This window comes from Ochotona princeps, chromosome X (genome assembly GCF_030435755.1).
Source record: "Ochotona princeps isolate mOchPri1 chromosome X, mOchPri1.hap1, whole genome shotgun sequence".
Lineage (NCBI taxonomy): Eukaryota > Metazoa > Chordata > Mammalia > Lagomorpha > Ochotonidae > Ochotona > Ochotona princeps.
The window spans coordinates 71,315,603-71,437,498 of NC_080865.1; the positions used below are offsets into that span (position 1 = coordinate 71,315,603).

At 47.5% G+C, this 121,896-nt stretch overlaps 1 protein-coding gene across 4 annotated transcripts; it reads right to left on the reverse strand.

Moving 5' to 3' along the window:
• Positions 1-52,292: 52,292 nt before the first annotated feature.
• Positions 52,293-117,383, reverse strand: TSC22D3 (TSC22 domain family member 3). Of its 4 annotated transcripts, none has more exons than XM_012928405.3 (3): positions 116,742-117,383; positions 54,981-55,032; positions 52,293-53,823 (listed from the first exon to the last, which is right to left on the reverse strand). In XM_012928405.3, the coding sequence occupies exons 1-3, from the start codon at positions 117,038-117,040 to the stop codon at positions 53,593-53,595; spliced, it is 582 nt and encodes a 193-aa protein (XP_012783859.1). In that variant the 5' UTR covers positions 117,041-117,383; the 3' UTR covers positions 52,293-53,592. The 4 variants fall into 4 exon arrangements, with proteins under 4 accessions (XP_012783859.1, XP_058514281.1, XP_004590231.1 ...); XM_058658298.1 differs by lacking the exon at positions 116,742-117,383 and adding an exon at positions 60,353-60,497; XM_004590174.4 differs by lacking the exon at positions 116,742-117,383 and adding an exon at positions 55,777-56,162.
• Positions 117,384-121,896: the final 4,513 nt, after the last annotated feature.

Sequence of the window (121,896 nt, forward strand, 5' to 3'; positions counted from 1 at the left end):
GCTTGCTTTGTTCATTCTAGGACTGAAAGTTCAAGTGCTTAACTTCATACCAGGACCACTCGCTAGGCACCCAAGTTCCCAGCTTGTGACCTGACCAGCACCGAACACCATGAAGAGTGTCTACTCCTTGAAGGGAATCCTCTGGCCCGAACTGGGAGAAGCTTCAGGGCAGGCTGATGCTCTTTGGAAGGCAGCTACCCTTGTTTCCCACATGAAGGGCTTAGAGTGTGAGCAGGCAGAAAAGCTGAGGGGGTTCTGCAAAAATGCACAAAGGGACTTCTGGAAACCAAAATCAAACCCAAAACCCAGACCCAAACCACAGAATGCTTGCCTTCTGTCTGCCCTGAGATCTGCAGTTGGGTGACTGGGTAATGCCAGGCTAGTCCTGGCTGCTCCCTAGGCCCTGTTTTTTTCTACATTTGTTGCATTGTAATTTATAATTTTTTAAAGATTTGTTTATTTGGAAGGCAATGTTTGATAGACACACACACACAGAGATTTTCCATCTGCTGGTTTACTCCTCAAGTGTACACAACTGCTTGAGCAGGACCTCCGTCTGGGTCTCCTACCCGGGTGGCAGGGGCCCAGGGACAGCCAGGGACTGATGGCCACCTTAGTTCCTCCCCATACATGTTATTGAACTAGGCCTAGCCATTGCAGGCCTTAGGGGCATTACCCAGGAAACAGGAGCTTGCTCTTTCTGCCTGCCTGTCTGTCTGTCTGTCATATAAAAATAAATAAATAAATAAAAAGGACAAATTAATTTTGGTGCCTAAAATATTTGGAGTTCATGCATAGTTGTTTGTTTTTGTTTTTGTTTTTTTTTCTCATGATTTTCATTTTCCGTGACTTCTCCTAAAGAAGCTTGTCACTGCTTCTTTTATAGCCTCTCTCCAATTCCACCTGTGTAGCCCCAGGGTTCCCAGCCTCTGTCAGCCAGGCTGCAGCTCCAAGCACTAGGGTTGGCAGTGCTCCTATTGGAGGATGTGCGGATCTTCCCTTGGTTGCTGCAAGTCTGCTTCTACGGGGCTTGCTAAGAAGTCGCTTCTATTGCTTGGCCCTAGGAAACAGGTCCCTACGATGCTCAGTTGCTGATTTTGTAAACTTGCAAAGATGCCTATATGAGAGAGAGAAAGAGAAGCATCTTTATGAATATGAACACACACACACACACACACACACACACTCACTGGCAGTCCAAATTCAAGTTTAACATGGTGAGAAGTCCAAGGGGAACTCAGCTGAAAAGTCTGGTGGAACCACAGCTTAGCTAGCTGCATTTTTTTCCCCAGAGGCTTTGGTGGCATCAATTATTTCCCACTACAGTGGCAGTGGAGCAGTTAGTTGGAATGACTTGTCCTGAGTCTGTTTCACCATTGTCCTGATAGCGCAAAATGTTCTCAGAAGTGATAGTGGCCTTTTCCCATGGAGTAGCTGATTTTGTTTATAAATGCTCTTTTTTTTTTTTTCAAAACTGCGAAGCCTTTCCAATGTAGAAGAATTTCTGGAAGAAAACAATAGCTGATTTGAATAGTTCTTAGTGATTGGGTGCAGTAACATACCAGTTACTAAGATGAATTAGCTCATTCTTCACAACAACCCAGGGAATCTGGCACCATTACAACAAGCACCTGTATAGCCACCACCACCTGGATTTTTCTAATCTTTCTGATCTCTAAACATCAGAGCGCCCCAGGGCTTAGTCCTCAGATCCTTTCCCTTCTCTGCCTCCACTGAGTCCTCAGATGATCACATTTAGACTAATCATTGAAGAGTCCCCAGTCTAGCACCACTCCACACCTCTGCTTAAACTGCAAACTCACATAATCAACCTCTTGCCTGGCATTGCCACTTGGGTTTCTCGATGATGGCTTAAACCACTGTGGCCACAGCGAACTCAGATTTTGGCCCAAATCAGATTTCTCTGCCTCAGGAGACAACACACAGCTAATGTTCTGAGCAGAAGCCTCTAAGTCATCCTTGATCGCATCTCTCCCACCTTGCAAATCCTGCCCATGGCCAACTCTGAAACACAGATCTATTGTTACTCCTTCTCACCATGCCTATAGCTTTCTCTCTAGTCTGAACTGCAATATTCTCTTTAATTTTTTATTGATTTGAAAGGCAGAGCTACATTTCTTACACACAGAGAGAGAAATGAGGGAGAGAATTTTGATCTGCTGGTTCAGTCTCCAAATGCCTATAATAGCAAGGCTGAGACCAGGAACTCAGAACACTATCTAGGTCTCCCATGTGGGTGTTAGGGTACTTGAGCCATCACCTGCTACCTCCCAAGTTGTGCATTAGCAGGAAGCTGGAACTGGGAGCAGAGATGGGACACAAGCCTAGACATTTAGGCATGGGATGTTGACATACCAAGGAGGCCATCTTAAGCACTGTGCCAAATGCCTACCCATCCCCCAAATTTCTTAAACATGAATTACAAGGGGCCTCAGCTCAGGGGCCTAGCGGCTAATGTCTTCACCTTGGATGCCCCGGGATCCCATATGGGCGCCAGTTCTAATCCCAGCAGCTCCACGTCCCATCCAGCTCCCTGCTTGTGGCCTGGGAAAGCAGTCGAGGATGGCCCAAAGCCTTGGGAGCCTGCACCCATTTGGGAGACTTGAAGGAAGCTCCTGGCTCCTGGCTTTGGGTCGGTGAAGCAACACCATTGTGGTCACTTGGGGAGTGAATCATCGGGCGGAAGCTATTTCTCTCGTTTCTCCTCTTCTCTGTCTCTCCTCCTCTCTGTATATCTGACTTTGCAATAAAAATAAGTTTTGAAAATGAATTACAAGGAGCGAGAGCTGGGGGGGGGGGTTCCCATCCACAGGTTCACTCTCAAAATGTCTGCAATAGCCAGGAGCTTCTTCTGGGTCTCTTACACGGGTGCAGGGGGTTAAGTGCATGGGCCTTCCTTTACTGCTTTCCCAGATGCCTTAGCAGAGACCTAGACTGAAGTGGAGCAGCTGGATCTCAAACTGATACCCATCATGAGATGTCAGCACTGTAGGCCATGGCTTAATCTGTTGCGCCACAGCAGCAGCCCCTGGACCATTTCCTTAAAACCCTTCCCCTTGTCCTGGGTGCTGCCTTATTTGCCATCTGGAGCCTGGCCACACCCCTGCTTCTCTCCTGAAGGTGCAGTTGCAGCCAGCTACTAGCATCTCCCTCGGTGCCCTAGCTGTTTCAGCTCCCAGGGCATCAACCTTCTGTTTCCTGTGGGAATGCCTGGTCCTTTCTGCAAAATCTGTGTTCCACAAAGTGTTCTTTATAGAGTCAACAGTCAGGGCTGCCTCTGGGAAGTCTTCCCAGACTCCGCTAGGAAGATATGGAATGGAAATTTCTTCAGATTCTCCCAGAGCACACAAAGTGTGGGCTTCCTGGGGCCTGGATGCCTGGAAGGCACCGACTGTCCTTTGTTTATCTCTGTCTGCCACAGTGCCTGGTGTGTAACAGGTGCCCAATCAGTGCCGTGTTCATACACTGCAATAATATGGTGCTTCAACTAACAGAACTAACCAGATATGGCTATCTTCGCTGATAAGCATAAAATATACCCTGAGCCTCCTTTCTTCTTTCCCAGCCTGAATGATGTAAACAGTGTATTCCCTCTGAGCAGAAAGAAGTTTCTCATAGTCACCTGCTGTGGGCAGATTTCCTGTGATGTATTTGGCCTAAGCAGGAGCCTGCCAGGCCCACCAGGTTATCCGGTGTACAGCGGCTGCTTTGTGTTGGGTTGAGGCGTGAGGAGAGCAGGTGCTATGTCCTCAGTGTGGATTATCCTCTACTAAAGAGTCCAGTGAGCACAGTGGGGATGGAGGGGTGCTAACCTGAAAATATTGTCAGCATAGGGATGGGAGGGGGGATAGTGCAGAGGGAAGTCTGAGTTCAACAACAACCCCCCCCCACCGGAAAAGACGCTGAGGTGGCTCCCATTTTCTTGTGGTTCTGGTCAAAGGAGGACTCTTATTTATTTAGTATTGATGATGTAACAGGCACTGGACACATCATTCAACTCCTCCTAACTACCTGAGGTAGATATTATTTCTACCATCTGCATTTTACAGATGGAGAAACTGAGATGTGGTGATGTCAAGTCACTTAGCCAGGTTTAAACAAAGAATGAAGCAGTGCTCACATTCAGGCAGGCTGAATCCAGAGACCAAGCCCTTAGCCCTTTGCATCAGAGACCATTGCAATGTGGTTCCTGGTCCTTAGGAAGATGGAATAAAAAAAAAAAACAGGCCTCCGGAGACTGACGTGTTCTTCAAGAGGTCAGAGAGTGACCCCCAGTAGATGGGCAGAAGCAGAGGGAATGAAACCTAGAGAGGCCCACAGCTCAGGCAGTGCTGGCAATCACTGCGATGGGCCATGTGGGCAGGGAAGACTGAAGTGAAGCACTTTTCCTTGAGATGCTGTTGTGTGCCCTGAGATAATACAGTGTCAGGGTAGAAAGCTGTGAGGGCAAGGTTTCCTCCAAGAAGGGCCAGGCTAAAAGGACATTGCCTCTGGGAACAGGCCAACAGCTCCAACCCCCATTCCTGGGGTGACATCAAAAGAATTGAAAGCAGGAATTGGGAGATTTGTTGGTATACCCATGCACAGAGCAGCAATATTGAAAACAGACAATGCCCAAATGTCCATCAATAAGTGACTAGATAGACAAAATATAGTTTAGAATGCAGCAGAATATTTTTTTAAAGATTTATTCATTTTATTACAGCCAGATATATACAGAGGAGAGACAGAGAGGAAGATCTTCCGTCCGATGATTCACTCCCCAAGTGAGCCGCAACGGGCCGATGCGCGCCGATCCGAAGCCGGGAACCTGGAACCTCTTCCGGGTCTCCCATGCGGGTGCAGGGTCCCAATGCATTGGGCCATCCTCAACTGCTTTCCCAGGCCACAAGCAGGGAGCTGGATGGGAAGTGGAGCTGCCGGGATTAGAACCGGCGCCCATATGGGATCCCGGGGCTTTCAAGGCGAGGACTTTAGCCACTAGGCCACGCCGCCGGGCCCAGCAGAATATTTTTTTCAGTCCAAGAAAGGAATGGAGTGGTGCCCCTTGATGACATTATGCTGAATGAAAGAAGCCAATCATGCCAAGAACAAATAGCACATGATTTCCTAGAAGCATCTACACTGGGCAAGTTCAAACACTGAAAGTGGACTACTTAGGCCTGGCACAGTGGCTCAGCTGGCTGATCCTCTCCTTGTGGACTTCAGGATATCATGTGGGCACCAGTTTGTATCCCAGCTGCTCCATTTCCCATGCAGCTCCCTGCTTGTGGTCTGGGAAAGCAGTGGAGGATGGCCCACCTTGGGACCCTGCACCCATGTGGGAGATCTGGAGGGTGCAGTTAACTCCTGGCTTTGGATTCAGCTCAGCTCCAGCCATTCGGCCATTTGGGGAATAAATCAGTGGATGGAAGATCTTTCTCTCTGTCTCTGCTTCTATATAAGAAACTGTTGTTCCAATAAAAATAAGTAAACCTTAAGAAAAGGAGGAGAGAAAGAGAGAGAGAGAAAGGAAGAAAGAAGGAAGGAAGGAAGGAAGGAAAAGAAAGAAAGAAAAGAAAGTGAAAGAAAGAAAAGAGAAGAACCTCACTCCCAGAGGTTGGAGAGTTGGGGAACTGGTTGAGTTTTAATTCTGCAAGGAAAAAAGAATTTTAGAGATGTATGATGGTGGTGGCTGTAATGGTTGCAGTGGTTGCACTGCAATAAGAACGTTGTTAATGACACCACGTCATATGCTTGGAATGGTTAAAATGACAAAAAACAACAATAAAAGCAAAACAACACAGAAACAAGCGAACCAACTTGACCCAACAGCAGCTTGGTTCACTAAACTTACAGCCCCTGGGGAAACGGTGGTGGGCTTTGAGATCCAGGGACAGAAGAGAGCCTTTGAATGGCAGAAATTGGTCTCTTCTGCAGGAGCAGCAGTGAGTGGGAATTGCCTGAAGAGGGTGCAAGAGCGCTCTGAGATCGTGAGCTTTCTCAGCCTCACCTCACCACCACCACCCCCAGCCTTGCACATGCGCGAGCACACATCCCATCCCACTGGGGAGCAGACACTGGCTGGCCCAGCAAGAGCAGCTGGGTGTGGCCTGACTCCCAGGGAGTCCTGGGGAATCCCTGTAACTAATCAAAGGTCACTTCTGTCTCTTGTAGCTTTGCCAAAGCCCAAGTTGGTCTGTTCTCCAGTGAAACAAATGATAAAGGATGCTCCAGCCCTCACGATTGTCTGGGAATATTGACAGGGGTGGGGAGGGCTGTGAGGAAAGACGGAGGAGGAGAAAGTCTAGTCCAAAGGAAGGATCCTGGATTGGAGGGTGGCAGACTTAGTTGCAAATCCCAGTTCTCCCACTTGGTAGTGTATGACCTTGAGTTCACGATTTAACCTCTCTGTGCCTTAGTTTCCTGGTCTGTAAAATGTGAACAGTACAAGGACCCATCTCAAAAAGCCTCACATGGTAGGCTCACATGTTTCCACAGTGCCTTCCTGTGGTATGTAGTTAGTATCAGCTTGGGAGGCCCTTGTGAACAGGGCAGGATGGAAGCACACAGCACCAGATGATCCATCAGCCCATGGTAGCTGATGATGCTAAGCGTAGCCATGGAGGGGCAGAAGCCTAAAAAGGGGGTAGCCAGAGAAATGCCAAGGGAGCTGTGGGCATGCTGAGGTCTCCAGGGAGGCAGTGAGAGTACCTGGCAGCCGCTTGCTGGGCTATTGCCCCGTGGCTGAGCCAGCCTGTTCAGGCAGGCATGGGAAGGGAAGCGATAGATAGTAGTAGTAAGCCAGCAACACTGGCCCGACCTTTCAGGTGAGATGCCTGCAGCAGAGGGGAAGCCAGAGCAGCAAGGTGGGGAGGGGGGTGCTCCTTGGTTGGAGTCTCCAGGGACCAAGCCGTACAGTAACAGCCTCTGTTTCGATTCCTCCCCTCCTGGTGTGTAAGCTTGTTTTTGTGGCTGAAGAGGAAAGGCATGGGCGGAGCTCCGCTGCGCAGGACCAGGAACCACAAACCCAGCCCTAGAGTAAGGGTACAGAATGTACCCAGTCTGCAAACCACACCCTTGTGGCTTGGGGAGGCCCCTGAGGCAGGCCGGGGGAACTGTCACACTACATTGTTTGAGAGCTCTGTGCCTAGCAACCGCCTGGGATTCCACACAGCTCAGACAATGCCATGTCCCAAGGGGCCAGGACTTCATGCCAGAGGGTTTCCCTCCCCGCCTCCAAGCCCCAGGACCAAGGATCCCTCTGCTAGGAATAATTGCTCCCTGGGCACCTGACATTCTCCTCGGGCCAGATTAGGTCTAGAGCTTCCAACCTAGAATCACCATAGGGGACAACAAGAGACAAAAGCCGGAGCCTCCGCCATTCCCAGCCAACGTAAGCCATCCCCTTCACTTCACCTATTACTACCACCTCCAAGAGGCCTAAAGAGTGGTGCCGAAGCAGTGTGGGGAGGGAACCAGATGGGTCCTTTGGGGAGGGTGGAGCCAGTTTCCTGAAACCTGAAGTGACTTGAAAATCAGAAGGTTGGGAGGGGGCCAAACCCCCAGGAGATAGGAGAAGGACTTCCAGTTGGACAGGTTGGAGGAGGAAGGTCCTGCAAAACCAGGAGGAAATTCAGCAGGGACACATGCAAAGAGTTTGCTAGTGACAAAACTTCACAACCTAATTTGGCTCGACACAAATCAACAAGCAAAACACCAAGCGAAAGAGGGAGTTGGCCACAGTCTGAATATGAATCAGCCTCAAAATAGAGCGCGACTCACTTAGGAGGACCATATTTTCCAAACCAAAGAGCAGGACGCGTATTTGACAAGAATGAGTGTACTCAGGCGGAAACAGCGGTGGGTGTTGGAAAGCAAGTCTCTCCCCAGCCAATGACGGTCCTGGGCTAGCTGGAGGCATGATCCCTGTGCCAATCCCTCTGAGAGATATGGTCTAGAATCTGGGTAAAGACTGCGGAAGGAGAGGCCGTGTGGTATGTCTCAGTGACTGCGCAACACCAGGAAAGTCACTTTGCCTCTCTGAAACCCAGCTTCCTTGTCTTTAAAACTGCAGTAAAGAATATCTGCTGCAACACTTTTTTTTTTTTTTTTTGGTAAAGCCTCATGTGATTCAAACAATCTACTTAAAAAATTTTATGGAAAATAGAATGGAACAGTAAGTTTAAATTTTGAAATCTGCACCTAATCTTTTGTATAACATGCACATTTCATGAACTTTTGAAGGTGCTTCATATGTGTGCATCTCAATCTTTTTTATTTGAAAGAAGGGAGGGGGGAGAGAGAGAGATCTCCCATGTCTCATTCATTGCTTCATTCCTCAAAATACCCACAATAGCCAGGCTTGGGCTAAGCTAAAGCCAGGAGTCCAGAACCCCATCTTAGGGTCTCATGTGGGTGGCAGGGACCCAATGACTTGGGTCATCACCTTCTGCTGTCTCCCTAGACACAGTAGTAAGAGCTGGATCAGAACCAGGGCACTGGGACTCCAATTAGCACCCCGATATGGGATGTCACAGGAGCCGGCTTAACCCACTGCACCACAACACCACCACACCTGCCCCCAGATTTTTTTTTACACCCAAACAAATGTATCTTTTATTTCATTTTCCATGAACTTTTTGAAGTATCTTCATAACTAACATGACAGGTTCTCAATAAGCAAGGGGCTGTTTGGCGAAAGAAGGAATAAGATATGAGAGAGGCTTTGTTTATGGGTAGTCTACTGAAAGCAGCTGTTTCCTCCCTCATTCATAGAAACTGGCCCAAGGAGAAAAAGACCACAGCTGGAGGAGGAAGGACTGTGGCGGGCGTGGGTAAGAATCCAGTGACCATCAGAAGTTGCAGCCTGGCAGCTAATAGCTGAATTCAGCCCTCAGGCCAATCCTGTTTTGGCTTGCATGGTGTTTTCCCCAAAGTTGAATTGGCTGCCAAGCTTTTAAAAAGTGGAAGATCTCACATCAAACGCCACGTTTTGTTTGGCTTCTCTTGAGAAAAAGTTGAAAATCTAGCAACCCTAGAGCCTTGTGTGCCCACATGCCAATGGCTGTGGGAGCAAGGGCTGTGTACTTTCAAAGGTCTCTCCCGTGGTGCTTCCCCGGCTGCTGACCTCCAGCACCAGCGACCAGTACAGACACAGCACAGTCCTGGTCACCCGCGGCTGTGGGGAGTGACTGAACAAGTGCATGGGGTCTCTTTTTGGAGTGATGAAAATGGAAGGAGTCAGAGGTGGCAGTTGTACCAACTGGGAATATATTATGAACTGCAGAATCAGTATGCTTTAAAAGAACGAATGTTCCGTCCTGTGATATCTTAACAAAAGCTGTGATTTTAAAAATACAGTGGGCTGGTGGGGAGGGGGGCGACTCAAGCTCAAGTTTCTGCTTTTCTGACAAGCTCCCAGGTGTGGCCGGCACTGCTGGGCCCCTGGAGCAGCAAGTTCTCACAGGGCTGTGTTTCAACCCTGGCTGCACATTATAGCCACGTGGGGAGTTGACAGAACTCCTGCCTGACTCCCACCCTGTCCAGGGAATCTGAGCTCATTGCTCTGGAGCGAGGCCTGGCCGTCAGATCCATAAAAAACTCCCTGGGTGGTTCTCATTTGTGGCCAGGTTTGAGAACCACCGTCTTACCCTTTGGCAATGGTCTACTGTCCCTGGGGCGGGTGTATTGATGGGGTGGGGCTCAGAGGCATTTGACCCCCTTCTCCTCGCCAAACCCCTAAGTTTGGCTTCCAAGGCTGTTCCAGGATGCTTGACCCTGGCAGCCTGACCACCTGCTCGCTTGCCCACTGCCTCATCCCACTCTAGCTTTGAAATCTTTCTGCCAAATATTTCCTCTCTTAACCTGTCCCTAAGTTTTTGTTAGTAGAAATTGGGTACTTTGAGCGAGGGCAAATCTAAAGAACACTCATCCTCCCCAGTGCCTCTTGTCCCCACTCCAGTCACCTGGAACTCAACTGGCTAGAGCCCCAGGCAGAGCAAAGCGTCCTGCCCCGCCCTCGTCTGGCAGCCACATGGAGGCCCACAGGCCCTCCCCGCTTCCCCAGTCAGCCGGCAGCAGGCCGCGTGGAGGGACATGTGTTGCCTGTCATCAGGGCGGGGGAGCCGCAGGCAAGCAATGCTGAAGCCACAGAGGAGCCAATCACAGTGGCTTTTCGGGTGGGATGAGGAGGACGGAGGGGAGGGGAAGAAAATGGGCAGGGGCGGGGAAGGAGATCTTGCACCAAGGCTAACTGGGTAATTCATTATTGCGTGAGAGAGTCTTAGAGCGGCAGCCTGATCAAGGTCCAGACAGAGGCAAGTCCTTCCAAGTGAAAAGAGGTTGTAACCACAAAAAGACAGAACATTTCGTTCCGAGTGGGAGGGAGATGGCAGAGCAAGGCCAATGGAAAGGCCCCATAGTCAGCCTTGCTTTTCAAGGACTGAGAGCATTTCCCAGATGTTTGAGGCACAACAGCTGTATTTCACCCCTCCCCAGCCTCTACCTGTTTTCTCTGAAAAGCCAGTAATTCCTGTCCTCTTGTTTTCAACTGCTTGCTTGTCTCTTCCTAGAGATTGAAGAGGAGCTAATGAGATTCTCCCTAGAAGGTGCAGTCAAAGCTGGGAAAGGAAGCCAGTGCTAAATCTAGGGCTTGATTGCTCAGGCTTTTGTAATTGATTTAACACCAGGGACGGCTTTCCCTCTCCCAGCCACGGTGGGGTGTGGGCTCCTGAAAGCTCCTTTGGCCAGAAAGGGCCAAGTCAGGGCTGATGGTGACCTGATGTATGCTCTGGAGAGTCCCTCGCCTCCAGGACCACTCCCACCCACCCCGCCCCATTCTTTTCTCAAAGCTAGCCTTGCTCCTTGACTTTTGCATGTGTCGTGGCACACGGGTGCCTGTAAGAGAGCTATTGGGATCACAGCTCTGAGCTGGGATACAGTGGGGCTGCCAGGAAAATCATGCAGGAGTTGATCTTCTGCACCCTCTGAGTTCCTATCCCTTGCTTCGACCCAAGAACTCACACAGTATGCAGGGGAGGAGGCTGTAGCCCCTGGGCCAGGCCATCCACAGAGGACTGTAGCCTTGGGTGTTTCTTGCAAAGCGCAGTCCTAAGACAGTTGCCACCCCATGCGGAAACAGTGCTGGCAGATGAGAGCTAGCCTCTGCTCCTCCCCACCTGGCCTAGCCAGCTTGCTCTTTGCCCGTATCTACTCTCTGCCCTTGGCCTCTTGCTTCTTCTTCAGCAACACTGTGAAGCGAAAAAAGGCGAAAGGTTGAGGCAAAGAGGGAAGTGGCTCTGAATGAGGTTGCAAGGCTCCGGGAGGACTAGCATCTATACTGTGGAGACTGAATCTCTGAGATCCAGAGAAAGATCCTTGGGGAGGCCTCTATGGCCTGGCAATGGCGACATGAACGAGGGGTGTGGTGATTCTGAGCTGTTACCTTGAGCCAAGTCATCTGATGGAGGCTGGGGGACACCAAGAGGTATTGAGCATGAAATCGAAGCAGAATAATGGTAATAGCTATAATCTATAACATCATATTAGAATAACTAACATCTATTGAATACTTGCTAATTACCAGACATCAGGCTAAATACTGTACATGTGTAATCTCATTTCACCAGCTGTGTTGAAAGTGATCCCAGAAAAGGCCAGCACTACTTCTTGACACCTGTTGTTTTCTCCTATGTGCATCTTTCTGTACAGGTTTGCACAGGAGGTCCTTTGGGGTGCCCTCTGGTGTTGTTGATCTCTGCCCTAGCAGGCAGGCCCTTCTGGCCAGGGACAGTGATTTACCCAGCCCAGAAGGCTTGCCTCTGCTTGGGAGAACACTATGTGCTCTGGACTGGCACTGGCATCTAGAGGAAAGGCAAATGTGCAGGACTCACTAGCCAAGAGAAAGCTTGAGATGGCTTGTCACTGTGTATGACAGCTGTTCAGGCTCTTGCAGCCAAGCCTCACCTGCCTTCCTGGGGCAGCACAGGTAGGAAGGAAAATCACGGATGCTCAGCCCAGCTCCTCCTCGGAGCCTTCCCTCCCTGCAAAGGAACCGACCCCTCGCTCCTCAAGGCATACTTGTCATTAAAGTAAATTCATTCAACTTGAGCTAGAACCCTTCTCTCTTGGTCTACCCTATTGGCTCATACTCAGGCCCCCATCCTCTGAGGTACCCTTAATCACTGCCACAGCCTCGAGCCTTGTTCTCCCCCAGAAAGCCATTCTCCTCATCACTACCTGAGCCATCTTTCTAAAAAGCGTACCCAATGGCCTGAAGTCCCCCCATTCAGTGGCTTCCTGTTTCCCCTGGGGGCCCAGGGTGATCACTTCTACAGTTTGGCCCATCTTGGATCTCCACCAGTGCAGAAATGCCAGATATAAATCAGGGATGCCCCAGGACATCTAAATCTCAGAAGCATACCAAGCCATCTGTAGCTCGAAGTAGGTCCCTTGCATTGCATCTGTATTTGTAGTCTTTCTGTTTTAGTTGACCAGTTTTTCAGAGAATTATCTATTTTTATGGGAAAAGCAAATTTACAGAGAGAAGGAGAGGCAAAGTTCCTTCATCCACTGGTTTACTTTCAAAACGGCCGCAATGGCTGGAGCTGAGCTGATCTGAAGCCAGGAGCTTCGTCCGGGTCTCTCATGTGGGTGCAGGGTCTCAAAGACTTGGACTGTGCTGCTTGCTCAGGCCATAAGCAGAGAACTGGAGGGGAAGCAGTGCAACCGGTATTAAAAACAAGCGACCATATGGGATGCCTCTGCTTGGAGGTGGAGGATTAACCAATTGAACCATCACACCAGCCCCATTGTGTATAATCTTTCAACCCAGAAAGCTGAGTGCAGCCACATATCCATCCCTGCTGACAGAGCTTTAAGCCCTTGTTCTCTCCTGAATGAAGTCATTCAGTTTCTAAACTAATTTCTCAATCTCATGTTCTCTGTCTCCCAAATCATCCCCTGCTTTGCTCCAAGATGCCACTTAGGCTTTTCTTTCACCTACATCCAAAGATGTTTTGTGCATTTCCCACTCATGTTCCAGTCCTCTGGCCCCACTCCACCCTCAAGCTCCTCCTCCATGCTGCTTTCTCTAAGTGCCTTAATACTCCCTGCTTTTCTTGGCTCTTGGCACAACCTCCCACTCCCAACTATTTGCCTAATGTTTGAGTTATGTAATGTTTTGCCTTGCAATTGGTTGATCCATGGAGAATTATAGGAGACTTCACATTTGTGAGGAAGAATGCAATGAAAAGTTGGTTTTTTTTTCTTTTAGATCATGTTATATTCGCCGCTCCCCCAAATGTTAGATTCACTGACCACCAGGGAAACAATCATTCAGTCAAATATATGAAAAGAATTTAGATGGCCTTTATTTCAGGGAACCACGGTCACGGGCTTCCCTTCCCCATGCAGCAAAAAGGAGTGGGCTGCAGAGGCAAGAGGAGCATGGAAGAGACGGGGAAGGGACTTTTTAAACTCTCCTTGACACAGAAGCTGAAATGGGGGTCTCCTCAGCCCTTATTTGGTGGGGGGATGTGGGTCTGTGCCCCTCATTGGTGCAACGGTGGTTTCACAACCTGAGGAGCCCACCAGAATTCTGCCATCCGTTTTGGGTCTGGTTGGAGACAAACTCCACCCTTCTCTGTTTACCATGGTAGCCATCAGGTCACAAATTTTTATTTGAAGTCAGAACTAGTCCTGTTGTATAGCACATTAAGCTGCTGCCTGAAGCACCAGCATCCTATATGGGTACCAGTTTGAGACCAAGCTGCTTCACTTCTGATCCAGCTTCCTGCTAACAGCCTGGGAAAGCAGCACAGGCTGGCTCAAGTACTTGGGCTACTGTACCCACATGGGAGAGCAGAATTAAACTCCTGGTTCCTGGCTTCAGCCTGGCCCAAATGCTGGTCCAACCCTAGCCATTTGGGCAGAAAACCAGGAGATGGAATATCTCTCTCCCCCTCTCTGCCTATGATTTTCAAATAAATAAGTCTCTTAAAAGTTGAAAAAAAAGTTTTTATTTATCTATATTGGAAAGACAGATTCACAGAGAGGAGAGAGGAAAGACATCTTCCATCTGCTGGTTTGCTCCCCATATGGCTACAACAAGTAAAGTTGAGCTGATCTGAAGCCAGGAGTCAGGAACTTCTTCTGGGTCTCCCATGTGGATGCAGGAACCCAAGGTTTTGAGCCATCCTCTTCTGCTTTCCTAGGCCACAAGCAGGGAGCTGGATAGTAATTGCAGCAGCTGGGACACAAACTGCGAGTTTGTACCATGCCTCTGCCCTTTTGTTTTCTCCCTCCTCCCACCATCCCACAGTAGGGCCTCAGCAAATGTAATGAGTGATGAATGACTTGGTTTCTCCATCATAAGACTGTGAGCTTAAGGGCGGTTCCAGGATCTGTTGAAATCTCAGTATTCTAGAAGTGAAAGGCTAGCGTCTTTGCCCTTCAGGGAACTCATGGTCAAGCTGGAATGTGTCATAAGGCTTGCACTGAATACAGCATATTCAAATGCATAGTGCTTACAGAAGTGGAAGTGGCCAACAGATTCTGATAAATGGGTAGTTGAAGACATGGAAACATTGCTTAGGGAGTAGGGTAGACATTCTAGTCAGGGGAATTGCAGGTACAAATTCATGCAGACAAGAAATAGTACATGAGGGCCTGGCATGGCAGCCTAGTGGCCAAAGTCCCTGCCTTACATGCACCAGAATCCCATATGGCCATTGGTTCATGTCCCAGCTGTTCCACTTCCCTTCCACCTCTCTGCTTAGGGCCTGGGAAAGCAGTAACAACAGTTTAAAGCCTTGGGACCCTACTCCCACATGGAAGACCTGGAAGAAGCTCCTGGCTCCTGGCTCCTGGCTTCGGATTGGTTCAGCTCCAACCATTGAAGTCACCTGGGTTGTGAACCAGTGAATGGAAGATCTTTTTTTCTATATGTCCTTCTCTCTGTAAACCTGACTTTCCAATCCATCCATCCATCCATCCATCCATCCCTGAAAAAAAGAAATAGTACAGGATTTGTGTTAGGAAGTTCAAGAGCATGGTATAGTTGGATGGTGAATGATGGGCAGTTCTTCAAGGGTTTGCAACTGAGTGGACTTCTGCAATAAGAGAGGTAATCAAAGCCAAAGACAAAGGACCATCCACTGCATGATTCTGTTGATAGGAAATGCACAGGGGGTGGGGGGAAGCAGCTTTAGAGAGACAGAAAGTAGCTTAGTGGCTGCCTGTCACAAGGGTTGGGAAGAATGAGTGACTTGTAATAGGTACAAGAGTGATGGGAATGTTTTAAGATCACATTGTGTATGAGTACATTGTATCGCCTATATAACTATTCCGTTTTACAAAAAGTATTCTTAAAATGCCACTAGTATTTTCAGTTGAGTATCAGAATAGATAAACAGTAGCTGAAAACCAGTATGATGAATTTAAGAAGGAATAAAAATGAATTGCAGCAACAGTTAGACATTCTGGGAGTATACTGACAATTGCTGGATTGTACGTTTAAAATAGATGAATTGGGCCTGGTGTGGTTGCCTAGCAGCTAAAGTCCTCACCTTGAATGCGCCAGGATCCTGTATGGGTGCTGGTTCTAATCCCAGAAGCTCCACTTCCCATCCAGCTCCCTGCTTGTGGCCTGGGAAAGCAGTCGAGGACGGCCCAAAGCCTTGGGACCCTGCACCCACGTGAAAGACCTGGAAGAGATTCCTGGCTCCTGGCTTTGGATTGACGTAGCACCGGCCATTGTGGTCACTTGGGGGAGTGAATCATCGGATGGAAGATCTTCCCCTCTGTCTCTCCTCTCTGTATATCCACCTTTCCAATAAAAATAAATAAATCTTTAAAAACAATTTTAAAATGAAATAGATGAATTGGATGGTATACAGTTTATACTTAAATAAAATGTTTAAAAATAAGAGCCCATCAAATCAATCTGGTTGCAATATGCTTTGCTGAGTGTGGACACAGTAGTGAGTCATCAAGCTCTGGTGCTAAGGCAAGAGCCCTGGGACTGAAGAGAAGGGTGGGAGTTGAACTCTAGCAGGTTGAATGCATGAGGCTGGTTTGCAGAAAGGAACATGCAAGAATTATGGGAAACTCTTAGGATGACACCGTGAACCCTGAATTCCATAGATGAGCAAGCAGTGTAGCCATCAGATTTGACAAGGTTTAGTACAGCCCAAGAGGGTGGGGGAAGAATGCATGGTTGAAGCAAAGAATGAAGCACCCCTACCTCCTGTTTGAATATTCTAATCTACCCTTTCTTGTGCCCCCAGAGCTCAGCATACCATGCTGCAAGCACTGCCTATTTTGATGCATGGGGCAGCCTGGAAATTCTGCTTTCCTGGGATTCATACCCAGGGAGATCCTTGTCATGTTCATTTCCTTCCACTCCAGAAACTAATTGAGCACCCAGAAGATCCCTGACTGGTGAGGGAAGTGGGGTGTTTGGGAATGGATGGCCACCAAAGCTCTGGGGACTTTTGTCACGAACCCAGAACTACTCTCTTAGGTTGTTAGTCCTCATCATCCTCATTTGGGCTCAGCCATTCACTGACAAAGCTGCTCCCTCCTGCTGCCCAGCCAGCCCTGCCATGAAGCAATGATGTTATCAGAAATCTCAGGAGCCAATGCAAGCCTGGTCTTCTGCAACAACGATCTGCCCTGTAGCCTCTAAGCAGTCTCCAAACCATGTGGAGTGCAGGCTTATTCAACATGTGGCTAGACAAACCCCAGTCGGATGTCTCACAGCACAACTGTCAGGGTCTGGCAGGAGGAAGGTGTGAATTCTGGGTGTCTCATAAGCTCCCTGGATGGTGGGTACTGCTGTGGTGGAAGATGGTAATTGGGAGCAGGGACACCTGGGGCCATGCCAGCCAACATGCAGTCTTTAGTGGCCATCTGGTGGCCAGAGTCCACCTTGAAACGCCCCCTCCATGTGAGCACCCTTCCCTGATGCTCCTCTCCTCATCCAAAAGCACGGTCCTGCCCTGCCTCTAATCTGATTACCCCTTTGCACAATCTTCTGCCCCCTACCCCTATCCTTTCCCCATGAAATTTTCACAGGACAATCAGTACTCAATCACTCTTTCCTCTATCCTCCTGGGCACTCATCATAGTCTGATTCTTACAGGGATTGGTTGTTTACATGTGAATTTTTGAAGTGCCCAGACCAAGTCTGGGAAGACTGATGACTTTTATGACACAGTAGATGCCCACATGGAGAAAACAAATCACTCATGAACAGAGCAGGAGGCCTTGATAACACAAACCGAAGCCATCTGTGTTGGCTTTAGGAATGACTGCATTCCTGGTCTTTCTCAAGGGTAGGTTTGGGCTCCCAGTTTGCCTGAGAAGAGTGGTCAGTCACTGCTTGACATCTTCAGAGATGTAGGAACATAGTGACCTGCCAAGGTTGTGGCAGACTAAAGAACTCTAAAGTTGGCACTGCAGACCACCCAAACTGCCAGCGAGCTCTATTCACTCATTTCTTAAGTAAACCAAGAGGCTTTTTAAATTTCTTTTTTAAACATGTGTTTGTTTTTATTTTAAGGAAGACTTACAGAGCAAAGAGGAGAGACTGAGAGAGAGACAGAGACACAGAGAGTGTCCATCTGCTGGTCAACTCCCTAAATCGCTTCAATGGCCAGAGCATAGCTGATCTGAAGCCAGGGGTCCGGAGCTTCATCTGGGGTTTCTAAGTACTTGTAGGAGTCCAATGACCTGAACAATGTGCTGCTTTCTCAGGACATTAGCAGGGAGCTGGATCAGAAGTGGAGCAGCCAGGGCTTGAACCGGCACCTCAGGCAGAGACTTAACCTATTATGCCACACAGATGGCTCATAAATCTTTTCTATGATTTATTAAGTTTTTGAAAGTCAGTGTTAACAAAGAAGGACACACACAGAGAGACACAGAGATAGAGAGACAGAGAGATCCTCCATCCAGCTACTGGTTCACTTCCCAGATGGTTGCAATGGCCAGGACTGGGCCAGGTTGAAGCCAGAAGCTACTTCCAGGTCTCCCATATTGGTGCAGAGGCTCAAACACTTGTGCCACCTTCCACTGCTTTCCATAGATTATTAGCATTGAGCTGAATTGGAAGCAGAGGAGCTGGGACTTGAACCAGTGTCCATACAAGCTTCCAGCACTTCAGGTAGTGGCTTTACATGCTATGCCACAACATTGGCCCCCATTAAACTAATTTTTATTGAACTCCCTTATGTATTAGACACTGCACATGGTGCTAAAGAGAAACCTATGAATAACATGGACACGGTTACTGCCTCTCCCCCACCAGGAGTGCTCATAGTTTAGTGAGGGAGATGGGTATTAAATAATTACAAAAAGAGGGCCCGGCGTGGTTGCCTAGCTGCTAAAGTCCACGCCTTGCACGCAGCGGGATCCCATATGGGTGCTGGTTCTAATCCTGGCAGCTCCACTTCCCATCCAGCTCCCTGTTTGTGGCCTGGGAAAGCATTCGAGGACGGCCCAAAGCCTTGGGACCCTGCACCCGCGTGGGAGACCCAGACGAAGCTCCTGGCTCCTGGCTTCGGATCAGCTCAGCTTCGGCCGTTGTGGTCACTTGGGGAGTGAATCATTGGACAGAAGATCTTCCTCTTTGTCTCTCCTCCTCTGTGTATATCTGACTTTGCAATAAAAATAAATCTTTAAAAATAATTACAAAGAAAACCCCTGTAGTTCTGATAGGTAGCATGAAGGAAAAATAAGTCAATGTTCAGTGACTGTTACAGGAGAACTTGACTTAGCCTGGTGGAAGAGGAGGATTCTGCTCAACAAAGATTGACTCAAGTGACCTTGAGCAGAGATTATAACATGAGTATGAACTAAACAGGCTGCAAGTGGGAGTTACAGCTATATGGGAGTTCAAGGCAGTTCAGTAGGAATGTGTATGGAGCAGGAAAGAAAGCAAGTATGGCTGGAACATAGGAAGTAAGATGGTGATGAACTGAGGGGTGAGAGGCAGGAGGTGAGATGAGGTGACTAGCTAGGAACCAGATCACAGCAGGCCTTGTGGGTTGGGGTCAGTGTCAGGTACAGACACACTGCCTGCGAAGCCAGCATCTAATATGTGTGCCAGTTTGTGTCCCAGTTATTCCACCTCTGATCCGGCTCCCTACTTCTGGCCTGGGAAAATAGCAAGGGATGTCCTCAGTGCTTGGGTCCCTGCATTCTCATGAGAGACCTGGAAGGAACACCTGAGTCCTAGCTTCTGGCTTTGCGCTGGCCTAACCTCGGCTATTGTGGCCACCTGGGAAGTAAACCAGAGGATGAAAGATCTCTTCCCCCCACCCTTCCTCTCTGTAAGCTCTGACTTTCAAATAAATAAATAAAATTTCTTTAAAAAAAAAGAAAGAAAGGTTTTGTCGATCAAGGTATGGAACTTGCACTTAAAATGGGTGAATTTTAAGCAGGGAGGGGGTGCAATATGATTGATGTCTTTAAGAGTCCATGACTCCTGTGTTGGTAACGGGAAAGGCAAGATGGAAGTGGAGAGGCAAACCAGGTGTTTTTGATGGTGAGCTGGCTTAGGGTGGTGGTTGTAGAGCTCTCAGTGAAAAGTCAACCCACTCATATTGCAGATGAGGAAATTGAAGCCCACATAAGGGGAGTGACTTGCCCAATGTCATCCTTCTTGCTGATGCTATTGAGTCCTAAGAGTGAAGTCAGCACAGAACCAGAGATGGCTAGGTGGGTTCAAGTAGGCCAAATGCATTGGGCCATCATGGAAAATACAGGGTTTTGGAAGCTGATGCAGGTGCAGAGCGTGCGAAGGGAGAGACGTGACTCTGAGATGTAGTCTGCTTTGTGCTTGCACTGCCTGAACGGACAGTTGGAGTTAGCATCAGCATCAGCCTCAGTTCGCTATCCCAATCCTGTTCAGTCTGACTGGTGCTCATCTTTGTGCTAAGTCCTTTCAGGGCAGATCTTTCCTGTCTCCGTGGTCTAACAAAGTGCTGAGTTAGGCAGGCCTGCCAGTGTTCCCTGGATCTCAAAGCAAGCAAGCAAGCAAACAAACAAGCAAGCAAGCAAAAACCTCATGCTGGGCCATGTGTGGTCAGGAGGGAGGGGCACAAATGTCTGAGCTCACCTGGGATTGGCTGCTCTTTGACACACCACTTGTGTGGATAGCCAATCCCAGGAACCGCAGAGTTCTTGCTTCTCTTCCTCCACCCCTCCCTTTGCTTGCCCTTGTAAAAGCCACAGAACTTCCCTCCATGAAGTGAGCTACAGAGAGAAGTTCCTTCCCGCCTCCACCCCACACCAGGCCCAGGGGAGAGGTGCCTTGCTCACAGGCCAAGGCAAAGGGAAATGAATGCTGTGCTGTCCAAAACTGAGAGCATTCACTCCTTAAGAGAGCTAGTCTGAGGACCAATTAGGGAGAAATGAAACCAAGTTCCCATCAGGGCTTTCTGACAGAATGGGGTACAGATGAGCATAAAAATAACCCTGAAACAGGGAAATACCCCATTGCACAGGCCCCAGCTTCATGCAAGCATTTCTGCCTGCTTACACGGCACTGGCTAGTCTGGCCTTACCACCTCCTCAATGGGCCAGCCAGCCAGCCCTCACCCCATTCATCCCATCTGCTTTGGGATGGTTGTTCAGGCAAGAGAAGTATCATGGTGGATTGGAAAAAGACCAACAAACCTTTTCTAACCTTGGCTCTTCTGTTAGTGGGTTGGGCATCCTTCCTCCAGGCCCATTTCCCACTTAGAAGATGACAGAATCATTTAAATGCTCTCCAAGGTCACTTCTAGTTACTGTATGCTAAGTGTTTGATAGGCGCTATGCACACATACCCAGCTAAGCAGTTTACATTTCTTCTCTTGCTTAATACCTGCAACAGCTCCCCCGAAGTGATACTCTTAGGTCTGGCTCTGTAAACATAGCTTTTACAGATGACAAAACCACTGCTCAGAGAGATTAAACAGCTTACCTAAGAACTCACAGCCAGCCAGTGATAGACCCAGGATCTGGATTCGAGTTTCTCAAATCCCACATGCCACGCTCATAACTGCTTTCCTAAGTGCTGACTTACAAGCTCCTGTGCTGCCCAGATTGCCCTAGAAGTCCTCACCAGCTGGGACCACCCAAGAGAATGATCCTACCATCTCATTTACACTTGTGCTGGCTTGATGTGCTTGCAGAAGCGAGTGGACATTTGGAAGCTGCGAATTCCCTTGTTAGGAGAAGGCCACTTCCAATGATGTCCTGACCAGCGAGCTGCTGTCAAGCTATGGGTTCTGGGCATTTCAGTAGAAGCAAGTGGGCACTGCCAGATGGGAAATTTGGCATAAGGAATACCCATGATGCTCCTTTCTTCCCCTTTCCCTCCCTCCTGGATCAGAGATGTCTCAGAGCTCTTGGACAGGCTCTCGTTTCTGTATGTTAATGATATTAATGAGGGCAGTGGAGCCCTAGTGAAAATTTAATAGGCAAAGTATAAAAAATTTCACAGACTCTGTCTGCAGCAGTGCTTTTGAAGGTCCACACAAAGCCACAAGGGCTGCTTGGAACTCTCCTTCCAAGGAAATTATTAGCCTTCCTCATTTCTGGAGAGCGATGCAATCTGTTTATAAAAATGCCTAAATTAAAGGGAGAGGATCCAGTGCAGTTGGGGGTTTTCCACCATAATTCATCAGAGGCACTTGGTCAGGGAAATTTGAGCCTGGGGCCGACAAGGCTTCCTGACCACTTCCTGCCTCTAATAAGTTCAGGTTGTTTAGAGTTCAGCTCGACTTAACCCCTTGATGTCTGGGTGGATACTTCGTAGTTGAAGTCCATGAACTAGGTAAGGAACATCCAAAATTGGGCAACGAAGCAGTTGTTTCAGTGTGGATGCGTCTATTGCAAGGGCCAAATGAGATAATATATGTGTGTGAGAGCACTGTGTGAACCTTGAAGCCCAGTAAATAATTTTTATTATCATTTTTCCCAATAACATGGCTTATTTATTCACAAGATGAATTCCTGTTCTCATTAGGAACCTTTAAACAAACCAAATTTGTACTTGTTGGGCCTGGAAAAAGTACCAAACTTTTCTTGTACTTCCTCCTGTGTCCCTCAGGCTAATTGACACTTGTTTAAGGACCTTCTGATCCGGCTCCCCGCCTTCCCTCCCCCCCCCCCCCCCCCCCCGCAGGCTTGTGAACTTGAAGCTAGACTAATTGGTTTATTGTTTCCCTTCAACAAAGAACCTGACAAGCAGAAGATAGAGGAGCATTTCCAGCAGTGCAGGGTCTGGTTTTGTCTGTTGCTGTCCTGGAGATGTGACTGCTCAAAGGATAAGATTGTGAGCTCATGCTTGAGGAGCATCAGGTACAGTGTGGGGGGCCCGGGGGCATGCATCAGTCACTGGCAATCACGAGTCACCTAAGAAATGGAGCCGGTTAGTGTTCTGAGGAAAAAAAATATATATATCCCAAAAGCCAAGGGTGACTTTGTTACATTGCTGGTGGAAAAGAAAGTCAATACAGCCCTTTGGAGTGGAATGTGATAAGTCTCCCAAATTATGTGTGCATTTATCTTTTGAATCACCAGTTTCATTTCTAGGAATTTATTACCCACAACTTCCAAGTATGGAAATGTGCACACTCAAGTTACTGAAAGCAGTGTTATGATTTCAAATATTAGAAACTACCTAAATGTCCATACATACAACAGTGGTAGTCACAGAATGGAGTACTATGCAGCTGTGGAAGAAAAATGAGGACCTGCTGTATGAACTGAGAGGGAAAGCTTTCTGGGGTGTATAATTAATTACAATGAAGGCCAAATGCAAAAATATATGAACCATTTTGTGTTAAGAAAGAAGAAATTTTAAAATAAATCATCTGTTTCTTTGTACAAAACACACTCACACACAAAGAAAAAACCAGAAACTAATACAAGGGACTCTATAGAATTTGTGTGTGTGCAGCGGTGGGGACAGCACATAATAGGGGCTTAATAAGCTTTTCTTTCTATAAAAGATTTATTTTGTTTTTCTTTAACAACAGAGCTACTTTAGAAAAAGGGATGAAGGGAAGGAGAGAGAGAGAGGGAGATATCTTTTTTTACTCTCCAAATGGCTTCAACTGCTAGCGCTGGTCCAGGCTAAAGCTGGGAGCCAGGAACTCCATCCAGATCTCCCACATAGGTACAGAGGCCCAAAGACTTGAACCACCTTCTGTTAATTTCCCAGATGTATTAGCAGGGAACTGAATTGAAAGTGTGAGGATTTAGGGTCTCCGGTCTTTAAAATTATAAAAAACAGGGTTTTCCCCCTATTTCCGTACCCTTCCTGAAGCACATTCTCCCTCTGGGGATGGGGAAGCAAAGGGACAAAATCAATTTATCAGCACTCATCTCTTAGAGCTGTTGTCATATCAAAAGCAAGGAGACCTGCCGGCGGCGTGGCCTAGCGGCTAAAGTCCTCGCCTTGAAAGCCCCGGGATCCCATATGGGCGCCGGTTCTAATCCCGGCAGCTCCACTTCCCATCCAGCTCCCTGCTTGTGGCCTGGGAAAGCAGTTGAGGACGGCCCAATGCATTGGGACACTGCACCCACGTGGGTGGGGAGTGAATCATCAGACGGAAGATCTTCCTCTCTGTCTCTCCTCCTCTGTGTATATCTGGCTGTAATAAAATGAATAAATCTTTAAAAAAAAAAAAAGCAAGGAGACAAGGCCTACAACCAATCTCATGTCTGGGTCATTATCAGAGGAATGGCGCTTTATTTTAGTTTTCAGCTTATCAGGATGGGTGAAGGAAGCCCCACAGCTAACTCGTATTTCTGGGCCAGGTGGTAGACATCACTGCCTAGTGTAAATAAGTTTTTTTCTTCTTTCCTTTTCTTATCTCCTTTACCCTTTGAAGTAACTTCCTTCAGGATCCCAAATGGGTGTCACCAGTTCTAATCCTGGTAGCCCTGCTTCCCATCCAGCTCCCTGCTTGTGGCCTGGGAAAGCAGTCCAGGTTGGCCCAAAACCTTGGGACCCTGCACCCACATGGGAGACCTAGAAGAGTTCCTGGCTTTGGATCAGCTCACCCCTGGCCATTGCAGTCACTTGTGGAATGAATCATTGGACGGAAGATCTTCCTCTCTGTCTCTTCTCCTCTCTGTATGTCTGACTTTTCAATAAAAATTTTTTAAAAACCTAAAAAAAGAAGAAAATAAAGTAACTTTCTTTGAGATGGTATAAACAAAGCAAAACAAAACAAAAAAAACTATGTCCTCTCCCCTTCCACAGAAACAAGAAATAGCAAAATTGGAAACAATGAGTTCACCCAGTTTTCAATAAACTTCGATCCTTCCCACCCTGATCAACCATATAATCGTCATAAAAAAGAATCAATTTTAAAAATTTTAAAAAATACTAAGTCCACTGGTTCCTGGGTCTTCCCTCCCTTGGAGCCCCTTATTGTCACTAATACAGGAGCCCTCTTTCTTTCTTTCTTTCCTAAATAAATCATATTTTGCAAACTAGAGTTGTCCCCATGAAAATTCTTCTTTCCTGTGAGACAAGAAATAAGGTGGCTTCCCGAATTCCCTGCAACAGAAGTAGAGCAGCCAGGACTCGAGATCTGGCATTGCAGGTGATAGCTTTACCCACTGCATCACACTGCCAGCCCCTGAGCTCAGTCTTAAAGGAGTTAAATGTGACACACCCAGTGATTGCTTATATGGGTCCGGGATTCAGTGAAGAGATGTAGGCTTTGGCCATAGAAGCGACAACATAGGTGGAGGCTGAAAAGATGCGAGGGGATGAAGCCAATGTGGCAGCATGTATGATTTGAGTGAGAGGAGAAGAGATCAAAGAACAGCGTTCTGGAGACTACAAATGTGCAAGTGGATCAGGAAAGGATGACATTAGGGAAGCAGCTGCAAAGGAATGGTAATAGACACAGGGGGCAGATAAGAAATGGATAAGGCTGGGTCCAGTACAATGGCTCAACTGGCTAACCCTCCCTCTTTAAGTGCCAGCATCCCTTATAGGCGCAGGTTTGTGTCCTGGCTGCTTCATTTCCCATCCAACTTCCTGCTTGTGGCCTGGGAGAACGGTGGAGAATGGCCAAAGATTTTGGGACCCTGTACCCGTGTGGGAGATGCAGAAGAAGCTCCTGGCTCCTGGCTTCAGATCACTTCAGCTGCGGCTGTTGGGGCCATTTTGGAGAGTGATCCAGCGGGCAGAAGCTCTTTTTCTCTTGTCTTTCTTTCTCACATCTGCTTTTTCAATTAAAAAATAAATAAATATTTAAAAAGTGACATGGATAGCGTCAAGGAGGCTAAGAGGGAAGGTTGCTTCGGGGTGGGTATGTTTAATGCAGCCTAGCTAGGGAGTGCTATAGCATTAGAAACGAACAGTGTTCACTGGGTCTGGAATTGACTTTGGGCATTTGAGCAGATTCAGAGAAGTTTCGGGGACAGAAAGCAAAGTACAAGCACTGCATAGTGAGTGGGAAGCAAGCAAGTGGAGCCAGTGAAGGGAAGATCTTCTGCAAGAGTCTGGGTTCTAAAAGGAAAGAGAGAGGCAGAATGCAGTGGTAGGGGGAGGAGGAGAGGGTGAAGTGATAGATGGCAGCTATTATGATAATAACAAAAAACAAGTGGATCAGTTTTAGCCTCAAAATCAGTAGACAGCTGACGCTGAAAATCTAGAGGAAGAAGGAGTGGTGGTGGGAGTGGGAGGTTGGGCTTAGAGGACAGGCAGAGCTCGGGGAGGGGGGCTAGGGTTGAGTTGCAGAAGGAAGATTTGTGTTTGAAGGGTTACTTAGGAAAGCATTTTCAGTGTAAGACGGAAGCAATGAAGGCCAACTTATCAATGCCATGAATTAGGGCTTTCAGCAGACGTGGGTAATCTGGTGTCATCCTCTGTTAGTTCAAATAAGACCTTGAGCCTTGCTCAAAGACACATGGAAGGGACAGTGCTGACAGACACATGCTGGTTGCTTGCTGGGACATGCCAGCAAATGCACTCATATGGATTGGGATACATTTTAACATACATGGGAACCTATGGCATTAATCAAGGCAAAAAAGTCTCCCTTAAAACAAATGATGAGCTTTTACGTCAAATACATGGAACCTAAATGAATGGATCTGCTGACTGTTTTATCTTGCTCTGGACTTTGGCCAGGAGCAGGAGGTCTGAGAGCAGGACTAAAAGAAAGACTTAGGTTTTGTTCCTGGTGCTTGCTCTTAGGTTTCCCCTAGTCTTGAAGGTTCAACAGGACTTGAGCCAGAAGAGAGGTCTGTGTTTGGCAATAACACTGATCTTTCATGAAGCAGAGGCCTATTTATCACAGAGTTTGTACTGCAAGGCAGAATGCCCTGGGCTGAGATGTTCTGTCCCTTTACAGACAATAGAACCTGCAAGCTCCTTCAGAAAAGCTCCCGCAACTTACTGGCTAGGAAACAGTGGACTGACCCTTGCTCCACAGCAATGTGAGCTGTATTGGGCAGAGAGGCAAGGTAGCTGGTTTTGACCTAGGCTCTTCTGCAAGTTTGCTGTGTGGGCAAGTCCCTTCCTCTGCTCTACCTGCCAAATGAGAGCAGTGTACAGATCTCTTAGGGATTTGCAGCCCTAATGTTCTATATGTGGGGTGTGTGTGTGTGTGTGTGTGTGTGTTGTGTTGTGTTTTAATTAATAAACTTTGCTTTTTAGAGCAATTTTTTGTCTACAGTAAATTTGAGTAGGAACTATCAAGAGTCCCCAAACATACCTGGACCCCACTCATGCATAACCTCCCTGACTATCAATATCTCACATGCTAACACTGGAACAGCATGGTAACAACAAATAATACAAATAATGACCCACATTGTAACACCAAATCGATAGTTAACATTAGAATTCACTCTTGGTATTTATGAGGCTGTTTGAAATGGTACACAAGATTACATTAACAGATGTTTACATTGTTGGTAAAGAATTTCAAAACGCATGCATAGTGTTTTCATGAGGCAGACTTTCTCAGGAACTTGTTGAAAACACCTTATGTACACGAAGGCCAAAATATTGTACATCAACCTGTTATCTTTTTTATAAGAAGATTTACCTTTTTTTTATTTGAAAGGTGGAGTGATAGAGAGAGAAAGAGAGAGAGAGAGAGAGAATCTTCCATCTGCTGTTTCACTCCCAAAAGGGCCACAATTGCCGGAGCTGAGCTGATCCAGGAGCCAGGAGCTTCTTCTGAGTCATCCAACAGAGAAGACTTGGGCTATAACTAGGTTATCTTTTAATTCCATTTTCCCTCATGGACTTTTTGAAGGCCCTTCATTTATGCTGTGAATTATGATGATTTATAATGTATGTCTACATCCTTCACAGGATCATATGAAGTTGTGTTACTTTAAATACAAAGCAAAACAAAAAGAAACAACAGCAACAACAAAACAAACCTCTGTGCTCTACCTGTTCATCGATTCTACTCCTCTAATCTCTGACAACCATCGGCCTTTTTACTGTCCCCATAGTTTCGCCTTTTCCAAAATGTTATGTAGATAGTATACAGCCATTTTGGATAAGCTTCTTTCACTTAATGATACCAATTTCAGTTTTCTTCGTGTGTTATCAGGGCTTGATAGCTTATTCCTTTTTAGCACTCAACAATATTCCATCATTTGAATGGGCCACAGTTTATCCATTCATCTAGTGAAGGAAATCTTGGTTGCTTCCCAATTCGGACAATTTATGAACAAAGCTGCTCTGTGCATCCAGGTGCAGGTTTTTGTGTGGAGAGAAGTTTTCAAGTCACTTGGGTAAATACCAAGAAGCATTATCGCTAGATGATATGGTAATAAGATGTTTCAGTTTATGAAAATCATCAAACTGTCTTCCAAAGAGACTCTATCGTTTTGCATTTTTGCCAGTAATGAAAGAGAGTCCCCATTGCTCCACATCCTTGCCAATATTTGGTGTTGTCAGTGTTCTGGACTTTAGCCATTCCAATAGATGGCTCATTGTTATTTTAATCTCCGTGTTTTAATTTGCAATTCTCTAATGGGATATGATGTTGAGCATCTTTTCATATGCTTATTTTCCATCTGCATATTTTTGGGTGAGGTTTCTATTCAGATCTTTTGCTCATTTTTTTAGTCAGTTGTTCATTTTCTTTTTTATTTATATTTATTTATTACAAAGGCAGAGTTATAGAGGAAGGGAGAGACAGAGAAGGAGAGAGCTTTCATCTGCTGGTTCACTCCACAAATGGCCATGATTGTAGAGATTGAGCCAGACTGAAGTTGGTAGCCTGGAACTTCATCTTGGGACTCCCATGTGGGTGTAGGGGCCTAAAGACTTAGACCATCTTCCACTGCTTTCCCTGGTACAGGGAACTGGATTGGAATTGGAGCAACCAGGACTGGAACCAATACCCATATGGGATGATGGTATCACAGCTGGAAGCTTAGTTCGCTGTACCACGACACTAGCCCCTGTTCTTTAACATACTGTTGATTTTGTAAATGTTTGCTTATTGTCATTTTACATGGAAGGCAGAGAGCCAAAGATCAAGAGGAAGAAAGGGATCTTCCATCAGCTTGTCCACTCCCCAAGTGCCTGTAATATCTAGTTTCCTACATGGCCTGTAGGGATCCAACGACTTGAATCATCATTTCTTGCCTCCCAGGGTATGCATTAGCAGAAACCTGGAATCATGATTCGTATCTGAATCACTGATATATATATAGTATGTGGGTGTCCAAAGTCACTTCACTGAATACAAGCACTATATGGTTGAGTTGTAAGAGTGTTTTGTACATTTTGGCTAGCAATTCTTTATCAGATACCTTTCCCAAGTATTTTCTCACTGTGTGTGATTTGTTTTCTCTTTCTCTTGACAGTGTCTTTTGCAGAACAGAGGTTTTTTCATTTCTATGAAATCTCATATTAATGATTTCGTTCATGGATTATGCAATTTGATGTTGTATCTCAAATGTCACCTTACACACGATCATCCACATTTTTCCGTGTTAAGTTTTACAAGTTTTACAGATTTATATTCTATATTAGGTTTGTGATCCTTTTAAAATTAACTTATGAAGAATGTGAGAGTTACATTTGATTTGTTTCTAATGAGAAATTTTTTTCAAAGATTTATTTTTATTACAAAGTCAGATATACAGAGAGGAGGAGAGACAGAGAGGAAGATCTTCCATCCGGTGATTCACTCCCCAAGTGAGCGCAACGGCCGGTGCTGTGCTGATCCAAAGCCAGGAGCCAGGAACCTCTTCCAGGTCTCCCATGTGGTGCAGGGTCCCAAGGCTTTGGGCCGTCCTTGACTGCTTTCCCAGGCCACAAGCAGGGAGCTGGATGGGAAGTGGAGCTGCCAGGATTAGAACCGGCGCCCATATGGGATCCTGGAGCGTTCAAGGCGAGGACTTTAGCTGCTAGGCCATGCTGCCAGGCCCTCTAATGAGAAATTTAATGATAAAAGCTTTTTAGCAGTTTGAATTAATTGCTTACATGGATAGGTCTGAGTTTTGAAAGACCGTGTCTTTTGAGGAATTGATTCATTTCATGCGTTTTATCAGCTTTGTAGGCTTGAGAGTCGTCCATGGGGCAGGGGTAAGTGCTACGGTTCAATTGGCTAATCCTCTGTCTGTAATTGCCGGCATCCCATATGGGCACAGGTTTGTGCACTGGCTACTCTACATCCCAATCCAGCTCCCTGCTTATGGTCTGGGAAAGCGGCAGAAGATGATACAAGTCCTTGGAACTCTGCACCTGCATGGGAGCCCCAAAAGAGGCTTCTGGCTCCCAGCTTCAGGCTGGCTCAGCTCTGGCTGTTGTGGCCATTTCAGGAGTAAACCAGGGATGAGGGATCTTTCTCTTGGTCTTTCCTCCTCTCAGTAAATCAGTAAAATAAATAAATAAATAAAAGAGAGTTGTCCATAATTTTTCTTCATTATCCTTTTTTAATGCCCATGACATCTACAATAATATTGCCTTTCATATCTAACATTAGTAATGTGTGTTATCCTTCAAAAATGGTTTTCTTTATTTCAAAGGTAGAAAGAGAGAGAAACCTTCTACCTGTTGGTTCACTCCCCAGGTGGTTGCAACAGCCAGGGCTGAGCTGGCTTCCGGCAACTAGGGTTTGAACCAGCCTCCACATGGGATGCTGACATTGCAGACAATGGCATATTTAACCTATTACACCACATCACCAACCCTCTCTTCTTCTTCTTTTTTTTTCCTTAGGCTGGAAGCTTTTAAAAAAAAAATTTATTTGCTCTTTTCTAAAGAACTGATTTTTGGTTTTACGCATTCTCTTGATTTGCATATTGATTCTCTTCTTAATTTCCTGCTTCCAATTTCATTGCAATCTACTCTAATTTTTAAAAAATATTTATTTACTTTTATTTGAAAGGCAGATTTTGCAGAGAGAGAAGAGATAAGATCTTCCACTTGCTGGTTCACTTTCTAACTGACCACAACAGCCAAAGCTGAGCTGATCTGAAGCTGGTATGCAGGAGGCTCTTCTGGGTCTCCTATGTGGGTGCAGGGTCCTGAGGACTTGGACCATCCTCCATTACTTTTCAGGCCATAAACAGGGAGCTGGATCAGAAGTGGTGCAGCAGGGACATGAACTGGTCCCTATATCGGATGCCAGTACTTGAAGGTGGAGGATTAGCTTCCTGTGCCATCGCATTGGTCACTCTAATTTTTTTCTAAGCATTTTGGAGTTTTCTAGGTATCTTTCTGTTATTGATTTCTACCTTCTATTGTGGTCCACGAACAGATGTTGTACGGTTTTTATTCTTTTAAATTCGTTAGTGTTTCATGGCTCCAAATGCAATTTATCCAGGTAAATGTTCCACGTTTGCTGGAGAAAAATGTGCATTCTGCTGTTCTTGGATAAGGTAGCTTATAGATGTCAATTACAGCTAGTTGATTGATGATGCTGTTGAGTTCAACTATGTTCTTTCTACTCATTTTTCTGCCTGCTGGATCTGTCCCATCTCTCATGGAAGGGGCGGGGGTGTTGAGGTTTTCAACTGTAAGTGGGCTCATCTATTTCTCACTGTAGTTCTATTAGTTTTTGCCTCATGTGCTTTGATGCTCTTCTACTAGACATACACACATCCTCTAGTATTGATACCTTTATTATGGTGCTGTGCCACTCTTTAACCCTGCTTACTTTTGCTCTGAAGTCTGGTCTGTCTGAAATTAATATACCTATTCCTACTTTGTTTGATTAGTGTTAGCAGGGTATATCTTTCTCCATTTCTTTACTTTCCATCTAACTCCAACTGCATATCTGAAATAGGTATTTTTAAAAAAGATTTATTTATATTTATTGGAAAGTCAGATATACAGAGAGGAGGGGAGACAGAGAGGAAGATCGTCCATCTGATGATTCACTCCCCAAGTGGCTGCAGCAACTAGAGCTGCGCCAATGCAAAGCCAGGAGCCTGGAGCCTCCTCCAGGTCTCCCATGTGGGTGTAGTGTTCCTACGCTTTGGGTCATCCTCAACTGCTTTCCCAGGCCACAAGTAGGGAGATTGATGGGAAGCGGGGTTGCCAGGACATGAACTGGCACCCATGTGGGATCCTGGTATGTGTAAGGCGAGAACTTTAGCCACTAGGCTACCGTGCCGGGCCCTGAAACAGGTATTTTATTTTTTAATTTTTTTAATATATTTTATTGTATTGTTGTTGACAATCTTTATATACTTAATTACGGTTAAAAAAAGGTTCAGAGGGTATAGGGAAGTGGGTAATACTATTATGTCCATATTGTTTCCATTATGTATCTGAGGTAAAGGGGGATATTGAGGGAGAAGCCCCACCTGGTTTCCCGCCCACCCCAAGTCCCGGATGTGGGGCATGCTCTGAGACATTTGCTCAAGTGGTTTTAATAGTTCTCCAGTTAAGAATCGCTGCCAGTTTCGCTCGATGAGGTCGTCCACTGATTGATATGGTCCATCATAAAGTCTCCGTTTGCCCCATATTTCGCTGCCAACATATAGCTGAGATGAATGGTTGACCTATTCTGTCTTCTGTCCTTTTCTTGGTTAGAGTTCTGAGTCCAGCAGTTCAATTGGGGAGATCTCCAAAGAAACTTGGAGGTATTCCCAGACTAGATTTTTGTATGTTCTAGCAAGCACAGGGCCCGGCACAGTCCATCACCCCAATCAGCTGGTGGTTGCAATTGCTGGGTTGGTTCTGTTTTCAGTCCCGAGTTGCACTGGAACCAATGGGTGTTGCAGTCCAGTCTGGTTCGGCCCTTACATCAACCAGTGGGAGCTGCAGCCTAGTCGGGGCGACCCACAATAACCCCCATCAGGCCCACCCCTTACCCTGGTTTGCCAGTATGTGTAGCAGTAGACCAGTCTGTCCCCCATCCCATTTGGCTCTTGTACTTGTCAATGGGTATTAAAGCTTAGTTCCATCTAACCAACTCAACCATCCAGCCCTCACGGATGTTGTTGAGTGCCTCTCTGTCTAGCCACCCCAGCCCCCATCCTAGTTTTCATGCCCTCCCGCGCGGGACTAGTGACCCAAGAAGGGGGAACCCACTTTTTCCCTCCCAGGTCTCTCTCAGTCCCAGTTTATGCACTCTTTAGGTGGTTCTGTGATTTGACTTGACAGAATTAGCCCCCAGTGCCAGCTGATGCTGTGGCTAAGCCCAAACATCCCTCACCCACTCTGATTTATGCTTGCACCCACAGGAATAATCAGCCCAGCCTGGCTTTTCCCTGATCTAGTCCACATGCAGCACACAGGTGTTGCAGCCTTGCTTAGTCTGGTCTGTCCTCATCCCAGCCCACGCTCTCCAGTGGGAGTAGCTGTCTGGCGAGGGGACCAGCCCCTTAATCCCCCTGCCAGGTCTGCCCCTCCCTTCCTGGATCTCATGTGTGCTGGTTGGGTGCTGCAGTCAAATCCAGTACAGGCAACCTCACCCTGGCATTCCATAATGTGTACTGGTTTTGTCGCAACCAAACCCGGCTCAACCCACACTCTGTTCTGGTGTTCGGATTTGCCAGTGGATGACATGAACTGATTCAGCCTGGTCTGCCCCTGACCCATGCTGAATGTGTGCCAGTGGGAAACTTTCCATGGCCTATTCTGGGCTGTTTCCTATCATGCTTCTTGCACTTACCTGCAGGGACTGTGTCCTGCCAGAGGAGTTGCCCAGGATCCTTCATCAGAACCCCTCCCAATGCCAGATTTTGCGCATACCAGGGGGTCCTTGAGCCAACCCTATTCAGTTCACCTTCTGTCCTAGCAGGGACAGTGGCTTTTCCTGGCTGGCTTTCACCCCATTCTGGTTCTTGTTGTTGGATGTTTCAGCCCAGCCATGGCTCGTCCATACCCACATAGAGCTCACACATGGCTCAGTAAGGGGGTTGAGACCCAGCCTAGTCAGTCCCACATCTACCCTGGTTCTCCATAACACCAGATGGCGTTGGGGTCTGAACTGGCCTGGTGCATCCAATCCCAGCCCACACTAGTGCCTCGAGTGACTGCAACTGTTTCCTAGACAGAACGCAGCCCCAATTCCAGCACATACGCCCCTTGGTGGGAACCTCAACCTAGTTAGGGTGTCCCCTTACCTCCCCAATTGGGCCTGTTCCTAGCCGTAAATCACGCACCTGCCCGTGGTTACTCTGAGCCTAGCTCGGTATGACCTGTGCTCCATGCTGGTTTCTAGTTTTGCTTGTAGGCTAAGGTTTGCTCAGTCCTGCCCAGTACATTCCAATCCATTACCAATTTACACATTTTGGAGCTACTATGCCCTGCTTGTCCGACCCCCAGATCTGGACCACGTGTTCACCAGCGAGAGCTATGACTCGCCAGGGGAGTTTCCCAAGTTCGTCCACTTGATCCACTCCCAGACCCAGTTCACATACATGCCATTGGGTTTTAGGCCAGTGCCCGGCGTACTCTGACCTTCCATTTGGCCTTGTATGAGCTGGAGAACGTTGCAGCCCGGCCCACCCCACACCGTATTCAGGATGCACATTTGGGTGCTGCTGCCTTGCCCAGTCCAGACTGTTGCGGGTCCCTTTACCTGTTATTGATGGCAGGCTCCTTGGTCACACCTAGCTTAGTCAATAACCACCCAAACTTTAAGGTTTACCAGTGGGGCTAAACTTTCTACAGGGTGTGGCCCACACATCCTGCACAGAATCCACCCCAGGATAAGGTTCTAGAGTGCTAGTTTATATTATGGCCCTGTCTAATGTGACCAGTCTCCTGAACCATCATCATGTGAGACAAAACAATATCCTGCTAGACTAGCCCTAAGCCTTATCTTTTGCATGATAGGTGTTCACAGCTCAGCATTGTTAAGTGATTAGAAGTTCTTCAAAGGAAGAGTTACTGGCATTGGGAATCTTTAGTATTGACTCAGATCCCGGAAACAGTGGGATCAGCCTGGGGCTACCTAAGCAGTGATTCGGACAACCAATACCCCAGAGCTCCCCGGCCGGGTGGCCAGCAGGCACAGCCTGGCGCCAAATGGCACACGGACCGCTCGGGCCCAGCTCATCATGAGCACATGGTGGCTGGGATCGGGATCACAGCAAGACGCTGCCTCCTGAAGCCCCCAGCAGCCTCCCGGCTGCCGAAGTTTAAACCCGCAGCCCCAAGGTCGCCCCCCACCCCAATCCCGTCCACCGCCCACTGAGGGCGATAGGTTGGCCCCGGACCCACCCGGTCCCGGAGACTCCCCCTATCGGTGTACTCACCCCGAAAGGAAGCAGCCCCCAAATCCAGGTAGGCCTGGGCCCAGCTCATCATGGTGGCTGGGATCGGGATCCGAGCAAGACGCTCCCTCCTGCAGCCCCCAGCAGCTTCCCGGCTGCCGAAGAAACAGGTATTTAAAAAAAATATATTTAAAGGGAAGTATAACAGAGAGGGAGAGACAAAGATGAAAAAGAGAGAGCTAAAGAGAAAGAGAGACCTTCCTTTGGGTGTTTCACTCCCTGAAATGGTCGCAACAGTCGGAGCTGGGCTAGTTTCAAGTCAAGAACTCCATCTGGGTCTTGCATATGATGGCAGAGACTCAACTGTTATCTGATGCTTCCCAGGCACATTAGCAGCAAGCTAGATTTGAAGCAGAGTAGCTGGCAACACAGCCCTGTGCACAGCATGTTAAGCTGCTGCTGTGATGCCAATGTCCCATATGGGAATGTTAATTCAAGTCTCAGCTGCTCCACTTGGTTATCTCCCTGGTAATGTGCTTGGAAAGGCAGCAGGAGATACTTGAGTTCCTGCACCCACATGCAAGATTCTGATGGAGTTCCTAGTTCATGGCTTCCCTTTGCATCTGTTTGTGGGAGTGAACAGTGGGTGTGAGCCCGGCGCCGTGGCCTAGCAGCTAAAGTCCTCGCCTTGAATACACCAGGATCCCATATGGATATTGGTTCTAATCCCGGCAGCCCCAGTTCCCTTCCAGCTCCCTGCTTGCAGCTTAGGAAAGCAGTCGAGGATAGCCCAAAGCCTTGTGATCCTGCATCCGTGTGAGAGACCTGGAGGAAGTTTCTGGCTCCTGGCTTCGGATCGGCATAGCACTGACTGTTGCAGTCACTTGGGGAGTGAATCATTGGATGGAAGATCTTCCTCTCTGTCTCTCCTCCTCTCTGTATATCTGACTTTGTAATAAAAATAAATAAATCTTAAAAAAAAAAACAGTGGGTGCAAGAATGTGCACGCTCTCTCTCTCTGTCTCTCTGTGTCTCTTTCTCTGTACTTTGCCTTTCAATAAAATTTTAAAGACTAAGTCTTGAAAAAAGAAGAAAAGCAGGTTTGACTCAAATCAGCACTTGGGAAAGGGGTGTGAACAGGAGAAGCAGTGACTTAAAATGCTGCATAAAGTGTTGTTTGTTTTAATAGACAACATAGAGTGAGTCTTCATTTGTAATCCATTCTGAAAATCTCTTTAATTAATTTAGAACATTTGCGTTTGAAGTAGTTGTTAGTATAGTCAGATTAATATTCCTTTGCTTTATCTAGATATGAATTTCTGACCTACGTGACTTTCCTTCTCTCTAAAGAACTTCATTTGATATTTCTTGCAAAGCAGGTATACTGGCAACTAATTCCTTCAATTTTTTTGAGAGTCTTTATTCCGCCTTAATTTTTTTCCTGCTTTGCTTTTAGAAAATTATTTTCCAGGCCATTGTTTTTTCTCTCAACTTCAATCCACTCTTGCTTGCTTAGTTTCTGACACGAAGTCAGATGTAAGCCCCTTCTTTGTTCCTCTATAGGTAAGGCATTTTCTCCGTCTGTGTTTTGCAAGACTTTTTCTTTATTTTAGATTTTCTGAAGTTTGAATACAGTATGGCCAGACTCAGATCCTTTGAGAAAATCTTTGTGCTGGTTTAAGTTCTGTGAGCTTTCTGGAGCTGGTGTTCAGTATCTGACATTACTTTGAGAAAAAACTTTGGTCATGGAACTGGAAGTGGGCCTACTAGGAAAATTGTGGGGACCCCTCTGATGGGCTGCAGCTCCCACCAGTGAACATGGGAATCAGGACTTGGGGAAGGCCTCATTGGATAGGCAGTGGAACCTGCTGACATGAGTGTGGGCTGGACAGTGGGGTTGGTCAAGCTAAATTAGGTTCCAACACCCATTGATTGATGTGCATGAGAGCCAAATAGGATGCGGGATGGACCATATCACTCTGCTGCACATAGGTGCTTAGCCTGTGCAGCACCTAAGGCTGGAGGTGAGCCTGGTGGGGGTTTCTGGGGGTTGCTCCAACTAGGCTGCAGGTCCCACTGGTGTGTGTGAGGCCAAGTATATGGTAGGCAGGGTTGAGCTGGAGTGTAGCATCCATTGATTTGTATATGAGATAGGCCTGGGGACAGTACTGATCCAGAAACTGCAACCACCAGTGTGTAGTATAGGCTAATATGGGTGACAGACTGAGCCGGACTCCATACTGGCTGGCACACACAGGAATCAGTTCTGGGGTCACCCCTGGTAAGGTTTCTTTGGGGACCAACCCCCACCCCCTGCAACTGGATCACTGGACTCAAAACTCCAACCACAGGGAAAAACACAGGATCTGTGGTCTGACTGTGGGGTCCATGTGTCAGAACTGGGCCTCCTTGGTTCCTGAAGCCTGTGTAGGAGATAACATGCCCAGATGCACATGAAGACATGACAGATCATTGAAGCCTGCAGAGGACATGTAGTACCCTCGAGGGCAGAACAAATTGGACAGCTTTCCTAGCCAAGTGTTGACAGTGAGTATCTGGATGAGTGGAGATTCTAAGGTGGACTATGTGAGCAAATGGACTTAGGAGGGATTTGCTCAACCTTGGAGCAATGAAATCAACAGCTATCTCAGGACTATCTAAACCACTTTAGCAGTACCCTTGGAACATGCTCTGCATCAGGGACCCTGGGATGACATCTGGTGTTCGTCCTCCATTCCTGGGTATTGATGCGATAGGGCTGCGGGGAGTGGCCCTCTCCCATTTTCTTCCAAGTTTCCCCAGATACAGGAAAGAAAAAGGAAATTGGAGGTAATTGTTCCATGCACTTTGTACCATTCCTCAAACCTCCGCACCCTAATCAATGGTCCACATGGACATGCATCCTTAATTATGTAATCACCATCAAAAATAAAATTTATTATAAAAAGGAAAAAAAGCCTTGATCATTATTGATTCAAATATTTTTCCTATTCCTTTTTGTCTTGCATATATTTGCACCTTTTGTAGTTGTTGTATAGCTCTTGCCTATTCTGATAAATACTGATATCACAGTTGATCTTAACCTCAAAGGCCAAAAAGTTATAGCCCTTGCATATTCTGTGCTCATTTTCCTTTGCAGTTTTTTTTTTTTGCTTGTCTTTGCAGCTTTGGAAATTTATTGATTTATGAGAGAGAGAGAAAGAGAGAGAAAGGAGAGAGAGAGAGAGAGAGAGAGAAATCCTATCCATAGCTTTATTCGTTAAATGTCTGCAACAGGCAGAGCTGAACTTCGTTGGAGCTGGCAAGTGGAAACTCAATCCAGGTCTTCTTTGGTGAAAGGAATCCAACTATTTGAGCCATGACTTGTTGCCTCCCAGGGTGTACATTAGCTATAATCAGGAGCAGAACTATGCCTGGAATCTGGCCTCTCCAGTAGGGGACCCAGGAATCTTAGCTGCTGTGTGTATCACTAGGACAAACATCCAGCCCTGAAGGTTTCTAGTGACATACTCCCAGGCTCAGAGACTTTTTTCCTCATCATGTCTAGTCTTCCAATGAGCCTATCAAAGACATTCTTCATTTCTGTTTCAGTGCTTTTTATTTTTATCTCTAACAGTTTTCTTTGTTAGAATTCCCATCTCTCTACTTATATTACCTTTATGTTGTTACCAGTTGTCTCATTCTTCTGAATTCTCTAGCACATGAATCATAGATTTTTTTTAGATGCCTGGTCTGATAACAGCAACACCCTGCCATACCTAGTTCTAACTCTGATACTTGTTGAGTCTCCTCAAACTATGTTTTTCCTTCAAGCCTGCCCTGCAGTTTTGTTGTTGTCCAAAAGTAGAGATGGTATGCTGAACAGAGACAAATGCCGTGAATAGACTTTAAATGATGTAGTATAAGGCTTGGTAGAAAGGGAAGTAACCTATGACCCGAGCTTAAGTGTCAGTTTTTTGGATGACACTGCGCCCTTAGACTTTGACCTTCACAAGTGCTTCTCAGTCTCCATCTTCCTTAGGTGCGACAGAATGACCCAGCTGGGCATTTCCTTTCGCCCATGCAGAAGGCCCTAGGGAGCTGCTGTTGGCTGTGCCCTTTCCCCTTGTTGGTTAAGCTCAGCTGGAACTCCAGTAGGCTGGGCTCTGGTCAGATAGCTTTTCTTGAAGGTAGAGCTTCTTAAGAAGAACAGAATGCTCTGGGATATGTTGACTTTTCTCCTCCAGTTTTGTTTTTGGTTTTTTTGTTTGTTTTGTTTGTTTTGTTTTTGTTTTTTGAGAACCTGGTAGAGCTCCTGAAGGGAAAATTCAGAAAAATATATCCTGTCCATGACTGTGGTCCCCCTGAACTTTTCAACTCACGGGCTTGTCTGCACTGAGCCTCCAGCAATTCGGAAGTACAGTTAGGGCTTTCCTATCCCGGCATTGGGTTCCCACTGCTATGCCGAGTTGCCGTCCTCCCTGGTTTACTCTTCAGTTTTTTGGGGGGAGTGGGGATAGGGAAGGTAAGCAATTTGCCCTTTGATATCACTTCTCTTGCAGCCCTAAGAAGGGCTGATGATTTTCAAGCTTGTTCAGCTTTTGACCTGTTGTTTCAACAGACTGGTGCCTTCCAACCTCCTTCCATGCTGGACCAGAAACAGGAAGTCTTTTTTTTCCCCCTCTGCTTTTATTCACAGCTTTTTTTTTTTCTAAGTATACCATAAGCTCTGCAGGCACAGGGACTTTGTCTCATTCATCATACATCCTCAGTGTCTAGTGTTTGGCTCGGCACACAATATGCCAATATATGCTCAAGGAATACAGGAGATACTGGGAACCAGAAGACCTAGGCTGAGCAATCCTGGGCAGGTCCCTTCCTGTCTGCCAGCCCAAGCCCCCTTCCACTTCAGTGGTGTTCCTCAGTGTTTCTTTGTGGCCTCACTGTCTCCTTTTTGCAGACTATACCATCTGTGAGACCTGGAACCTTGCCTCTCAGTTGAGATTGCGTATTTAACAGCTTCTCTCTATTTGTTAAAATGAACACATGAATAACAGCATCTACAGAAGAAAGGGACTCACCTTGGCAATTTGGTGGCAGGGATCTCTGATAACTTTCCCCTTGCTATATCCTAACTGGGCATCAGTGTGAGCTGGTTTGTAATACTGCTAAGACTGCTTAATGCCCTTCTAGATGACAGACCAAAACAGGCCACATAAGTTTAAAATAATCAGAAGGGTATGGAAAGGCAACTTATCAAATCTTGGAACTCAGCAGTTTCCCCTCATGTTGCCCAGGGGAGCACAGGCTGTGTTCCAATATGTGTGTGGGACAATAATTTGAAGCTTGATGTTCAGCCCTGCAAAACCACATCGACTTATGTAATGTGACCCAATTCCTTGGTTTTTCAGAGAACGGGGTGCGCGCGCATCCAGGAGAAGAGAATGCAGTTATTTACCAGTTTCCTCCTAAGGGCAAAAAACAGAATGTTCAGCATTCATGGGCGGGGCCGCAGTTGTGTTCTGCCTGAGTAATTCTTGTTCGCTGAATGGACACAGTCAGGTGCTTCCATAGCCCTGCCTGGCATCACAATGGGCCCTGCCCAGAGGCAGGAAAAGTGTTCTCTTTAAGGCCCGGCTTCCCCAGAAGTTTGCAACAATGCCGCTAGTGTCCCACTTTGGCAGGCTCCATGAGGAACAAGGGAGGCCATCAAGTGGTAGGACATTCAAAGGCAAGTGCAGATAGAAAAGTTCAACTACTCCTCTGCATGTCCCATACACCAGTCACAGGTCCCAAAGAAGAGCCCTCTTGGTTTTTCTTGTTTTGTTTTGTTTTTTGTTTCCTTGACCTTTTGCATGGTAGAGGCTGCTGGACTGATGCTGGTGTTTTGGGAGGGAGGAGATGTTTGTGGGAAGGGAGCGCTGAGGGCCTGGGTAGCAGCACTCATGTGTCTGCCTAAGGTTACAGCAAGGTGGAAGGCTGGACACAGATGCTGTGCATCCCTGTCTGGGGAAGGGGAGGGGGTACTGAGGATTTTTTACTTCTCTCTCTCCCCATCCTGCCCCGCCCTGCAACAGCTCCTAGCTTGGCAGAAAGCTATCTCTCCATGAAAAACATTACCTTCAGCTGAACATCTTCCCCACACTGCCTGTCCTAAGTGAGAGGTTAGAGTGGAAGTCAAGGTCATTGGCCGCAATACTTGTGGCTGGAGGATTCTCCAGGCAGCCTCTCCCTGTTGGAAGGATTTTTTTTTTTTGGTTTGAAGATTTATTCCTTCTTATTTAAAAGGTAGAGTTGCAGAGAAAAATGAGATGGGGGGAGAGATGGAGAGAGAAATAGAGAGAGAGAGAGAGAGAGATTTTCCATCTGTTGGTTCACTCTCCAAAAGGCCACAGTGGCCCCCAGGGCAGGACCAGGCTGAAATCAGGGACTTCGTCTAGGTCTCCCACGTGTGTTTAGGGGTCAGGCACTTAGACCATCCTTTGCTGCTTTCCCAGACACATTAGCAGGGAGCAGGATGGGGTTCAAACTGATGCCCATATAGGATGCTGATGTCACAGGCTGTGGCTTTACCCACCTACCCATAGCACTGCTCCTCTGCCCCCTAGATTGAAGGCTTGAAAGTTCTATATAGATGTTTTCTAAAAAAAAAAAAAAAAAATTACTTATTTCTATTGGAAAGGCAGATATATAGAGAGGAGGAGAGACAGGAAGATCTTTCATCTGTTGATTTACTCCCCAAGCGGCTGCAACGGCCGGAGTTGAGCCAATCTGAAGCCAGGATCCAGGAGCCTCTTCTGGGTCTCCCACACTGGTGCATGGTCCCAAAGACCCTGGGCTGTCCTCAACTGCTTTCCCAGGCCACAAGCGTGAGGCTGCTGGGATTATAACCGGCACCCATATGGGAACCCGGGCATGCTAGGCAAGGGCTTTAGCACTAGGCTACCATGTCAGGCCCTGTAGACGTTTTCTTTTACAGTCATGGGGAAGGGAGGTAGGGAAAGAATTGCTGGGGTTTTGATGTTAGCTACTCAGACCTAACATTAACTCCAGACGGCAGCTTCTTCTAGGGATCATTAACTCCTCTGTCTCCATGAGGACAATTAAGAGGATAGACTATGCTCCCAGGTTCCGGAATGGAATTTGTCTGCTAAGAGGCCTCTCAGGTCACCATTCTGGGTAAACAGTCCAGCGGCAAAAGCAGAGATGACCCTACCTCCAGGGTTCAGCTCTGCCCACTCTGTTCCCCAGGCCCAGGATGGCACCGGGCAACCAGCTCTGATACCCCGGAGTTAGTTCCTCCCCTCACAACCTTCTTCTTAAGCTCATTCCTGTAATTTCTTGCTTTTCTCTTCCCTCTTTCTCATCTCTCAGTACAGCCAAGAACCTGGACAAGAAACTGCTGTTGGCCTTCTCCAGTGACTGTTCTTATCCTTTGCAGAACAAACTGGAATTTGTCTGAGGACAGTATTATGCCTCCCGTTTAGTGAGAAGTGGGTAGACTAAATTCTAATCAATGAAATGTAAGCAGAAGTGTTATGAAGTATTTATGGGAAGTTTTCTCAAAAGAGAGAAGCCATATTTTCTTCTCCTCCCTTTTTGTTGCTACCTGGATTTTGGACAAAATGGCTGCAGTCTGAGCAATTGTGTTGCGCCCTGAGGGCATATGCTATATGTGATGGACAGTAAACTAAAAGAAATGTGGAGCTCTAGTAACTTTATAGAGCCACTTGATCAACCCTGGACTGTCTACCTTCAGGCTTCTCTTTTTGCAGAGAAAAGTGTGGTCAGAGCTCATTCTAACTAATATGATACTTCTCCCTAACATGAGACAGTGGCTTTACAAACAGCTCCACATAATGACCTAAAGCATTATGGGTTAAAAATATAGATATATGGATGAACATAAGCATTTATTGTGTCCTGTGGGCCAACAGTGTGGGTTTTGCTTGTCAACAGGCACAGGAATACCCACCCCAGGCTGTAGGCAGTTTCCCTCCACAGTAAAGCCCCATGGGAGCTGGGTCGTGTCTCAGATTTCCCACAAAGTCCCCCAGAGCTTGCCTGGTACCCAACACAATTAAGTAAGTGTCTGATGCTTGACTCCAATAAATATTGTTGACAGAATAAAGCCACTGACATAAGCAACAGGCCAGTTCATTTGCATCATTGAAGTGATTTGGGAGAATTGCACCCTCCCCCACCATCTCCACTCAAAATTGTCTTCTTTCCTGACCTACCGTCCATTTTGCCAAGTCCCAGAAAGTGGATTGCTGCATGTGTGGGGTCCTGAGTCTGTTCTGAGGATGTCAGAGTGAGCATACAGATAGGGTCCTCCCCTTGAGGGGCTTCCAGAACAGTGAGTCAGAAGCAAGTGAGGAAAAACATGTGCACAGAGACCTGCCACCTGGGGCTCCTGCAGTGAGAGAAGCTGCTATGCAGTGCTGGGCAGTAAGACGAACCTCCAGAGTACAGTACCAGTGAGTAGACAGGCCAGGAAGAAGCTGGGGTGCTGGTGGGGGCACTGTGAGTGATAGGAACCACATATGCAAATGCTGTGCAGGCCATCTGCGGAATGAAAGTGGATCAGTGGGGACCAGGGCCTGGCTAGGACAGGGAGCCACAGGCCAAGTAGGCTGGGGAGGTCAGCAGAGGTCAGCTCACACAGGTAGGTGCTGGCAGGGTTAGAAGAAGGAGTTGGGACTTTGTTCTAAGGACAATGATAAGCCATTGATAAGCTTAAGGCAAGGGAACGTTGTGATCTGATTTTACATTCAGGAGGTCACTGTGGTGGCTGCGGTGTGGGATTGGACAGGATCCAGAGTGGAAGCGGGGAGATCAATGTGTGAGACTTCTGACCTCTTGGAAAACAGAGCAGGTCACGGCATGGGGGCCAGGGAGATAGGCAAGGCTTGGAGGGGATATTTTGGAGTCGGAGTGGGCCAGATTGGGTGACAAATGAGACTGGCAGGGGAGAGGAAGAATCATGGCTTCTGGCCTGAGCAGGTGCATAACTGGAAGGGGGAGAGGGAGAAGGGAAAGGCAGCAGAAGGAGGTAGGAGTCAAGATTTGCATTTTCTTCCTTCTGAGATTGTCATAGTCAGGAGACATAAGCGTGGAGCTGCCAAGGGGGTAGCTGCAGAGCGGAGTCTGGCACCCAGAGAAGTACTGAAGACCAGAGCCGGAAGTATGGGCGTTGTTAGCCTGGCCAAGTTACTCACTTTCACCCTGGGGCCTAGATGGAACTGACCAAACAGGGAACAGACAGAGGGTAGAGTGGATGCCAGAGGCAACTGCCAATAGGGAGGGAGGGAGAAACTTGCACAGGTGACAGAGAAGAGGTCAAAGCATTGTTTATATACTGGCTGTCAGCCCTCAGAGAATGTTCTGGAGTTGGAGGAGGCTGATAAGTCACACTTCTGCCTGAAATCACAACGGGTCAAGAAGGGGTTGAGATGCACGTAACAGATAGAAAACTACATGTCCAGTCTCACGTGTGTCTTCTCCAGGGAGATAGGAAATCGGCTCTAGGAGTACAGAGGTCACATCTGGCCTGGTCAGGACTGCAGCCTCCCTGCATGACACAGAGGTGGTGCCAGTGTCTGCTGAGCGAGTAAATGGATATGGAGGCCAATACGGGAACAGTTGTCACAGATCATGCAGGATTCACCAGAGCTGAGGTCCCAATCCCATGGCAAATGCCATCAATGGATCTGGGAATGAGGGGACAGCGAGTTGTTTCCCCCAATTTCATAGTGCACAGTTACACAGAGAAGAGAAACACACACAGAGATTTTCCATCTGCCAGTTCACTCCCCAAATGGCCACAATAGCTGGAGCTGAGCTGGTCTGAAACCAGGAGCCAAGAGCTTCTTCAAAGTTTCCCATGTTGGGGCAATGATCCAAAGCCTTTTTACAGATGCAGACACTGAATCCTGGGGTAAGGTGAGCCTGAGAGGGAATCACAGCGGAAGGCTTACCCTGGCTGTGATGCTGACCTTGTGTGTTTCTCTCTTTGGACCTCACTATCCTCATTGGGAAGATGAGGTGGTTGGAATAGAGAATGTGTGGAGCCCTGTCCAGCCCTGCAGCATGCTATGGCAATTTTCATGTCCCAGGTGTGATGCAACTCACTGGGCAATTGCTTGTGCCTCCAGATGTCTCTACACAGTGGTTAGCTTTGCACTTACAATGACTGGGTTCTCAACCATAGGTGGTGACTAGGACCTGACATGTAGGACAGTTCAGGACCCATAGACCTAGTTTTGGGTGATCAATGTCCCCTGGACTATTAGATATTAATGGCATGTTCAATGTAACAACAGAGTCATGTAGATGAGTGAGGACCAGTGAGCCGGGGCCAGTTCTCTTGCCACCCCAACTCGCAGGCATCTCTTTCCTTCCTTTCCTTTTCTGTTGTATCTGCACCAATCATAGGTCTTTCAGAGGCAATCCTGTTTCCTCCGCCTAGGCAAGGCAGCTTTCATAGCAGCCACCTTCCTCTCTCCTATTCTGGTCGGGTGACCCAAGGCCTGTAAATGTGTTGCTTGATGCAGACAGCCACATGAGGCTCATGCAATGTCAAAGGCTGTCTGCTTCTGCTGCTGTAGCTCCTGAGGCATAGGCATGTTGGCTTCTCATGCTCCAGTCCCCAACTTCACACTCTTCTTCCCTCAGCCAGCTACGAGCCATTTCCCTGTGTAAATACTTTTATGCTTAGCCCAGCCAGCCACCAGAATTGGAATTCCTCTTCCCTCTGCAAAACTTCAGCCCCTTCCTGTAGCCCTGTGTCATACCTTTCACAGTGCCAGTTTAGGATGATGACAAAGTCCTGGAGGTGGATGGTGGTCATGGTTGCACAACAATGTAAGTGTATCCAATGTTACTACACTGTTTACTTAGAACTGGTGACAATGACAAAGTTCATGTGATGTTTGAGCAGTGCTTCAAAAAGCATGGCGCGGAGGAGGGTGTGAGAGATAGGCACTGTAGCTTAATAGGTTAAGCCTCCTCCTGCAGCACCAGCATCCTGAATGCTTATGTGCCTTTGTGGGTACTGATTCGTGTCTTGGCTCTTTCACTAACCATCCAGCTCCCTGCTTGTGGCCTGGGAAAGCAGTAGAGGATGGCCCAAAGCTTTGGGACCCTTCACGCACATGAGAGACCCAGAAGAAGCTCCTGGCTTTTGGGGAGTGAACCAGCAGATGGAAGATCTCTTTCTCTCTGTTGTCTCTCCATCTGTCTATAACTCTGTCTTTCAAATAACAAAGAAAAATCTCAACAACAGCAAATAAACAAACTTTTAAAGGCCTTGGAAATGTGTACTATGAAAAAAGCATGCATGGATTTCCAAAGCATGCAGATAATTAATTTCATTCCATTTTCTGTGAGCTTTGTAAAGTCTGTTGTGTATATTAGCAGGCTCACCATTATCACAAAAACCCACATGACAAACAGCTTCCGTGTCACCCCTGACTCATGGCCACACCGCGCTCCCCTTTGTGAGTCTTTTGGCCTCCAGGCCCTGCTTGTGTGTTCACACAGGGCAGGCTTCTCCAGCTGTCCCAGACCCCAGCAATGCTGGGGACTTAGGGTCATTCAGTTCATGAACCCTGTCGCCTTCTTTCCTCTGGGAGTTGGACTCAGAATCTACATCTGTAATCCCGTTTGGTATGGATGGACTGCAGATCGCAATTGTAGAAACATTGCCTTGCGGTGGCCTTTGGCTTTGTCCCCCACCCCCCTCCTTTCTATAGGCCCCACTCCCTATCCCAGCTGGTCTGCATTACCTCACACCTGGGTGAAAGCAGCAGCTGGTCCACCAACCATCTTTCCCCATTACAGCCCCTCCAGCTGCCATGACCCGTCTCCCACAAATACCTTTTACATCACATCACTTCCTTGCCCAAGACCCGACCAGGGCCCCCTGAGACTGATCAGATCCTATCTACAGTGGTCCAGCTGTAAGCCAGTGAAGCCGGTCTCCCGTGCTACCTCTTTTTCTCTTCACTGCCACCCCTCAGGGACTCAATGGCTCTTTCTTATCCTTCTCTCTTCTTCTTAGGTTAACCCTTCTGCCAATTTGTAAGATTGAGGCAGTCTCCTTTCTGCCTGCTCTCCCCATCCTCACCGCCCCCCAGCACCCTTCTGGTTACGATCCTGTTTTCTCAAAGTATCCAGTCCACGTCTGGGCTCTGCCAGTCAGTAGGTGTGTGAATTTTGGCAAGTTGCTTAACCTCTCTGTACCTTGGTATTTTCACTTACTCATTACAATGAGGTTCTTATGAAGACAGACTTCATACATTTGTGGAGAGGATGAAAAGAGGTGATGGATGTTAAAGGATTTAAAACAGTGTAAGTGGCAGGTAAGTGCTAGCTGTGGTTATTAATTAGCAAGATCCCTGCCTCTTGCATCCAGTTCCTCATTGGCAACTATCTCTACTTGGAATAGTTAACCAAAAGGGCTCTCTGTTAAACTTTGCTGGATCTAGTGGAGCTGGTTAAGTATTATGTTATTTGGCTTTCAGTGAACTTCTCTGCAGGAGACAACCTGAGGAACCGCGTTGTCTGTGAAATTCTAATTATGCCCGTTAATTTCCAACCAGCTAGGAGAGGAGGAGGGGAGACTTGCAAGCTAGATTTTTTTCAGAAGAAGTAGAATGATGTTAGGACAAATCCATACCACCTTAAGAGACAGCAGGGTGTGTCCCTTCTTTCTCCCTACAGCTCAGGTCCCAGTGGCCCTGCCTCCTCAGCTGCTCATGCCAGGCTTGCTTCTTGGAGCTGCCACTGGAACGCTACCTTAGTGGCTGTCTTCAGCTGGACAACGTGGAAGCTTGTACCTCCAGAAGTTCTTGTCTGTAAATTATCTATCCCCCACATTTATGTCCTAGTTTTCCTTTCTGACACAACTGTGTGTGTTTCTTGGGTACAATGTGATATATTGAAATCCATACATATTGTAGAATGGCTAACTGTAGTTAATAAATTATGCATTGCTGTTGTAGATTTTTAAAACATTTATTTTTATTGGAAAGGCAGATCAGATTTATGGAGAGAAGGAGAGACTGAAAGAAAGATGTGTCTGCTGGTTTACTCGCCAAGTGGCCTCATTGGCAAGAGGTGGTCGGAAGCCAGGAGCTTCTTCTGGTTCTCCCACACGGGTGCAGGGTTCCAAGCCATTGGGTCATCCTCCACTACTTTTCCAGGCCACAAGCAGGGAGCTGGATGGGAAGTGAAACAGCTGGGACATGAAACAGTGCCCACGTGACATCTTGGCACTTGAAGGTAAGGATTTAGCCAATTGAGCCATTGTGCTGGACCTTGTTGTTTTCAAACCCGGGTCTATGATTCACTGACAAATGCAATCGACACTTTTAAAGAAAAAGTCCCACTGAATTCATAGGTACTGTGAAGTGCTTCTCTCTCTTAAGAGCCCAACTCAGAGTCAAAGGAGGTCTGAGAATATTTTAAATTTTTATGCATTGATTTTATTTGAAAGAGCAAGAGAGAGAGAGAAAGGAGAGAGAGAACGAATTATCCTCCATCTTCTTTTGGTTCACTCTCCAGATATCAGCATCCAAGTTGCACCAAGTTGAAATCAGGAGCCCAGAGTTCACTCAGAGTCTTCCATGAGGGGGGCAGGTTCCCAAGTACATGAGCTGTCATCTGTTGCCTCCCAAGGTGTGCATTAGCAGCAAGATGGAATGCAGAGCTGATTTGGAACTTTAATCCAGGAACTCCTATATGTGATGCAGGAGTCCCAGGCAGCATCTTAATGGATGAACCAAATGCCTGCCCCTGAGAATGCTTTTGACATTTAAAAGCGGTCCTTCTACAACACCCACTGGCCTACATGTGAGGTGGCTTAGGGGGAGAGCCAGGCTGGGCTAAGTGACCATTTCCATCGGTGCATGCCAGAGTGTCTGCAGGCTGGTTAGACTGCTGCAGCATGAGCTGGCAAATGCCAGGACTGCAGACAGGTCCACAAGATCTGGGGCTAGGAATGGGTCTAGGAGGGAAACTGTGGGCACCCTTCTAATGGGCTGCCGCTCCCACTAGTGAGCATGGGAACCAAGGCTGGGGATGGACCTGGCTGAATAGGTGTAGCACCCACCAGCACAAGCTGGGTAATAGGGTCTGTTGGGCTGAGTTAGGCTGCAGCACACATTGATGTGTAAGACAGCAAAATAGGATACAGGATAGACCAGACCAGTCTGATGCACATACCAGCACGCACAGAAACCAGGGCTGGAGGTGAGCCTGGTGGTGGTCATTGGTGATTGCTCTGACTGTGCAGCAGGTCCCACTGGTGTGTGTGTGAAGCTAAGTATATGGTAGGCAGGGTTGAGCTGGAGTGTAGCATCCATTGATTTGTATATGAGATAGGCCTGGGGACAGTACTGATCCAGAAACTGCAACCACCAGTGTGTAGTATAGGCTAATATGGGTGACAGACTGAGCCGGACTCCATACTGGCTGGCACACACAGGAATCAGTTCTGGTTTCTTTGGGGACCAACCCCCACCCCCTGCAACTGGATCACTGGACTCAAAACTCCAACCACAGGGAAAAAACACAGGATCTGTGGTCTGACTGTGGGGTCCATGTGTCAGAACTGGGCCTCCTTGGTTCCTGAAGCCTGTGTAGGAGATAACATGCCCAGATGCACATGAAGACATGACAGATCATTGAAGCCTGCAGAGGACATGTAGTACCCTCGAGGGCAGAACAAAACGGATGACACTCTTGGCCCAGCTTAACTTCTGGGAGAGTTGAGACTCTGAAGTGGACTATGTGAGCAAATGGACTTAGGAGGGATTTGCTCAACCTTGGAGCAATGAAATCAACAGCTATCTCAGGACTATCTAAACCACTTTAGCAGTACCCTTGGAACATGCTCTGCATCAGGGACCCTGGGATGACATCTGGTGTTCGTCCTCCATTCCTGGGTATTGATGCGGTTAGGCAATTGAAAACAGCCCTCTCCTGCTTCTCTCCTTTTCTCCTAGAAACAGGAAGATTAGAAGCAGTTGTTTCATTCACTTTCCACCATTTTGACCCTTCCCATCCTAAGCACTGGTTCACGTTGGCATACATCCTTGTCAACTATGTAAATATCATCAAAAAGAAAATGGATATATTCTGAGGGGAAAAAAAACCAATAATAACGACCCCTTGTTAGAACAGGCATTTGGCCTAACAGTTAACACATCCCATCCCATAGGAGAGTAACCACATTCAGGACCCAGCTTGGCATTCCAGCTTCCTGCTAACACGGACCCTGGGAGACCAACTCAAGAGACAATCTTTGTCACCCAAATCCAAGCCTAGGATTGCGATCCTGCTGCTTAGCTCCTCACTGAGCTGCCCACCCAGCAGTTACAGGAATCCGGGGAAGTGAACCAGAGAATGGGAGCAACCCCCTTCTTCTCAAATAATAATTGAAAAAAATAAATATAAATATAAATAAATAAAAGGGGTCCTTGTGACCACAAAGGTCGGGAACAGTCCCCAAGGGGATTTGTGGGAGGACTGAGCTTTCTGGCTGTGTTTTCTTGTCTGTCAAATAGAGGTAAATCACAATGGGCTTCTTTTTTTTTTTTTTTAAGGGCAGGAAATAGAATGTTCCGCATTCAGGAGGGGGGGCACAGGGCAGTGCTCTTGTGATCCCTGTGGTTGTGCTGGGAGGGCTGCCCGATTGGACAGCAGATAGGGCTGGGGGAGACAACTCTAACTCTGCAGGGGAGGCTCACTGTTGTGGTCTCCTTGTTCTCTACCTTTCCTGCACCCAGCAGGATGCGCTAAGGACAGAGCCTCCAAGCCCATGAAAGGCTTTTCCAGAGCAGTGTGTTCTTCTGCCTTTCTCCACCCCAGTCGGCTCTCTGCGGAACAACAAGGAGCTGCCCTATATGTGACTAACAAACATGTCAAGTTCCTCTTATCTACTCTACTCACCCCCGTGGCTTCAGAAGTTGCAATGTTTGTCTTTGTTTAGTCACGGTTGCCTAGGAAACCAAGTTGTTCTCTCTTCTTTACCACTGTGTGACTGTGTGACGAGGATTTTTTTTTTTTTAATTTTCCCTTTCTTGTACAGAAGGACTTGCTGGCCAGAGAAAGACCACTAACGAGGGAGACAGGGAGAGAAAGGGCTGAAGGACTTGGGGTGTTGCTGGGATGTTATCTAGGTTTCTTTCTTTTTTGTTTGTTTTTGTTCAACTGGAAGTTGGGTAGGGGGCATCAACAGAAAATGAGTCGAATAGTGCGAGTTTCACAGCTTGATTTGAATCAGGGGATATGTTTTTTGAGTAAATGGGAATTGGGAGAGCCAAGCCCAGATCACTGGAGCATGGGGATAGTAGGTGGGGAATTGCTGCCTGTGGGCTATAACTGTATTAGTCCAAAGGTTGTATTTGCACCTGCAGTGTGAGATCTGTGTGCCACGATTAAAACAGTAGGAATGAAAAATAAATTTTTCTAAGGAAGAATTTTGATGACTGGAAAGGAATAAAGCAATGGATGTGAACTTTACAGAGAAGGTAACATCATTTTGACTACACTGGGGGCAGTGACTGGTGCAAGGGAAGGAGTCAGGACATCTTGGTCACCTTTAGGTTTGCTGCTCAGAAAAAGCACATTTTGTTCAATTTCAAGTGGCAAAAGGATAGATTCAAACTGTCACAGGGAGTTGAAATTGAATGGAGTCACTTAAATGGAGGTGGCAATCTTTTGGAGCATTATTGGGCTTAGAATACAGTTCAGAGTGCAGATTGGGCCCAGGATGCGGTGTGGTAGAGGAGACAATGCTTATCCAGAGCTAGTGGGATATGGCAGGACTGCAGCTGCAGGAGGCATGGAACTGGAATGTGATGGGCAATGAGTCCCAACAAGAAGCAGAAGAATAAAGCTCGAGGCAGGAACCTTAGACTTGGCCTTGCCCCCAGTGGCTGGTGGATTTTGTAAGCAGAACCTTCAGCAGTGTCAATGGAACAGCAGGAATCAGGGGCTTCTTTCCCTGAGTGGGTGGGGCCAGGGACCAAAGAGGGCACGTGGCTTTCCACGTCACAAATTCTCCTTTTACTCACCAAGGCTCTCTTAGCTTCCTTGCCAAGGTCAAGAGTGGCACATGGATATTAAGGGAAATACATCCAATGATTCTGACAAGTGTTTCTGAACAAGGAAAAAGCCCTACTTGTGATTTTGTCTTTCCTCTTCTTGGTTCCCCACTTGCACATTTTGCTTTTTCTTTTGGGCCTTCTTGAGGGTATTCCACCTCCCAAATGATACTGCTAAGCCGAAGCTGTTTGCTAGCAATCACCTCACAACACACTCCCACACTCTCCTATGAAGTAGAGGAAATGATGCGGGGCTGAGTGTCAACTCCCAGAATAGCTGTGTAACTCTGGGCAAGTCTGTCAACTGGCTGTGTCTCAGCTTCCTTCCCCACACAGTGAAGAGTAGAGAGTATGTCCTCCCTAAAGGTACTGTGTAAATGACACAAACTCTTGGGGTATATCATGGTTACAGCAATGACGCGATACTCCAAGAACATTTAGAGAATCAAAAAATCAACTCCCTCCCTTTGAAGTAGCATACTGTCCTGCCCAGATAATTCACTCACTCCAACACCAAGTTTATTTTTAGAAAAAAGAGCAAAGTTTATTGAAATTTCAAGCTACAATTGAAAAAAAAATGAAATCCAAATCCTGGAGACATGTATCAGGATAAGGTGTCAGAAAGTGGAAAGTGTTCAACTGTCACAAAATACTTTTGAGACGAGCTCCCCGGGCACACCCCTGATTCCACTGGAACACAGCCATTCCCTCATCTAGCCCTCGTTCACAATAGGACATCATCTTCAATGTTCACATGCAAAGCTTCCCATCAGAATCTTAAACAAAAAAGAAATGTTCACATATGCCACTGTAAAGTCCCAGCTGATCTTCTCTCAACCCCATTCTATGTAGTCAGCACCAGTGAATAGTGGGTTTGGCATTCGAAAGAGAACTTCACGTGTCCAGCGGACCGATGGGAAAAGGCTCACAGCAGCAAGGCATCTGTGGCCACATCCTGGCACTGGCCCGCCCTCCCCAAATGTATACCGGAGCCTCACTTAACCTCAAGGACAAACTGGATCAGCTCGGTAAATGAACACATTCAGGGAATTAGCCTTCACAAATAAGGGACGGGTCAATACTCCCAAAGCTGGTTAGGCCCTTCAACACGTAGGTGTATGTTTATATATATACATCACTACACTAGGATATAGATCTAGCCCTATGGGTATATATACGCATTTATGGCTATATAGAAAAACGATGCCAATATTAACCAAACAGAACTTTGTAAGCGGTCATCTCAAAGCCGTAATCTCACACTGGGCTGTGCACAAAGCCATGCATTATACCATATTAACCAACAGAAGGCTGACTTGGCTCGATCTCTCCCATCTACCCCCTGCCTTGGAGAGCTAGGAGAGAAGGGGGAGTTTGCCTCTGCTTAAAACACAAGTGGCTTCTTCATAGGAACAGTCGTTGTCAGGTGAAGCTGCTGAAGATGTCCATGGGAAGGAAAAAACAAAAACAAAAACCCAAAGAACAGACCCCTTAAACTTTCTGGAGAAAACTGGCATCATGTCACAAACTACCTCTCTCCTTTGCCAGTCATGCTTAAGTTGCTCAGATGACATCAAGAGGCTCACTGGCTTGAGGTTATGAGACCCCGTACAACTCAGCCTCCAGAGACCTGCTATTTGTCAGGGATCTGTCGTTACAGTGGACCCAGGTGGCCATGTCCTTGAGGGGACATCTCTTGGCACCAGCAATGTTAGGTGTAAAGTTCTCCACGTGAGATGACGCTTAGGGAGCCAAAAAACAAACCGGAAAGAACTAGGTAGAACAACTGTTGTGGCTCTGCCCACTCTGAGGACAGAGCCACTTACACCGCAGAACCATCAGGGGCCTCAGGCGCTTCTGGGGCATCAGGTGCCGGCTCGTCGGGGCTCAGCCGAGACTGGAACTTCTCCAACTGCTCTGGGCTCGCCAGGGTCTTCAGGAGGGTGTTCTCGCGCTCCAGCTGCGAGTTCTTCTCCACCAGCTCTCGAATCTGCTCCTTCAGGATCTCCACCTCCTCTCTCACAGCATACATCAGGTGATTCTTCACCAGATCCTGCCACAGAGGAAATCTCAGCAAAGCCATTCTTGGACCCCGGCCCTTGGTGTCCTCGGTGTGCCTGTGCCGCCCCTGCAGTCACCGCTGTCCAGCTTCCCCCCATCTCCCCCTGCCCAGCACACTGGCCCTGCAGCCCAATTCCTTAGGACGCCTGCTTTCTCCACCTCCTCCCGCCACTCCCCACCCCCTACTGCAGCACTGAAGCCCTCACTCAGCACACTTACCTAGTTCAGACCAAGCCAGGGAGGGGAGTCCAGCTTTGAACAAAACAGGTCCCCTCTCCATCTCAAAGCTGACTGTGCAGGTACCTTTACTGGTGGCCAACTATATGTCCCTCTTTCCACGTAAGTGTCCTACCACTGGCCCACATCCCAGGGGTTGGGGAACCCACAATGTACTCTATACCATTTGTCTACTTTACAAATCTGCACAAGAGATGCACAAATCTGCACAAATTGGCTCTTTGGGGCTCTATCCTCCACAGGAGCCAGGAACCAAGTCACAGCTGTCCTGCAGCCTGACCAGACAGGACACAGGACATTGGGAGGAAGGTACAACGATTTCGGCATCCTCTCTGAATACGAGAACCACCCTAGGGCCCAGAGCTGCCATCACTAGAGTTCCAGGGCAGTGGTCTATCCTTGGCTCTAAAAGACTGGAAGCCCCTGGCTCGGTGGCCATTTTGGCTGCTTGCTGGAGCCTGAGCTCTACCTGGGTAAGGAGTGGGAGAAGGGGTGGGCTGTTTGGCTTCCTGCTTCCTGACCCCAGGCCAGGCTCTGCAGAGGCACTGCAGTGCTGCTGCATCCAATGAGCTCTGCCCCTTGCAGGATGGAGACAAATGCAAGGCCAAGCTCCCTGCCCTGCATTCCGCCCAGGAGGGAGCCAGAGGCTGCTGCAATGACCTGAGCTAGACAAGAGGGTTGGAAAGGAGGGGGTCCAGCAAGGGCAGACTACAAATGTCTTCAGAAGTATTCCCCCTAGACACCCCACCCCAGGCCTGGACTTTAGCTCAGGTCTCCCAGGGAAAGATGAGCAGCAAGCTGCCTGTTTCCTCAGGCTTTGGGCTAACGGCTGTTGCACCCATCCTCTCAGGCCTGCCCAGAGTTACATAAGCAGCAGCTAAGTATGGGGGATGACGCAGGGATGCCACTCACCATGGCCTGCTCGATCTTGTTGTCTATGGCTACCACGCTGGCTCCAGAGGCACTGCCAAGACAAAAAGCAAAGCGGTCCATTACCCACTCGGTTCCACTCTGAGTACCTGTCAGTTGTGGCCCAGTTCTCCATCGGTCCTGGCTCCTCCTCTCTGCTACCTCTCAGGCCAGGAGTTCCAGCAGAGTTCCGGGCACTTTGTCCCTAGAGCCTTCCCAGGCCCCTGCAGGAAGCTGCACCTCTCCACCCCAGTTAGATCCACGTCGCCACCCGCCACCGCCCTGGAGTTTCGAACGACCCCAGGGGCGCGCGAGCAGGGCCCGGGGCGCACCGGAAAGCGTGGCCTGTTTGAGCGATATGCAAACAATGGGGGCGCCCAAGCCAGGCTGTGGTCTCCCGCCGCCCGCCTAGAGGGTCCTGGGCAAACCTACCCGGTTCCGAACCTAGCTAGAAATTCCTTTGCAAGTCGGAAGCTTCTGGACTTCTCCCCCAGCGGCACCCTGCAAAACCACAAGCCCCCTGCCCTGCCGTGCCCAGCTCTGCCTGGCTTGTCTCTGCGGCTGCAGCAGCTGGTTCTCAGGGCGCAGCGGCCGCAAGGACGCTCCGACGACAGATCCCAGCGCAGTGATGACCCCCGCCTCCTCCGGCGTCCCCTACCCCCGCCCCTTCCCAGGATGCTGCACCACGGGGAACGGGGACCGGCGGCGCACAGCTCGCCGCTCCGAGATCAGCTCAGAGCCCAGCCCCCGCCGGCGCGCCCAGGCTCCACTCGGTACAGGAGCTGGGCTCAGTGGTTACCTGTTATCCAGCTTAACGGAAACCACATCCCCTCCAAGCAGGGAAGAGAAGAAAGAGATGGAGAAATTGTGCAGCTGATAGACCGCCACCTCCATGGGGGTCTGATACATTTCGGTGTTCATGGCTCGGGCTGCAGGGGAGCTCTGGCCGGGCTTCGGGTGGGCTGGGCGGGCTAGGCGGCTGCCGGCTGTTGGCTGCTGGCGCGCTGCACAGGGCTGGGCTGTGAGCCGGAGTCGGCCTTGGGGCTGGGAGGAGGGCGAAGGCTGCAGAGCGGACCCAAAGCCAGGCAGGCGCTCCAGCTGGAGTTGAAGGGAAGTGACTCGAGGGGTGTCACCTAATATGTGTCACACACTCCACGGCCTCCAGTCCAACCCAGACTCAGAGATATTTCGGCTCCTGCTTCTTTATATAGGAGGAGCCGGTTGCGTCACATGGCGTCAGGGGCCATGCAAATGAATCCTGTACCCGGGCTTTGTGGCCCAGTTAAACCACATCCCCTCCCTGAACCTTAGGCTGAGACTGTAAACAGTTCAGCGCTTTCTTGTGCCAACTGGCATCTCCAATAGAGGACTCTGGGGGGTGGTAAAAACCAAACTGACTGCAAGGGAAATAAGAAGCATGAATGTGCCGGCAGGAGGTAGAAAACATTCAAGAGAGGGTCATGCTAGTTTTAAAAGCTTTTTTTTTTCCAGGTATCAGCCAATATATCACAATGGCGTTGCAATGCTCTCAATTTGTCACACTCCCCGAACACCCACCGTTATTCACCACCAGGAGTCTTTCTTGCTGCTGAATGCTCTCACAATCTCCTTCCTGAACACATATTTGTGACACCTCGCTCCAGTGCAACTGTTCTCTCACCCAACCAACCAGTGGCATGTTTGCCCCAAACTCTGGCACCCACCCACTCACGTGCTTTTTTTTTTCTCTGAAGTGTATAAGTGTGAGAGTATCGGTATATTGACACATGCACAGATGCGTGACATGCAGGTGACATATGCACGGCTCTGTACTACTCTGTACCTAGATGTTTATGGAGGACAGGGTGCCCAAGAACTCGAGTGAGTGGGTGGACATGTGCACGGGAGCAGCTAGGTGGGTAATGGAGGAGGTGGAAAAAGGAATGGGTGTGGGGATGGGCCCTGGGGTGACCAACAAGATGTCAGCTATTGGGGGAGGGGGTTCCTGCAGGCTACTTAGTAAGGGAACTATATTCAGCATTACCCAGGAGCTCATGTCTCATTAAAAAAAAAACCAGAATATTGTTACTTTCCAATAAACGACAAATGACAACAAAACTACATACCAAGGCTACATATAACTGACCCCAGGAAAATACCTGCCATATGTAGCATTAGAGGGCACTTCAGGAAAAACAAACACCGAACCATAGGGAAAATTAAGTGACTGTTGCCTAATAAGAGTTGAACATGTTTCTATAGAATATATTTCCATTCTTTTCTGCTTCAAGCTTTAATACAAACACACGCATGCACACACACAAAAGGCATCAGAAGACCTTTTCTCCTGCAGGCTCCTAGGCAAGCCATCTGGTGGACAGAGGCAGAATTGCAACCAGAAGGAGTAACCTGGGCAAGGAAAAGAACAGGTGTGATGCAACCAGGGATATTATTTACACTAACCTGTGACCATAAGGAGAACATTCGGTTCCACCACATATACAATACTTTGGATGAAGTTAAGGCCAGGACCCATGAATCAGTGCTCTACAAACTGGTCCAAAGAAATGGCCTAATGCAATCATGCTATTGGAAAAATACTAGGGCCTCTTATCAACAAAGAAGGTAATTATTGTTGGCTTCAGGATATTTCTCTTAACCAGGTGCTTGGCACTGACACGCTGGTGATGGCACCAGCCTAGCCCAGTCTGAAGGCCTTGATTTCTTCCAGGCTTCCACCACAATTAGACCACTGAAAAGTTAACATTTTCGGCTACGTTGTGCTCCCCGCCCCCTCCCCCCCCCGTACATTGCAGAGGTGGCGATAACATGCATATAATTATGTATTTGCAAGGTGTGGATCAACAGACCCTCTAAGAACACCTGATACATGAGCCATCAGTGCTGATTTTCTTCACCATACAGAATTCCAATCTCAGGACAGGCTGTTAATTTTAGGAAACAGGATTTCTGAAGCTGGTGCTTGTGACTAAATAGTGTGCAGAAGGAAGAACAAAATGCAGTCTATATGTTTAGGTGATTAGGAGCATTATCTCAGAGGAAAGAAACTTTCTGAAGTCAGGAACTTAACTGATATTGGAATTCCCTGATTCATTAGTTTGCCCTCTATAAAGAATTTCTGAGTTGACCTTTCACTGGCTTGTTCGTTTTTCCTGAACTACTGTTACTAACTCCAGTATCCCATAGAAGACGATAAGAAGAAGAAAGGAAGAGAGAAATAAACTGGGATGGCTGCGTGGGGGAAGGCAGGGAACACCACGGGAACACTGGGCACAGGTCAGTGCTCAAGCAGCTTCTTTAACCACGAACCCCTCTTAATGGAGGCAGAGATGCGAAAGGAGTTAAGTTTGCTACCAAAGCTGCTATCGAATTGTCCATTAATTAAACTTCCAGTAAAAAAAGAAGCTGAGTTTGAGACCCACTGACAACAGTAGCTACCATCCAGGGAGCATCCGGGCCGCAGGTATGTCGAGAGGCTCCCATGCCCAAGGGGCTAATCAGTTGCAGAGTTGGGACTCCAACCTGGGTCTTTCTGACCTAGAGACCAAGTTTCTTTCTACTGCAGACACTAGTGGGGCAGGGAGTAGGTATAGTTTATGAGCTGAAGCTCAAAGGAATGAGTCGGGGCTGTTAAGGGATAGAGTGGGAAGTGCCAGAGAGTGGTGTGGAAGAGTGCCACTATCAGAGAGGTCCAGTGGCCCACTTGGAGCTAATAAGTGCAGGTGGCTTTTCTGACATTCAAGGCAGGGGAAACTAGCCAGGCTGTCCAGATGAGCATCAGGAGAGGGAGACAGAGGGCTGGGCTCACCCATACCAGTTCAAAAGGTAGCCGAGCAACCTCTGTCTAGGAAATATTCATCCAGCCTGGTGGTTTCTGGAATGGAACACATAGTCCTATGGTATCCAATACCTGAAGTAAAGCATGAAATGTCTGGATAGTAATTGCAATCCACTCAAAGCCTGAATTCCTGGGGTTCTACTCACTGGCCCCCTTGGTGGTGTTCTGCCTATACGTTCTGTGCTCAGCTTTTAGAACAAGGTCAAAAACAAGAAAACAAGCTCACTTCGGGGATTCAGTCTAGCAAAATAACTTCAAAAGGATGGCTCAAGCTCAGCCCACATTCAGGCCCATCTCTCATTCCCTGGACACCTCCACTTCCGTTGTGTTAGAACTGGCCACGGAGTCCTTCAGATCCTTTACTAGCAAAGAATGGCTGAGCCTCAGGATCTGACAAGTGAAGACAATGGAATAAAATGTGTCTCTAGAAAGATTTTTGAAACACAACGGAAGGGAAGGGGAAGACAGGGGATGGCCTGGGGAAGGAGAAGGAGGAACCCAGAAGGTTTTGTCTCAGCAGAAAATTCCTGCGCCCAGAAGGAATTTGGGGTACCAAGTCTAGTAGCGAGAGGCGCAGTGTGTGCTGTACATGATATTTACTATCTGACCTCCTGTCTCACAGTAACAAGCTGTTCCTTGAGAATTTCAGTGTCCCTGTGGCCTGTGCAGTTGGGCCCTAGACAGCAAACAATGGAACAGGAATTCAACAGTCTAGCAAGCCGGGCAACCATGAAAGCACCAAGTAGGCTGGATCCAAAAGCAGCAGAGTAATGGCACTGAGCTGGCACCTCCACGTCCCTCCGCCCACCCCCACTCCCCTACGCTTTGCTGACTCTCAGGTGTAACCCTAATGCCATGCAGTTTCACAACAAAACCCACAGAGCTGACCCGAGCTAGCAACCTTATACAGATGGAACAAGGGGTGGGGGAGGAGCAGAAGGAGGGCGGCCCATGTGCCTCCCTTTCGAGAGATCCTGGAGCCAACTTGGGCCCTTCTGAGTTGGAAGAAGTGTCTCAACTGTCCCACTGCAAAAGCCGCACTGCCTGGGACTAAAGTGCTTCCCACTGCAGCTTCCCACGGGACAGTGGCCCAGAGACCGGAGGGCAGCACCCTCGTGTGGGAGAACCTCAGCACATCGATTGAGAACTGGGTGCGGTAGGCTGGGGAGGCGACGAGGGGGAACGTCTCACTTCCCTTTTTGTCACACTTGAAGCCTTGTGTGGCAGAAGGAAACTATTTATAGGCAGATCTTCCTTATTTTCTACAAGGAATGTTCCACCCAAAGACTCAGCAGTATTGCCAGAAAAACAGAGGGTCCTGTGTCAGAAGAAGCGGAAAAAGACACGATGCAAGAGGTGCGGGACAAGCCACAAAGCAAACACTCGGTTAGGAGTTGGAAACGGAAATACAAAAAGGACATTGAACGCGAGAGTGTTAGCACAGTGTTAATGGGACGGTTGAAAAACATCCCTCCCCACTTACTCCTCCACCATGGCCCCCGACCAGCTGAGGCTTGGTCTAGTTCAAACTACTTACTTTTCCTTTTTTCGGAAGAGGCTTGGGGAATAAGGAGGCTGGAATGTCATAGCTGACTTTGTCCCCGCTTCTGTCTTATCTTCTTTCTTTGCCTGTGACTCCATTCCGATGTGGACAGCTAGGCACAGGAAGGCCACTTACACGGAAAATCCCCAAAGTCCAGAAGAAGAGAGGCAGGCAAGAAAGATGGTAACAAAGTGCCTTGCTCTCTGTAAATCACGTGAACTGCTCTGCATGGCCAGAGCCCAAGGCCCCGGCTTTGTGGGGTGGAGGGGTGGGGGTGAGGGGGAGGCAGGAAGATAGGGAGGAGGGCACAGATGCAGATGTAGCAGGCAACCAGGGTGACAGGGAGTCCAAGGAGAAATGCTGGCTTGTGGAGAGATGGGGACTGTCTTGGGAAAGCAGCTCCAGCAGCTGACTTGGGACAAACCCTGGTGGTGAATGGTGGCAGGAACAATGAATTGTGCCTTTCAGTCCCCTCTCGGACAGGGTCCTCTGAGTGACACTAGGGGACAGGCAGAACCAAACCCTGTTTTAACAAAGCCTTCTATACCATCCGCCTCATTCAGAAGGGTCACACACTGCCATCGGCCAAACACCTTCATCACCCTAAGCTTGAGGGCTAATCCGGGGCGGGGGTGGGGCGGAGATTTGTCCTGACATCTGCACAGGAGTGGAAGTATTGGTGACTTATCCAGGAATGCAGTGTAGTTCCATGGATCTGAAATTTCATGAACCTTGTGTCAATATTTATGCCCGTCTCCCTTCCTTTTATGTCTTAGAGCTGTGACACTTTAGTGCCACAAATTTTCCAAGGTCTCTTCTCATTTTCTACCCTTCCTAGCATCCATCTACAAGAATGGGAGGTCTGTAAAATTAACCTTGGGGAATTGAATCACCATTCTGCTTCCCCTTCCCCACAGCAGTTATATTATCACTCAGAATTCAATTCATATCCATTCACTTCAGAGTTGACTGCTTAGCCAAAGCACAACCCACATGTCTGGGAGATGTTAAATAAAGCAAATCAATATGAGCCAGCACCATGATTCAATAGGCTAATCCTCTGCCTGAAGTGCCAGCATCCCATATGGGTGCTGGTTCGTGTCCTGGCTGCTCCATTTCTGATCCAGCTCCCTGCTTGTGGCCAGGGAAAGCAGCAAAAGATGGTCCAAATCCTTGGGACCTTGAACCCACATGAGAGGCTTGGAAAAAGCTCTTGGTGCTTGGCTTCAGAGCGGCTCAGCTCTAGCCATTGTCGCCATGTAGGGAATGAACCAGCAGATGGAAGACCTCTCTCTCTCTCTCTCTCTGTAAAAACCTACCTTTCAAATTAAAAATGGATTAAAAAAAAATAAAAGCACTTCAGTAGTACAAGTCAAAACCTGTGCTTCCTTCCAGAAGATTCTGGATCTTGGCAAATGCAGAAGCCTTCCTGCTGATTAAACCTTAGTGAAATATCTGCTTCGGAAAAAAACAATAGAGCTTGACTTATTGGGAAGCCTGGGGTTCAGGAGGGCCACACCACTGTTATCCCTGGACACTGCTTCAGCCCATAAAATGGGCTGTGCCTTTCTTTCCCCCATTACTCCCTATGGCTTCTCTGACAGTGGTGCCCAGAGTACCAGGAAGGGTCCCTCACCTGGATTCTCCTCGCAAACCCAGAGGTCTGTAAAGCTAGGGAACAAGGACACAACTCGCTTTCTGAGTTGCCAGCCCCTTCCTTGTTAGTAGTAGGGGACTCACCTCTCCCTGCCAGCTCTTCTCTATCTTACCCTTTGTCCCATCTCTACCAGAGGATGGTTCCTTGTCCTCCCTCACGGAACGGCAAGCAGCTTCAGGTAGGCAAAATAACTTCCCTTGAAAAAGCCAACTGTCTGGAAATTCTGGCATACTATAGCCTCTCCAAGTGCTAGAAATGAAAGCATCAGGAGATACAGCCACTCTCCATGCTGGTTTGTCTGCATCTGCCTCTCCAGGCCAGGGAGACACTGGCAGGGCCTCTCTTCATCCCGTTCGCTCCATGGAGCAGTCCCAAGAGTTGAAATTCCAAACCATTTTCTCTTGCAGTTGCCAGGGTTACCTCGAGTGGCACATGAAGGACTTGGGACTATTGGCAATGCTTGGAAGAAGGGAATCACGGGGATCTTGTTGGGGATGTGAAGCCAAAGAGGCAAGGGGCCTGTAAAGAGAGCAGAGGCTCCAACGGGGCGCACCTGGCACCATTATGAGCTGAACCAGAGAATGGGGGACCTTTGAAGTAGCACAGGTTCCCCGGGGAACAAAAGGACGGTTAATAATGCTGGCCTCTTCAGAGACACAGGCTCCTTGACCAAGAGGGCTAAGTATTTTAAGCCCCTCAGGGCCCTTATTGTGTATTTGAGGCCTTCACTTTCCCTCCCAGCAGAGCTATTCACCAGGAGCTCACTTGAGGTAGCTCCTTGATTCTCTGTTATGATGTTCTGTGACTTGTGCAGAGGGGCTCTGAGGATTGCCAAGAGCCCCTGGCTCTCCAGCCACCGCCAACACCCCCTCCCCCAACCCCCAGCTTCTGGGATGGAAAGAAAGCAAGAGAGGTTAAGGTGCAGGGCAGTGGCGGGGCGGGGGTGTTGGACACACTACTCCCAGGCTAAGAAGAAAAGAAACAAGTCTCTCTGGGCAGGGCCTCCTGCCCATGGGAACAGTGCCAGGGAACGCAAAGGAGTGCCAGGAGGGGTGCCGGGAGGCCCTCTTGACTTGGTTTGAGAATTGTTGATGAGGAATACACACACCTGAGCTGGAAGAAAGAAGCATGGAAATGCATACACTTCTTGCAAACTTCCCCATCCTTTCACACCATCTAATTCACAGACAGGCAGAGGGGGCAAGCTACCCCTTCCCCCACCCTCTCTCTTACTACCCTAAGGGGTAGTGAGGCCATAGAACATGGCGAGGCCGAAGTGTAAAAAGTCTGTCTCTGACATGCAGAGCTGTCTGTTGTGCAGGGGTTGTGTAGCTGACAGGGGATTAACAGAGCACTGGAGTGCCATTCACATGGGCCCAAGGCAACCCACACACCAGAACAGGAAGTCCCCACACTTCCAGGATCATATTTTTGAAGATGTCAATCATACACCAAAATAGACACTTTTAAAGGAAGGGGGAAAAAAAGGACAAGCACTATTTGTGCATAGTCAGCCATAATCCCCACGGGTCCCCACCAGGACAGCCCTGGCCTCCGTGTACCCTGGAACTGACTGCTTGAAGAGTGTGACCTGGAGAGCACTGTTGGTTTTGAAACCTGCCACCACCTGTAAAGGGTTACCATCAGAGTCAAGCCTTGGGGTTCCAATGTTCTTTCCCCGACTTCTTGACGCTTTGAGGAATCATAAAGTTGGCTTTTTTTTTCCAATGCAACAAGCCCATGCAGCTGCTTTGTAGGAGCCACCGGCCCCAAGGGGCCAAAAGCCAGTAAGGGGCTCATTGAAGGACCACTAGGGTGCTAGGGGACTGAGATCCACTGTGTCTGACACATTCCGATGAGGTTCAGCATACTTGGGGGTGGTGGGGAGGTGCTATTCATCCTGCTATCTCTCTCACTCTTGCCGGTCTGACCAGACGTGAGTGACAGCTGCCATTAGCGGGAAAGCCTTGAATCCGTTGTGATTTATATCTAAGTCTTTGGCAGATTCTGCCTTTCTGTTCTAAGGACCAGATTGGAAGACACTGCACAGCTGTCCATGCGAACGCTCGGCCTGCGCGGTTAGGGAAGTAGGGCATGGATCTCACAGTGGAGAAGAGGGAAGAACCCAGAGTGGGGAATAGGAAGGACTGATTTTTTTCTTTCACCATACTGTTTGGTCAGTTCAACAGTGTACCCCCACTTCCACAGAAACCAGTTCTCTTCCAGCCCCGTGGCTCTTATTGCCTGATCAAGATCTACTACAGAATGATCCCCAGGCTAGCTGGAGGGTTGTGACTCACTGGCCCTCAGCAACCTGCTCGGGTTGACTACAAAGACTTGCCAGGAAGTCTGCGAACATGCCAGTCCTCACCCTGATCTAAGCATGTGCATCACCCACTTCTACCATCCTCACCCCATCTTCATGCCCGGAAGCCCGTCCTGACAAAGAGCCCACCTCTACTGCTCACTGACTCCCCTCTCCCAAGGGGCAGCGGGAGGGGAATTTGCTCTACTCCGTGGTACATATCCGGCCTGTATTTGCTATTTTATTTTATTTTCATTTTTATGTTTAATTTACACTGCCTGCTAGGTTTGGGGCTTAAATAAACAAAGGCCATGCTTTTCCCCCATCTCCATAAGGCCTGGATTTCCTGGTTGCCTGCTAGCAACACAGCAACCCTTTTAACCTCTTCTCTTGCTCTTTGGGCCAGTGTTGGCAGTGGGATTGAAGAGAAAGATATTTCAGGTGAGAAGACCGAAGATTTTTAGTGCCAACTAATAATGCCATCCTCCGGCCCTTCCTGGTTTTAAGAATAGTAAGCACTAAAGCCATTTTATGAACACACTTGACAAAGTTTTTGGGAAATGTAATTAAAATATAAACTTAATTTTGGTGCCAAAACTTTTATAAAATCCATGCACAGCAAGGGGAATTTTATCAAGTTCATATAAAATGCATATTATGAAAAAAAACCTACAAATTTCAAAAAACATTTTGCCCCAAAATAAATTTTCATTCAAAAAAATTTAAAATTTATCTATTTGAGACAGAAAGAGACTGAGAGAGGGTAAATGAGAACATGTTCCTATCCATTGGTTCATTCCCCAAATGCCCATAATGTTTGGGGCTGAAGGAGGCTGAGGCCACAAGGTGAGAGCTCAATTCTGGTCTCCCAGTTGGGTGGCAGGAACCTGGAACTATCGCTGCTGTCTCCTAGGGTCTGCCTGAGCAGGATGCTGGAGTCAGAAGCCAGAGACAAAACCAGGAACTGAGTCTGGGTACGCCAACGTGAGAAATGGGCATCTTAACCATTACATTTAATTTGATTATCCATGACCATTTTGAAATACCCTCATGCAGATTTCTGCTAAAAAGCCCTAGAAAGATCATAAAGGTAAAGCACAAAAATGAAAAAAAAATTCAAAGTATCAGTATTGATTTTTGAGTGGGGTGAGAATTTACTTTCAGATGTCTTTATGCCATCAAGCAAAGACAGAGGTGCCCCGATCCTTGTGAGGAAAGATCTGTGGGCATGAGCTGCCTTAAGGAGCCCTAGACATCAGCGTGTGGTAGGGCTTAAAGAGAAGGACTTCTTGCCAAAGGTCATCCACCTTCAAAAAAAAGTAAGAGGAACACTAGCCCCTATGTCCCGGGATAGAGCTCCAACAGCAAACTAACAAATCCTGGTCAACAGTTCTGACATCCTGTTATTTGCTAAAACTAATAATACGGTGCTGTTTGTTGACAGAGTTGCAGAAGAGTTAAAGTCAATATGGAAGCTGAGGAACAACCAAGTGTAGACACTGACTAGCTCAGCAGTTGAGATGAAGGGAGTTTCACAGATCATCTTGATTTCTTGGGGGAAAGGGGACCTGAGCATGGCTGCAAGACAATCCAGGAGGTGCCTGCCATGGCTCTGGCCAAGTTATCTCCAACAATATGCTGCTGCAGCGTTGAGTGTGGCCCACAGAGCTGAGTCAGGGCCCTCAGCCAATACTGATCAAAAGAATCAGAAGGGACTCCCCATGCCCCATTCACTGCCCCCCCAAAAAGCAGCTCTAGCACCCATTCTAGATAAAATTGAAGTATAGGTGAGGTGGTCACAGAAGGTGGCTGGGAACTCGCATTTACTTTTAACATATTGGTTACTCATTACTATGTCAATTAATTCCATAATGATGTAAATTTTTGCTGATGGTATGTTGGAGCTTTCAATTGACTGGGATGATACTCTGCTGGCTCTGTCATCAGACCAGAGAGGGTATACCTAAGAAGCCGTTGAACTTGACGGGACAATAAGATACTGGACTCTATGTTTGGTATACGCTTGCAACGGGGGCATCTCAACTGAACTTGAGCTGTGGTTATGCAACAAGGTGGAGGAATCCACTATGGTGGGAGGGTTTGGGGAAGGGTGGGGAGAACCCAAGTATCTATGTAACTGTGTCACATAATACAATGTAATTACTGAAGTTAAATAATAAATAATTTAAAAAAAAATTAGTCAAGTGGGAAGGAAATGTTGGAAGGCCAGAGTTCTTTTTCCACCTTTGCTAATAGTCAGCCAGGGGCTTCTAAACATGCTAGGCTGCCAGGTGCTCATCACTGAAATAGGAGTCAAGCTCCCCATATTCCCTGTGAAACACATATAGCACACATGGTATACTTTTCTGTGGACACGTAAAGTCTGGAAACAGAATATTTCCGAAAGCTTCTGGGAAATGGGAGTAAAACATCTTTTTATTTTGGTGTAAACTTTTTTTTTGAAATTCATGCATAAGTTTTTTATAATATGTATTTATCATAAACTTTCTGAAGGCATCTTTTTAAAATATTTTTTACAGATTGAATCTGTGTATATATATGTATTCCTACATACAGGTATACACACACATTATGCCGATATATAGGTATATAGGCAGATAGATAGATAGATAGATAGATAGATAGATAGATAGATAGATATGGAGAGGGGGGCCTCCTGTGTTTCCAGATTTGCTGAATATCCTGTGAATGCCATAACTGAGTTGTCTGGAGAGTCAAAAAGGGTCAAGTGAATGTGATATACTTCACAATGAAGTGTTTGGGAATGGTGGAGAAATGGCTCCAAGAATGGGCATTTATTTTGCTCCAGCTTCACAGTCTGATGTTTCTAACATTGTATCCAGTTGCAGTTTCTGTTTCTATGATTTCACAAGTCATCCACACTGCTTATGGGGAGTGTGGTAGTTTGAGGACTTGATGTTACAATGAAATCAGTATTTAAATGACACTCTTGAAGGTCTTAGCAATCTTTCCACTTAGGTAGGACTTCTAAGTTGCACAATACTTTGACCTTGAGAGTCTTTCCAACAGTACAATCAGTAATCAGCAAGACCGCTAGTCTTTCAAGCAGAACTGAAGGTACAGACAGATAGATCTATGACTCAAGTAAGCAGTACATGGTCACAAGAATGCATCAACTGGCTTCCTAGACCAGTACATAAACGCTTAGGGGCAGAGGCTTCTCTTCCTCACTGACGTACATCCAGTGCCTAAACCAGCACTTTGACACACAGCAGAAATGTGGTGTAAATGCTCTTAATACAGAAATAAAAGAGGGCCCAGTGCAATAGCCTAGCAGCTAAAGTTCTCACCTTGCACGTGCTGCGATCCCATATAAGCACTGATTCGTGCCCTGGCAGCCCCACTTCTCATCCAGCTCCCTGCCTGTGTCCTGGGAAAGCAGTGAAGGATGGTATAAAGCCTTGGGACCCTGCACCTGCGTGAGAGACCTGGAAGAAGCTCCTGGCTTCTGGCTTTGGACTGGCTCAGCTCTGGCCATTGCAGCCACTTGGGGAGTGAATCAACAGACGTAAAATCTTCCTTTCTGTCTCTCCTCCTCTCTGTATATCTGCCTTTCCAATAAAAATAAATCTTAAAAAAAAAGGAAGAAATAAAAGAACTGGCTAAGTGCTAGAACTTTGGTAATGGCCCCGTTAGAGAAGAAGTACAGACAAATTTATGCACTACGCTTCGGTGAACACTTTAATTTTGAAAAAAATCAATGGCTGAGAGAGACGCTGTAGTTAAAATCACGAAGGACCTGTGCAAATCACACATACTTCGGAAACCCAAACACAGTTTAATTGAGTAAGTGGCCACTAACGAGCTGGAAGCAAGGCTTGGCCTCTGAAATAAAAGGGGTAATTCACCCCTGTGTGTGTTCCTGGTTCTCCATCAATGCTGGGACTTTGGTCAGTTTCCATCTTTAGCTACATGGGGCTGGGTCACTTGGGAACAGGTCACCCTCAGGGAGCAGTTGAGGGTGATAAAGCCCAAGGGTGGGGTAGCCAAGTCTCAGCTGGCACCAGTATCAAAGAGGGATTTAGGACTAGCAGATCTAATTCTCCAAGTGAGTGACAGCCATAAAACTGGAATGATAGGGGTGGGGGGGGTGCAAAAAAAAAGGTTCAGCCTAAAAATACCCGGACGTCCTCCAAGGTAAAGGAAATTCTCACCATTAATGTCACCCTTGGGTTTGGAGCCTCGAGGTGCCCTGTTACAATGAAAAGTCCTTTCTCAGAGGGAGAGCTGTTTGCTTTTTCTCAGGGAAAGAACATGATGACCTGGTCAGCTATGTTCAAATAATGGGGGCTTTTGCAAGAAAAAGTGACCCTGGCTGGCTAGGTAGAGACTGGCGGGGTACTGCTGGGGATGGGGTTTTACAATGGGTCCTGGTTATTTGTTGGCTTTGTGGGGTTTCACTACTCTCCTCTTCTGGATAATTAGAAGCAAGCTGTTCAGAAAATGCTACTAGGAGTGGCAACGTTGCCTTGACCGTACTGGGGAGTATTCATTGTGAAGACTCCCTATCTGGGAGACTCCAACTGCTGGCTCAGTAAAACATCTTCCCTGACAGCTTCCTCAAGCTCTGCTGCCTTGCTTACAAGGTATGATAGAGCTGAGAAAGGGAACCCCCCCCACACACACAGGTGCGGACCATGGCTGACAAAAGCTAGTGGGATCCTCCTTCCTGAGCTAATGTCTTCTTGCCAAGAACCTTCTGTTAACCTAAAGGAATGCGTGCAGTGGGAGATTCCTGGCTGAAGGGCAGGTAGCCGGGGGAGCTTTCTTTGGCCATTTTCTGCCACTCTCTGTTGGCAGTGGCCTTCTCTGCCTGTGCACCAGGCTGCCCTGGCAGCAGACACAATACTCACACGAGAGCTGGCAAAGGGTTGGCCCATGCCCCTCAGCACTCCTCCTTCTTGCTCTTGTAAAACCTCAGACCTGGAGCTCCCTCTAGCTTGATCAAGAGAGGATCCCTGCCCACCTCCACTGATAGCAAGTAGGGCTGGGCTGATACAGGGCGCAGGAGAATTGGACCTGGGCCTGGGCCTGGGCATCCCCCACCCCCCACTCCTATGGCCCTGTTGTGAGGTGCTGACAGCTGGGAGAGGACCTGAAACCAGTTAGCCTGGGGCTCCCAGCCAGCAGTGTATTTTCATCTTGTTTTGACTGGGACCGTCCTCCCCTGTGTAAACACATCCACGTCAGGGGGAAGAAAATGTATTACAGCTTAAAATAGGTGGGTGGAATGCTTCCCACCCATGAATCACCAGCGCAGGAAATGCCCTGCAGGTGGGCCTTGCTTTAAGCAAACCTGATATATGCAAAACTTGATTTAGCAAGAAAGCCAAGATGGACAGCTGTTAGGGCTTGACCTGCTACTGGGGGACTTTGAAGCCCTCTCTGGTCCAAATAATAACACCAGCAGTCCCCTTGCAACGACCGCTCATCAAAGCACTCTGCTATGTACGCTGTATCAAGTTGGGTACTGTATTGTTATTGGGCCCATTTTGTGGATGAGGAAACTGAGGTCCAGGAGGTTAAATGGTTTGCCTGGGGTCGTGCAGCTAGTAACTGTGCAGTGGCCACATGAGACTTCCTATGAAGCACTGGGCTGTGGCTAGCTGGGGATTGCGTTGTGCTTTCAGGGGAGATCTAGATACAACTGCACACAAAGCAGAGGATGGAATTTGTAGCAAGGTCCCTTCCATGGAACCTCCTTTCCTTACAGCTGCAGGGGAAGGCAAAAAGGAGCCTTTATAGGGTCAGGATGAAGGAGCATCCGGGGCTGAGGTTAATTTTTTCCACTGACCGAAGGATTCCTAAGACAATTCCCTGAGCCCCTAGACATCTACGGAGTGTTTAACGGTAGCTGGCTGGGCGGTTCTGAGGGAAGGCCCCTCAGTAATCTCAACTAAGCACCAACTACCCGGACGCCGGGCTGAGGCTGGGGACAAAAGCCTTAGTATAATCCAGTAGAAGGAAGGACCAAATGTAAACATGTATCTTGAAATAAAATGTCACTGATGAGGGTGTCAGTGCAGGGCTGGCCCCCAGTGCTAACTTGTGGAGTAGGAGTCCGTGTTCAGAACCTTCCTGCTTCCTTTTCAGGAGCCTTCCTCCTGCCTGTTACCTCAGGTGACCTGTGCCCTCCTACCCCCTGGAGTTTCCTGGGGCCCCACGCTGCAGTGGTTGGGAAGGGAACCGCCCTCCCCTAGCCATGCCCTCTTTAAGGGAAACTCCCAGTTTTCCCTCCTCCTGCAAATCAAATGTACTTTGCCTTTGGGCCAGCCTTAAAGGACAAATCGAAGAAATTTGTGTAAACGGCAGGCAATGGCTTAGCAGGTTTTTCCCGGTCAGATCACAGGGTTTATAATTCAAAGATTTTAGTCGATGGTGTAATTTTAGTCAAAGCAGGGGAGTGCTGGAAGAGAAAAGGTTGGGAGGAGACAGCCACGGCACAGGGAATTATTTACGGAAAATCTTGCCAAGTAGGCTGCACGCTACTCTGACTATAGATAAGGCTGGCTCTATGGTTAAGGGTATATACGCTCTTATAGTTGCACTGTATTCCTTTTAGAACCCAGTGGGAAGAACATTGCAATGGTAGTCAGGAAACCTGGGTTTCCCTCTGGTTACTAGAATCACGGGGCAAAGTCCCGTAATCATTAATGGGCTCTAATCTCTCCTAAATGTCAAGTGTGAGGCTTGAGGATGCAAATTTATATTGATTTGGGTGCTTCTTTGATGACCAATAATCCTCTGGAGGCAGAGTTCTGGAAGCCCAGGAGCTGTATCCCAAGTGCCTATAACGTAGTCTGTACTCAACAAATAGAACAACGGAGCAACTTTGCAATGACAGAAAAGGCTTATAAGTTCCCTGTTAGTTCTGTAAGCCGCAACCTTGATCCTCTCAGATACAGCTGTTCTGAATTGTATCTCAAGAGGCCTAGGCCAAGGACTGGATGAGACCTTCAGGCCCTTGCTCTGTTGGACCAGAATGTGCCTGTACTTCTGCGTCCAAGGGCAGCCTGTGTTTCAGAGGGACAGAACGGGGAGCCAAAGCAGCAAACAAGAGCTTCCACAAGGCACAGAAGGCTTGCAAGATGCTGGAGAGAGGCAAGGCACAGGACAGAAGGGCAGCAGGGCGAGGCCTGTAGGAAGGGCAGGGTCTGTCAGTAGGTGGAGCCAAGGGAGCAATTTTCCTCCAGTATTCTGTAAAAAACGGGAAGCTGGGATAACAGAGACCTGATGGGTGTCTGGGCTGAGGTAGGAAAAATGCCGAGTTGCATGGTGACTCAAGGTCAGGAGCTGGAATAGGGCCCAGAGCTCTCAAGCCTCTGCTCACCCCCTTGGGCCCGGCAGCTGGCTCCAGGCCAGCTCCCTGAATAGCTTCCCCAACCTCATCCTGACCTGCCACGATCTCAGCTTCTTAGGCCAACCTGCTTCCTTGTCCAGCCAACCTCATAGCAGCCTCTACTCCACCCCTCTCCTTCCCCCACATTCAAGGCTACATGGAATTCCTCCCCCGGGGCTGCCCGCCCCCGCTGGCCACAAGGACTCTGCTTGGGGCCTTGCATAGTCACCCATTAGAGCCTTCTGAAGACTAGGCCAGCATCTGGGCAGACTTGCTCCCTTCCAAAGTGACCACCATTCACACTGGGACACGGCTCCTCCCAGCACTGCTTGCCAGTGCTGCCTTACCACCCATCCTGACATGCAGCCTGCCCCCAATGCCACCCCATGCCACAGCCCAGGCAATCTCCCAGGGCTCCCCAAGACATCACCCTGAAGTGCTGACAGGTTTGCTTCTGTCCTCTCTTCTTAGTCCTTCCACAGCATTTTTTCCCAATAGGACAGAATTCAAAGTTTCAATCCAAAAGAATGAAAAGAGTGAAATCTCACATGCAGATGAGCAGAAAGAGAGATTTATGGGATGGAAATTCTTCCCTGAATTTTTGAAATAGTAATCTGGAGGGGGTTATCTTTGCCTCCCTGAAAGTCTGGAGAACAAAGTTCTGGTCCCGTCTCTGCACTGAAAACAACCTGCGTGACCTGAGGCAAATCACCTCATCTCTGCATGTCTCAGTTTCTTCATCTGGCAAATGGGAGTAATTACCCCTGCCCTTCCCTCGTTGGCAGACTGTTATGAAAATTAGAGACCAGGTACATATGTTTGTGTGTGCAGCCGGGGGCAGGAGGGGAGGAGGAAGGACAGAGAGGGAGAGAGAGAGAATTTTCAAATAGCAAGGTCCTGGCTAAATATCAGGAGTTAATGGGCTTCTGTGCCTACCTGCCATGCTTGAAGGACTCATTCAGGTTCTGTAGCAGAGCCCTCCTTACCAAAAATGTGCATGTGTCATAGGCCTGCCCCTTTCCTCTCCCTCAACTTCTGTCTCTCCTCCAGGGCTTGGCCCTTGGCCACATGTGGTCTCCTGTGCACCTCCACCCTGTTTTAAAGAACATCTTCCACCCCACCCTCGTCCCCCTTACCGCCCATCCTGTCACCCTCAGGCCTTCCTTTACCATGCACAGTCCTTTTGCTATATTCTCCCAGCTCTGGCTGTCCAGGGCCATTCGTGTTTGCTGAATGACCTTGCTTTCCTTGTCCCAACCTCAGGCCCTTGCCATCAAAGCTTTGAAGAGGAAGGGACTGGGGTGCGGATGGGGTGGGGACAGTAATGAGTGCACTTCACAATTTGCTCCAGAGGCTGAGCACAACATAGGACACCCAGCGTGTACTCAAGAAACTCACTATTGTTTGGCTGCATGAACTGGGGGAGAGATTTGGGGTGGAGTCTGCTTTGGGGTTCCTGAATTCCTGCCAGAGAGACAACTGCCTGCTCTACCTTTAGGTTCAGCAGGCCCTGCCCATCTGTTCTTCCCACCCATCTTCTCCTTCACCTCTCAACCATGGGCTGGGCTATTTAATCTCTAGGACCTGCACGCTAGAATGTGATTTGAGCTCTCCTTGGCCCTATTCCACTGAATTTCTCTTGTGTCCCCGACCTTTCCTGTAGGGATGAGAGGCTGGGGAGCAATTTGGGGCACACACTGAATTTCCCAACACAAGTAATCAGCTCCCTCTGCAGGGCTACACCCCAAAAGCCTTCTCAACTGAAGAAACCTGGACTGTTATTGTTATCCTCCACATGAAGGGGCTCTTGGGCTTTGGCCTAGGGCGTGCAGCATGAGCCCCACCTCAGCACAGCACACACACTTGGAGTAGCTCTGCTCCCATCCAAGGTGATGGCATTCCCCTTAGCTGGGATGTTTCTTAGTCTGGAAAATAGTGGAGACAGTGTCCACAACTGTGAGAGCAAAGTCTTTGCTTTCATCTCTATATTCCCTCTGGGCTGCTTTTCAACGATGCTCCCCCTCCCCAAAGGAGGAAATTACTATCAAACAGGGATTTTACTAGACCTTGCCAGGGTCCTGGTGACAGGGTAACAATGCACAGTCTCTCTCTTTTCTTTTTTTTTTTCTTTTTTTTTCTTTTTTTGCTCCTGCCACCTGTCTTCCTCCCTCTGCTCACTATTGGGATCCCATACGTGTTGGGAAGAAGTGGAACACTCTGGTGAGGCCATCTACAAAAGCTAGTCTCATGATGGGAGAGAAGATAGTTTTGGAGCCCCAAGTTTCAACAGGCAACATGTGGCAGGGCAAGACCCTGAAGTGGGCAAGCCAAGAGGGACAGGAGAGGGTGACCAAAAAGCCAGCAAACTGTTAAGAGTAATACACTAATAATGACAGCTACTACTTATTGAGAGTTTATTGTGCATGAGGCACTGTGCCAAAAACTTTTCATGCATTATTTCACTTATTCTTCATAACAACCTGATGTTAACAAAAAATGTTTTCACAGATGACAGATTAGCAAGCAGAAACTCAAGGAAGTTGTGATCAGCCCAAGGTCACACAGCTGGAGCTGGACTTAAAGGTCCAGTCTTTAGAATCTGTACTCTTCCTCTTCACACAGTTCTCACTACCTCGGCTGCAAAGCATGGCCCCTGTTGCCCAAGGACTCACTTGGTACTATCCAACAAGGTTCAGTGAGTTGGGATGGATTTTTAATTTTTCTTCACTTTTTTTTTCCTTAAGGGGCCAACATTCTAATTAGGAATTTAAGCACACCCACTGGATGGAGCAAGGGGTCACACAGGAAAGAACCTTGGACTCTGAATCAGGAGAGAGAATAAACTTTTGCTCTTGGTTCTGCATGAAATGTTCATGGGATCCTGTGCAGGCTGTGCACCATTGCAGGGCCTTGGGTTCCACATTTTTTCAGACTGTCACTGATCCTGGTCAAGGACTGTTGATACATAAAACCCTTGACCATGCTCTTCCCCGCCACCCCACCTTCTACTTACATTATGTCCTTGGATGAGTCTCTCTATTATATCACTCAGCATCCCTTTTAACACCTAATTCCTCTTAAAGTCTTCATGCCAAGAAGTGCCTCCTTGTCAACATGCCCTCCAACCAAGCCCTCACTCATGACTCACACACTCACGGCCTGTCCAATTGCTCCTATGAGGTGACTTTGTCTTATCTTTCCCTCCCTTTCCCTTCTTCTCCATCCAGCCCTCCATATCTGAAGGCCCACTACTGCTCTGAGGAGGCCATCCTCCTTTACTCTCGGCATACTGGCATGACCCACATTGTCTGGCTTCTTCTTTGAATGCATAATTCTCCTCTAAAGCTTCCTTGACGTCTTCTGGCCTCTTTTACTGTGTTCTGTTTGCTCACATATTCACAGAGATGACTGGAGTCTCAAAGACCAATTAGGTCAATTTCTTCCTCTTATGGGTGAGGACCTGGAAATCTGACTTGAGCAAATGACATGCACAGAGTCCTACAGCCATGTAGGGACAGAGCCAATAGTCCCCCTATGTCTGTCTGGTTCTGGACACTCTGTCCTTTTTCTCTGTCCCCTCACACTTTAGATAAAGCCTTAGCCTGGCAACCACCATCACCCTTTCAGTCCCAAAATGCACCTATTGTTCATGTTGGAGACAATGAGTGCTGAGTCTATGCCCTAATTGCTTGCCATGTGTATCTTGTTTTCTCAACAATAAAGTAGTCTGGGAGTCAGGGGATTAATTTATTCATCCCGCTTTGAATGAGGTACAAGAATGTGTGTGTGTGTGTGTGTGTGTGTGTGTGTGTGTCGGACAGGAGGGACAGTGACTTGCCTATGGCCACATAACTCATTAATGATCGAACCAGGAAAAGAATTTAGTCCAAGTCTCCACTCGGAGCTCTCCTACTCTACCGCGATGAAGCTAGGCTTTCTTTCTCTTCTGCTTTCCCCCTTCCATACTGTACTGAAATTGTTCATCCTATTCTCTTCTTCTGATTCTTTTCACAAGCCTGCTAAATTGGGAGTTAGAAGGGACTTCTCGCTATCATTTAACAGATGAGAAAACTGAGACTAGGAGAGCGGATATGGATTGCTTGAAAACAGCTAATTAATGGCACAGCTGGGATACTGCTCAAGTCACCAACTCCTAGTTCGGGCTTCTTTCAACACTACCCTCTTCCCGTCTGAGATTCATTTCTAAGATCCTTCTGGCCTGCAAAGTCAGCCTCCACTGATATCCTCCACAAGAGCTGAGTGTCCTTGGGCCTGGGGTTGTGCAACATCCTGGGGAAAGGTAAAAGGAGCTAAGAGGCCTGGAGCCACCCTCAGCCTCCCACACCCCACCCCGGGAGGCCAGGTTTGGCCTTGCTGAGAGTGGTGACTATCAAGTATGTATTGAGATAAAGCCATAGCCTCGTGCATTCTCGGTTCATGGCCTAGACAGTGGCGTCAAAGCCTGAGCTGGCTGCAAAACGAGGTCAGTTCACTGTCCTCCCAATGGAAAAATTTTGTAAAATCAATGGCACTTAGGACGTCAACAGACCCAGAGACCTTTCCTCTGTTTGTTTTTTTTCTCCTGGCTGCTGTTTCTCACCCACCCTGCTGTGAAGGCACGAACAACATAGGAATCCATCAAGAGAAGCTGCAAAGGTCAGATCACAGCTCACAGAATCCCTAAATCAACCAGGAAATTGGGGGCATATTGGGGGAGGGTATTTGTGACTTGTGTCGACCCTGACCAAGGCCCTTCTTGGTTCCCTCTCATCATGTTCTCCAGGTTCAATATCCCTCCTAACAACTGTCACCTGATTGGGAACAGCCAGGAGCTACCCAAAGCTCCAGCAGAAATTCTGGAATCATTGTCCTGGCCTGGATTTGCCTAAAGAAGCTTCACTAAAAGAACAATCAGAAAGCCAATTAGATGCCGCCATGGGGTATTCCTGCACTAGGCAGTGTCTGAGGCTCTCACAGTACAGTGGATGTTGGACCCTTTCCCAGATATGCTACACACACACACCCACCCCATGGGTATAGCTTACCTTCCCTCCATGCACACAGAGGGTGGCCACTTGCATGATATCCTATGCATGGTCTCAAATCAGCTTCTTTTTTTCCTTCCCCTAAACTGATCCTACTGCCAAGTCTGAAATTTCTACCATGAAACACAGTCCTTTACATGAGGAAGTTGTAAGTTTATTCCAGACTTGATAAATATTTACTGAGCACCTTCTCACTGTCAGACATTGGCAGCTTCTAACAACTCTGCTTTGTGCTGCTGAAGACTATCGCACCCTGTGAGTTCCCACTGAGCATCTGGGGCCAGGCAAACAGCAGGTCTGTTGCTACCAGGCAGAGGAAGGTCAGGGATGATAAATGAATGTGGGTCCTGAAGGTAAGCCCGTGCCGTAGTGTGAATCCCTGAATACTAGGATATGGAAGCTTGGGCACTTGTGGTGTTGAGTTGGAAGGTGTCCCTTCTATACAAATTCCTAGGTCCAAAGACAAACATCATACCCCAGAAAAGTTGTCTTGCATGACTGCAGGAGGTGGACATGAGGACATTTCTGGGATCTTTCATAGCTAAGGGATGACAATGCTTCTGCCCGCAGTCCTAGCATTAGGAATTCCTGCCTGTTTGTTTCCCAAGCAAATCGGAGGACAGACATTTTAGAAAATGTCACCCGCCCCTTCTTTTTTGATACGTCCCTTGGATACCTAAATTTGGTTCTGTTGCTGGTTTGAATGCAGCCAAATCATCAGAGACAAAACTTTCAGTGGAAAGTTTTCCTGGCTAAACAGGCCACCCTCCTGAATGCATGAGCAAGATTTCACAGCTCATCTTCTCCCAGGCAAGGCCTTGGCCCTATGCCTGCTCCCCCAACCCTGCCCTATGGGTGCTCTTGCTCAAGGATGCCAAGGGAGTTGGTGGCAGGGGCTGGGAGCGGAGCCCAAGTTTCCTGGATCCTGATCTGGCATTCTTGCCACCAGACCCCAATGCCATTTCCTCTCCTCTCTTGCCCTTTGTGCTCAGCCTGTACCCCCTGGATGCATATGTCCCACACCTCTACTAATGTTCCCTGGGCAAGATGCTTGCGTCCAAGAAGCAGTGAGCAGTTCAGCCATATGGGGCTTAGGGAGTCTGGCTGTCTGCTACCATGGGGTCAAGTTTAGGTTGTGGGGTAGGAGAGGACAGGCCACTTTCCTGGGTGTTTCCCTAAGGCAGTCATTCTGACCAGGAGTCCTAAGTGCAGCCCCTGAGCTTGGCTTCCCAGAGCTTGGGCCTGGTCCCTGTGGTGCCCCCACCCCCAGCCTTGTTGCTATGACACATGGTTCTACAAGTGCTGGGCGGCATTGTCGGGGCCGGATGCAAACAGCACGCAGCAGGGTCTAGCTGTGAGCCAGTTGGCCAGCTGACATTTCAGGGTCCAAAGAGCTTGTGTGTACTGGACAAGCTGTTTATTGTGGTGTTGGCACTGCCCAGCCCTTCAGACAGCAACAAATGCTCCCAAACTGGGAAAGCAGAGGAAATAAGGAATCAGTCATAGCCAAAGAAGACCTGGAATCTCTTCCCTCACACCATTTGCTCCCTGCAGCTGACATGCTGCCGGTGCCAACCATCGGAAGTGCCCCTGTGAGGGAGGTGGAGGGGGGTAAGCCCCATCCGTGAGGACCTCAATGACAGATCGTGTCAGTACCCACGTCAGCATCCTTCTGACTGCCCAGCATGCAGAGGCTCTTACAGACAGAAGACTGGCAAATCAGAATTTGGTACAGACATGAGAGACCTTGATATCACAAGGCTCAACATGTGGAGAGACTCACACACCAAAGCTGCAGGCTCTACTCTACTCTCTCTCTTTCTCTCTCACTCCCTCCCTCTCTCTCAGGGAGATGGTTGTAAACAGGTAGTGATAACAAATGGTCTTTTTGAGTCCTTCTTGATTCTTTCAGACCCATTCAAGGTAATCACATGAGGTGTGTGTTGGGGGGGAGGAATGTGGTAAGTGCCATGGGAGTTATGGCACGGAGTAGGATGGATTGGTAAGACAAAGACCCCAAGTGAGGGAAGCAGGAAGCCAGAGTCCAGAAAAGTTCTGAGGAAGGTGGAATTTCCCAGAAGACATTTGGCCCTATGCCCAGGCGTGAGTCTAATGCTATGACCTGAGGGGAAGCCCTGCTTGGGAGGGACAGAATCAAGGATAAGAGGTTGAACTATGCCTCGGGTTCATGACAGCTGCACCTGGTTGCACTCAGGGTTATGGCCACCGAGGCTGGACAAAAACAATCGTCCAAGGGTCTTCTGGATGTCCTGGGGAAGGTTTCTGGTCTGTGCATGGTTCATCACATAGTCCTATCATATGATAGTATAGCTGTGTGCACCAGACATTCTAAATCTCTCTCTCTCTCTCCCTCTCTCTCTCACACACACAGTGGTACTAATGAGCACCAAAAGCTAGCAGTCGCTGAGTACCTACTCTCTGTCAAACCCTGCTCTGCACATTTTACATATACTATATCTCAATTAAACTTCCTCCGCAATCATGGAGTCAATAATAGTCATACTATTCTCCGTTTATAAGAGACAATCTGAGGCTCAGCGAGAAGAAATAAGTTAACCTAATTCATACTGGCTTTAGGAAGTGACTGACTACAGATTCCGCGAGAAAGAGGTCTGTTTGGCTCCAAAGCTTCAGCTACTTACATTACACACCAGGGCCACTTGTGACAGAGTATATGAAACATGCCCATTTATACATGAAGTGTCAGGGAAACAGCTGGTAAAGGGCAACATTTTAGAGCTTGAGGGGAGAAGAATCAAAACAGTGGGAGAGTGGGTGTGAAAGGGAATAATGGAAAGCAGAATGTCCATCAGAAATCAGAGCTAAGATTATACAGGTTTGTAGATTCATTCACCACTTTTAATAGTTCCCTCCTCCTGCCACCCCACCTTGTAGCAGCAGGAATGATTCTTGGCATCTCACTGTGTTCCCTCAGCAAATTTCTGCTAAGGAACAGGTGAGCTCAACACAGCAACCATGGGGAATACACACAGACCAAGTTACTGCCTCCCACTTATTCAGTACCAAGACTTCCAGTGGCTTTCCACAAAGTCCAGTTCACCAGCCATTACTGAAGCCCCCAGCATTCAGCAGGCAATAAGAGGTTACAGAGACACATACAACAAAGACTATGCCCTTGAAACAATAGCACAGGTGCTCGGGGGACACATCACGTTTGTTTTGAGCCATCCCTAGGGATCAACGAAAGCAAGGGATGCAGGCTGTGCTCAGAGCACTGGATGAAGCCCCAGGCCTCCCCCAGGGATGAGGCTGCACTTGTAGCTCCAAGAGCCTGGCACTGCCACACATAGAACTAGGTGGTCTGCACTGACCTCAATCTCCAAGTGGGATGCTTATATAAACACAAAAACCTGTCAGGGATGTGCTGGCCATTTAGCTAGGAAAGCTGGAGCCTGGTAAAGGAAAGGGCTGGGAGAAGGGGCGAAGGATGTTCCCCTGCCCATTCTCAACTGAGTGTCTGGCACTGGTCTCCCTAGCCGCTAGGAACAGAACACCTTTCTTTAGAGCTCTGCCCAACCCCAACATCGTCTCCTCCCCCATTAGGAAGCCCAAAGCTTAGCGAAATGAATCCAAGTAATTAACTAATGAAGGCATATGGATGGCAAAGTTGCTGAGGTTGCTGGAAAAACACCCTGTTGATGGCAACATACATAGTCCAGCCAGGCATGGGCAAAAAGGGAGGCTAAGGAGTGACTATAGGACTATAGGACTGTTCTCTCCCCAAGGCTACAGCTGTAGCAGAAGTGCCTACAATCTAGTAGCTCCTTGCCCAATGCCTGGAGATCAGCTTATGGGCAACAGACCCCCTCACTAGGAAAGCCTCCTCTAGTCTGTCTGGGCTTCGGTCTGCTCAGCTGCTCAGTATCCAGGGCACTACTCCCTGTGGTCCAAGAAAGTCCACCTGTGGCCTCTGCAGATGCAACTTGCAAGGCTGTTGCAAGAGATGGATGGGTGAAGATAGGAGACAGGGAGAGAAAAAGGAGGAGAGACGGAGAGGCACACACAGCTGGCAAGAGCCCATCTCCAGCTGTTGGGCGGGCTGTTTCCTTTGATAAAGCACTTGGCAGTACTCCCAGTTCTGTAGTTTCTGGCCTGCGAAAGCACACCCCGAGCACGAGCCTGCCTGTGGGAGGACTCTAGCCTTGCTTTGTTTTCTTTCTTTCTTTTTCTCACTTGCTTTAGAAAATGCTCTTCCCCACGCAAGGAACCTTGATCCTCCCCTACACCTGGGCAAAAAGAAATTGTAGCAGCAGGTGATGTGGATGAAGCCACCAAATGTCTTTATAAAAACGGCAGTGCCACGGAGCCAGGTTTGAGGAGCTGGGATGGGTGTGCCATGAGACCTTGGCATATGCTTACAGGCTCATGTATGCAAATAAGTGTGTTGTGTTGGGGAGGGGGGAATGAAGAGATGGTAAGACTGTCAGTGGGTGTGTCTGAGAGGCTGTGCTTGTTTGTTGTGGCTGACAATGCCTTCTGTGTGGCACATCGTCACTGCTCTCCTCGCCAAGGCTCCTTCTAGCTCAGTAAGGCTTCCCTTGAAAGGACTAGGAAAAAGGGGAAGTCCCAGTGTCACGTGATCAGACAGACCAACAAGACCTTTCTCCGACTCCTGCTTCTAGGGTTTTGTGGAATCCTGTTCTCCCCTGCTCTCCCCAGTTTCAGTAAACTGAGGGGCAGAGCTTGAATGCCTCCAAGGTTCTTTGGAGGAACCAAAGCAGGGTGAAGGGCACAAAGTCCCCTTTTCCTCTGTCCCATTTACAGTTCCTCCCTGCCCCCACCCCATCAACATGTCCCAGACCCACAGTCTGGTCAGTCCCCCACAGAGCCTCCCTGCAACTTTCCCAGATTCCTGAGGGCAACCTGACCCTGCCCTGGGATCAGCGTGGGCTCTTCACATGATCCCCGAGAAATTCCCGCTCCCTAGGAGCCCCCCAAACAGTGCCTGTTCCCACAAGTAGTCAGCCCCCAGCCCGCCCCAGGACCGTCTGCCTGCCCACCCATTGCTGCCTCCCGGTGACTTCTTGGAGACAGCAACAATGCTTCCCAAGGAAGGGGTCTGGCAGCTGAGCCCAAGCAAAAGTGACAGAACTCCACCTTGCCAGCCCAGGCTCCCAGCTTGGCTCTGAATGGTTGAGCCCTACCTGGGTCACCCAATGGCCCAAAGCAGAACAGCCCTGGGCCACTAGCGGTGGAAGAAGCTGACTGGGGAGAAGCAAACAAGACACAAAAACAAACACAGCCTAGGAACTTTGCCCCAGCTTCCAAACTGGAAGTCCTCAAATGTCCCTTGTCCCTTTCCCGCCCCAACACAATGTTTACCTCACAGAAAAGGGGAGGGCACTTGAACTCACAGGACAGATAGCAGAGCCGGAACACCTTAGAAATCATCTACTCCAACCCCTTTATCTCACATGAGGAAAAACGGAGGCCTATGGGGTGAAGAGAATTCTGCTGGTTAGCAGAAGTTTGACTTTAGAAGTCTAGGAGCTTCCTCAAATGCTTTTGGGTCCTGGCCATGGCTGGAAGATTAAACAACTTGAGGTCCAAAAAGGAATTTTAGGACCCAGAAGCAATAGACACAGTTTCAGAGTTGAAATGGGCAGTGCAGCCTGGTGAACTGAAGCTAGTCAGGTTACTGGTGTGGGGGATACATGAATTCCAGACTTCTTTGCTTAAAATAGACATGCCTTTGAACACTGTTTGGGCTTATAGGTAGCACACTCAGGGCTCAATGCCCAAGCCTGAGCTGAGTCCAGAATCCTGCCCTTCCTTGTCTTCATCCTTTCTAGAATATTCTTACTGGGGGCCCAGCCCTATTTTTTCCACTGGTTGTGCAGGGAACAACTCTGGGTATGTATGTAGCTCTTACCATTTCTTTGAGATTCAGAGCCCACCTTGCTTCTTCTCAACTCACATGTAATATCCTAGTTGAGGTCTTGCCTGAATAAGAGCTCAGAAAAACAAGTGGTAGATGGGAACATATATCAGCTTTGAGAAGGTGATGAGCCAGAGAGAACTTTCTGAATTTTGAGCAAGCTCTATGGCCAGATTATAGTGTAGACTGTAAAATTCACAGGGTTGATCCCTGTATGATCAGGCCAAGATGAAACTGACCAGGTTTGTGCTTAAACCTGATAGAGGCTCCTGTTGAGGCCACTGCTACTTCTGTCCTGTGCTCGCTTCGGCAGCACATATACTGCTGTCCTGTCTGTCCTCTCTGACAAGCCAACTTTCCACTGGTGCATGCTTCCAACCATTCCATATGGCCAATGGGGGAGATAACATACACTGATTTCTGAGACACGATGGGTTAGCTATGTGAGAAAGGCTCTATTAAAATAAAGAGCTCATCTTGAACAACAAGACGTTGTTGTCTTGCCCACTGCCTTCAATACTTAAATTCATGCTGTAGAACCTGTCCCAATTACCTGCATTCCTGTTCTTGCTGGGTACTGTGGAATATGTGTAACAGAACAGGGTTCTCTTGACTTTGCACCCATGAAGTTCTCAACCATCATTCCAGACAGTTGGAACTGCTACCTATTCCAGCTAATGCCAGAGGCATCCATTTTACTGGACATTTTTGTCTGTGCTGTTTTGACCTTTATAATTTTTCTTGAGTGATTTTGACCAAAAGCTCCTGAAGGGTGGGAGACAGGCCTTTCGTGGGTGTTCTTTCCTTCCCTCCTCCTAGCTCTTGTAGCACCCATCAGTACAGTGTCATGGTTTCAATAGTGTTTGTTCAACTCAGTCACAACAGTTGGGGAAGCCAGTATAATTTCTGAATTCATGTGCAAGAGTATCCAATGATGACGAAAATCTGCAGCTGGATATATCCATTTCAGCAAAGAAAGAGCCTTTCTTGAAAGAAGGGCCACCCAAAGCCAGTATGTCAGTTGACTTAACCATCCCCTCCCTGTCTCATCCTGATGAAAGAACAAACAAGCAGTTGGGACAAGGATGGGGTATTTTACACCAAGCAGCCACTAAGTGCAGGAGCTGAGCATTCCATTTCTCATCATCCTGTATTCTGTTTTCATCCATCTCTTTCACAAAAGGGTTTTAGGCTGCTTTCTAGGTTCCTTTCCAGAAATAGCAGTCTCCCTGAATTCAACTGTGTGACTACCTTGGATCCAGAGTGAATGAATGGTAGGAAATCATTAGAAAATTAGATGGCATGTTTGCTCATAAATGCATATTAATACGTACTTTCATTTATAGGTTCACTTATGGGGAGATATAAACGGAATAACAAGAATACTTGTCCTAAACAATCTTCACACCAGAACCGTCTCTAGGTTTTACTTTTCTCCCACAACACAAGTGACTTCACAAACTGAATGGCTAGAAATCTTTAATTTCTAAGAAGAAAAACATGAAGGCAGCCTGCAGCCCCATGTTATAGCAAAAGTCTGAGAATTTAGCTATTATTTCTAAAGAGATTACTATTAACCAAGTCGTTAATTAAGATTGTGTTTGCAGTTCAATTGTCAGCTCCAAACATCTGCTTGTTTAAACCAAGGTCATTTCAGTTTATTATAGTTATAACCATTGGTGAGATAATCTGCTTAGATTTCACAAGTATGTGTGAATTGCCTACCTCAGCCCTTATTTTCACAGAATAAGAGTTCTCTTGAAGGCACAGGGTCAGACGAAAGATAATAAGTGATTTTCCATTCCAATAGAACTAAAAACAAGGCTTTAATGAATTCACCAAAATTCTAGGATTAAATATCTATATTATATTTCTTGACAATGTGAATCTGTCCAAGGGTGACCCACAGGATTCCGTTTGATCCAAGAACAATCGTTAGGCAGACATTTCATTGGCTTGGAGATTGTTTCCCAATCACTTAGTGCTGCCCTTCTCACCAGTAGAATCATTCTCATTTTGTTGAAAGACACTACAGGCAGCCTGGGAGAAGAGGTGGCAGGGGGTAGGATGACAGTAATCATGGAAACAAGAGAAAGGGGGATACATAGTAGAAAACATCTCCCTAACAAGGAGGAAGCTTCCACAGAGAACTTAAGCTTTGATCGTGCAGAAAAGAGGGGGTCAACATGGTTCTCACAGGCAGACCCAAAATTTGAGGCTAATTCAGACATATATTCTCAACCAGACAGACAGACAGACACACAATGAAAAGGAAAGAGAGAGATACCTCTTTCACAGTACTTTTGTTACCCTATCATCTCCTGAGTCTCCTATCCTGGAGTAAACTGATGGAGTTACATACATGTGTCACAATGTAAAAACACCAACTCTCCCAGATGCTATCCTTCCAGTTGCCCCTTCACAAACATAGATGCCATCCATACACATATATTTAAAATACATTTCTCACAGTTTATTAGCATACAAAATTTAACACAATGGGCTGGTTTTTCTTTTCTTTCTTTTTTTTTTACATATATCCACCATACTCTCTGAATCCTCCCTGCAACTCAAGTCTTGACACATGTATGTAGCTATACATAATACATTCATATACATTTTCCTACTCGATAAAGACCCAAAGATTCTGCTAAGTAAATTCTCAGTGCTTTCTTCCCTAGTGGAGATCAGATTTGAAGGAACGAACTAGAGAACTAGATGAATTGGGGAAGTCTTCTTCATTTTTTAAAAGATTTATTTGTTTTTATTGCAAAGTCAAATATATATAGAGAGGAGGAGAGACAGAGAGGAAGATCTTCTGTCCAATCATTCACTCCCCAAGTGACTACAATGGCCAGAGCTGCACCAATCCTAAGCCTGGAGCCCGGAGCCTCTTCTGAGTCTCCCACACGGGTGCAGGGTCCCAAGGCTTTGGGCTGTCCCCACTGCTTTCCCAGGCCACAAGCAGGGAAGTAGATGGGAAGCGGGGCTGCTGGGATTAGAACCAGTGCCCATATGGGATCCTGACGCATTCAAGGCGAGAACTTAAGCTGCTAGGCCATGGCGCTGGGCGTTTTTTTTTCCCCTCTCTATTTTTTAAAGACTTATTTATTTATTTGAAAGGCAGAATGAGAGAGAGAGAGAAGAACCTTTCTGTTTGCTCGTTCATTTCCCCAAATGGTCACAATAGTCGGGGCTGGGAGAAGCCAGGCTGCAGGCAGCAGCTTCACCCAGGTATCCCATATAGGTAGCAGGAGCTCAAGTGCTTGGACCATCCTCCACTGCTTTTCCAGGTGTATTAGCAGGGAGCTGGTGAAGCAGTGAAGCAATTGAAACAGAAATGGATCCCACATGGAATACTAGTATCACATGTGGTGGCTTAACTCACTACACCACAATGCCAACCCTGAAAAGTCTTCTTTTTAATGTTTCCTAGCATGGTGGAAAAGTCTATCAAGGACATTAGAATCCCTCACAGAGTTCACTGCCTTGGCCTATAGACAAGACACCAGCAGTAACCTTTAATGACTGCCAAAAGCATCTAAGATTCTCTTAGTCCTGCTATGCTAGTTGACCTTTGCAAGGAATCCTGGGTATTCTGAACTAAGAACATTTAGTAAAAGAAACAAAACAAAAACAAAAAAAAATCTTTCCCTGACATTTAAGAACAATATGAAAGTGTCTGTCCAAATTAACCTGGCAGGCCTGGCCCATACAAGATAGCAAAGAAGGATAAGCTAATTTTAAAGCCCTCTCATCTTGTGTGTCCTCTTGGAGCTTGCTCACTTCCCCCTCATCAAGCATGCCCTGGGACCTCCTCTTATCCCCTGCCAGGCTTACTCTGTTCTGGCCAAAGAAGCCCAGAACTGGGGGAAAGGCTTTTGGATTTGATCAGAAGGAAGTCAGGGGCAAGCATAAGCGGGAGCAATTGGTCTATTCGATCTAAGCCAAATATGGTGCAACATCTAAGTGATGGTCCCTGTGACCTACATAAAACAGTCTTCACAGGAAAACTAGCCTGCACTGAGTTTCTACCCAAGTTCCACCAGCTTGCCCATTAAGAAGTTCAAATGTAGCTGAGCTGAAATGCAATCAGATCTGTTATTGACACTGTTTCATTCTGAATAGCACAGAGGACTAAAGGCTTTCTTTACTTAGTTCATTAGTTAGCTAACAAGCATTTTGCAAGCACCTACTGTGCATGGAGCACTGTCCCAGACACTCGGCTGTTGCCGCTGCTGTTCCTGCTATTGAATTTCTGAATACAGGCTGTTGCCAGACATCCAATTTTCTGAGTGCTTGCTCTGACAGGGAACAATGACTAATGAACCAAACATCAGGGAGGGCCCTCTGATCTCCAGCACAGAACATGCCCATAAAGGCAGAGTCTAATTTGTTCAGCAAGCAGCTGCCAATTCTTCTGGGATCTTAATTACCTGGAGCAGTTTATATGGGTGAATCCCCTTGGGAAAGAAACCCTGAACCCTGTCTTTCTCACACCCTATCATACCCCAGGCTCTATAAATGTCTTTAACCCCCAGTCATTGCATATGGGTACAAGGTCCAGGCTCAGGCCACAGCAGTTCACCAGACAGGCCTCCTGGGCATTGCCCGAGGGCCTTTTCCACACCCCAACACACACACACACACACACAGAGAGAGAGAGAGAGAGAGAGAAAGAGAGAAAAAGAGAGATAGAGAGAGAGAGAGAGAGAGAGAGAGAGAGAGAGAGAGAGAGAGAGAGAGAGAGAGATTGAGAGCGCAGTATGTTATAGCGGAAAGTCTCTGGACTCCAAGTGGAGAGACAGGAGTTTCCACTCAGCTCTGCCTTTTTCTCTGTATGATCTTGGACAAGACTTTTCCTGTCTGGGCTTCTGTCTCATCTTCTAAAAACTGAGGGTCTAGACTACATGATCATTATGAGCCTTCCCAGTTTAGGACTTGAAATGCCCCTCCATGAGCCACGTGACAGGTGTGTGACAAGATTAGGTTTATGTGGAGTGGGGATTGAGACAAGTGCAGGAGCCTCAGCAGCCGCTGTTATGGAGAAGGGAAAAAGTTCTGCCTCGTTGGATGGGCCCTTCCCCAAATTCCTGCTGCTTTTGAAATGGTTCTCAAACTGGGATGGTAGGTTTGCAGCACTGTGGGCCGTCCTTCCTCCCTGCAGCATCATCTCCCTTGTCTGTCATTCTTGTTATAACCCTTGTTCCAAATCTTGTTCCTTGTAACCAGCCCTGCAGCTCACACTGACTAGTTCCCTTCAGGGAGGCCAATGATTAAATGATCTCAAGAGTCCCCCAAGTCTGTAAAATGTAAATAACAGCCCCTGCCCTGGCGGCCTGCACAAGCTTTGGAGAGGATCAAATAAGATAAAGTCTGTGAAAGTGCTTTGGAAATTGTCAAGTGCTATGCAAATGCAAAGGATTGTTATTAATGATGGGCGGGGGCACAGCCAGATGAGTGAGAAAGCAGAGTGCCAACCTGCCTGCTCTCCTCCAACTCTTTGCTGGATGAAGGCATTGACATTGTCAGACAGCCTGTAGCTAGTCAAAACATCAGTAGGGATCAGTGTTTGATTATTGTTACCCCCCACTGTCTGCTAGCAGAGTTCAGAGACAGAGGGAAAAAGACAAGGAGCAGATTAATTCTGATATGCGGAAAGAAAAAAAAGAAGTAATTTTTTTTCAAAAACAAGATCTGTGGACCCTTTCAATCAGAATCTCACATGAAAAGCCCAATGTATATGAAAGAAAAAAGCAGAACTACCCAAACTGATGGAGGGGACAGCAAGAGGTTTTACTCACTGGGCTTCACACTTGCCATGGAGATCACTCCAGTGGCTCCCAAGGGCTTCAAAGGAGGACACTAGCCAATTGGGAGCGTAGACCAGGACCCTTGTCTAGCAGCTGGTGCTCTCGAGGGGACATCAAGCGTGTGGCCATAGGATGAGCACTAGAGCAGCTTGGGTACATGGCACAGAGAGGGGAACTCAGAGGATGCTACAGAAAGGCAGACACAGTGAGATGCAACACCTGTTATCTACTCATTAGCTTGATCTAGGGTCCCAGATCTACATTCTTTTTTTTTTATTTTAAAGATTTATTTATTTTTATAGTAAAGTCAGATTTACAGAGAGGAGGAGACAGAGAGGAAGATCTTCCGTCCGATGATTCACTCCCCAAGCGGCTGCAACAGCCAGAACCGATCCAAAACCAGGAGCCCAGAGCCTCTTCTGGCTCCCCCATGCAGATGCAGGGTTCCAAGGCTTTGGGCCGTCCCTACTGCTTTCCCAGGCCACAAGCAGGGAGCTGGATGGAAAGTGGGGCTGCCGGGATTAGAACCAGTGCCCATATGGGATCCCAGCATGTGCAAGGCAAAGACCTTATCCACTAGGCTACTGCGCTGGGCCCTCAGGTCTACATTCTTAGTTGTTGTAGAATTGGGTTATAGCTTTGGCAGTGGGTACTGGAGGCCAACTAAAAATTTACCTCCAAGGCCAAGAAAGCATTTGGCATGGTAGTTAAAACACTGCCTGGGGCATCTACATTCCATATCAGAGTGCCTGGATTTGAGTCCTGGCTCCTTTCTGATTCCAGCTTCCCGATAATGTGCACTGTGGGAGGAATCCCATGATGGTTCAAGAAATGGGATTCTAGCCACCTAGTTGGGAGATCAGATTGAGTTCTGGGATCCTGGGTTAGGCTGGGTCAGGTCTTGGCTATTGCAGGTGTTTGAGAGAATGTGAAGAAAAACCCCTTAGTCTCTTTGTCTCTCTTCCTTTCAAAAACATAATATATATGTGTGTGTGTGTGTGTGTGTGTGTGTGTGTGTGTGTTTAGAGAGAGGGAGCAAAGATGGATGGGTAGACAGATACATAGATGCATAAAGTATTAAAATAAAAGCACCACCAAGTGAATGTGAGCATTTCTCTAACTTTCTCACTTAGCTTTGGCGGGGGGGGGGGGGACAACCTGGGGCTCTACCATGAGTAAGCATCCCTGGCATAATGAGAAGCAAAAGGCAAAAAGGAATTGGCTAGACTTCCCAGGCACACAGACACCTGCCACTAGCCCAGGGGCTGTGTGGAGGAATGGTGTAAGTAGCAGGCAAGGTGGTCAAGCAAGGATGGCTAGCAAAACTGCACACCCAGCAGTACAAATTGGGGATTGGAGCCCACAAATGGCAAAACGAGGAAACAGAGTTGGAGAGTTGGGGGTTGGAAGGGGGATGGTGGTTTACTGATAAATTCTGTCTTGGAGCACTTGCCCCCATTTTCCCATCCTCCCTACCCAAACAGGCTCAGCAGGGTACATGTGACTGACTAAGCAGAAACTGATCAGATACTGCAGAGACAAGTTGGAAGCTCCAAGCTGGATAAGGGGATGAGTGCCTCAGACTCACGTAGCCAGGGGAGGCAGTAGCAGCCGACCCCCTGAAGCCTGTGGGCCAGTGTCAGGAACTTTGTTGTAGTCACTGAAATTGGGAGGATAGAATAATAATTTAAAAATCACCTTAGAGTAAATTATGTTGGCATTCTAGAAACATCCGGTGCTGGCATTTAGGTCTTATTAAAGCCATTTGCAAAAGCCCAGCATCTCTCCCTGTCTAGGAGATTCTTATTGCACATGTGTGTCTTCCCCCTGATTCTTTTTCCACATGTGGTGGCCTAGAGCTGCTTCTCAAATTACCCTGAAGTAGCTGCTACACAGACACGTGTGCTGTGCCAGGGCTGAGCAGGAAATGGGTAACCCAGAGCAGAAGATCAGCAGCAAGTCATTTGCGCTTGAAGGAAACGAGAGTGTTTGGAATTCCGGTGTGCTTGGGCGGAGGGGAAGAAGTCGTTACGTGGGCCCAGATGGTCTTTGTCCCTGCTCTTCTGTAAGGGAGCTGAGGAACCATCTTGGAAAATGCGTTGGATGACAGAATCACTTGGCTAGGGGTTACTTCCCCTGCGTAAACTGTATGAGCACAGACGCGGGGAAGAAGGTGGAGAGACTCCTGAGGGGCCTAGAAGTCAGTAGAACTGAAGGAGGAAAGAAGAGCAAATGAGCCAAAAACAGCTTTGCAACAGGCCCTTCAGAAGGACTGTAACCCTTGCTCTGTAAGTGGTTAGAGCTCCTCCCTTCAAACAAGAATGGTTTTGCTATTACAAGTAATTGCCTCACTCCTGTGTTCACGGATATTTAAAAAGTCAGTGGAGTGAGGAACACACACAAGAGAGAGGGACAGTTTCTACTTTCCTCCTGGTAGTTTCCAGGAGTTCTTGCCTGGCTGGTCAGGGGAGGGACCAAAGGCTACTTGGCTAAATTGGGGGGTATCACCTGGCCAGGATGTTTCCAGTTCCCTCTGCTAAAACGAACCACCTTGTCAGGATGGGAGAGGGCGGCTGCCTGCATGATTTGAAGGGATAAAGGTCAGAAGAATCATGCTTCATGGGACCTCTGCTGTGCTTACAATCCACACTCTGTTTATTTCTTTGGAAGGTTCAGGTTGAAACACAGTTGTAACTTGGAGAGTGAGAACACATTCAGGGGCTACCAGTTGTTTACACCTTAGCTGGGTTCATTGTGTCAAATTAGCAGAAAGCAAGGCCCTGAAGGCCATGGATAAGAGGCCAGGAAATAGGAAACTTCTGGAACATGAGGTATTATCCTATGGGTTGAGAGCCCTGAGCAGCTGTGGATGTAGTCTGAAGGAGTTTTGTGCTAGAGGGAAGAATGGAGACGGTAGACCAGGAAAGAAAAGAGGTGTCAAAACTAAACTGCACCCAGTTCACCAATCTCTGAGGCCTGGGCCTATTTCCTCTACCCCAGCTGAAAGTGGTTCTGATCTGACAACTAGGTTTACAACAAGATAAATGAAACTTCCTCTCTAGACAGGCATTTCCCCAGAATTCATATTCATATTCATCTCCTCCCAACTTATGCAAGGATCGCATGCTGATGAGAAGGGACTCAGTCTGCAGCCTGGGTAGCATTCATTTTTCCCTTCTGGACCGTGAGGCCTGGTATGGCTCACTTCTTTCTCTTATGCCTCTTTATTTTCATTTATTTGAGAGACAGAGACAGGTAGACACAGAGATCTACCTGCCATGCCTCCAACAACCACGGCTAGGCTGTGTTGAAGCTAGGAACCTGGAACTTCACTGAAGTTCTATCTCTTCTTGTGGGTGTCAGGGTCCCCACGTAACTGAGCCATCACCTGCTGCTTCCCAGGGTATGCATTAGCAGGAAGCTGGAATCAGAAGAAAGTGGAGGCTGGGCATGAACAGAGGCACTCCAAGGCGGGATGCGGAAATCCTAAGTAATACCTTAACTACTTCATCAAATGACTGTGTTGATGGCTCACTTCTGGCTTCCCGAGAAGAGGAACTATGAAAACAGCCATTAGTTCTTCATTATGGGGGACATTTGCCCCCCATGACCTGGAGATACAGCACAGAATCTGGATACATAAAGCACTGTGGCAGAGGCCTGGGGCTTCCTCCCTAGTCTGTCTCCATTAGTGCCTGGCACAAACCTGAACAGAGTGGATGCCCCTAAAGACAGCTGGATTCAACTTCTCATCTGAGGTCTCTATGCACTGGGAGGGTTAGAAACCATCTGGAGGGATGACAGCTTCAAGATGGAGCGCTGTTGCCCAGCTTAGATTCCCCAGACTCCACTGGAAACTAATGGAGTTGCCAAGGGAGCCGCTCTGGCAGCCTCACAGCAAGGCAAGGGACAGGGAGCAAGGACTCAGTCCCAAGCTCAGCAGAGGACCCATAGCCATGATATACATGGCAGGCAAAAAAAACCCCCACAAAACTCCATTCACAAAGACAGCAATACTTAAAGCTAGACAGTATGCGGCTGAGTGAGTTGGCTGATCTCCACGGGCTGTAAGTACCCGAGGAACCCCATCTGCCCAGGTTGTCACTAGTGTGAGCCATGGCGAAATAGCATTATCTATATAGTCCTCTGTGGCTGGCTCAAGGGTCAGAGGCCTGGCCCTTTGACCTGTAAATACTGGACAGAACGCACAAGTTCCTGCCTTCCTTCCTTCACCTAACATTTGGCCGTGGCCATGGTGCACCTAGCCAGCTCTGCTCTGCTTTCTCAAGGGTGTACTGAGCCTAAGAGGAGAGAGGGGGAGGGAAGATGGATTCGAGGAAGGGAAGAAGGGCCTGGACACCAGCCTTCTCAGGCAGCATAGATTCCCAATGAATACACTACTGATTGCGAAAGGTAGCCATGCTGCTTCTTCCAATTCTAGCACTTCTGGGAGTCATTTCTCAGCTCACACTTCCCTCCTATGACAGATACATAAATCCTTGACTGAAGAGGGTGCTATGTCCCTTCCTGTCTCAGACGTGATTTTCCTCAGACAAATCACAACACCTCCTTTAGACTCACACAGGTCAGGTGATCAGAGTAGGCACAGTGATAAGGCCATTGGTTTACGGTGAGGAGTGAGAAGGGGACTATTGATTTTTCAGGAATACTTTGGCTCTGGGTCTCCAAGTAAAACTAGGTACCAGTGGGCAGACCCCTTAGACCTTTATGAACAAATTTACAAAATAAATAACTATATGACATATTCAAAAGGCATACAGAAATGACTTTGGTATGACAGAAAATCAATTCCCAAGTATTTCTGAGTGACTTTCCCACACTGTAAAATATTGGTGGCAATGATTAGCTTCAGGTTAGCTTCGCCCTCTGCCCAGTTTCTCCCTCCTCCCAGTTTCTATATACTTCAGAGGTGCAAACTCAATTTCATATCAGCTCAAATAATAAGAAAGGCAGGACTATTGAAAACAAATGAGACACACAGTGCAACTTTAAAGCTAGTTATTCATGTTTTCCCCCCATATTATTTTTATTTTAGATTATCCACACTACATCTCCTGTTACTTCAGCCATGCTACACTGAACCATGTATGAATCATTAATCCAAATATGAGTAAGTGATTTATTTTCACAAGAATCTTCTTTTTTAAAGATGTATTTATTTTTATTGCAAAGGCAGATATATAGAGAGGAGAAGAGACAAAGAGGAAGATCTTCCTTCCGATGATTCACTCCCCAAGCAGCTGCGACTGCTGCAGCTAAGCCAATCTGAAGCCAGGAGCCCAGAGCCTATTCTGGCTCTCCCACACGGGGCAGGGTCCCAAGGCTTTGGGCCATCCTCAACTGCTTTCCCAGGCCACAAGCAGGGAAGTAGATGGGAAGTGGGGCTGCTGGGATTAGAGCCGGTGCCCATATGGGATCCTGGCGCGTCCAAGGCAAGGACTATTCTACTTGGACTAGTGTCACAATGACCCTGCACTCTTAGATTCCCAGAAACTAACTAGAAGATATGTGTGTCAGGGGGACAATGTGGGATGTCGTGAAGGCTGTCGATAACCCTTGAAGTGGATAATGAATATAGGGAAAAACAGAATACGATTTGACCCACATCACAGAATGGGATTGCATAAGTAGGCAGCTAAAGCAGACATTGCAATGGCTTGCTTCCCGAGGACTTAGTATCACTAAGAACTGAGTGTGAACCTGAATGCTGTAAATAGGAAGGACGCATACAGGAACTATGAGGTCATCCTCCTTCTCTATTCCATGGTCATCAGCCACTAATGAAACCCTACACAGCTCCAGCATCCTGTGGGACAGTTCAGGGTGTTGGAACAGGCAACTCGGTCTGCTGGGGTTCAATCAAGTTTGCCCGTTTCCTAATCTGCCATCTTGCAATTATGTGTGCCACTGATCAGAGGTAGGATTGAGATGCCTGGCTAAAGGCAAAGGTATTTGTGCTACAGTCTCAGCTGTTACAGAGGACAGAATTAAATCTCTGGTGGAAAATCTGAAAAAAACATCTAAGGATGGAGAAATACACGTTGGTCTTTATTATTTTTTCATGATATGGTTCCATAGAAACAAGGATTCCCTCCTAAACCCTCCCCATCTGCTCCCCGTACACAGTTTTCCCCCATATTATCACAACAGTAAAGTAGCGTGACCAGTGTGTGGATGTAGCAGGCTAATCTTCCACCTTATGGTGCCAGTAACCCATATGGGTACTGGTTCGTGTCCTGGCTGCTCCACTTCCATCAAACTTTCTGTTTATGGCCTGGGAAAGCAGTAGGAGATGGCCCAAGTCCTTGGGCTCCTGCACCTACATGGGAAACCTGGAAGAAGTTCCTGGCTCCTAGCTTTGGATGTACTTTGGGGAATGAACCAATGGATGGAAGACCTCCTTTATCTGTCCTTCTCTTTGTGTAAAATCTGCCTTTCAAATAAAAATAAATAAATCTTTTTTAAAAACTATGGAGTTAATTTGGAAAATAAGCTGATAAGAGAGATGAAAGCTAGCATTTAGGCATATTAAGCAGTTCATAAGAAAGCTGGAGGCTAGAATTAGGAAGAACAATCTCAGAGAACAGAGGTTGCACGAACCTAGAACATTGCGTTATTTCCCTCTTAGAGGTGTGCAAAGATCAACTGTCTCTGCTTGAGGCTTTAGTCAAAAACAATCTAAGGAATCAAATGACACAGGAAAGACAAGTAAGACTCCTAAGGTACAATTCAGCCAGAAGTTGGGAAACTTAGTTCTGTAACCTTCATCACCTTTCTGCTTCCCCCAATTCTCCCCACCCTCATGCCCCTACCCTAGGCTCACCTCATAATCCCCAGGAATAATGACCATGTTTTCTATCACAAGGCAAAGAAGGAAGAAGTAGATTAAACTTCTATTATTTTAAACTAACCCTCACTCTCATAGTTTTTGTGTGTGTGTGTGTGAAAATACGCACTTGAAAAACAGAGCAGGACAGGAGAGTGAGAGAGAATGATTCACCTACCTGCTATTCTCACTACCAGATGCCTGTAATAGTTAGGGTGGGTCAAGTTGCAGCCAGGAGCCCACAACTTCCTCTGGGTCTCATATGTGGGTATAGGGATCCCAGTACTTGAGCCATCACCTACTGCTTCCCAAGGTTTGCGTTAGCAGGAAGCTGGATTGGAAGTATGGTCAGGATTTGAACCATGCCCACATGGCAGGGGATATGGTGGCTCAACCACTGAGCCAAATTTATTTACCACAGGACCCATCACAACTTCCTGTCAGAATTGGGAACTCTCTTGTATAAGCTGATTTTGTGTATATTTCCCACAAAGTCTTGTATCATTCTGTATGGAAACTGGCACAAATACGTGAGGTATTCCCATAGGGATATATCTTCTGTCTTTCTACTGTGGCTGTATTCACTAAGAGAATTGTGACCTCCTGATGTGTTTCCCAGCAATATCTCCTTAAGCTGGAGTTAGATATGCCCTGTTGAACAATACTGAAAAGCAAGCAATGGAGGCTAATGAGGACAGCCCTACAAACTTCCCAGTGACTTTTCCCCATGTGTGCCGGAGTGTGGTAGAGACCAGGCCCTTAACCATGGAAAGGCCTGCTGCTAATCTCGAGTGTTGAGTGTCATAGGGCAGAGAAGGACACCAGAGATATAAAAATAGCCAGTTGTCAGTACACTAGGAATAGGCTGTCAGAAGGAAACTTCAAACTAGGTGCATATCGAAAAGGCAGTCTCAAACCATCCTGTAACAGTTCCTGTTACTTTTTCCTCTATCTCCGCTTGCCTCAACTCTGTTAGTACACACAGTGAAGTTGTATGTCCCTGACACCAGTTACCTATCTACCACTGTCAAGGTCTTGTCTGTAAGTTACCTCTAAGCAGATTCATTTTTTGAAAATGCCTCATCTTTAGAAATAATATTTTTGAAACCATAGGGTGTATGTGTTAGCCACATTTCCCCCTAATGTGTGTTAAATAAATAAATAGCTATAAAAATAGAAAAACAAAGTTAGTCCACATACCACCGAAAATCATCTTGTACACCGCGAGTATATGTTTACCACACTTGGGAAAACAGCGCTCTCTGTATAGAGCACGCAGATGGTCCCCACTGCCAACAAGTATGGCTTTATTTCCTTCTCCAATGTAAAGCCAGCAGGGCTTCAGACTACCCCAAATGACCAAGATGCCCTCCTGAGTCTGGCTCTTTCCCTCCTTCCCCTGAGGGCCAGTGCCCTGGCCGTCATTATTTTTCTCCTTTCAGGTGACAGCCCCAGCCAAGGCTGATGTTTGCAGCAAGAACACAGGGCCACTTATTCCTGGTCAAGTATTCCTTCCCTCAAGTTATATCCCTGCCCAGAATCCCACACTAGACTTCACTTAACTTAGCCAGCGTCCTCTGTGGAATATATTTCCTCTGCCTTGGCCCCAGGAGCTGCATCTGCTAGACTGTCCCAAGCCCACATCAGTAGCCTGCCCATTGGCTTGCTGCTCCCATGGGCACCATGAACACCGTTGTCCCACCAGGAAACCAGTGGCACCCCGTCTCCCTAAGCCTGCTCTCATGGTGACCATGGAAGAAAGGTCTGCGTAGGGAACATGAGAGGAGTGGCCAAAGTTTTCTGCAGGCAAGGAAGATCTGTGCAAGTTTGACTCAGCAGATGGACTGTCTGACAATCAGGGCTGATCAACAGCAAACCGGCCTGTACTGGATACCTTCAAGCTGAGGCAGCATGTCCACCCCCTAGGGACACTTTAGAAGAGAAGAGATAAATGTTTGCCCAGAGACTTAAGGTTCTTCAGTGGCTTAGATCTGTCTTGATTGCTGTTAAACAGATAATCATCCCTCATTCCTACCTCATTCTACCTAATCTAACTTAGAAACTCTTAGGGTTTGTGGATACAAAGTCCTTAGAGGAGTGGAACTTTTTTGAGAGAGGCTGGGCTGAGGCCAGGAGATCCACTTGCCTGATTCCTGGGGCTCCAGGTGGCTCCCAACATCCACCACCCACATGGTAGCACCTGTTTAGTGGAGCCCAGCCTGAAACCTAAAGACACATAACAGATTCTTGTTTGTGACTTTGTTTTTAGATGTAACTTCACTTGCGTCAGAGCAGTGACACAATCTACCTCATCCCCCCTTCCTTCCCTGTCCCCCAGACCTCTTCAACTTCTTTCACTCAAATAAGCCTCAGCCCTTGCCTCTTCATCCCTCCTCCAGACTTTCCTCCTACCTACCTCCCCCTCTCCCCTTTTCTCAGTCTTTAAAGACTCCAGATAAGACCCTAAGGACCCTGTATCACCTAGCATTCTTTGAGAAATCAATGTTCTGTGGGAATGTCAAGATTTTTTTCAAATCATGTGAATCTATAGTTGATTAGTGTCAACTGCGTGGCCAGAAGATGTTAAGTGAGCCAAGAAGCAGCAGGCTGGCAGCAAGGGAGAAGACTGAATGGCAGACAGGGTGCTACGACTATGAACAGGTATCTGGACAGGTGGAGAGGCTCCTCTTGTCTCCACTGCAGTTTCCTACAGTGGAGACACTTGGGGATATGAAGTTGGCAGAGGACACTGTACATGATCTGCCATTAAGTGACCCCCAAAGATACCATTTCTGGCCTAGTGAGGCGCTCTGGTTAATGAAACATCACTTGCTTCAGTTCATAGATTCTTATCACATAGCCCACGGAGGAATGGATGACCAAGGCTGAAGCAATCTGAACTCCGTGAAATGGACTAAATACCAACACTGAACAAGCCCATTGGATTTTGGTAGCTTGTTCATTATTAGGGGGAGAGTAGCTATAGATAGTGACTAGCAGATTTGCAATGGGACCTGCACGGAGTCACAGCAGGGGCTCTGATAAGAGTACCGATTTACCAAGAAAACCAGTCTTAAGCCAGAGGACTGCGCAATTTTTCTTCTTAGGCTTTCTTTTTGATCTCAATGTGAACGTCTGAAAATCCACCACCACTACCATCCCCACCATTACCCCCCTGTACCCCATTCAACTGAAAATTTCTGCAAAGAACTCTAGAAACGCAACCTGTGTTCAACGCCAACATTTAAGGGGTTGATGCAGTCACTGGGAGACATTTGGTTGAGAGGTCCATTAACAATTGCGCAATAATGACCCTCACCCAAAACCCCCTGGTTCTTGTAATACCAATCTATCCCAAGCCCTTCATCATGGAATTTTGAAAATCAAACCCAATACTCAGTTCAGCCTGAACCTCCCCTTGTAAAGGTTAGGACGCTCAAGCATTTACCACCTTCTCGCTTTTTTTAAAAAAAAAAAAAATGTTTGCTTGTTTATGTGACCCCTCTTTGTCCCACGGCACCACTCTGACATTCAGAAGTTCAACAAATTCATCAGGTTTCTAAGCATCCCATCCCATTCAGCATGATCTCAGGGGTGTAGTCTTCCAGAAGATCTGACTCGGGAAAGACCCCGGAGACCATTTTGTCTCTCCCCTGTTCTATTTTCTAAGTGGGGAAAGAAATCCATAGAAAGAACAGCAAGTTTACTTACTCAAGCTCAAGCATCAGATTGGTGGCAAAGTCTGAACTCGCATCCAGATCTTCGGGCTCCGGATCGGACCCACCTTCTACCACGTCAAGCTGAAGCTGCTCTAGGAACTGCACCTCCGGCCCAAGCTCTGGATCCTCCCAGAGTGGGGGCTCATCCACGAGCTGAGGGTCCTCTAGTCTTTCCAATATCATCTTGCTGCTGCGCAGGCAAGCCTTGGGTGCTTGACTGGAGTCAGTCCCTTCTTCTGTCTCACTGGCGTGCTCTGTCTGTATTTCTTGCTTCCTCCTCTCGCTTTCCCTCTCGCTCTGGCTTCCTCAGTATTTCATTGGCTCTCTTGTAGCTGCTGGGCTAGGGCGGGAGCAACTGGAAACTCTTTCCCAGGCTCAAAAGAAAAAGTGCTCAGGGAGCCTGAGGGCCAGCATGGGCTGGCTCTGCTGTGGAGGAGGGCGGGAGGAAGTTCCCAGCCCTGAGTGCCTTCGGGGGCTCTAAGGCTCAGAGGGAAAGCTTGCAGCTCCTGGGGGCGAGCAGTGCTGCCCTGGGGATCTTCTGCTGAAGCCAGGCCAGCTTCCTAAACTAACTCCCAGACTGAACGGGAGGACCGGATTGAGGGGGGCAGGGAGGGGATAGCCCAGACGGAGGCTCTGCCAGCCAGCCTCTGTGGTTGGAACTTTCAAAAAGACCAATGTTTCAGCAACGGATTTCTTTTCCAATCCGAACAGCAGGCCTTTCTGTCCCCCTTGCATGACTGTGGCTGTGCCTGTGGCATGCAGCCCCAGTCTGAGCAGAAGCAGGATTCCAGGACCGGGGCTTCATAACACCCAAACCGCTGGTCAATTCCATTAAATAAAATCAAATGAAACACTGTTTTTGGCATCAGAGGGGCCCAAGCTAGTCTCCTGGCATGGAGATACTGTGTACCTACTGGGATGGGGTGTACACAGGCATCTAGAAACGAGAAGTCAGAAGCCCATTGGATCAGAGAATCAGGAGACACCAGTTCTCTTTCTAGCTGATCACTAATTGGCTGCTTTGTTTGGGGCAGGTACCCACCCAACTCTGTGCCTCAGTTTCCTCATCTGTAATGGGAGCTGTCAAAAATATGGTTGCAAAAGCTCTCTTGCACTTCAGTGTCTCTAAGATATGTGAGTGCAGGAAGAAGATGCCAGCCAGCACCCTTCCAAAGGGAGCAGTTCTGGGTCTTAAAAAGGTGCTTTCCAGGCCCATTGCCTACAGAAATCCTTCCCTGTTTGTAAGCAATGCCACTAGGGAACCATAAAGCTTCTGTAGGTTTGAACCTCTAGTAAAAATGGCAAAGGCCTAGGAGGCTCAATTACCTGGTCCCCATCTCTCTGCCAGCTGTAAGGGAACCAGAAGTGCTCCCAGCTACTTACACCTGAGCATTGACTTAAAGTTGAGAGATCCAACCTTGACAGGGAAAAAGGCATACTGGACTGAGCCCCAGGTGTCAGGTGTCAGTGGACTCTGGGTAGAAGAGGGTACATGATGGCCAGTGCAAGAGGAGAGGTCCCTGAGAGAAGAATCTAGTCAGAGGAGGGGCTGCAAGATAATCCTGATAATCAGGTTTTGTTCTGAAACCACTTATGACTTGCCTAGTAATAATGAAGTGCTTTCTAGGAGTAGCTTCTCCCCTAACTTTCCTAACCACATGACCACCAACTTCTAGACCAGGAAACTGAGGTCCAGGGGGTGTCCCTTGGCCAAGTCAGTGGTTGTTGGATCGTATTTCATGAAGTCCCCTGCGCTTCTGAATCACATGGTGGCGAATGTCCTCGGCTCCTTGGTGACCCCCTTAGGACATAGCGAATGTACAGAAGCCCATTTCAGCTCCCCACAAGGGCTGAGAGAACAATAGGGAAAAGCGGGGAGCCCTGCTTTTCTAGGCTCCTGGCTCCCTGGCAGCAGGTTCCTGCTCAGCAGCCCTAGACACACCTTGCAGCTAGTACTAGAACAAATAATACAGAAGCCTCCCACATTTACAGCAGAGACTGAAGACCCAGCCGAGGGGAGCCACAGACCGAAGACCCAGCCGAGGGGTGCCGTAGACCAAAGACCCAGCCGAGGGGAGCCGCAGTTATTTCTTGGGGGGCTGAGCTCTAGTGCAATTTCCAGCACATTCTTTTTGATTTTCTTTACTGACCTCCACCCTACTCAACTAGCAGGTGATGAACTCGTGATGAGCTCTTCAAAGTCTTCCTGGTCCAGATTTTTAGCTGATAGGTCATTGTGGCCTTTAAAGAATCACTCTGCCTAGATCAAGCTGCCTGATCTTGGTGATGAGAACATTTCCTTGGGGCTTTACTCTTTCATACCTTGATAGGGCTTCAGTGACTAAAGGAGTTTCAAAAACAACTTCTTGGGGCTGGCGCCATGGTGTCTCTGATCACAGCACCGGCAGCCCATACGGGCACTGGTGCTGTGTCCCAATAGCTCCACTTTGAAGCCAGCTCCCTGCTTACAGCCTGGAATGGTTTAAGGCCATGGGCCCCTGCACCTATGTGGGAGAACTAGAAAATGTTCCTGGCTTCAGATCAGCACAGCCCTGGCCATTGTGGCCATTTTGGGTGTGAAGCAGCAGAAGGAAGGTTCTCTCTGCAGATCTGCCTTTTTAAATAAATTAAGTCTATTTCTTTTTAAAATTTATCTCTTAATGCACTAGTGGTGACTGGGTTCAATTTGTCCTTCCTTGCTCATGATTCTGAGTAAGAATAAGTTGAAGCGGAGACACAGTGGTACTCCAAGTCTTAACTGAGTCAATCATCTTTGGTAGATTTTCTGATCCTGGCTGAACCTCCTGTATCCAGTGCTCTCCTGGTGGCTTTGTCCTTTGCCTTCTTTATGATCAGTTGTAATGACATTGCTATTTATGTAAGTATGATGTAACATCTGTCTTCACTATTAAATTCTAAGTTGCCCACGGCAGGGATTCAGTGTGGTTTCTTGCCTGCTCTTGGAGCCCCTATGTCGAATCTGCTTTGTGTGCATGAAAGAGACTTCCTCCTCCACAAGTCCTTGGGGTGGGCAGTCTAGCTCTACCACCCTCAGCAGGGGGTGCTCCTGTAAATTGCTGGTGTGTGTGTGGTGGGGGGGTGGAGTGCCTCAGTGAGATGAATTTTCTCTGGATAAGAAGACTAAGGGACGCTGGAAGGGATCCTAGCAGTTTCTTAGTCCATTCCCCCACAGAATGAATGTAGGCTAGTGTTAATTAGAGTTTACCTCCCGTTCCATTACCATTTTCCCTACAAAAGTTATTTTCGAGAGAAAACACCTGCAGTTTCCTCTTCCTTATAAGCACCTACTCCTGACCTATATGCTTTCTCCACCTGTTTGTTCCTTTCTGCCCACAGGCCTTATAAAGGCAGGCTGCTCACATTTTTATCCATTTCTTTATCTCTACTGTCATCACCTTTCCCATATTCTTTATATATATATATATATATAAACCATCTATGGGTAATTTCATCCAGCTTCTCTGAATGTAGTCAGGAAGTTCTTTCTACTATCTAATCTCAATTCTTCATGCTATAGTGAGGGAAGCCTGTTTCCTCTTGTTCTGTTCCTTGTGTGTTTGGGAAACAACTAGTCACAATCTCTAAGTTGTGATTCATATTTAAGAATCAATCTTTCTTCTTGCTCCCCGCCATCTTCTATCTAACCCTTTAACTTCTAGCTCAAGAACCTTGGTTCCTTTCGCTTTGTCCCCTAGCTCTCTCAAAGTCCCAGGTTAGCTCCTGTTGGTTAAGTGAGTGCTGTTGGCCTAACAGGTCTGGATGACCTTCCCTTGATCCTTTACAATTGGATCCTTTTGGCTCATGCTGAGCTCTCTGCCATCATCTGCCCTGTCACTGTGGTGGGGCTGTTTTTCCCAATGAACACTGCTTGGAGGCCTCTTGATATATTTCTTAGCCCTTCACAGAGGTGGTACTTTTCTTCCCTTCCACATTTAGGCTGGTTTTCAGCCTGGACAAGTATCTCACATTTGCAGCCTGGACTGTTTCCATCTTGGGCTCCAGAGATCAGTGAAGCCTAGAACTCTTTGTCCCACTGTCTCTGTACAGTAACTACTCACCACCCAGGACGAAGCCTGCAGGGGAAAAAGAAAATCCAAACGACTCCCCCAACCCCCTCCCTGCTGCTCTCTCTCCCCCCAAAACAAAATTTCCTTCCTACAGGCTCTATCCACGTTATCACTCATTTCTAGGGCCAACCTTTACACATTTCTATACTATAATGGACTATTTTTAGCAAAGGATGACATGAAATAATAGTTGCCTCACTCATCCCTTCCTCTTGTCATAATGTTGTCTGTCCTCTGCTTTCAGACCTGCTAGCTGCTCACGGCCTTGGAGGCATTCCTAGGGATGTGGGTGCTACCCCTATGACAGGAGTCCCTCAGAAAATTCTGTGTCAGAAAATGTCTCCTCTGGCCTGGGACTGACAAATGAGAATTTCAGCATTAGAGATTAATTTCTTTGACTCACGTATCACTTCCTCAGGAAGTCTTATCTGATTCTTTGCCATACTCTGACGGAAGGCTATTCCTTTTCCCTCTTCACACTTAACTCAATTTGTAATTACACATTTAATATCATGACTAGCTTTGTTAACATCTCTCTCCCTCTACTCCACTGATTACTCCATCAGAGCCAAGACCATACCTTTTATGTTTCCAATTGTCCTTCCAAGTATACAGAGAAAGATTGCTGCCGACTGAATCTGTACACGAATTTACATGTGAACTCTCACTCCTTGGAAAGGATGCAGGCACAGGTGGAAGCCAGGGAGAATAGCACCCTCTTTCCCAGGTTACCAGGGACTGGTTCCTTTTGCTGCCTCAAATTTCTTACCCCTCCAGTCAGTTTTAAGATTTCTATCTTTCTTAGCCTTATCCAAGGGCCTTCATTCATAGGGTATCTGAAGAAGAAGGGTTTTACCGGCATACAAACAAGGCTGAAATGATCCCCAACAGGGTTACTGGCATCTTCTTCCAAAGAGACTTAGGTGAATGGTATATGTACTCTCACAGCAGCGCAATGACACCATCCTGCTCTTGTCCCCTACCTTAAAAGGAGCCTCATGCAAACCACGGCTAGACAGCCACAGCATCTAGGCTACTCTAGTGTCCAGCCGCGGCTGCACTCCCTAGTGTAGTCACCCTGGTTCCAGCTGGCTCCCTCTAGGCATCAGCACCTTCCTGCTCCCAAGGGCCTGAAGGCCTCGATCTAGCCAGGGCTAATACAGGTTCCACACAAGAGGATCCAGGCTGCCTCTGAGTCATAGAGCAGCAATGAGGGGAAAGGGCCATGTGGGTCTTTTTCTCTTATTCGGGCAGCTCCGTGACTCTGAGGGCCAGCCCAATGATAACCAGAATATTTCCCCAACTCACAGCAGCTCCTTCTGACCCATCAGCCCTGCTGCACCAGCAAGTTTCCCATCGCGTATCCCAAGCAGAAACACACACCTTCGCCCTCCCTCCCGCTTCCACAGCCATAGCCGCGTCCCATCATGCCAAAGCTAGCCCATTCTTGAAGGCTCTGCTGGAAGCCGCCGCCATCAAGAGACTCTCCCTTTCTCATTTGCTTTGGCACTGCCCAAGCTTTGGACTTGCAGACCCAGGGAGCAATGAACTGAATGCCTTCCTCCTGGCAGCAGGGGTCTTGACTGGCTCTCAGATGTCTACCTAGATCCAGTGCTCTCTTGCTCACAGACCTTGGGAGCAGCTGCTGCCACTTCCCAGCCCCCTCCCCGGGGTGCTCCCCTAACTCCACACACCCAGGTCTCAGCCTCTGACATCTCCTTGCCCTCTGCAATGCTTAGCAAGGTAGACATTCAATAAATACACAGCTAGTGCTCAATAAATAGCAGGCCCTTGGTCAATAAATGATGAGTTGATGAATTGAAGTGCTTGGTTGTTAGGTCTAAGGCTGAAATGAGATGCTTGCCATCATTCATTTCTCCGTGCACCTGTGCAGACAGTTTTGTTGTTGTTTTTCTTATTTTTTCTTTTCTTGCCTTTTCTTCTTCACTGCAACTGACTAAGAACCACAAGGGCAGAGGGGATAAGGAGAATCGGGGCCTGGAAACCTTTGAAGGAAAGGCCTACCACAAAGGGAAATTCTGCACCTTCATCTCAGGCCCCCTGATCTTCACTGGCTTCTGTCTGGGAAGCTTGGCATGCCCAGCTCTCCTGAGTCCTGAGATGGTAGTCTAAGGACTCCTGAGTCTGATCTTTGCTAACAAGCCATGCTTGCTATAATTACCATGCTACTCTTTGGGCTTTTTTTTTTTTCACTTTGTTTTTTTATTTCTTCCCCTCTTCCTTGGACTGAACAGCAGTGTCCTCTCCTCTCAGTTTGTCTGCTAGTAAAACATTGGGAAAGGCTGGAGCCAAGATGAGGGAAGAAAAGAAGAGGAGCTATTGGCTTAGTCTCAAATCTTGAGCCAATGGAATGCTATGCGGGTAGAGATACTCTGTGTTGTAGCTAGTAGGATTAATTTACTACAGAAACGTCTCAGAGAATCCAGCAAACCTGATTTTGCTGGGGGCTCAGTTGCACCAAGACAGTGATATAATATTTTGAAAAGGCCAAGAAGAGAGCAAAGAATCTATGTGAATTCAGTCCAGCTTGAAAGCTCGGAGACTCATCAAAGAATTGACTGGGAATTGGTTGTATAAGGCCCTCCTTTCACCAGCTCCTTCAACCTCAAGGAAATCTTTCCACTTGATATTAGGAAGGCTGGGGGTCTGCAGAATGATTCCCTGAACCAAAAGGCACATATACACTAAAGGAAGAGAAACTTCTGACATCTGTTCTGGGACACTTCTCCATGCACCAGGTGGCTGCTTTAGCAGGTGCTAGCAGGAGACCCCCACTTCCAGGAGGTCTCAAGCCAAACTAAATCCATTCCAGTTTTCCTACTTGATTACTTTTGCTGCTTTATGGAGCTGAATGGGGATCACCTTCGCAGCCTGGCAAGTTATCTTGGAGTAAACTGCTTTCCTGGCACCGGAGAGAGAGTAGTCTTTTCCTTGGGCAATAAGATGAGTATGGTGACTTGGATCCTCACTAGGCTTCTGACTGCTTGGCCCAAGGGAAACCTGCAGCTAAGCAAGCAGAAGCTTGATGCTGCCACACATACCCTGACTTTGTTACATAAGGCACTATACAAGATAATGAGTCAGGGCTCTCAGGCTGGCCTAGGCACAGCCCAGTCTGAGCAAGGCTGAACAGCAGCACTGAAGGGAGGGGTATCTTTGGAGGGTTACTTAAGCCAGTAAGGAATTGCTGAAGCTACTTCCCTTTCTCTCACTTCTCACCCCCTTTTTCCTCCGGAATTGCTGCTGCCAATCACCTAGCTAGCACAGAGTGGGAATCCTGGCCAGACCCCTCAGCTGTGCGCAGCTGCTCTCCGTATCCCCTGAAGAAGACAGGAGGAAGTGGGCTGAGTACTCAAGGTTATGTCGTGAGGAAATTCTTCCTTCGAGGAAAGATAGTGAAGGTTGCAGTGGTGCTTTGTCTGTAGGCAGGAGACTGATTTCAGGCCGAACCTATTTGAGGAAAGTGGCTCCCCAGAGAGGAAGGCTGATAGCGTGCCTCGGCCATCACTGACCAAGCTGGCTTCCAGCTCTTGTTTACCCTGGAGCTAGTGTCTACACAAAGGGAAGTTTCCCATTCAGTCTCCTGTGCTGGCTAAGATTTTGCACCTCTTAGACCATTTCCAGAAGCAGCTTTGGGGCAGGGATTTCCAGCTAGAGGGTACGCATGAGCCTGACTTGCATGCTGAGTTCCCTCCTGTGTAGAACAACATTTGGAAAAGCTTACTTTCTTCTCCCACGGACCCTGTTATGTCCACTCTTAACTCCTTAGCTTAACTGGATTTCAGCATGGTGGATGTTGGCCTCCCAAAACCTATGTTCCCTGACCTGACTCATCAAGCCTAGGTGGTTCTGTGGCTAGAGCCTTGTTGCTTCACAGTATTCTGTGGGGTCTAATGGAGGGTCTTGTCTGCCAAAGCTCTGAAGCTCAACCCTTGTCTCATTACTGCACGCATTGGGACAGTACAGTATGTCCTGGAGTGTCACTGCTCTGTCTCTTCATCTAAAAGGAAAATTTCTCTTTCTGACCCACATGGTCATGGAATGCTCTCTTTAAGAGTGTACTGAGTACACAAAGTGCTCTACCAAATGAGCCCAAGATTTAGCCCCACTCAGCATGCTGCTTTCTCTGGGACTCAAGAGGCTATTACATGACGCTGACCAATTTGTTATGTAAACTCAGCCAGCCATGGCAGATTATGGCTTTGCAGTTATCTTGAAGGATGCCTTACATAAGAAGAGAAAGTTCAGGTAGAAGTAAAATTGCGATGAACAAACACAGCACAATGGCCACCCCCAGGTGCAAACACAGCCAACCTCAATTCTCTCAACCAATCTGCAAAGTAAGGGCAAGTACTATGCTAGACTTCATTACTCAGGGACCCCACAAAACCCTGAGTCTGAGCCTTGGCCAGACATATCCATCTCCATTTACTCAGACTCCCTGGCCTTCAGCACCAGGTCTGGAAAGGAGCCAACAAGCCTACCTGGAATTGAGAGCTTGTTAATATACCTGTAAGTGCAAATATAAGCAGCAGTGCTAACATTCTCTTTAGGCAGGGAGGGGAAATACAGTCACCCTGGAAAGAGTTATTTTCTAAGGCATAGGCTCACATGAGCCCCTGCTCCTGGCAAAACTGAGGTGTAGGTAAAATTCATGCTCTATTCTTTTTATCATTCATAGCGTGGACCCTTCTAACAAGACATCTTGAGCTCTCATGCCACCCAGCACCCCATGCTATGGCAGTCCACCAAAGTTAGGCCTTTTCACAGACTCCAGCCCTGTCTCTCTTCCTCTTTTTTCCAAATGTGGCTAAACATGTCCTAACCCCATAGCAATCTACTCCCAGTGAGCTGTCACCCCACCATACATCTAATAAAGAAATCAACACAAGATGGTTAGTGATGAGTAGTGATATGATGTATTACTCTTTACAGATGTATACTAGACCCTGGCCATTTATGAGACACACAATGAAACTTTTACCAGTCCACAACTTACAAATATCTCCAATCATTTCTCCGAGTACTATTTCCACTCAGTCATAAAAAGCAATGAAGTATTATTGAATGCGACAACCTTGTTTAGCCTTGAAAACATGCTGAGGGAAAGGATCTAGACATAAAAAAATCACATATTGTACGATGCCACATATATGAAATATCTAGATTAAGCAAATCAAATTCATACTAATAGAAAGTAGAATTGAGGTTACTGTTTAATAGGTATAGAGTTTCTGTTTATGATGAAAATAAAGTTCTGGAAGTAGTGATAGTTACCCAGTATTTTGAATGCAACTAATGTCACTGAACTATACACTTAAAAATGGTTACAATTTGGGCTTCGAAAGGTGGTTGTCAACACCAGCATCCCATGTGGGCGCTGGCTCACATTTTGGCTTTCCATTTCCCAACCCAGCTCCCTGCTAAGGACTGGGAAAGCAGCAAGTCCTTGAGTCCCTGCACCCACGTGGGTGACATGAAGCGGCTCCTGACTCTCAGCTTGGGACAGGCCCAGCTCTGGCTATTGCAGCCATCTGGGGAATGAACCACAAGATGGAATATTGATCTTTCTGTATCTCCTGCTCTCTCTGTAATTTTTGTTTCCCAAGTGAATTAGATAAATCTTTTGTTTAAATGCTTATAACTTTACATAGCATATATTTTAACACTTTATATGTAACAGTAAATACATTATAGACACATACAACAGTAGATGCACACATATACATACAATAGCAAGTGCTGTATAGGATCCCAGGTTCACTCACCAGCGAAAGTACTGGCCCTCACATATGAGTCCTGAAGCAAACACAATTCACATCTGTGCCTTAGAAAAACATAATTTCTTACTTATCAGGATTCTCATAAGGTATCCAAACCATGAATATTAACTTTGCAAATGCATTTGTGTTAACAGAAAAAGTCCCTTAATCCAAGAGTGACTATTCTTTGTCAGGCTATTAGACACTCAGGAAATAGTTATTTTGAATTACCTTGGGCTAAGGAAGGATTTTTCAAAGCTTGATACCAAAAGTAAAAATTACAAAGCCAAAGAATGACAGGCTTAACCACATAGTAACCCGAAACCTTTTTACAGCAAAGAATTCCATCCTCAAAATCAATTGGTAAATTAGTTGACAAAGGATCGCAATCTTTAATTCACAGTTTCTCACGGTGTGGTCCACACGGCAGTAGTGCTGTGGGAGAGGAATTTTATTCAGTATATGGACGGACAGCTGAATCTTACATAGCATTAATTCAGGCACAACAGCAGGCAGTCCCTCAAATAACTTCAGCCAAGTGGTTCCTTCTTTTGAAGCCAGAGTCAGTAATCCTAAGACGCAGTCATTAGCTGTACAACTCACCTTTAAGAACCACAAATGAATTTTTTTAAATATTTATTTTTATTACAAAGTCAGATATACAGAGAGGAGGAGAGACAGAGAGGAAGATCTTCCGTCAGATGATTCACTCCCCAAGTGAGCCGCAACGGGCCAGTGCGTGCCGATCCGATGCCGGGAACCAGGAACCTCTTCCAGGTCTCCCACGAGGGTGCAGGGTCCCAATGCATTGGGCCGTCCTCAACTGCTTTCCCAGGCCACAGGCAGGGAGCTGGATGGGAAGTGGAGCTGCCGGGATTAGAACCGGCTTTCAAGGTGAGGACTTAAGCCGCTAGGCCATGCCGCCGGGCCCCACAAATGAATTTTTATCCCAAAGTTTCTTGAAAGTCTAATGTCTGAATCCACATCCTTCCCTTCATCAGTATTATATATATATATATATATATATATATATACATATCAGCTTAATGAATTACCACATATAAAGCAATTAGAAATGTTTTTCTAATATTATTATTATTAATGAGCATCTAAGAGTGGGCACCAGTTGATGCCACTTGAGAAGCTTAAAGATGGAATTCTGGGGGCTTTTAAAGCTGGAAGGGAATGCAGAGAATTTCAGAACACATTAGGCAGGTGTACTCTGAGGCCAAAGGCAAAATACAGTTCCTTAGCAAGTACCAGGAAAAAAGAGAAAAATCATGAGACTGTTGCGAAACCGCCATTCCAGCTTGCTCTACTTTGCAGGTCAAAAAATGAAGGCCCTTTGAAGTTTCAACTTAAGAAGGTTTTTTTCTGTTTCTTTTTGTTTTGGTATGCGGTACTTCACAAAGTTCCTGGAATTTTTTTTTTTAAAGATTTAATTTATATATTTACAAAGGCAAACTTACAGAGAAAGAGAAAGAAAAAGAGGGAGCAAGCAAAAGAGATCTTTTATTTGGCTAGTTCACTAACAAAATGATCTCAATGGCCAGGGTTGGGTCAGGGTGAAGTCAGAAGCCTAGAACCCCATCAGGTTCTCCTGTGTGGATTTAGGAGCCCAAGGACTTGGCCATCTCCCATTACCTACCCAGGCACATTAGCAGAGAGCAGGATCAGAAGTGGAGCAGCTGGGACTCAAATCCATTACTGACCTTGCTGATGGCAGTTTAATCTAATGTGCCACAACATCTGACTCTTCTATGAATGTTTCAAAGACCTCTCAAATATATGGATTTCTCAATTTTAAAAAATTTATTTATTTTTATTTGAAGGGACGATTTTTACAGAGAGAACAAAAGACAGACAGAGAGGTCTTCTATCCATTGGCTCACTCCCCAAATAGCTGCAACTACTAAAACTGAGCCTATCCAAAGCCAGGATCCAGGAGCTTCCTATGGGTCTCCCACATGGATGCAGTGGCCCAAGAACCTGAACCAACCTCTATTGCTTTCCCAGGCCATGAGCAGAGAACTGCACCAGAAGGGAAGCAGCTGGATCATAAATCAGAACCCTTAAGGGATGCCAACACTACAGGTAGAGGATTATTTTGCAATACCAGCACATCAGCCCTGGATTTTACATTTAAATAAAACAAAAGTTTCTAGGGCTGGCATGATGGTTTGGCTATCTAATCCTCCACTTGCAGTACCCACATCCCATATGGACACTGATTTATGTCCCAGCTGCTCCACTTATATATGATCCAACTCTCTGTTTATGTCCTAGGAAAGCATTTGACGATGGACCAAGTTCTTGGGGCCCCTGCACATGCATGAGAGACCAGGAATAATCTTCTAGTTTCCAGCTTCATACCCACCTAGCTCTAGCCATGGTGACCATTTGGGGAGTGAACCAGTCAATACAAGATCTTTCTCTCTCAGGTCCGGCACGGTGGCCTAGCAACTAAAGTCCTTGCCTTGCATGCACCAGATCCCATATGGGTGCTGGTTCGTGTCCCAGCAGCTGCACTTCCCTTTCAGCTTCCTGCTTGTAGTCTGGAAAGCAGTTGAGGACAGTTCAAGACCTTGGGAACCTGCACCCACGTGGGAGACCCGGAAGAGGTTCCGTGCCCCTGGCTTTAGATTGGCTCAGCTGCAGCCGTTGCGGCCGCTTGTGGAGTGAATCAGCAGACAGAAGATCTTCCTCTCTGTCTCTCCTCCTCTCTGTATATCTGACTTCTCAATAAAAATAAACATAAATATTTTAAAAAATATATCTCTCAGTCTCTATGTAACTTTGTGTTTCAAATAAAATCAACGAATTTTTAAAAATATTTGAAAGGCAGAGTTATAGAAAGAACACACAGAGAGAAGAGAGATCTTCCATTCACTGTTTTTGTTTTGTTTTGTTTTGTTTCGCCAAATGGGCAAAATGGCTAGGCTGGACAGGCTGAAGCCAGAAGCCCAGAAATCCATTGTGGTCTTCTGTGTGGGTGGGAAGAGCCCAAGCACTTAGGTCATCTTCTGCTGTTCTCCTAGGAACATCAGCAGGGAGCTGGATCCAAAATAGACACAACCCAGTGCTCACATAGGATGCTGTTGTCACAGGCAGCAGCAACACTGGCTCATTTTTTTAAAACAAAAATAGGCATATTTAAAAATTACATTTCTCACAAAATATCTGAGGTACCCTGGTAGCTATATTTAAATCAGAAACTTCAGAAACCTGGGAAAGCCGTAGAAGATGGCAAAATATTTATGACCCTGTCAGGCACATGGGAGACTCGGAGTTCCAGGCTCCCTGTATTTGTGTGAACCAGCCCTGGTCACTGAAGCCATTTGGGGAGTGAAGCTTCAGACAGAAATGCTCTCTCTCTTTCTTTTTTCTCTTTCTCTCCTGTTCAAAACAGATTAAAAAAAAAAAAAAAAAAAAAAAAAAAGGCCCGGTGGCGTGGCCTAGCTGCTAAAGTCCTCGCCTTGAACGCACCAGGATCCCATATGGGCGCTGGTTCTAATCCCGGCAGCTCCACTTCCCATCCAGCTCCCTGCTTGTGGCCTGGGAAAGCAGCAGAGGATGGCCCAAAGCTTTGGGACCCTGCACCTACATGGGAGACCTGGAAGAGATTCCTGGTTCCCGGCATTGGATTCGCACAGCACTGGCCGTTGCACTCACTTGGGGAGTGAATCATCGGACAGAAGATCTTCCTCTCTGTCTCTCCTCCTCTCTGTATATCTGACTTTGTAATAAAAATAAATAAATCTTAAAAAAAAAGGAAGAAGAAGAAGAATTTTCAGCTGTCTGGCACATTCTATTGCTCTCCTAAGTTTTCTCTTACTGGAAGCATACTCAAATGCCAGGTGGGATCCCCTAACAGCAGGGTGAACAACTACCCTAGATTGTCCTGGCCTGAGGCACTTTAAGTACCTAAAGTCCTATGTTCCAGGACCAGGGTGGTTGGTCCCTATCCTTAATTAGGACATGGTGACCATCTTGAAAGGTTCACAGATAATTATTTAGAAATTGTTAGAAATTGTTGTAACAGTTTCTTTAGTGTTTGTTGATTCTTTATAATTCTTCATAGACGATTCATACACTCCAGCAGATCTCGGCTTTCCACAAGTCCTGGCTCAACTTTTCATTGTTAGGCAATGGGCAAGTTACTTAATTTTTTTTAACTTTCATTTTCCTTCAATATACAAAATCAAAATACGTGATGAGAACACCCGTTTCATCAGATTGGTATAAATATTGAATGAAATTGTGGAGATATGTTTAGTACTCATTGGAAATGTGCAGTAAGCTTTAGCTATTAATCCTTTATGGTTATTAGTTACATAACAAAAGATCAAAGGAATGGTGTGTAAAACACATCTCTTGGGGGCCGGCACATTATGGGAGTGAATCAGCAGATGGAAGATTGGTCCTCTCTCTCCATACATCTGACTTCAAGTAAAATTGATCTTTAAAACAAACAAACAAACAAATCTCTTCCTGGAGTAGACGCTGAGGCGTAGTGGACTATGCTTCTACCTGCGGTGCTTTCACCCATGTGGGCACTGGTTTGAGTCCCAGTCGCTACACTTTTAATCCAGCTCCCTGCTTTTGGCCGCCTGGGGAAACAGCAGAGGTTGGTTCAGGTCCTTGGGCCTGAACATCAGTGTGGGAGACACAGGAGAAGCTCCTGGCTCCTAGCTTTGGATTGGCTCAGCTCTAGTCATTGTGGCCATTTGGGGAGTGAATCAGCAGATTGAAGATACAATTCCTTTCTCTCTGTTCCACCTCAGATCTATAACACTGCCTTTTAGATAAAAATTTAAAAATCTAAAAAACAACATCCATCTCTTTTTTTCAGTAGTTCAGAAGCACCATTTCCGTACCAATAAGCTACATACCCATTGCTACTGATTTGTTCATGTTTGTACAGCATTGTCCGCCAGGACTTCACCAGACTATTAGAGTTACTGTGTGTAGTTACAACAGAACAAAGTACTCCACATTTAAACCTTAAAAAGATTTGACTGAAAAAAAAACTGAAGTTTTAATTCTTAAATTGGTCCACACCAACAATTAAGTAATCATCCGACCAAAACAATCTTTACTGAATCAATATTGACTGTGTATGTAGATGCTGAGGGAAAACCAAGCAAATAAAACACAACCCTACCCTCAAATTGCTTACAATCTTGTATCCCAGGGAAAACAAGAGCATTAAGTGGGATGGCAGGGGACAGGTCAAAGCAGACAAGCCAGATATAAATCAAGCATGTGACCTGTCTTTCTTCTCCAGCCTCTGCAGCAGGGTGACTGGTCTGCAGGAGGAGTGTGGGGTGTGTGTGGAGGGTGGGATGTAGCCTAGTGGAGGAGGGTTAGCCTTGAAAGCAGACAAAGGAAAAAAAAACACACCCAGACAGGGGGCCTGGAATGTCAAATAATTAAATAGAAGAGGGGTTAAAACAATGGCTGGAGTATGAAGCTAGAAACTGAAGGAATTTGTAAAAAAAAAAAAAAAAAAAAAGAGAGAGAGAGAGAGAAAAGAAAAAAAATGTCCACTTAGGAGAAAGCTATCCTGCTTAGGCACTGGTGGTACCCTATCACCAGCAACAATGCTCTCCTAGATTGCTTCTTGGGAAAAATAAAGCATGTTGCGACTCTCCAATCTTCAAGATCACACTTGTCACATCAATGAGAATGCTTTGTCCTGCCGACACTACATACAGGAACCTGTTGCTCTCCAGCTCCACAAAGCCTGACAATTGGCTGGATTGGTCCACAGCACTATGGGACACTGAGTTACTCTGATCCCAGGAGTCAGGGGGCTCACACGCCTTCAACGTGTGGCTCCCAACAGCCCTGTAGCATTTCCTGGCTTTGTTGAGGACCCAGCATCCTTAAGCTGATTGTCAGTGCAGCAGGTGACAAAAGAGGTCTCTTTCATTCCAGAAACCCAAACTACTAGCACTCTGGGGCGAGGCTGTGTGCGTGTGCGGGAGTGTTGCGAGTGTTATCTTAGGCTCTCAGCCTTAACCTCACTGACTCGCTCATGCAGGTGCAACCCTCCTAGGCCAAGAACCAAAGAATACACTCCCTCTCACACTTCCCTATAGCCCACGAGGAGCAGCGTCTTTTCCAGTTAAGGGAATGAAATTGGACAGGCTCTCCCTCCAGGTTTCCCTGGCGCCCCTGCCCCCACTCTCCAGCAGAGCCCAGCTGATCATTAGGAACCCATTAGGGATTTGACTCCGCAGGGTTTCAGCTTCTGAGGACTGAATACCCTCGTAGTGATCTTCCGCTAGAAATGAAGATTCCCTCAAAACCTGTTCCATCCACGGCCTAGCTTATTTTGGATGAGATAATTTGATGCCTAAAGTGAAATAATAGATGGGAAAGGGTTTTAGTGGGTGTCAGAAACGTCTGAGAAATATGACTTGCTAAAATGGCACTAACGAAGTTGGCAGCCTTGTGGACTTTTGCCAGAACCGCTCGAGCTGGAGTAAGGGGAAGGTGATGGTGGATTTGGCTTTGGGACAAGGGAGGTCAATCTGGTCTTAGAATTAAGTAAGCGGAGCTCCTGCCTTTCTCAAATCCCTTTAAAATGCCCAACTCGTGAACACTCAGAATTTTCTTGTAACTTTGGGCACAGCATCTGCCCAGGACCTCCAGAATGTCAGGGCTAGAAGGAAACTTGCTCAGAATCATACAGAAAGGTAGAACCTTACCTTGTACTACAACAGCCCAGGTCTCCCACAGTGGGGATGTCTTTCTCTTACATAACCTGTGTCATTGAGCAAGAATTAAATATCCACCCCCCTGTACACACACACACACACACACACACACACATACAATCTGGTGCCCTGTCTCATTGGTGCTAATACCAGACCCATAGCTAGGTTTCCTGAAGTTGCTTCTCCTGTCTCTAAAGTGCTTCTGTTGCTAAGTGCTTGTCACCAGAGCAAGCTGACTGCAGGACTGCAGCCACTTGCATCTTCCCCTTGTGTGTTTCTTTCCTCCCCACCCCCTTCCCTGTCTCCCCAGCAGGATTTCTATAAAGTCGGCCCTTCATGCAAGTCTGCGCCAACATGGGTTTAGCCACCCTCTTACCACATACAATAATCGGGGTACTCAAACAGATGTCCTGGGATGCTCTCTGGAGTTGCTTTTAGCCTACATTTGAATCTAATCCATGGAGAAAGTAGGGGTTCCCCAAGCCAGAGTCTTCCAAAAATTATCTGATTTCTCTTATTCCTCTCTTCCCCCTCCCCTGCTCCCTACACCAGCAGCAGCTTAATTTGTCCTGACATTTCCTTGCCTTCATGGAAGCCAGGGCCACTCTGTAATTTAAAAGTCTTGCAGTTTCATTCCCAGTTTGCACGTTCAGACATGGGTTTTTGAGAAGGGTGAACTCCGGTCCCCCTTGCCCCCCGCCAGAATTCCTCCGCTGTAGCCCCAAACGGGCTGTGCGAATGTTATGTATTGGAAGGGGGGCAGATCTCCAAGCTTTCTGGGATCTGTCCACTTTCTGAGCCCCAAGCGTCTCTCACCCAGTGTCTCATCAGACACCCTTCAAAATAGCCTTGCACCTGCCGGCCCTCCCTTCACTCGCGCCAAGCGTGCAAGGCAACACAGTCCTCCAGGTAGCTAGCGCCTGGTCCACAGTCAGTGCTAGGGAGCCCGTGAACCTGACCTCCCCCTTCCCTGTTGCCTCTCTGGAACTTCCTGGCTGCCCCTTCGATCGGAGATGAGGGTCCAGCAGAGGTTGTGGCCGGCCAGGACGCGTCCTCTCCCCCTCCCCAACCCCAGCGCTCTGCTTTGCCCTGGCACCCACCTGTGGAAGAAGAGCAGGATAGACAGCATGGTCTGGTCGATGTTGCGGTTGCAGATGCCCTCATTGAGCAGGTAGCAGGGGTCCCGCAGCACGGGCTCCAACGAATCCTGCCGCATTATGTTGTTGAGCTTGTCGGCGTTGAGATTCTCAAAGACCAGCTTCTCCTGCAGCTGCCGAAAGTTGCTCACGGTGGGGCTGCCGGGATTGTTATTCTCCTCGCTGCGGTGGGCTAGGTCTAGGCAGCAGTTGCAGCAGTCGAGGCCGACAGGTGAGCGGCAGTCGCTCTTGGACTGAGCCATCTTCCCAGGCTCCGGGGTCGCTTGCCCTGGGCCCTCAGCGGCGGCTGGCAGGTGCGTGCCCGCCTTACTGGCCTGACGGGACTCCAGGGTGCCTGGAAAAAACCAGCTGTGAGGAGGAGAAGAGTTGCAAATTAGTGCCTCAAGCCGGCCACCCCTCGGCTCGGGCCCCCTTCTTGTGGTTCTGCTCGGGGTGCGAATAGAAACAGCTGGACAAACAGCTCGGAGCGGATCCTTCGGGCTCACTTCCTCCTCTTCCTCCTCCTCCACCACCTCCTCCCCCTTCTCACGAGGCGGGGGCCGCCCCCCGTTCCCCCCTGCGGTGCCACACGCGGCCCCTGTGCGGTCCCAAGTTTCCCAAGTACGATCAGAGGCTCGGGGCGGACCTGTGGCGGCAGGAAGGGCGGGCAGCAGGGCAGAGGGAGAACCGGGGCGCGCCCTCGCTCCCTCCCTCCTGCGCTGCCTCCTCCCTCCTCTGCTCTCGGGTTCTCGGGCTCTCCTGCTCCCTGAGGCTGTGCCAGCTGCTCCGGCTGCTCGGTGACTGGAGCCCTGGGCGAGTGAGCGAGCGAGCGAGCTAGCAGCACGCACCGGGCTGTGACAGCGTGTAAATCACCTTAGAGGGGCCAGAGAGGGCGCCCCAGCCCCAGCCACCCCGCGGCCTCTTCCCCGGCGGGCCCGGGAGCTCCAGCCAGCCCCCAGTCTCGCCGCGCCCCACCCGCATCCTCGCACCCACGCGGCGGTTGGCACCCTCGCCAGCATGCCCCGAGCTTCAGCTCCCGCGAAGCGCTCTCGCCTCGCTCCCCCTCCCCGCCCTCTCAGCCTTGGTCAACGCCAACGCCGCCGCCTCAGCCGTCTCTCTGCCTCCACCCCCCCCCCCGCCCCTCGACAGTCGGACCACCAATGTCTCCTGGCCTCTTGGGGGGACTGAGTTCCGGGAGAGGGGAAAAAAAATGTATCTTTAGTCCCACCACAGACGGCGCCCTCCCAAACTGCCACCCTCCAAGAGTCCCTGGGCGTGTTTGTTTGTTTGTTTGTTTGGCGGCGGAGGGGGAGGGGTCTCCCTGGAAAGCTGTGGCGTCCCCTGGCCGCCACCGGACGGTAGCTGCAGGTCTCGAGAACCTACTAAACGCCTCAAGGAAAACTCACAGAAGCGCACACAAACTCTCAGTTTTTACACACACACACCCCCAACCCACCTATCGTCAGTCACTCACTGTCTTTGCACCCCAATCTCTTCTCCCTTTTGCCCTGTCGCATCTTCCCCATCCCGGCTTCCTGCAACGCCGGCTTCTCCACTGGCTTCCTGTAGATCTCCCCTGCCTTCTCTTTTCACTTAGTTCAATTGTCTTAAAATCTTTATATCTGACCCCCCCCCCGCCCCTTTACCGACTTTCTCGACCCACAACGCCGCCCCCATTTCCTCTCTTTTCCCTTTCTCTGGTATTTTATTTCTTCTCCCCTTTTCTAGTTGCTCAGTCTTCCTCTCTCCCCCTTCCTTTTTATCCACTTCTCTTAGTTTTTTCTTCCACCTTCATTTTTCATTTCATTTTCCCGACAGCCCTCTGTCCGACACTTCCTGCCATCTTCTCACCTCGCTCACCTTCCTCCCTTCCCTAACTTGTTCTCCCTCCCCTATCCCGTCGCCCCCCCCTCTCTTAGGCTTTTTTTCTGAATCTCACCTGGAGTCTGAGGGGATCTTCCCTTGTTGTTACCCTTTTCAGAGATGTGGAAATAGATGTTAATAAACCTGAAGGATTGGGGAAAGGAGTAAGGCGCCTCTGGGTGAGAAGTGGCTGTTCTACAACTGAGAGGTGCAGTGAGAGGGCAGACCTATGCAGAGAGCAAGGCGCTCTGGTGCCTTGGGTCATACCCCAGCTTTGGGAGATGTAGGGATGTGCTGGGTGGGCCAGTGGGAAGCTTTAAGGATGTTTCGTTATTTGGAAACTTGAAATACTTTCATTGGGTAGGGTTTACTAATTATTTCTGAGAAAAACAAAAAGCATTCAATTTTTTCAGTTTTAATATCAAACTCAAATAGATTTCAATTCAACCCAGTGTTCTCCACCCCCTTCAACTTGCTTCATTCACAAGCCCATGACTTTTGAAATAAAGCAGTGCATACTGCCACCTTGTGCCCGAGAGGTCCCACGGTCTCTGCCGGTGCCTCGGGGGCCAGCTCCTTGGGAGAAGCAACAAGTGCCTCCTGGTGGAATCTCCCAGGCGCTGATTTTGAGAGTCCCACAGGAAGCCCTTATTTAAGAGTCCCCGAGGGCCCAGCACCATAGCCTAACTATTGAAGTCCTCGCCTTGAACGCGCCAGGATTCCATATGGTCGCCGGTTCTAATCCCGGCAGACCTGCTTCCCATCCAGCTCCCTGCCTGTGGCCTGGGAAAGCAGTCGAGGGCGGCCCAAAGCCTTGGGACCCTGCACGCTCGTAGGAGACCCGGAAGAGCTCCTGGCTCCTGGCCTCGGACCAGCGCAGCTCCAGCCATTGTGGCCGCTTGGGGAGCGAACCGTTGGACAGAAGATCTTCCTCTCTGTCTCTCCTCCTCTCTGTATATCTGACTTTGAGATATATATATTTTAAAGTCTCCCCAGTTACAAACAGGGCCTGAAACAATCAGGGTAAGGACCAGCCACTTTCTAGTGAAGCTACACTTGCCTGAGTCGGTGCAGATTGGACTAGCCTGTATTTCTGATTTCCCCCAGGGGCCACAAACATTAATCAGGAACAAAGGGCAGTTAATTAACTTCTGTTCCCAAGGTCCTGTGTGTCTTACATAGGACTCCACAACTGGGGGGAAATGGGGAGGACACTGTTTTCTATAGCTTTCAGAACTTAAAAAAAATTATTGTTTTTATTACTTTCCGTGATACAGTTTTGTAGATATAACAATTCCTTCCTTCCCCTCCCCCTTCCTGCCTCCCTCTGCATTTCCCCTCTCAGCACAGAATTTTTCTTTTCTTTTCTTTCTTTTTTTTAAAAGGCTGTATCCTTGGCTCCTGAAAGCACCCCAAGGTCAGAGATGAAAGAGGTATTTGGTGTGCAGAAGGGAGGTCACTGATAAGACCAGAAGAGCGGTATGGTCCCTGAGTTACAGACTCATAGAATCATTATTTACTCTTTCAAAGCCAATCCCTTGAATATGTTGATTGTCCTCTCTCTCTCTCTCTCTTTTCTGCTTGGTTGTCTATTTAAAAAAATGTTCTTTAGTAAAAGCCAGAGAAGGTAGCAGAGTGGTAAATTTCATCTGCATTGTATAGACTTACAGCCTCCTAAATTTGCTTCCTATGCACAGCATTTATGAATTTTCTTCTTATTTCTAATTATTTTTGTTAAACCTTATAAAAAGATATTAGATCCACAAATGTTTCTGTAAGTTGTGTTTCTGAGAACCATTGACACTTTTGCTTCTAAATTTGCCTGAGTCCTCTTATCTTTGTGCATAACCTTGGGATGAGGCCCTGCTGGAAGCATTTCCTTCTTGGCACTTGGCACTGTTAAACTTGAGATTTTGTCCCCTTGACATTTCCCTTGTGGTAGTTCTTGCTCTCAAGCAGCATTGTTAATAATTTGATACAGCTTTGCATGCTATATCCAGGTTGATCAAGCGCAAATATAACTAAAGTATAGAAAAATCTAGATATTTCAGAAAGCTGCTGCATATTTACATACATGTTCAGCTCGTGTCGACATATTGCATACCTCCACAATGGAAGTCTGACTGCACAAGGCCGCCTCACCTTGGCTTCTTCCCATTATGAAACTTGGCTTTGCTGATACATACTGTGTTGGATGCAGACACTGTTAGTACTAGCTAGCTAACTAACTATCTTACACACTAACTCACTCAAAGAGCAGAGCAGACTTCCTTCCAAGACACAGCTGGTAACTTTCTGGGTGGAGCATAAAAAGGAGTAGGAAAGACAGCTTCTCAGAATAGTCATGCAAACAGTTACTGTGCCAAGTAAGATGTTGGAGGGCATTCAGCAGTAAATAAGACATAGTCTAGGTCCTCCAAGACTCGTGTACTAGTCATAAAGACAGAGATGTAGACAGACAAAATAATACAAGTGGAAAGCGATGCTAGAAGCCTGGAGAGTGTGTGGATGTGTGTGCTGGAGGTGGCAGGTGCCTTGAGAGTGTGAAGGAGAGGTTAGCTTTGAAAGTTGGAAGGGCAATCTACAGATGTTTCTTGCTTTACAATGGGGTTATGTTCCAACAGATCTATTGTAAACTGAAAACATTGTCGTCAAAAATGCTTTTACTACACCTCCCCTGCCTACCCACTGGATTTAGCAACACAACATGCTGTACAGTGTCATTTGTTTATTCTGATGAGTACTGAATGCAACTTAATAGTTTCCTATTGCATATCATCAGTCTGGGAAATATTAAAATATAAAGTATGGTTTCTATTGAGCGCATATCATCTTTGCAACATCATAAACCTAAAAAAAATCATAAGTCAAATCATCATTAAGTTCAAGACCTTTTATAGCAAACTGGTGGACAGAGGGTTGAGGATGAAGACAAGACCTATGCTGGGGGCAAGATGTGGCTTAAAAAGTATTTTAATGTTTGTCACTGGAGAATAAAATGTGAGAGATTGAATAATGAGTGTTGAGGCTGATAAGAGATTTGGGGGCTGAGCCTCAAGAAACCTAGTGTGAAACAAGAAGAAAATTTGTGCTCCCTCACCTGTAAGTTTGCCATACATTTTTAAATTACTAAGAAAAACAGGAGATATTGTTTATTGAGGCCCTGCTGCCCTTTTCATGTACTATCTAATTTAATGCTCATAACCATCCTATGAAGCAGGTGCTATGAGTCCAGTGATGGTGTGGAGTTTGGGAA

Coding starts and splice junctions, on each gene's coding strand:
- TSC22D3 (XM_012928405.3), bottom strand. CDS start 117,040: ATGGCTCAGTCCAAGAGCGACTGCCGCTCACCTGTCGGCCTCGACTGC. Junction 55,033..116,741: donor ATCCTGCTCTTCTTCCACAG/GTGGGTGCCAGG, acceptor TTGTCTTGGCAG/TGCCTCTGGAGCCAGCGTGG. Junction 53,824..54,980: donor ACAAGATCGAGCAGGCCATG/GTGAGTGGCATC, acceptor CCTCTGTGGCAG/GATCTGGTGAAGAATCACCT.